Here is a 144,179-nt window from a genome sequence, read left to right as displayed (position 1 = left end):
GAAAATATTAGGATGTGTGGAAAAAGACTGTGGAAAAACCCCCCATAAATTTGAAGCAAATACTTGTGTGCAGTGTTCAGAGAGGAAGGGGTTAGAATGGGATAGCAGAAAAGTGACATGAGTACAAACAAGAGTAGTGGGGTGGCACATAGTTTATTCATGGAAAAAAGATTCCTGATGGAACTAAAAAAAAAACAAAACCTTAAAGTGGACAGGGCAGTGGGGCTGTACAGAATGCAGGCTAGGATATTAAAGGAGTTGGAGAGGCACTGGCAGCTCCACTGCCAGCGTTTCTCAGTTGTTCTCTGTAGACAGGAGTGGTTCCAGAGGACTGGAGTTAGGGAACTGTCGCACTGCAAGCAGGAGCTGACCAGAAGCTAGCATTTGTAGGCCCGATCATGGTGGTAGGAAGATCAAATGGAAGCCCTGCTGAAAGAGAGATGTGGAATATCTCGTGTCCAGTAGATTGCAGGATAACATAACAAGCAGTTTGGATTCAGCACGAGAAGGTCACATCAAACAAATCTCATTGATTGCTACTACCAGGTGACCACCAGGGAAGTAAGGGAGAGTATTTGATAAGGCCTTTGACAGTATCCCTCACAAGAGACTCAAATAAGCTGGATAACCTGGGAGTGGGAAATACCATGCTAAATTGGCTTAGAAACTGACTGATAGGCAACAGAGGATGCTTATTAACTGAATCAACTCTGAGGAAATGAAAATTACTAGACTCCAAAGGGCTGCCACAGAGATCAGTTATGAGACTGCTTCTATTCAATGTTTTCTTTTTTTTTTTTTCCTTTATCATCTCGTTAATATGTTTTACGTTTATAACCAATAAATTACATGACATAGTAAAATAAGGAAAATGTATACAGCATCCAAAATTAAAAGGGAAAAAAGGAAAATGATAATAGACTTGTTTTTTTTTAATTTTTATCATTCTCATAGTTCAAGTCCACAATAAGATAAGGGAGAAGAATCAGGGAATATACTCTAACAGAGAATCATCTATCAGAAAGACTTGACAGTGAGTTTCAACTTCAAATCTTCCAGCTATTTATTTATTTGAAAAATGTTATATTCTGCTCATATCCACAGTGCATGGTGGATCACATAAGAATGTATGTAATCAAAATACACATCCCACAAACAAAAAAATTACAATATAATAAATCTTCCTCACAAAAACTCTTTCATAAAAGTATACCTTTAAATAATCAAAAGAAACTGAGTTCCCAGCTGCATCAGATAGTACAAATACTGCCCACTCATAATCACAGGAGGCCAGCAAAAGATAGAAAAAAGGATACGCTGGGACACTATTATTCATTACTCTGAATCTACACCTCTGCCTGGCTCTATCCAAAAGACTCCTCCCCAACAACTTTTTAATTTTTTTTATTTATGCATTTTCTCATACAATTCCATAATAATGTTAAATACAGATAACCATAACAATTTTATATTCTCATACTGGGTAACAATATATTTATATGTTTCCTAATAATGATATTATAGTAATAACCCAGGATAAAGGTCATCACATATTAAGCAGAAAATTGGAAAAAAGAAGGGACATTAATCCCCCTTTAACAATTGAAATAAAGAGATGCAACTGATTTCATTATTATGCCTCGACATCCAAATTAACAGTCTCTTTAGGGTAAGAGGCTAGAAAATTTTGCAATTGTGACACTTCAAAAAAAATATATTTTTGACTTTGCCATAACAACTCACACTTACATGGAAATTTTGGCGTCATTTTCCCCCCTTTCTTTTCAATTTCATTTCTAAATGCTAAGAACTTCCTTCTCTTGTCTTGCGTAAACCTAGAAAAGTCTGGATAAATCCATACCTTATCTCCATGAAATGGAACAGATCGATTTCTCATATATAAACAAAAAATTGCTTCTTGATCCATAGCAAAAGCAAAGGTAACATGTAAATTAGCCCTGGATGTTATAATTGTATCAGATGATGCTTCAGTTATTTCAGTCAAATTCAGGGATTTATCTTGTACTTTACCCATTGAAGCAATTTTTAATTTAGATGGGATGTAATAAATTTTGGAAAAAACAGGCATAGCATTTTTAGAATCTGTTGATATTCCTTTAGCATATCTTGAGGTGTAATTAGATCATGCTTAGAGAAATTCACAATCCTAAGATTGAGATACTTTAAGGTATTCTCTATTTCTTCAAGTTTTTTACCGTAGATTTCAGCTCTTGTAAACCATTGTTGCCATGTTTTAATATTTGTCATTCTTTTCTCATATGTTCCATTTTTTCATCTGTTTTGACAAGGGAAGACTCAATATTCTGAAATAGTTTGTTTGAGTCCATAGTTACCTTTGTCAGGTCAACTATGGCCTTCTCTAAGGCTTTTACTGCCTGCCAGAGGGAATCAAGAGTTATTTCAGTTGGTTATAATATATGACCATTACTCAAAGATCCAGCCTCTCTTTCCCCCACTATTAACTGGTTCCATTCTCCTTTCTCTTCTGTTTTGTAGAAGTCCTTTGGAATTAATTGAGGTGGAGGAGGAGTAGTCAGGGCTCCGGGACAATGATATTTCTGCCTGGAAGGTAGGAACCCGCTCTGTTCCTAATCCTTCAGCAGCTTGCTCTATCAGACTTTTTTCTGTTGCAGAAGCAAAAAAAGTCAAAATCTGAGATTGGAAAGGTTCAGGCACGGGAGAGGATGTAGCCATTTCCCTAACCTTAGCCTTCCGTTTTGTATGAGGCATTTGTTTTGAGAGTAATAAATAATCTCAGGTTGCTTAATTCGCTTTCAATCTCTAACATTAAAACCTTCCTGGACGGAGGATTCGGAGGAGAGTGATAAAAAGGTAATAGTGTTACTCATGATTCTTCTTAAAGTGGTTTCATTTTCTTTTTCCCATCTACCTTATAAATGGCCTGTGACCGACGGCCCGCAAATGCGCAGTAGAGACCAGCTCTACCGCGCATGTGCGGGCGAGCACGTCGCTCTGAGGCAGCTTCAGAAAGAAAAAAAAATGGCGGCGTCCAGTGGCAGCAGCGGGCGGCGGCGGCGACGGCGGTAGCGAGCGGCGGCGGTAGCGACGGCGGTAGCGGGCGGTAGCGAGGGAGGGAGAAGAGAGAGAGTGGGAGGGAGTGACTGAGTGGGAGGGAGGGACGGAGAGAGAGAGTGGGAGGGAGTGACTGAGTGGGAGGGAGTGACTGAGTGGGAGGGAGTGACTGAGTGGGAGGGAGGGTCTGAGTGGGAGGGAGGGTCTGAGTGGGAGGGAGGGATTGAGTGAGGGGGAGGGACTGAGTGAGAGGGAGGGAGTGGGACTGAGGGAGAGGGGGGACTGAGGGAGGGAGTGGGACTGGGAGAGAGAGGGAGGGAGTGGGACTGAGGGAGAGTGAGTGGGACTGAGTGAGAGGGAGGGAGGAGGGAGTGACTGAGTGGGAGGGAGGGATTGAGTGAGGGGGAGGGACTGAGGGAGGGAGTGGGACTGAGGGAGAGAGAGGGAGGGAGGGAGTGGGACTGAGGGAGAGGAGGGAGGGAGTGGGACTGAGGGAGAGGACGGAGGGAGTGGGGACTGAGTGAGAGTGAGTGGGACTGAGTGAGTGAGAGGGAGGGAGAGAGGGGGGAGGGAGTGAGTGAGACTGAGTGGGAGGGAGGGACTGAGTGATAGGAGAGGGAGGGTGGGGAGGAGTGGGTGAGGGAGGGGGTGGTGAAGAGTGAGGGGAGAGAGAAAGAGGGGGAGGTGAGAGACAGAGGGATGTAGCCCGTTTTAACGGGCTTAACGGCTTGTATCATAATATTTTGCAAAGTTCTCAGTCCAATTCTTAGAGAAAGCCGCGTGCCCCTTAGGCACGCGCGGCTTGGGCGGAGTGCTGGCGTTGACGGTGCGCCGTAAGGCAGTCTGTATTTGTAGTCTTGGAAAGTCACTTATTGATGACGTCACAAGCAGGAAATCGAATCCACAAAGTCGTGCATCAAGCCAGGAGAATTTCCTCACCCTTAGCGTCATCAACAAGGTAATTGCAAGGTAATTGCAAGGTTTTCACCCGACTTCCACTCTCCACCTCCTCGTCAGGGCACCGCAAATCAGTCTGTATTCGTAGTCTTGGAAAGTCGCTTATAGATGATGACACAAGCAGGAAATCAAATCCACAAAGTTGCGCCTCAAGCCGGGAAAATTTCCTCACCCTTAGCATCATCAACGAGGTAATTGTAAGGTAATTGCAAGGTTTTCACCTGACTTCCACTCTCCACCTCCTCCCCCAACAACTTATTTACATTAATTATTTAAAATATTTGTCCACCTATAATAAAGGCTTGCTGAATGTATAAAATACAACATAAAACAAAAACACAGACAGCACATAACATATAATATACATAACATTTTTTATGTTTCCTTTGTTAACTAAGCTGTTTCATTGTATTCGACTAAGGAATTTTTTCCTGCTTTTTCTGTTTCACTGTAAACCGGCATGATTTGCATTTAATGCAAGAATGTCGGTATATAAAAGTTAAAAATAAATAAATAAATAACATAAATAACATAAAAACAACATACTATAGAACTAAAAGGAAATAATGAAATATAAAGCATAAAAGAATCCACATAAGCTTAAACCAAATCAGCAGATACCATAAAAGGTTTTCAACTTTTTTTTGTAATACCTTAACATCTGACAAAATCTGGAGCTCATCTGGTAAGCCATTTCATAGAATAGGCTGAATGCTAGAGAAAACATGACCACATTTCATGGAATTATGCTACCTTCATACTTGGAATTTGCATAAAATGACTACTGTCAGAATGTAGTGAAAAGGAAGGGATATATTCTATAAACAGGATGATAAATAAGATGGAATACCCTCCTGAACTGATCTAAGTAACAGAACAAGAAGTTTACATATTTTCCTTTGTGAAATAGGAAGCCAATGAAGATGATGTAACGAAGGAAGCATATAATCATGAGAAGATATACCTACTATCAATGGAGCTGCTGAATTTTGTAGTAATAACGTTTACTGCAGTAATCCAGGGTGGTCAAAATAAATGCTTGTACAATCATATCAAAATCTGTTTCACCTAAAATATAGTTCAGGTGATTTCATTAGGCTTTTAAAAAAGCCTAATGACAGGACAGACAATATGATGTTTATAATTCACAAATCAAATTGAAAATCGTAAGTTTGTAGCATGTTCAACAAATACAATCACTTCACCACTAATTGAAAGGATGAGAAATCAATAGGTCTTGGCCTCCTAGAGATCCAAAGGACCTCTATTTTAGAAAAATGTAACACCAAATTATTATCAAAAATCCAATTGTTAACCACTAGTAAATACTGTGATATTCAATCAGCTATATTGCCAGAGATCAGGAAAAAAACAGCTGGATATCATCTGAATATAATTTTAAAAAAATACTCAATAATTCTAAGGTGCAAAATGGTCTTAAATAAATATTGAATAGTGTTGAAGATAACACAGAGCCTTGTGGGACTCCCATCTTAGAAAGAAATCAATCAGATCCCAAATCACCAACCTTAGCCTTTTTTTTTTTTTTTTGAGAGGACAAGTAGGAAGTAAACCATATGAGTACTTCACCACCCATTCCCAGCTCTCTCAATCTAACTGTTGCATTGGAGGTGGACCCATGAGCCGAGGTAGGATTGATGCAACCCATAGGTAAGGACCTACGGGTCCACACCGTTGGCAGGTGGAGTGGGCTGAAAGGCAGAGGCCTCTAGAGCTTCACCTACACCAGCTCTTGTTACCCGCGGGTTGAGCCTGGGTGCCAGGGCTGGCAGGACTTAGGTGGGCCTCTGTGCAAAGTTGCAGGAGAAGTGGGTTCAGCCCAGAGTCAGCAGGCGAGGGATGATATTCTACTTTGGACTGGATGATGTCCTGGAAACTTGGGCATCAATGGAACAAAGGCAAACAGAGGGAGCTCGAGCAAAGGTAGGCCAAAGCATGATGAATTCACGTCCAGGAAGTAGACAGAAGAGGCATCCAATAATAGGCTTGAGTCAGGGCTGGTGGCAATCTAGAGATAATGGCAAGCAAGGCTAAGGTCTAATCACGGAGATAGTCAATAGGAAGTCAGACGAAGCAAGGGTTTGGGCTGGAGATAGGTTGTAGCGTAGTCGGGTGAAGCGGAGGTCTGGGTCTGGAGATAAGCTGTAGCGTGGTCAGGCGAAGCAGAGGTCTGGATCTGGAGATAGGCTGGAATGTAGTCAGGCGAAGCAGGGGTCTAGGACTGGAGATAGACGGTAGAGTAGTCAGGCGAAGCAAAGGTACGGGTCTGGAGATAGGCTGGAACGTAGTCAGGCAAAGCAGAGGTCTGGGACTGGAGATAGGCTGGAGCATAGTCAGGCAAAGCAAATTCGACCAGCGAGTACCCGTAGCTACGCTATGAAGTGGAGCCTGAACTTAAATACTATGACATCATCATTTGAGGCCGTGGCTAGGTTCCCACCTCGGTCCCTACATAAGGATCAGCGCGCGCCTAGGGAGGGGCGTGGCGCGAGTGGTGGTGTCTCTCTGCGGGCCACATGGAGAAGCTCGACGAGTAGTGGCATCAGGACTGGGAATGCTGGAGACTGTAGCAGGGCCAGAGGCACCGGGGAAGGCCCGAGGACGGAGCTGGTGGCCCACCACCGTCAGCAAGGAGGAACCAGACACTGGAGTCCTTGTGGAAAGGTGAAAGGGCCTTACCGCGGGTCTGCCACGGATGGCACACCCGCGGTAAGGTGTGCCATCCTATGATTAACAGTGTGATTCACAGTTGACATATCAAGTAATTTCGTAATAACAGCAACACCCCTGCATCTTTCAATAAGTATTCAAACACTAAAATAAGTAATGTCTCAGAGCTACGTCCTAAACTATATCCACACTGGTAGTTAGTCAAAAAATTGCAAAAAATCATTTAATTGAATACAAACTGCTTTCTCTAATTATTTCCCTATAAATTAGAAATTGGACAGAAATTAGAAGGATGCATTGTGTTGCACTGCGATGGAAGGGAGTGCTAGGGGGCGCTCCCCATAGCGGGAAGAGAGATGTGTGCCCTTGCGGTGAGATGAAGCCTTGTCTGGGAATGGAGCTTGGAAGTCAGCTTGGAACTCTGAAGTAAAGACGTGGAGAGCAAGGTCCCTCAGGTGTCCTACACAGCCCGTAGGCTTGTCGCGGACCACAGTGTCCTCCATGCGCCCAACACAGCCGGACCGCTGGTCGCGGACCACGAGAGGAGTGGGGCAAGCTCTGGACCACACAGACCAGGTCAGGAACAAGTTACCCCCTTGGATCCTCCAGAGTTGTAACATGATACAGTCTTAAAACACGGAACTTGGAAACTGGAAACTCGGATCACTTAAAAACAAGGAACCTCCTGAGGCGCACAGGTACTCAGGACCTGGACATCAGGACCTGGACATCAGGACTCACAGGAACGAAGATGCCAGGCAGGAGCAAGATGCAGTGGTCCAATGAGGAGAAACTCCCAGGAGGACTGGCTCCTTGCCAAGGCGAGGAGTGAGTGAGTGAGGAGCCCTTTTGTAGGGCTGGACCAGGAATGCCCAGGGAGGAGTCCAAAGAGGGCCACACCTGCGCTGTCCCTTTAAGAAGGGGAAAGAGGCGCGGTCTCGCCCCTTAGGAGAAGGGAGCAGGACCTTGGAGAGCGGCCATGCTGCTGCACAAGAGCACAGGAGGAAGCTGGGCCACAGGCAGGCCCCGACGTTGGAGTGGCGGTGTCCTGCCGCTGAAGAGGAGCTTCGAAGTCCGCGGCTCCCTGCCACGGTGAAGAAGAGTCAGGCGCGGTCTTGGGCAGCCGCAGGGGCGGTGAAAATGGCAGCCTCCATGCCGCAGGAAAGTCCGGGGGACTGCGGCCTCCGGACAGCGGAACGCCGGTGATGCTGGTGGCTCCAGCCGTGAAGGTTAAGCGCCTGCTCGCGGCCAGGTCCGTGAGCAGGCGCGCAACGCATTGCTGATGAGCTACCTTTCTTTTGACAGGACTTATACAGATCTTTTTAAAACTTCAGGAACAAAAGCTCCAGAAAGGGGCAAATAAGCTATTTCTATAAGAGGATCCACAAAAATGTCCTTCAATGCAGGGTTCTAATGGCCAAACGCGCTCAGCCTCCGCTTTGGAAGCGCAATCAAATGTGTCCCATAGCAACACTGCAGTAAACTATTAGAAATCTGATGTTGAACAGTTCCTAAAAAAATCTGTGCATACTTGAGAAGTAATACTCCCATTGGGCGGCATTAGTCTTGAGTATCCCAAAAGCCTATTGACAACTTGCTAGCAGGTCTAAACTTAGAGGGATATAACTCATCTAAGTAGCGATTTTTAGGGGGATATTCGGCAGTATAGCCATGCTGCCGAATATCCTATCTAAAGGGGTCATTTTTCAAATTGCAATGGGCCGTTATTGTGACTTTAACATTTAAATGAGGGAAAGGGGAGGGGTTAGGGCAGAGTTTGGGCAGGGTAAAAACATTTTTATGCCGATACCACTGCCGGCAATAATGGTTTACACATTATTGCCGGCAGTGGAGCCGGAAATAATAACACCTTTTGCAATGGTACTATGAGGGTGATAGTGTGCGGCATAGCCGCAACCGTGGTGGGCGAAAATGCACCACCACGATGCGGGCGGCTGCACACTATTGTCCCCGCCCCTTTTCTGGCCGTGGCTCATCATTACGCTATAAATATGGTAAATTAGCTAGATATGCCTATTCAGCTAAGTTAGGCCTAGATTTATCATTTTGCTATAAATTTCACATGAATAGCGCCTGTGATTTAAAAAAAAAAAAAAGGTGTGATTATGGTAATTTTTTAGTTACTGCAACATGTGCTTCACATAGGTATTTTACTGTAAATTTATCACACCTGGAGAGAGAGAGAGAGAGAGACTCTTTATAAGGCCCTCATATTAGTCAACTATTTATATCACTGTAGGAGGGTCAACTAGTAACTTGAGGTGAGATTTTGGAGGTGGCCTAAGGTTTGGGGGCCAGTTATACATGCACAGTCAAAGGTACGAACAGCACAGTACATATCAGTGAATATTTGATGTGATTTAGAATGAGGAAAAGAACACAAAGATGAGATTTCTACAATGTACTCTCACCCTAGCTTGATAGCACTCTAGGTGTAGTTATTTCCGGCATTATAACATGCATGATGCTATTGCACGCAACTTTAAGCACTCCTGATTTTCATAAAACCCACCCAATTTCCCCCCCTTTGATTAAATTTTCAAAGTTTGCATACATATCTCGCGTTGCGAAAAATAACACATAGTTATGGCATTATCATGGGCATTAGGGCCCTAACGCCCACAATAAAGCCCTAATGCGATTTGAAAAATGACCCTGTTAGTTAACTGGCTAGCTTTTAAATATTAACTCCCACATGTCTAAATTACTATCCAGCAGTAAAGCCGTAAGAACATCAACCTTGGATTTTATGGAACAGCTGTTGATGAAAGCCAAGGATAGCGTTTGCTCTAAGAAACAAAAAGATTTACATTTAGCATTTAATGATAATCAAATTGAAGAGGAAGTACTAATATCTAATTGCAATGATGAGTTCTATATAAATTAACTTTAGTTAATAAACCATACCGCCCTCTTCCCCAAACAACGGGGATAGCCTAAGCTTACAATCCCATAATCGAGAATAGCAAAACCCCAAGCAAAAGGCCAAGGGACAAGCAATGGGATAAGGCCCTTTGCCAGGGCCCTTCACCGGTGACCCACTGCCGGCATGCCCACCAGTAGGCCACTCCTTTTAGCACCCCATGAGGCTTTTGTAGCCCATGAGGGCGTGACATGGTGAGTGTGGGTGGAGCTAACTGGCTCCATCTAGCAGCAGAAGACGCTTTCAAGAGGTAAGCCAGGCTTCAGGATAAAGTGTACTGTGCAGCAGCAATGGTTAGAAGGGCTTCCACTCCAGGCTCAATTACTCAATCCTGTTAGTGGCTCATGACATGGTGAGCATGAGTGGTGCTACCTGGTTCTGTCTAGCAGCAGCAGAAGCCCTTAGGCAATAAGCCAGGCTTCAGAATAAAGTACACAGTACAACAGCAATACTTAAACAAAAAGGCAAAATTACCTCACAAAATCAGATTCACCATACAATACTGAAGAGGAAAAGAACCTCAGTGTAGAAATTTAAACGCACTGGGTACTGATGTTCCAGAGGATACTACAGTATCAATCATGGGTCAAAAAACCTCCTCACCTGTCCTTCCTCTTAATTTTTTTTTTCTATATTTTTACTTATAACTTTTATTTTGGAATCTCAGTTCCTCATAATTAAAATCCATTCCGATCACTTATAGTAATAGCCATAAAAATACTTAGCTAAGAAAAAATAAAAAATTATGTAAAAATAAAGCAAAAAAAAAGGTAGGATAGCCTCCCACTGCACCTCCCACTGTGCATAGCAGGAAATATGCGCGTATCTGGGTGGCTTTTAAAATCTGTTGGCACTCGCTGGCCCAAAATATTCACGTATCTCCTGTTTGGCATGCATCAAGCTTTTAAAATTCACCTTTATGGGAAGGTAAGTAGTATATCTTGATGGTCAGTGGCATAGCCTCAGGAAGAAAATTCAAAATATCCAAAATGTCCTTTTTCAAACATATCGAGAGGAGTAGTACACAGAGCTCTAGGAAAATTGAGAAGGTTTAGGTTATTCCTTCTGTTGGCATTCTCTAAGTTTTTCACTTTAGCCTGCAGCATAAAATTATTCTTACTTAGGACAGCTTATGTTGCCTGGAAGATAGCAAACTGACTGTCATAACTCCTGGAGCCTTCAGTTACAGTCCTCTAAATGTTTATCTTGCCTTGTAAGTTTAGTGACTGTTTTAGCTGTAAAGGTACATAATTGGTTTGCACACCCAGTTAGGGAAGATTCTATTATTCCTCAATTGTCCATATCTTTTTCAAGAACACAATCTCAGGAGGGTCCATTATAAATTTAATCAAAATAAGGATTGGTAGTGAGAAAGAGCTTGGCAACAAAGTGTTCCCTGAGGCATTCATGAGAGTCTTATGGCCCACAATCACTGAGGGTGAATCAACTCCTCTCACTGCCAGTCATTTGAACCCATCATTTCAGTCTGTAATAGAACTTCAAACTCTGCAGCTCCTGCAGTTAACTTTGTCTCCAGTGTGTTTCCCCCTTCTGTTCTCTCCTGCAGCCTTGCTGGATGACACTGGGCATAGCAAATCACTTCCAGGTTCCCCAGCATTCATCAGCTGGGAGACCTTTCCCCTAAGCTCAACAATGCCTCCAGGCTGGTAAGGGAATTTCTCATCTCCTCTGAGAACCCAATGATTCCAGCGTCTCCAACACTCGTTGTTTGCTGGACAAAGTGTTAGTGGAGCCAAGGTGGCTTCAGTAGGGCAAGATTTGATTTTGGCCTTGTTCTTCCCCATAATGACAATAAATAAGTGAAGGAAATGACAACAAGATTGTAAACTCATCAGAGCACCAAGAGTTGGGTTATTCAGTGGCAGCCATCTTGTATACAATTAGTGGATTTCTTAAAAACTCAATGGTAGCCATCTTGCATAGTAAGTGATATGATACAGGAAGTTAGAAGGCAAGGTATATCTTTTTGCAGTGTACTTTATGATCTACAATAGTGCTATAAAATTAGAAGAAATTTAGAAAAGCTTGAGAGGTGGTCAAAAATATGGCAGTTGAAATATACTGCAGAAAGAAAAAAAAAACCTCTGAGGACAAATAAATGATAGGGATGAGATACTTTTGATTATCAAACATATCTGAGGACTTCAAGGTTGCCAAACAGTATAACAAGGCAGTGGGAAGAGTCAGAGGAAGACCAAGATATAAGGAGAGTTAGAATCAGTAGAAAATTGGCAGTGAAAATACTTTTGTACAAATCATTGATGAGACCTCATTTGGAATACTCCAAAAAGAAAGAAGAAAAACAGATAAAGGTGGTCCAGAAGAGAATTAACAAAATGGTACATGGGTGGCCAACGCAGCTCCTCAAGAGCCACAGACTGGTCTGTATGCAAGTGTATCTCATGCATGCTTATTCTGAATATCCTGAAAACTAGGCCCATTCGCGGCTCTTGATGACTGGAGTTGGCCACCCTGGATTATGATGTGAGGCTTAAGGACCTAAAGGAACCATGTGTACCATGAAGGAACAGAGGGAGAAGGGGTATATGTTAGAAGATATTCCAGTACCCAAAAAGAAATAATTTCTCAGTGGAAAGAAAGATTCCAAAGAAGGGCTCATGATATAGAGCTGGAAGGGGGCAGAGTTAGAAATGATTTCAGGAAGCTTGATGCATACATAGAACTGCCTACTTATCAGGATGGTAGTAATGTACACAAGAAAGCCTGGGACAAACACAGAGGCTCTTAAACGATTTGAGATAAGGTCTGTGATGTGCTATTACAATAGGCAGGGAAAGTGGACAGATTTGATTGGCCTTGGGGCTTTTATCTGTCATCCCAGCCTAAGTATTTGCACTGCCATCAGAGTGCTTGCAAATGAGTAGACAAGATTCAATGTAGATACAGAAAAAAAAATATAAATTGTTATTTTTTTGTAACCCATGGTCAACAAATACATCTTTTTAAATAAATACAGTTTCTCTATTGTAAATTTGAAGTAAAAAGAAAACAATTTGGTCGTCTGAGACAGTAATTGCTTGATATGAAGTTTCTTGCGAGGACGAATCCTTTCAGAAGACATAAGAGGATCCTGGTATGTACGGTTAAATTAAAAATGGCACGTACAGTGTACTTTGCTTTGCTGATGTGCCTGCCTTCAGAAATCCCTCTAACTGTATAGTGTTACTCTGCTTGACCTCGAGGACCTATGTCCTCCGCACCACAGTTATAAATAAGTTATTGCAGGGAGTGCTTCACAACCTGTTCATGACAGGTCTTGTTGCAATGCCTTTCAGTGCTTTTTATTATTATTTGTTTTGTGGTTTTGCTTTTGAGGGGACGGGTGAGCTAAAGTTAACGGGGATTATATTAAGAAGAAGTGGGGATTATATTAAGAAGAAGTTTGTAAAGGTTTAATAGTTAACATCAATATTTTAATTGTATGTTATACATTATTGGATGGTCCACAGTCTGTACAGCCTGTTTTCCGTCAAAACTGTTATATGTAATGTATTTTATTTAATACCTATTAATAATGTCAATGTAAAGCTTGTTGCTAAGTTATTGTTAAATGTAAACCGCGGTGACGTATTTCTTTACGTACTGCGGTATATAAAAACCCTTAAATAAATAAATACGTGGGTGCTGACACATGATATGACCTCATATAAGTTACTGTTATCTCCCTCAGCTCCAGGTTCCCAATTAGCTTGGAAGCTTCCTTGGGAGGGACACATTGTACTTATACATAGTGCCCTGGTTTAGAGTATTCTAGAAATGATGCAATATTTGTCTAATAGGTTCCACCTTGCATTTTGTTTCTCCTTTTGCTAGAGGTTGCCATGCTTACGGGCAGATTTTAAAAGGCCTACACGCGTAAATCCTGGGGTTTATGCGCGAGGCTGGGCCTCGCGCCTGCTGCGCGAATTTTCAAAGGTGCCCGGTCTCGCGCATAAACCCCAGTACGTGCCCAGGTGTCTGGCCATTTCAAAGGGGCAGGCCGGGGGAGTGTTCTGGGCGGGGAGGGACGAAGGCCGGCTGAGACAGCAGCCATTAGCCGCTGTCCCGGGGAAGCACGCTGGCAGCCGGCCGGCACGCATAAATTACTTCTGCTCCTGAGGAGCAGCAAGTAATAAAACAAAAAACTGAGCCAAGGTAGGTTGGTTTTAAGGGGTGGGGAAGAGAGGGGAAAGGTTAGGCAGGGAGTTCGGGAAGTTCCCTCCAAGTTTACTCCTTAATTGGAGTGGACTGGCAGGGAACTGGGGAAGGCCCGATTGCATGGCCGTGCAAAGTTTGCAAAATTACACTTCCCCTTGCACGCGTCGCATGCACATGTATGCAACGGATTATAAAATCTAGCGCATGTGCGTGCTCCAATGCGCACATGTTATAAAATCGGCGCGTCCATGTGTGCCCGCCAGGAAGCGCTTGCACGTGGACGAACGCGTGCACATTATAAAATCTGCCCTTTAATGTGCAGTATTGGAATGCGCTAGACTAGAGCGTGTTCCACTTGAGAGAGACCTTTTTACTCGATCCAGAGATAATTTTATTTAGCAGCATTCAGTTATCGTTTAAACTAGTTGTAACATAGTAATGGTGGCAGAAAAGGACCACATAACCCATCCAGTCTGCCCGGCAAGATTCTTATGACAGTATCTGCTGTTCCTTGCAGGATACCCCCATGTTTCTCTCAAGGATCATAACTGCCAGTTCATTCAGTCGCCCCCAAGCCTTATGATAAGGGTAGTAATATTTATAATCAATCAAATCCAAGCAACTGTCAAACCCATAAATTATTGCTAGCAACATTTTTTACTGGGTGAGGAGCCTTCTTGATAATTCAGACAATGCTGCTTGACGTGCTTTACTTCCAAAATGTTATAAAATTCTCCAAAAAAGTGCTTGATGGATTTTCAACTTTCAAAGACGGGTTTCGTTAAAACCGAGGCCTTACTTATGATTTCACTTCAAAATGTTAAAATTCAACTGAAGCACTGTTGCTCTTCTAACTCACTGATGAATTAAAATGTCTCCCGTGTGGCCACCAGCCCTAAGTGTCTTGGAGTTTACAGTTACACCTCCAGTTCCTTGCCAAGTTGCTCAATTTGCTGCATTGCATTATGGAAGCTCTGCTTGCTTACGCCCGCCAAGCTGATGCTCCACTGAGCGAAAGTGACAGCATGTTGCCTTGGTAACAAGCCAGTTATCTCCTGGAGAAAGTGACTCCTATGGACCGCTGCGAACCACCCTGTAAAAGGGCAGGTGGGGGGCGAGCAGGCTGTTGCAGCGAGATCAATGGTCATGCAATAATGGCCCCCAAGAGGCAGCATGGTGAGAAATGCTGTTAGAGACGTAGGAAATGTTTGCACGCCCGTCTTGAGAAACAACAGCAGGAAGACATGTCAGAAAGGTAAGAGAATGAACTGTGAAATATAGACTCTTAGCCATTGCAGCTAATGTTACAGGATTAAATGACTTGCTGGGGAGTATGAGAGGCAGAATATTGATGGCGGCTGTGCATCAACTTAGAAGTACCTAATCCTCAAGCACCTAGACCCTTTCCTTTGTTTTGCATGTTACAACTGGAGCAAAGTGTTTAAAAAAAAAGTGAAGTTGTTAATTTTAAACTTAGAATGAGAAAAATTGGAAGGGAGAAAAACTAGTATACAATATGAAACAAAATTACAACTAGTTGTGAATAGACTGATACCTAATGGATCCCAAAATATATCACAATAATACTGTATAAAATACAATTTTTATTAAACAAACTTTTTTTTTTTTTTTTTTAATTTTTCATTATTTTATAAAAACTGTCATTATTTTCATTTGTTTTCTGAGCTCAGAAAACAAATGAAAATAATGACAGTTTTTATGAAATAATGAAAAATTTAAAAAAAAAAAAAAAAGTTTGTTTAATAAAAATTGTATTTTATACAGTATTATTGTGATATATTTTGGGATCCATTAGGTATCAGTCTATTCACAACTAGTTGTAATTTTAAACTTAGGACAGAGCAGCAGTGAGAACTCAGGTGTTTCTAGTAACCATTTGCAAGTCTTTGAGTAAGCAGTTCATTTCAAATAAGCTAAGTAGGGTAGTTAAAGTTAAGAAAAGCAGCTTTTCATTTCTAACCATACAATACAGTTAACATAACAGTGAGTTGACTAACTTCAGAAAACTGTCTTTTGAATGTTTGGTTTTAAACAGCACTTGGGTACTTGTAAGATTGAGCATTCTTCTTCACTAAGTAGTTGCAGATGATACTGTTTTATTAAAATAGCCCAATATATTTGTGATTAGGCTTTGAGAAGCTCTGTGCTCTCTTCATCAGGTCAGTGCAGAATGTGCCAAGGCTGCTGTTGCGCAAATATACACGGAAACTGCAGGTTAGATCACAATAGTGGTGCAGAAGGCAGGGTACCAATGGGACAAGCACCCTCTGCATTACCCGATGAGCTCAATTTATAGTTTCCATTAAAAGCAGCGTTATCAGGCTGCTCCTTCTGAATACCTACAGAAACAGGCAGCGCATGGCACACTGGGGCCGATGCAATAAACGTGTGCCAGAAGCGGGTGCTCGGTGTTCAGCGCTTGCTTTCCTAATGCACGCCCGGGCACTTCTCCGGGGGGGTGCCATGCAATATTTAAATTAGGGGGCCATGCTGCCAAGGAGGCACTAGGGTCAATTGCATGCCCCTAGTGCCTCCTTGGTTGCGGCCACCCAGGAGAGGTCGGCTGTCGGCGTTTTGAGAAAGTGGGTGCTGAATTTATCGGCGTCCGTTTTCCTAACCGGTGCACAGCCGCGGGTTCGGAAAATGCATGCTCATTAACTGAGCGTCTGCTTCCCTAACCTGACCACTGGCCATCTTTCTTTTTTTTAAATCTTTTAAACTTTTAGTTCCTCCACGATATTAAGCCAGAGGATGTACAGAAAAGCAGTATTTTCTGCTTTTCTGTACAACTTTCTGAGAGAAAAAATATGCGGGTCTGTTGCACATTTTTTATTTTTGCATCTGGGGAGCACAGCTAATAGCCTCATCAACATGCATTTGCATATAATAAGCTTTATTAGTTTTGCTGCATGTTGGATGCACGTTGTGGACGCACTAATCCACTTATAGCATAAGGGGCTGTGGACGCGCATCCAACCGCGGATAAAGCAGTGTGCCCGACTGAGCGCACTATATTGCATCGGCCTAACTGCTGGAAAGATGTAAAATCAAGGGAAAAGCTGCGAGCCCAGTTGTCGTTCTTTTGGAATACAGCAATTTTCCATTACAAGACTTCTGTCTGAATCATGGACACACAGGGCCAGATTTTCAGAGGACTTACACACGTGGAGGGGGTTACGTGCGCTGGGCCTATTTTATCAAGGCCCAGCGCACGCATGTAAAGCCCCAGGACGCGTCTAAGTCCCGGGGCATTACAAAAGGGGTGGGGAGTGGGGGGTGGTCCGGGGGGGGGGGTGGGGGGCAGAGGCCTCCGGCACAGCGGCCATTTGCCGCTGTGCAGGGGGATTTCATGCCGGCAAGCTGCCGGTGTGCGCAACCTGCACCTGCCCCGAGGCAGACGCAGAAGGTAAATTAAAATTTGTGGGGGGGGGGGGGGGGATTAGGATAGGGCTGGGGTGGATAGGTTAGGGGAGGGGGTGGTAAGGTTAAGTTTAGGGGCAAGGGAACGAGGGAAGCCCTCTGGCATTGGCGCTCGCAGGGTGCACCCCCTCACGTGCGCCGACCCCCGATTTTATAACAATCGCACACCTTTGCGCGCATCTTATCACCTATCCACCCCAGCCCTATCCAATTCAGGAGCGACAGGAAGGGAACGTCCCTACCCCCCTACCTAACCTTCCTCCCTCTTCCCTCTCCTCCCCACCCCCTAACTTAAGCTAACTATGGCCAATTTGTTTTTTTTATTTTACCTCTCACTGCTCCCTCGGCGCACAAATAGTGTCTTCCCGCTGGCCGGCTGCCAGTGCAGAGTTCCCTGGGGGGGGGGGGGGGGCGGCTAATAGCCGCTGTCCTAGCCGGCCTCAGTCCTGCCCTGCCCCACCTCGTCCTGCCCAGACCATGCCCCCGTCCCACCTCTTTTTCAGGGCCTGGCACTTCTGCGCGTGACGGGCCCTTCCGAAAATGCAGGCGCCAGGCCCGGACACGCGTGTAACCCCCGTCATTCATGCGCGCGGCCATTTGAAAATGTGCCCGATTGTTTCCTACGGCAGTGATTGTGACACATTTATAGAAATATAGAATGTGAAAGTAGCTAAGACCCATTTGACATTAAAGGGTTATTTAATCTCAGCTGTGCTATCTCAGTGGGGGAAAACCGTGTGAAGGAGAAATTTAAATGCTAGGGGTGTGCACAGATAGTTTTTCATTTCTTTTTTTTTTTTTTTTTTTTCGTTTCATTTGTTTGTTTCATTTCTTTTGATTTGAAATGAAAAATAAAAAATTGCTAAAAATTGAAAAAATTAAAAACAGGGAAAACAATCAGATCCCCATAAGAAATGGGGGGAAAAAAAACCCCCACCTCTCCTGGGCTCCCTTCTGATCTGCCTCCTTACTATATTTTAGTTTCTTCATGGGGCAGGAGCAATTCCTGGTCACATAAATCCGCTTTGAAAATGTGTGGGTGTGCATGGCATAGACACGCAAAGTTACACCCGTAAGGGACCAGCTATAACTTTGGGTTTGTGGGTTTACATGCACGTATTTGAAAATTGAAAGTATGCACATAAATCCCTGCCCAGAGCATCTAAATCGTGTTTTGCCTGCTTTTACATACATATCTGCTGAGAATCCCCCCATACCTTTAGACGGTAATGTTGAAACTGCTTGCATAGCGATAAGGTCTGGGTTACATTGCGCTTGCAGGCTTTACTATTTCAAAAGGGAGTTCACATGTGCACATTTGCTTTGAAAATCTGTGTGTGATTGGCTGAGTATGCGCGCACACATGACCCACCCACATCAACTTATGACTCTCCCAGGCAGGGCAAAACTTGTGCACAGTGACTCATGGGGCGCACCTTTTAAAATGAAAATCTCTATGCCTAGGTCACAACTTGTCCCCAGTTCCATCCCCCAGAGCCTTTATTTTGGACGCGTCAGCCGGGCTGTGTGCCTACTTCTATGCATGTTCCTCACCAGAACTATTTTCAAAGAAACATGAGCATAAAACTAAGTTTTATATGCCTAAGAGACTTTAAAAATTACAACCTCAAAGCAGAAGATGGTGTCGTTTAAATCTTACCTTTCTGTTTTACGATCTATACCTTGTAATACTGTGGAAACTGCTAGCATGTCCTTTTTAAAAGGGTTTTGTAAAGCTTCTACACTGCCAGTTTTATGTTTTCCAATGTTCTCCTCAGCTCCTCAGGTGTGAACACAAGCAGTTATAGCTTCTCTAGATCATTCTCCTCGCACTGCTCTGATTTAAGTGATGCAAATACTTTGTTACCAGTTTTATCAAGAAACCGAGGCATACTACAGCAGAGCTGGGATTCTGGCATATCGTCTCCAGTAAGTACTTGATCAACAGCCAATGAATGCAAGACAAAATAACAAGAATATTGTGGAATGCTCACTGTTCTAGCATGATGCAAAAACAGCTGTTCAGACTATCACATTTCATACAGACTTATGGGGACTATCTTATAATTTTTTTTTTTCGGTGACTGTATTCAAGATCCGAAACTAAATAGGCATCAGTCCCATTCATATTACAAAGAAATACAGACCAATTGGTAGTTTTTAGCAAAACTGATGACACAAAATATACGGATTTTTTTTTTTTTGTCTGGGTAATGTTCTTCATGATAAAAGCAAAACATCTGCTGAAACGCAGTGCTGGGTTGCTGTTCCTAAATCAACTTGTTTCAACATAGAGTGGTGTAGAAAAATGACTTACCCTTGCTTTATCTTCGGTGAAATTTGTTCCTACAGCTCTCATTTAGGGAAGCATCTATGACTTTTGTATTCATCACTCTGATAATTATTTCATACGAATTTTCAAATAGTTTCAAGAAAATGGGGGAAAAAATTCACATCTGGGACTGATGATTGTTTAGTTTTGGATATTGAACTCTGCATGCTATAAAGACCAAAAACCAGTCCCTTTAAGTCCTTATTAAACTGATCCATACTGCTGTGTTGTTGTTGTTGGTTTTTGTTTTGTTTTTTGTTTTTGCATTATTTATTTTTGTGGCATATTTGTGGCCCTGTGATTGTGATGGTTTCCATTAATTTAACATAAATAACTGAACTTTAAAAACATCATGTTTTCTTTAAAACAAACAGCAAACTATAAACAGTTTTTATTATGATTAAAAACTGGATACTTTGTAGGTTGTCATACATGTAAGGGACTTTTTTTTTTCAGTTTTTATTTTATTTTGCCCGGGGAATTTCAATGTTAGAACAAAAGAAGAATGACTTTATATCAAAGTGACTGTTTCATAGAATTTTCTTTGTCATAATGTTGAAATTACCAGGCAGAATAAAATAAAAACTGAAAACAAGAGTCTCTTCGTATATGTTATTGGGCTAAAGAAAAATATACTGCAGGGCCTGTGTTTCTAAGATTGCCTAGGTCCTTTCTTCAGATCTGTGCGGTTTCAAAAGCTGAGCTCAGGCTCTCCAACGCTTTTTTAAAATTAGTTCAATCAAAGGTATCACGGCCCAGAAAGTGTCCAGATTGCTCCAGAACCAATGCGGCAATGGCCTGACAATTGTATTTTATATTAGCCAGCAATTCCCTCCCCCACCCCCCCTCAATTCCCCCATCCCCTTTTGAGATTACCAGAATGCCTAAAGTATGCTAATCTTCCAATTAGAAAATAAAATCGTAGAAAATATGAGATTTAAACTGCCATCATCTTGTCCTGCAATTTAGTGAATTGTGGCCTATTACTTTTTTATATTAATTTCTAGAAGAAGCAGGGAAAAAAAATTATGAAAGCCCATTTGCAAACCTCTGAGGAAACAGCCTCTGGTGTTTCACAAATGCCCTTTAATTTGCTTCTGCTCACATAAATTCCTATGTTTATCCGGCATTTTCCAAAATGGTTTCCAGTATGCAGCTTATGGAGGAGAGACTTGGGAAAGGAAAATGTCACCAAGTTTTAAATCAAGAAAATGATCCCCTTTATTAACATGAACTGAGGTTATCCGCTGCCATACAGTATGTAGTAGTAGTAGTAGTATTGTTTTATTAGAGTAAAGCTGCCTCACATTTCTGGGGTTAGTGCTAGTTTATGGTGTTGAGCCTCACTGTGGTCCTGGATCTGGAGATCCTGGTTCAGGGGTCTTGGACTCAGGTCTATTGGGTCCATAGTGGAGCGCCATAGCTAAAAACCCCATGGGTTCAGACCTTGCTGCCACAGTGCAATAGACAAATAATAGCCCCAAAATATGAGTTAATTTTTATTCCATTTCTGACTCAGGAGTTAAATTATCAAGCCTAAAAAACATGGTTTAAGCATTGGGTACCTGAGTCTAGTTTCCCAAGCCTTAGGCCCTCTGCCCGAGGACAACCGGAACCCTCAATCAGAGAAACTCTGTCCCAGAGTCCACAAGTCAAGAAATGCAGTTGTATGTGCAATTCTCTATTGTTATGTAAGCTCTTTGGGGAAGGAACTTATAGTAGCACAATTGTTGCTATTGTGCAGTGCTTGCTGCTTGCACAACTGTCTAAACCTGCTGCCTTATACTTCTCCAGATACATAAGCATAAGTCTCACCATCCCTCTATCACATTGCTGCCATGCAACTCCTGTCTGGCCAATATTCTGCGGCCATCTGTTCTCAGGTCTTATACACTGAGATAATTCTGAAGGTGGCACTGTTGCAATGGAGATAATTGTGCAAATAATTGCCTGCTCCAAAGAGAAGCATATTTATGGGTCCTGGGTTAAAAAAAACTGGTGACAAAGGGTGTGGTAAATGGAGTTCAGTCCGAGGAGAGGGGCATTACCAGAGGTATACCTCAGGATACAGTCCTTGAACTGGTTCTTTTCAACATTTTCATATGCAATATTGCAGAAGGATTATTGGGAAAGGTTTGTCATTTTGCCAATGATACCAAAATCTGGTAGACAGCAGCCAGGAAGGAGTGAAAAACGTGAGGAGGAAGTCAGTGAAGCTTGAAGAATGGTCTAGAGTCTGGCAGCTAAGATTTCATGCTAAAAAATGTACAGTTGTGCATTTGGGCTGCAAAACCCCAAGGGGATCAGTACAGTATATATAGGGGTTGGAATTCTATACTTGAAACAAGAGCGGGATCTGGGGATAATTGCATCTAATTAAATTAAGGTGGCCAAACAGGTGGATAAAGCGATGGCAAAAGCCTAAAAAATGCTGGGCTGCATCAATAGAGGAATGGTCAGCAGAAAAAGGCAGGTGATATTGCCTCTGTGTGAAGTTGCTGGTAACATCTCATTTGGAGTACTGTGAACAATTCTGGAAACCATCTTGAAAAGGATATAAATTAGGATGGAATTGGTCCAGAGGATGAGTATAAAATGATCACTGGTCTTCGCTATAAAGCATATGGGGACCGACAAAGACCTAAACATGCACACCCTAGACTAGAGGAAAGGCGGAACAGGGGAGTTATAATAAGAGACCTTTAAATACCCCCAAGGTATCAATGCAGAGGAGGCGAGCCTCTTTCAACGGAAAGTAAACTCTGGAATAAGGGATCGTTGGATGAGGATGAGAGGAGGTAGACCAAGGAAATAGTTCTTTACTGAAAGGGGGGCGGATGCATGGATCAGCCTCCCTGCGGAGGTGGTGAGACAAAGAATGTTCTGGAATTCATAAAAAACGTGGGACAAACACAGGGGAGCTCTGACGGCGTGCTAGGGGATTGAACAGATGAGCAGATTAGATAGACGGTATCTGCTTTTTCTGTTGTCGTGTTTGTATGTTTGTAACTTTACCTCTGTCCAGCAAACCTTTTAGCTGTTTTATAAGCATAAAACATTGTCTATGTTCCTAATTCATGTTTTGTGAAAATAAATCATGGTTTATGTTCCTAATAGAGATGTGATGTCATCTGAAACAAAATAGAAAATGCCGACATTTCCTAATTCTTTTTCTTTTTGAAATTAAACGAATGCAGAATGATCAAAATATCATTTATCTTTTATTTCATTTAGTTTTCTTCTGCACTGCCTCCATAAAAAAAAAAAAGGCTGCCTTTTCTAACTAGCCCCCTCCCCAACCTCTGCTTTCTCTCACCCTCTGTGGGCTCCCCCAGACCCCTCGTTAATATACCTTGGTCGGGTGCCCCACTGTGGGGGCTCCAGGAACTGTTTCTGAATCTGTTACTATAATTGAGCTATTCCATTTAAAACACCATCACTCGTCCACCTTCTGAAGAGGTTGCTGGCCTCACCTTGTTTCATTTGGTTGCAATGCATTCTCTTTCTGATGAAAATCCTCCCTAACTCGATTGCTTGCTTCAATATGTAACTGTCACAGTGTCTCACCTCCCTGATCCTACTCCCTTCTTATTTACACGCGTACGGGGGGTTATGCGCGCCAGGCCCGGCGGCACGCGTAAAGCCCCGGGACGTGTGTAAGTCCCGGGGCTTGAAAAATGGGCGGTCCGTGGGTGGGGTGGGGTGGAGGCATGGCCAGAGGCCCCTCTTCGGCCACTGGGCCTGGGGATCGCGCACCGGCACTCAGCCGGCACTCAGCTGGTGCGCACAAGTTACTCCTGCCTCTTGCAGGCGTAACTTCTGGGATAAAGGTACAGGGGTATTTTTTTTTTTGGGCTGGGGGGCAGGGTAGGGGAAGGGAGGGGAAGGGGGGGCCGAAGGAAAGCTCCCTCCGAGGCCGTTCCAATTTCTGAGCGGCCTCGGAGGGAACGGGGAAAGCCATCGGGGCTCCCCTAGGGCTCGGCGCGTGCAAGGTGCACTAGTGTGCACCCCCTTGCACGCGCCGACCCAGGATTTTATAACATGCGAGCGGCTGCATGCACATGTTATAAAATCGGGCATACGTTTGTGCGCGCCGGGTAGCGAGCAGGTTTTAAAATCTACCCCAGTATGTGTCTAGCAGTTGCTGGGTGGGCCTTTATGGCTCATGATAATTTACCAGCTGCGACGTGTGAGACGTCCAGCCACGACTCCAAGCCTTCAAAAATGTCCAGTCCTGGACGCTCCAGAAACCTCTGCTCCATTTCTGTGATCAGTGTCGGGCAAGGTGCCCCTCCTCTTGTTTGCTGCTGATATTTTCGGCGAGATGCTATTTCTGATTTCAGTTGTGCTTTCACATCTCTATACCTAGGAGATACCTGCTCCCAAGTTCTCGGTATGCCACTGTGCCGGGTGATGGTCTGGGCTATGTCGTTCCAAATGTACACTTTTGCTGACTTGCTGGTCTTGGCTGCTTTGTTTCCAAAGAGGTGTGCATAGTTACGCAGGACACCTGCTATGAGCAGCCCCTTCTCCTGTGCACTGAATCTAATAGCGTACTGCCTGGCTGCCTGACGGGGGTGCCACTTCCGGTCCCGGAGTATCCTCCCTGCCCTCACTCTCCGTCCCGCTCTCGTCTCCCCTCCCTTCATCCCCCCACCTCATCCTGCCCTACCAGCTCCCTTCCCCTCTGTCCTATCTCTCTTACCTGCTGTCCTCCTCCCACCACTCTTTCCAGACTTACCCCTTCCCCCTCCCCCACCCTCCTATCTCCTGCCTGTCTCTGCTGTTAACCCTGGCCCTACTTCTACTCCTCCTACCCTGCCACTCCTGACCTCCTCCTCCTCCCACTCCCTCTGACTCCTCCTCCCTCTACTATCCTCACTCCTCTTCTCACCTCTCCTCCCACTCCTCTCATGCTCCATTCTCTCCCTGTACTCCTCACTTCTGCCACTCCTCACTTCCACCACTCCTCACCCCCTCCACTCCATCATGCCTCACTCCCATCACTCCTCACTTCCACCACTCCTCACCTCTTCCATGCCTCACTTCCACCATTCCTAACCTCCTCCATGCCTCACTCCCACCACTCCTCACTTCCACCTCACCTCCTCCACTCCTAACCTCCTCCACACAGAAATAGACTAACAAGACAAACTTGTACTCCAACAAATAGGACAAAAGACAAAGGGAAAGGGAAACAAAGGACAACAAATAGACAGCACTACTCACTCAGATATCGCTAACAACTCCTCCAAAACCCTCTGCAAACACTAACCTCCTCTCCAAAACCTCCAACGCCAAACACACCCTCAAAGGAGAAGGTGCAGGAAGTGTGCTTTTATACTGGAGACATTATCGCACAACATGATGATGTTTTCGCTAAACGTGATACCAATTCGCAAACCGCGATGTGACTTTGCAAACCGCAAAACAGTTTCGTGGCGTGCAATATCACCGCAAACTGCAATACTTACCTTTGCGAAGCGGACAAACATTCATTTACATAGAAACACTCATTTTTTTACCGCATGCAATATTCATGTGATATTTAGTGCATTTTCATAAATCCAGGCCTTAGTTTGGTGGCTATCTTTTCTCAGAAAAGTCTTGCTAGTGAAACCAAAGTCTAAATGAAAAATATGCAAGGGGTTATCTGGTCACAGCCTGTGATATCATTTGCACTATAGTACTGCTCTGGTTTTTACCTATGATTCTCCAGAAAGCTTTTCTTAAGGCAATCTTAAAGAATACGTTTTTGTACTAGCTTCCCGCCTGCTAGAATACAAAATTATTCTCACTTGCAGAAAGGGTCATTTAGGGTACAAGCTTCAAAACAGCCCAGCCAGGTGCAAAGTCCATGTGAACTGTGCACCCGCGGACTTTGTACAGATTGTCAAAGGGAATGTGCACTTTCCCTGTGAAAATTGTTCGCCAGTACAACTGGCCCCTGGACTTTGCCACCTGTTTTTTGGACGGGCTGAATTTTGCCGGGAAATAGCACGGGAGCATTTGCAAAGTTAAGCAGGCTATTTCTTAATCCGACCCAGAGCACACCCCACCTCAAAAAGCATGCACCTCATGGAGACCTAAGTGCACTCTAAGCCATCAGTATTCAGACAACCCTTTTATCTGGGGAAAATCAGTATTTTAGCTAGCTAAAATGTTTTTGAAAATGGCCCTCCCTGTGAATTATATTTTAAAAATGAATATCATTTTTGTGGTAAGATGACTACGGACAAAAATGAGCAAAGTCATGTCCTGTGGCAGTCTTCTCTTTGATTTATAGTTCTCAGTTAGTAACAGAAGGCTCCCACAATCAGAAACCTTTTGGCTAGAAATAAAACAACCGGCTTTGGGCCAGCCCTGGTGATCTAGAAACAGCTGGCTTCTTTTATAGCAATAGATGCCTCTCCCCAGAACATCTTAGGGGATGCAGTGATTAGCATAAAAGATGATGGGGACTGGAACTTAGAATAAATAACAACCTCTTACTTTTGATAAAACGTTGACAACATTGAGATTTCCATTACATCCCTCTTTGCAGATATCGGTAGACAACAAAACAGTCATTGCATATGTAACTAAAAGAGGAACATAAAACCGCCCAAAATCTCAGACGCAGCATCACCTTGACTCTGTAATTTAGAAAGGTGATTAAGCAAGTACATGAATATCCTGGGTCTGGGGCAGAGGATGCTGCAGAGGTGGTGTTCACAGTCCCTGGGGTGGGTGGGTGGGGAGGGAGCCATGGGCAACCATGGACAAGATTTAGAGCCTATGATACAGGGTCCCTAGAAATAATTGCCGGGTAATTATTGAAGGCCTGAAGGGTCAAAATCCCAGCACTGGTTCTAACTGAGCTGGAAGGACAAATGGTCAGTTTTTCAAATGGAGAAAGGTCAGTAGTGGTATACCACAGGGATTTGTTCTTGGACTTATGCTGTTTAACATACAGTATTTATAAATGAACTGGAAAAGGGAACCATGACTGAGGTGATCAAATTTGCAAATGGCAAGAAATTATTAAAAGTTGCTAAAATAGCAACAGGTTGTACGGAACTGCCGAAGGATCTTGCAAGACTGGGCCTTTGAATGGCAGATGAACTTCAATGTAGAAAAATGCAAAGTGATGCATGCAAGGAAAAAATAATGCCAACTACAGGGGCACAATGCTGGGTTCCAGATTAGGAGTCAGCACCTAGAAATAGGACCATGGAATCCTTGTGGAAAAAAAGGACAATTCTCGACTCGGTGCGGGTCAGTGATCAAACAAGAAAATAGAGTGTTAGGAATGATCTGGAAAGGAATAAATAAATTGGAAAATATATTGCTAAAGTATCTGAATGTAATCTGCATTGAAGTGGCCGAAAGGTGGAAATCGAATAAATACATACATACTTTTGTATTGAACCATTGTGCAACTGCACCTTAACTTTGTGTGCAGTTCTGGTCTCCCATAAGAACATAAGAACATAAGAAAATGCCATACTGGGTCAGACCAAGGGTCCATCAAGCCCAGCATCTGTTTCCAACAGTGGCCAATCCAGGCCATAAGAACCTGGCAAGTATCCAAAAACTAAGTCTATTCCATGTAACCATTGCTAATGGCAGTGGCTATTCTCTAAGTGAACTTAATAGCAGGTAATGGACTTCTCCTCCAAGAACTTATCCAATCCTTTTTTAAACACAGCTATACTAACTGCACTAACCACATCCTCTGGCAACAAATTCCAGAGTTTAATTGTGCGTTGAGTAAAAAAGAACTTTCTCTGATTAGTTTTAAATGTGCCCCATGCTAACTTCATGGAGTGCCCCCTAGTCTTTCTATTATCCGAAAGAGTAAATAACCGATTCACATCTACCTGTTCTAGACCTCTCATAATTTTAAACATCTCTATCATATCCCCCCTCAGCCATCTCTTCTCCAAGCTGAAAAGTCCTAACCTCTTTAGTCTTTCCTCATAGGGGAGCTGTTCCATTCCCCTTATCATTTCGGTAGCCCTTCTCTGTACCTTCTCCATCGCAATTATATCTTTTTTGAGATGCGGCGACCAGAATTGTACACAGTATTCAAGGTGCGGTCTCACCATGGAGCAATACAGAGGCATTATGACATTTTCCGTTTTATTCACCATTCCCTTTCTAATAATTCCCAACATTCTGTTTGCTTTTTTGACTGCCGCAGCACACTGAACCGACAATTTCAATGTGTTATCTACTATGATGCCTAGATCTCTTTCTTGGGTTGTAGCACCTAATATGGAACCCAACATTGTGTAATTATAGCATGGGTTATTTTTCCCTATATGCATCACCTTGCACTTATCCACATTAAATTACATCTGCCATTTGGATGCCCAATTTTCCAGTCTCACAAGGTCTTCCTGCAATTTATCACAATCTGCTTGTGATTTAACTACTCTGAACAATTTTGTGTCATCTGCAAATTTGATTATCTTCCTGGTCGTCCCCCATCTCAACTAGAGATGAGGGTGACCGAACTAGAAAAAGTGCAGAGAAGGGCAACAAAAATGATAAATGAGATGGAACTTCTCTCCTATGATGGGAGGCTAGACAGGTTAGGGTGCTTCAGCTTGATAAAGAGATGGCTGCAAGGGGACACGATAGAAGATTATAAAATCATGAAACAGGTTAATAAAGGATGACTATTTATTCTTTCAAATAATACTAAAAACAAGGGAACACTCCATTGAATTAACAACTAGCAAATTTAAAACAAATTGTAGAAAGTGCTTTTTCATTCAACGCCCAATCAAGCTGCGGAATCTGCTACCAGAGGATAAATGGTAATGGTGAATACCACAGCGGGGTTTAAAAGAGGTTTAGCAAGTTCCTGGAGGAAAAATCCCTAAAACATTGGGCCGGATTTTCAAGGAATTACGCCTGTAGAGTGGTTTATGCGCACCGGGCCTATTTTCAAAAGGTCCAGTGACGCGCGTAAAACCCTGGGACGCGTCTAAGTCCCGGGGCTTTACTAAAGGGGTGGTCTGGGGGTGGGGTGGGGGTGGAGCCAGAGGCCTCCGACACAGCGGCTATTTGCTGCTGTGTCGGAGGATCGCATGCCGGCAGGCTGCCGGTGTGCGCAAACTGTGCCTGCCTCCAGGCAGGCACAAAAGGTGAGATAAGAAATTGGGGAGCGGGGGATTAGAGTAGGGCTGGGGGGAAAGGTTAGGGGAAGGGGTGGGAATGTTAGTTAAGGGGGAGATGGAATTGGGGAAGCCCGCAGGCATCGGCTCATGCAAGGTGCACTATTGTGCATTCCCTTGTGGGCGCCGACCCTTGATTTTATAACTTGCACCGCCTGCATCGGGCGGGTAGCGCGCGCACATATACGCCCGCACGCTGGTTTGAAAATCTACCCCATTATGGCTAGGGAAAGCCATTGTTATCCCTGGGAATGAAAAAATGACTTACTTTTTGGAATTACCGGGTACTTGTGATCTGAAATGGACGCTGTCAGAGACAAAATGCTGGACTTGATGGACCTTGCTCTGATGAAGCATAACATTACTTATGGTCTTAAGAAGGAGAAAGGAAGATCAATTGAGTCAAATGCTGCTTCCCACCTACCCTCCCCTAAGACAAACTATTTCCATGAATATTAAATATAGGGAAAAGATACATTCCAGATACCTAAGGAATGGCTAATTACTGATTATTAATGATACACTATGTAATCAGACAGCAACAAATGAGGGCCCTGACTTTTACGGTTTGGGGAACAAATAAACATGGGGGTAACTTGCTGATGTGGCACTTACAACTCTTAATCACTAATCCTGCTACTTTTGATGCAACTCCAACATTGCTCTCTGCTTGAACAGCAGTGGGAAAAGGGGAATTGGAATGAACAGCATCCGAGGGCCCTGACTTTTACAGTCTGGGAAACTGATAAGCATGGGGGTAACCTGCACAGTGCAGCAGATACTGACATAAGCTTGCTGGGCAGACTGGGTGAATAATTTGGTCCTTTTCTGCCATCATTTCTATGTTTCTATTTCTAATAATTTGCTGACAATTCATGGAAAAATTACAGAATGCTTCAGAAAATCACTGTATGCCCTATTAGGTATACAGGTATCTTAAAATACTGTAAAAAAAAGAAAAACAGTACGCGCTAAGAAGACAATACCGGGAACTGTGTCTTATCAACAGTTTTCTGGTATTGTTAGTGTAAATGAACCAGTGTTTTAGTTAAATGTTAAGAAAGATTGGTTTGTGATAGGTATAAATACCTTTTCTCAGCTGTGGTTTTGGTTATTGAGCTTACCGTGTAAAAGGACAACATAATGACCTTGATGTTTCACAGAATACGTTAAAAATATATTTTAATGTTTTACAAATTGCTACAAGTCTTGAAGTCCTCTTATCAACCTTGGGATTAAGAATTGTTTGATTGTGCTTTGCTACCATTTTTCAGGTGTCTTTCAGTATGATACTTTTCCTGGTTTCCAATGGTTGATTTCATGCCTGACAAGCTTGTGGGGAGCAAGAGAGACATCCACTCAAACACTTCTTTGAGGATGGGGGTCACAAAATGAAAACAAATTCTTTAAAGTCGTAATAATTAGAGACGAAGGATCATCAAACTAATATCCTGGCCCAGATGATAAAATCTCTCTGTGACTCTTTTTTAAAGTTTTGAAGAGAGAAAGAGGTTGAATGAAGGATGGATATGCACTCTCATTGGAATGCATGTGGTCAAGATAAGCTAAAGAGAAGACAATAGAAATTTCAACAAAATGATGATAAAAGTTTGTCCATCATCAAGGAGAGTTAACAACTCTGAAGAGAAACACTGCCAGATAAGAAAGGAAAATGTAATTCACAAACTATGATACTATATATTGACATCATATCTAATGAAAGGGATCATGAAATGATTGGAGGTAGAAGACCCCTAGCAGAAGAATCAGATCTGTTGGTCATGTACTCAGAGACTCTGGTGGTAATGTAGCTAATGTAGTACTAAAGAGCATCATGGAGGTCAGAAGAGAAGAGTAAAACAGAGTGCAGTCTAGGTTGATGTTATTAAAAAAATAGTCAAGATTTGGAAACATGGACAAAAACAAAGGCACACCAGAACTGCCAACCTTCATATTGAAAGTGGTACTTCATGAAGATGATCAACAAAGGAATTCTGTGCCAGTCATTTTTTTTGACTGGCACAGAATCTATATAGAGGGAATTTACATGCCAGAAAGGATAAGTTGTTTATATTTTTTTATATGAAATCTATTACTTGCCATGTTCTTCAGGTACTTTATAATGTAAATGTATTCATTTTGGGGTCATAAATTAGGATTTCGTTATGATTTGTCCTTTGATGTGTACATTATTTCTTTTATGTTTTGTTATTTTTAATTATTTATATTCTTTGCTTATTTTAATATATTGTAATATTGGGATTTGATGTGAGATATTGATTGTACACTGCCTTGAGCAGATCTGTATTTTGGACACATGATATATAAATTTGCAAATTAAATTGCTGGTTTTAAAATTTTTCCAAAGCCGTGTTAGTTTAGTTTAGTTTTTTTAAGTATGCAGAACTGACTCTTTTTCATTCACATCTTCAAAATTTGGGTCTAGAATGAAAGGGAAGTATCAGAAAACCTATAGTATAATGAAATATGATGGCATATTTAACTTCTAAAAGTAGTTGGCTAAATTTTTCTAATCAGAAAAATAGGATATTCCCTGATTTTTTTTGGGTCACTTAGATAAACCGTAAACTTGATCTGGAGATGCTTCCCAGGGTTGTATCTTTAAAGCAAATTTCTTTGCAAAGTTTCCTGCAAAATTGGGGAAATTCCAACTTTATTGGAGAGATTATAGCTAAATTGGAGAAATTCTTGGAAGATCATTCAACAGGTCCTGTTTGTTTCTATTAATTATTCTTCCTTGTTAGCAATGTTAGGTTTAAGTAAGATCATTTAATCTAATTATTCAAGTGCTTAGACTTTGATTTAGCTGACATGTCATGTAAGGTTTATTTTGTTTTCAGTTATGCCTTTTCTTTTAATGCTGATTTCCTTTGCTTTCACGCTATTTTGAAGAAAGAAACTAGAGATCTTATCATTTTGAGTTTGAGAAAAACACAAGAATGAGATCTCATTTGGAATTTTTTGCATGAAACTCAGCAGAACCTCAGAGTCACTGCACCTTTAGAAAAAAAAAATAAATTCAGGATTGTACAAACTGTTGGCCCGATTTTGAAAGGGCCACGAGTATAAATAACGGGGGTTACGTGCGTGGCTGTGCCTTGTGGGCACTGCACACATTTTTGGAAAGGCCTGGCCTTTCCTATAGATATGAATTTTTGGAAAGGCCTGGCCACGCGTGTAACCCCGTTACAGGTCGAAGTGCTGGGTCTCTCCAAAGGGACGGGTTGAGAGTGGGGTCTGGGCAGGGGGCAGGCCAGGACAGTGCTACTCAACGCTGTCCCGGGGAAGCATGCGCCAGCAGCAGGCCGGCGCATGTAGCTTACTTCTGCTCATCAGAGCAGGTAAGTTACAGAAGAAAAGAAAATAGGGTAGGTAGGTAGGGGTTAGGGGTCGGGGTGGAGAGGGGAAAGGGGAGGAAGGTTAGGTAGGGGGTTAGAGAAGTTTCCTCCCGCTCCGCTCCTTAACTGGAGTGGACTAGGAGGGAACTGGGAAAAAAAGGAGGATCGCAGCTCCGCATGTAATTTGAACGTTCCCCCTCCCCCCGCCCCCCCGCACGCACGAGTTGCAGGCCGCCCGCACATGCAGATATTGAAATCCAGCACGCATGTGCGTGCGGACTTCTGATTTTATAAAATGCGTGCGGTGGCGTGCGCATGTTATAAAATCAGCGCGCGGGTTTTGAAATCGACCTCTGCATCTCGCAAGGTTCAAGTTTTTGTTGTGAATTGATGTGTGGTTGGCAGCTGATAACAGATGCCCCTGACATTACATCCTGGCACTCAGTTGAAAACAAGGCTTTTGTCTTAATCTGTTTTTTTTTTTTTTTCAATTAACAGATGTGAATAAAGTCTTCTTTTTTCTGCAGATCTGTAGCTTTATAGGCACTGAATGGACAGCAATTAAGTACAACAATAATTTTGTTTCCTACTGATAAAAAAAACCCAAAATGATCAAATATTAAATACAGCAGTTTACTACTCAGAAGGAATGTTATCTTTGATTTCTTTTGTCTTCTTTCTTTTGAGCTGCCATGTGACACACACAAGTACCTTACCTGGCACAAGCTGAAGGAACATGACGTTCGAGGGTCCCAGATTCGTTGTCCCAGGGTAAGAGCAGGTAAAGCAGCACAGCTCTTCTTCAAACAGTTCTAATGATTTTTGTAACCCGCTCCAAGCTATGGAGAAGTGAACTACAAGAACTTTAAAAAAAAACAAATAAATAAATAAAAATACAATTTTGTCCTAAATTGGACTAGGCCAATACATTTGTGTCGGCGGCATTCAAGGGTATATCCTCTGGACAGTGTGAAATGAAGAAAGGATGTTCCCTGAACATGCAAATACATTTCAGTTTGGATTACCCCCCAACAGTGTTGTTTTGTTTTTTTTTTTGGAAAAGTTCTCAATCGATTTATTGAAAGGGTGAGAGAAGAAGATGAATAAGTACGGGGTGTGTTTGGGTGCTCTTGCAGCCGTCTCTTCTTCATGTTAATCCTTGCTTTAAAGGCAATTTGCAGACTTTGAGGACAAAGTCTGGGAGTGTTTTTTACCCGAAGACTTCCTGTCAATTTTCAAAGCAAAAGTGCCACCCGTGCTTTCTCTTTGAGACCCGTACCTGCAGCACTTTGCACCCGCTTTGTTTTGGTTTTTGCAGGATCTTTATTCATGAAAATAATGCATGTAGAGCTGAAAATGCAATTTGTATGCAGGCATACTTTTCCTCCCAGGACCGAACACACCCCTGGGAATGCCTCCTTTTGATGAGGTTAAAAGTACAACTCAAGAACTTTTAACTACATTAAGGGGTTGATTTTGACACGCGCATGTTATAAAATCCCAGTCGGCGTGTGCATGTGGGGGTCGAAATTCGCGAATTCGCGCGGCATCGCATCGTCGGGCTTCCCCAGTTCCCTCCCAGTCCGCTCCAATTTAGGAGTGGACTGGGAGGGAACTTTTCTACCCCCTACCCTAACCTCCCTTCCCCTTCCCCTCTCCTCCCCACCCTCTAAAAAATATTTTTTAATTGTTTACCTTTTATTTTTCAAGTTATTTCAGGGCCCAACCTGAAGTAACTTGCACACGCAAGGCTCTGAGACAGCGAACAATGGCGCTGTCCTGGCCCCCCCTTCCCCGCCCAAAACACGCCCTCCGGCCCACCCCTTCCAAGGGGCCCAGCACCTGAGCATGTCTCGGCCTTTACACTCGTGGCCGGGCCTCTTGGAGGATTCGCCCAGCACGTGTAAGGCCCGGCCACACGCGTAAAAGCCAGGATTTACGCACGCCGGGCATTTAAAATCTGCCCTTAAGGGAGAACAATTTTGAGACAGCCAATTAACACAGGTGAAATGCTTTTTATCTGCATAATTCCATTGGAAAATTGTCCTCTTCCTATCTAATAATCACAATATTTTTATACACCGGTCTTCTAAAACTTTATCATTGATGAGATTGTTTCTCAAAGGTCTTACATAATTACTAATACACTTGAAGTACCAGGAAGCAATTAACAGTAATTAACAGGAATGTACATTTGTTTAAAATGAATGGGATATTTGAGCCGAAAGCCCATTTGAATCAAATGCACGGTGTCTACGAAAAACCCCAAGCAACCATTATGCTCTCTGTGAAAAAAAATGACCTTCTGACATTGTTCCTAAATCTACCCCTTTGGAGTTTCAAATTGTGACCCCTAGTTCTACAGTTTCCGTTCCATCGAAGTTTGGAGGCTCCCAGCCCTGACAGATTTCCAGGGGAGAAGGGGCACAGGGAGGCCCCTTGCTTGCTCAGCTCAGCTGGGTAGGTCTGCCTGAACCATCTTGATGGGGTCGGGGGGGGGGGGGGGGGGTGTGTCAGAAAATCCCAAGGCAGCCCTGAAAATGCCTTAGGAAGCAGCAGTAGGGGTCTAGGGAGGACCCATTTCATTTTTCTTGAGTGGGGGAATATTTTTTTAAATGTTTATTTCGGTGAGGCAAATGAACTGAACCAATATAAACCTGGAAAACAAAATGAAAAAAAAAAAAAGAATGACCCCCTCCCAAAAAAAATATAGTGAAAACCAAAGCAAAATGAAAATATTTGTTCTACACATCCCTAAGATTTAATAAATCAAATCATAGAAGAACTGTAAAAAAAAACAATCTATAGCATAAACTTGGATATTTTTCCAAACAGGTCCTTCAGAAGACGAACTGTTCATGAGAGGGGAAGCACATATTTTGCAAAGAAAATCAAAACTAACAGAACAAGAAATATGGCAACAAAGACTGCAAGAAAACTGGGAGAACTGTGTGGTAAAGTTTAAAACTGAACATTTGTTTTATGGTTTGTGGGTTGGTTGACTCTTGGCCCATGGTATGAGTTGTTACAACCTGTGGGGAGGAGCCCCACAGGCCCTCACCGATGGGAGGTGCGGTCAGGTTCGGCAGGGAGTTCTGGGTAAGACTGTGGAGGGGTCCCGAGGAGTCAGGAGGGATACCCCAGAAGACAAGTGGGCTGCCGATAATACCTTGACTGAGATCCCCGGAGGGGAAGGCGCCAGGCAGGCCTTAGAGTGGGAGACTTGAGACTGGCGTGAAGGAGGAATAGCGGAGACACCCCCCCCCCCCCCCCCCCCGAGGAGTGGAGCTGCGGAGCGAGGGAGATGCGGGTGTAGTGACACAGGCTAACCCGTGGAGCAGGGAAGCCTGAGTCAGGTCTCCGATGACGTAGGTAGACCCTGAGGAGCGGGGAGCACCGGCAGTCTCTGTAGATAGCGAAGCACAGCCCCAAGGAGCGGGGAAGTGCAGGTAGTCTCATAGCTCATAGGCGCAACCCTGAGGAGCATGGAGGCGCGGACAGTCACAGTAAACACTGTCCCGAGGATCGGGACAGTGCTGAGAGTCTCTTGAAAAGTAGAGAGACACAGCCCCAAGGAGCGGGGAAGCGCTGACAGTCCAGACAGCATGTAGGCACAATCCCGAGGAGCAGGGAAGCACTAGAGTAGCTCCTGAGTGGTAAGGGAGTTCCAAGGGGCTGCCCCGAGGAGCAGAGAACCTTACAGAGTAGGACTTCAGGAAGCACAGGGCCAGTCCGAGGAGTGGGGGAGGCCATGAGACAAGGTCCCCAATGAGAGCGCCACTGGCCCCCGAGGAGCGGGTACCAGACAGAGTTCAATGTTCAACGGACTCCAACAGCATAGTCACCGGAACACAGAACAGGAGCTAGTAGAGACGTACGGAACTTGTTGCCAAGTTGGCTAGCTGAGGGTAAAGGTGGAGCTTAAGTACCTTGATCCAATGACATCATCAAGTAGGGACACCCCCGAGGTTCCCGCCGAAGAGGCTTCAAAGGAGGGCCCGGTGACACGCGCACGCCTAGGAAGGCCTGAGACAACGTAGCTGGTGGGAGCGTCTCAGCCGCCACGAGGATCCATTGGGAACGCGGCGGTAGAGATTGGCCTGTGCTGCGAGCAGATCTGGGGAGGGTTGGAGAATGGTGCAGGATGTAAGTAAGCGCGGTTGCAGCAATTTGTTTTTGGTTATATCCCAAGACATTGCTCTGGATGGAATTCTTCCAAGTGAATATCACATTATTTTGGAGTCTTGGTACTAGCTCAATGTTGTTAGGACTGTGCAGAACTTTATGGGGGCATTTTTCAAAGCTGCTTGGATAGGGGAAAAGTCCCCGGGGCACTATTGTCCTCTGATTTTGCATGTTCTTTCTAGTACTTTTTCTTGTTGAAACATATTTTGTATTTTTGAGCGTAGGGAAGGAGAGTTTAGCTTGGTGCATTTTTCTTATTGGTCTGTCTGAAGTATGGACTGTAAAAATATCAGAGAACCAGTGCATGTCTTGGTTATGTAATGACTTGTGTATAAGGGTAAGCACTTTGAATAATACCCTTGAGGCAATTGGAAGCCAGTGTAGGAATTGTAGCGCTGGTGTGATATGTTCGTGGCGGTGCGTGTTAGTAAGCAAGCGTGCAGCTGCATTTTGTAGCATCTGTAGTGGTTGAAGTGAGTTATTTGGTAAAGCGTTGTGGTAGTCCAATTTCGATAATATTGTAGCTTGTAGTACAGTCTGGAAGTCATGTGGGTGTAGAAGGTGTGTACAGTCCGGAAGTACAGTACAGTACAGAAGTACAGTACAGAAGGGTGTAGAAGGTGTAGTACAGTCCAGAAGTCATGTGGGTGTAGATTTGCGTCTGCTTTTTCTGCAGATAATTTTTTCTGACCAGAACAACATGCATAGTTGCTTCCCCAGACCTAACTCCACCCCAGGGATGCCTCCACAAATATGCAGGTAAAAGCATAGAAACATAGAAATGACAGTAGAAGAAGACCAAATGGTCCATCTAGTCTGCCCAACAAGCTTTCACACTTTTTTTTTTTTCATAGTTTTCTGTTACTCTTGTCCCTTTAATTAACTTTGTTGGTTCTATTTCCCTTCCACCCCCCACCATCATAGATAGCAGTGCTGGGGCTGCATCTGAGTGAAGTATCCAGCTAATTGGTTTGGGGTAGTACCCGCTGTAATAAGCCAGCTTCTCCCACGCTTGTTTATCCAGCCTGTGAATTCAGTCTTTGTTGGTTGTTTGACTATAAATCCTCCTTTCATTCCCCCTGCTGTTGAAGCAGTGGGCTGCGCTTGAAATGTATTCTAAGTGAAGTATCAGGCTTGATTTGGGGTAGTAACCGCCGTAACAAGCAAGCTACACCCATGCTTTTTGTTCTACCCAGACTATGTAATTCAGTCCTTGTTGGTAGATGTCTGAATATAAAACATCTTTTCTTCATTTGGGGCATGTATAGGGAGGGCAAAGAGCCCCTTTTGCCCGGCTAAATAGCCATTTACCCTTGAAAATTGTCATCTCGGGGGATAATTTTCTACCATCATGCATAAATTAGCCAGCAAATATGCGCAATCATTTCAAAGCAAATTATATGTGTAAGTCTGCTTTGAAAATTAGCACACCAAAGCCTTAAATCCACCGATGTGGGTAATAATCACACTCTCAAAATTAAAGAACCCATTTCCTCCCTAGAATCAAACCATTTATCCTGTTTTTCTTATTTTTTTAATTGACCTTAAATTTCTCTAAATTTAAATTTCTCTAAATTTAGAGGAAAGATTCACAAAATTTCTATAACAACAAAAATCCTACTATATCAAAAGGAAAAATGTATTGTGGTGGAAAGTGCTGTTCAATAGTTACTTCTGTTTTAAAGAAGAAATTTTTCATCAAGATCATGGAATTCTGATGGGTTCTTCGTTAGCTCCTTCGGTAGCTAACCTTTATGTGGCAGATTTCGAGGATAAATTCATTTATGGCTCTCAGTGGTGGTCCAAGATCATCAGATGGTACCACTACATTGATGATGTTTTCTTAATATGGAATGCTTCGAAAGAGTCCTTAGATGATTTTATATTTTGGATCAACTCATTGGATAATAATTTGTTTTACCTACCTACCAATATAGTGCTTCCAGTATTGCTTAGCTGGAGGTACTGGGTATCTGTACAAGGAAGTCAATTTAAGACAACTGTGAACAGGAAAGCTACGGATAAAAATAATCTTTTGCAATACCAAAGCCACCCCACTCCTTCGTTCAAGAAAGGGCTACCAGTCTCGCAATTTTTTTAGAATCAAACAAATTTGTTCCTCTAATGATGAGTTTGAGAAACAAGCACTTTTGCTCACAGAGAGATTCAAAAATCGGGATATCCTTTTAAGGTAATTCAACAGGCATATGAAAGAACTAAATACAGCGACCGGGAACAACGTTTACAATACTGTGGTTGGAGAGAACAGGACCGGCTGGTCTACGTGTTACAGCAGAGCACTTCAGCTACAGCCATAATTGCTTCAATCAAAAAGCACTGGCATGTGCTTATGTTTCATGATGTTTTTAAGGATATGCCTATGTTTGCGACCACCCGGGGTTCAAACATCCGGGATAAGGTGGTAAGGGCGAACATCACGAACAGTAAAGTTACTGTACCTTTACGAGGAGGTCACCATAAATGTGTATAGTATGTGATAACACTATTGAAAAAGATGTGTGGGTAGACCCAAATACTTGACGAGAAATGAGGCATACATACTTGACAGATTGTACAACGACTAATGTAGTCTACATTGTGGTATGTGGTTGTCCGAAGGTGTATGTAGGATAGACTAAGAGACCTGTCAAATTGCGAATGATGGAACACAGATCCAGGATCAGCAATAAGACTCTTTCAGCACCATTGGTGGGGCATTGTATTGAACAAGGACATCATTTTGTAGATGTAATGTGGACAGTGATTGATAAAGTGGCTAGTACAGCGCCGTTTGCAGATTTAGCTGCTTTACTCAATTACAGAGAACAGCTCTGGATCCTTAAGTTGAAGACAGAATCTCTGGCAGGACTGAATGACCAGGTGGCTTGGCTATTGTTGCTGTGATATTATTGGCTATGGGTTTTTGAAGGAGGAGGCTGGTTTCTTTGACGTCAATAGAAGGTCACATGATTGGGTCCCTTTAAAAAGAGAACGCCATGAATGGGAACTTAGGTTCACCATTTTGTGAGATGATACATGCAGCATTATATGAACGAGCTGAGAAATGAAAGAGCAAAAATTATTTGGACAAAACAGGCATCTTAAAGCAAGCTGAGATGATTTTTGGGGTAAGCAGTTTCCCCGAAGAAGAATTTGTTTCGAAACCTGGCCCACATCGGGTTACAGCGCTACCATGGATTTCTTCCTCAGTGATTGATCAGCGTGTATTGAGCTAAGAAGTTTGGGATTTTGTTCACAATGCAAAGAGTTCAGCATCGATGCAGAAAGTTATGACATTATTAAAAAAACAATTTTTTTTTTAAATCTATTGTGGGTGATGGGCTATTCCCATTTTTTTGACAAAAATTCACAATTTTGGAGAAAACGATTATTAAAGATTAATAGGTGGACGGTGGTTTGTTCGTGATTATAATAAAGAACAGGGGTAACCTGGTTGGCACCTCTTGATTCAGATTTATGAAACAACCGCTTTCCACCACAATTTTCCTTTTGATGTAGTAGGATTTTTGTCGTTATAGAAATTTTGTGAATTTTTCCTCTATTTAGAGAAATTTAAGGTCAATTAAAAATATAAGAAAAACAGGATAAATGGTTTGAAAATTAGCACAGCAAAACTATGCACATACTATGACACCTGTAGTTGGTGTCTGGCACTTTTCTGGGAGAAAATACGAGCATACTTTATAAAATCAAAACTTATACATGTAAATTCCAACCCTGCCCAGACGCCACCCACTGGAATGCTTTCTCCCATGCACATAAAAGCACAAGCAGACAGTTTTAATGCCTGTAATTTTATGCGCGTATTGGTGACGTGATTTTCTGAAGGGCATTTCTGCGGGTAAAGCACTACTCTACCTGCCTAAGTCCCTTTGGGGCTGTTGTAATAAGCCACTGTAAACCATCCGTGGGGTTTTTGTGCATGTTATTAAGTTGGTTTTCCCATGCTAATCATGCACATGTATGTGATAAAGTGTTTAGCACTGAAAAAGCCTGCTCAAAAACCCATGGCTGGTTTAGCACAGGTCCATGCAAATAGCATGTAAAGGAAGCTATTATGTATTTATGGTGAATGCAGAGAGCCACGCTAGCAAGGAGAACTATTAAAGGTGAACTTTAGAAGCCTGGCACGCAACAAAACCGGGAGTTACGCATTCAAGTTGGGCCACTACGCGCACAAATGAAAAGTTTCCAAAATGGCACTGGGTGTGGGAGTGATCTTGGCAGGGCATGGGCGTTCCTGGATTTTAACTTGAAATTTGCTCGTAAATGCTTTTGCTCACAGGCACACGGTGGAGTCCCCTGCTGCATAACTTTACTTCTGCTATGGATGACGCGTAGTTGTAAAACAAAAAATTCTAGGTAGATTAAAGGGGTTTTAAAGATTGGGGCTAACTATTTAACTAGTGGGATTTGGAAATCCTATCCCTTACCTGGGCGAACTCGGAATGAACTGGGAAAATTGGCAATGGCATCAGTGCACAGGTCTATTAAAATCCCTTCACTTATGCGGTAGAAGTGGCATTTCTGCGCATAGGTGTGTGTCCACTTAAAATTGCGTGCATGTGTGCACGGTCAGGCTATTTTATAACACCTGACTGTTATAGAATGGTTTTGTTCCTGGGCACAGGCTGACAAGTGTGCAGCCACGCGTCTGTTTATAAGTTACCGTCAATGTGTGAGGTTTTTTTATGCGGGATTTTTAGCTTCTGGGTCAGGGAAGGAGTAAAAGTTACAGCGCCTGTCTACCATGCCAACTGTGACTGATTCTGCTGCATATTTGACTGCATACACAGCACCTATATCGGATTTCCCTGTTGGACATTTATTCCCCATCAGAAGCCAGGCATTTACCTATGCGAAACAGCACGCATCACTGTAATACATTAATTGCACTTGTATCAAAACAAGGAATCTTTTAAGTGCACGATTTAATATGAGCCATGGATTTGCAAACACATTTGCCAAGATTGAAAATCCAAGATATACTTTTTTAAATAAAGGAACTGGGCAACATTAGCGCCTATTTTAGTGCCTCTTTTTCCCGCAGCTTTCTGCATTGGGGCTTTAGTGCGGGCAGTTGTGCGGGTATTTGGTCCAGGGTGAGTTTTTCTGCTCGTCCCGTGGGGTTGCCATGCATGCTCTAAAAAATATGCGCCTTAAATAGCGCCAATTTCAGCACCGGTTGTATTACATCAGCACCTTTGAAAATTATTCTCCCTATGTTATTCTACCAGAATGTATCAGCGTTCTCAGCAAGAAGCCTATAAACTAGGAAATCAGATGACATTTTTCATGCCATTTGAAATAGAATTATGCAAATATTAATCCGTCACAGTAGAAAAGCAATATATTAATCTCCAGTGCTTTCTTTCATAGGACAGAGCCATGGCTCGATATAACCACACCAGTCAGTGTGACAAAGCAATTGGAAAAAATAACAGTATACTTGGTTGCATAAAGAGAGGCATCACTTATAGAAAGAGGGAAGTAATATTACCCTTATATAGCTCTCTGGTGAGACCACACCTTGAGTACTTCACGCAGTTCTCTAGAGTGGACATTGATAAGGTAGAGGCAATTCATATAAGATACATGCCCTGTACTATAAGGCATACATACATACAGAGAATGAAGGAGACAAAGACTTGGGTCTACCTTTAATGAAAGGTGGAATATCAAATGCTTAGAAATAAATAAATTATACTCTCTAGCAGATGGAAAACAACGAGGAGATATGATATACACTGAAGCCGGCTACAGTATCCAGCAGGCTTCAGTAAGTTACCAGCAGATACCATTTTTCTCTGCATGAAAAGTTCAGGGACAAAGGGTCATCATATGAAGCCGAGGGAGGGAGACTGTAAAATCTTGAACAGACTTCTGGCAGAGGTGGTAGGAGCCAAAACAGTGGCAGCATTCAAGCACGCACATGAGAGCCTATGGAATGGGACTTGCACTAAAAAGAACATTAACGTGGCATTGGGTAAAGGTTTTATATGCACATTAAAACCACACTCAGAGACCAATGCTCTTCTAAGCTGTGAATTGTTGGCTCAGAAGTGGGCTTTGCATGTCAAATAGCACAAAACAAAAAATGTTGGCATTATGTGCTACTTTTCTTGCAAAGCCTCCTTTTGAGGAAAAAAAAAACAACTTTGCAAACGTGGAATTCACAGTGGTACACTGTAGTGCAAAATCTACTACGTGCAAAGGTTTATTTAAATGCCACATTAATGAGCTACTAGGATGCAAACTCATGCAAAGGATCTCACTAACGTGTCATTTCATGAAAACAGACATGCAAAAAAACTTTCACAAAACAAGATAACCACACCTCATTGAGGTGATCTTTGAAAGCTGGTCAGGTGAAGTGGTAGTTTGCATACACTGGTGTGCAGTGTTAAAAAGGCCACAGGATCTATTTGCAGCCTCCTGTGGTTTCCCAAAGTCCCTAGGAGTCCATGTGGATTCCCCAATTCTCCACCCCAACCCCCAACCAGCTGTAAATGTAAAATAAGAGCCTCTTTTTATTTTGCCTCACCTCTTAAAGCTCTTACCACGATGCCAAAAAATGAGTATAGCACCAGTTTGGGGCTTCCTCCAATCACCCTGCCCCCCCCCCCCCCAAAAGGGGATTTCAAGAAGGGGTCAGAGGTCACAGGCAGGTGTTACATTTTCAGGCTTTACCAAGCCCATGAAAAATAGCAGATATGGAGAGCATACCTTGCAGTTTCCTGTAGACCTGATACAGCCGCATTAATTTATTATGTTCCTTCTTTTACATGCATATAAGCACTAATTTTAGCACCTACTTGATAAATTACTGGGGGACCGATTTAGCATATTCAATAAAGCCTTCTTGCATAGCTTGCAATTTTAGCATGCACAAAAGTCCCTTAATATGCACTCTAAACTGTATTGCACAGGCCTCAAGGAGATTTTAGTGGTGGAAAAAGAAGACCACAGATCGCATGGCAGGCAGATTGGGGAGGACCAAGTAGCCTTTATCTGTCAATATCTTTTATATTTTTGTACTAGAATAGAAAAGGGGTTAAGTAGAATAGAAAAGGGGTTAATCTGTTTTTCACAGAATAATCTGATTCTGATTTTATTTTTTCTTTTAGAATGTGAACCTTTCTTTTCAGTGCTTAGGGGACCAATATCAGCAAAAAAATTTTCATAGGATCTTACGCAGATTAATTCGAGTGGAAAGACTTTGGTTGGTGGACAATTCCTTGACAGATCTGAGTGCCATAAAATTGCCAAGGTAGGCCTAAAACTTCTTTGATTACAGATATCAAACTTTGGCCTAGATTTATCAAAAAGCAGTAAATATTGCATGCAATAGGAAGAGGGGCATGTTTTATGGTAATAGCCTATTTATTGCAATGTGCGTTATCTTAGCACTTTGCAAAGGTATTATTGCAAAGTACATTAACTTTTTGCACTTTGCAGTAATACCTGCAAAGTGCTCATTTCACAGAGAGAGAGAGACTGACTATCTATAAGACTCTTGTAGTAGTAGTAGTTAGCTATTTATGCTACTATAGGAGGCCCACCTAGTAACTCGAGATGAGGTTTAGGTAGTAGTGTAGGGGTTAGGGGTCACTTTGACATGCAGAGTGAGATGTACGAACAGAACAGTACAGTCATGTGAAGATTACCCAGGTAGAGAGTCCATCAAGCTAGCTTGATAGAACATTGTACAAATGTCATTGTTGTCTGAGTTTCCTCACTCTGGACATCAAATCTTCACAAGAGTGCACGGCTCTGTTTGTACGTCTCACTCTGTATGTAAAAGTGGTCCCGCCCCCTAACCCCTACACTACTACCTAAACCTCACCTCGCGTTACTGGGTGGGCCTCCTATAGTAGCATAAATAGCAGCTTGTTATGGTGCCACCCCCAGAGGCACTCTCTCTCTCTATTTCTCTCTCCCTCCCTCCCGCCCATCCTAAAAATGCCCTAAACAGAATTTGTGGGGAAAAAAAAAAAAAATCGCAATTTGCATTATGGGCACATCACACAGCTTAACGCTAATGAAAAAGGTGTCGTTATTTTCGGCGTTAAAACTGTGCGATATCATGTGATATGGCTTTGCGAAGCCAGCCCACTTTTACAAAATTCCTGCCCCCGACTCACATGCGAAAATGCCATAATGCAAGTTGATAAATGACCCTGTGAGAGAGAGAAAGAGAGACAGAACTCAATGAGAGAGAGACAGGGAGACTCTTTATAAGGCTCTCATAGTAGTAAACTCTTTATACTACTATAGTAGGGCCAGCTAGTAACGAGGTGAGATTCTGGTGGTAGTCTAGGTTTTTGGGGCTAGTTTTACAGGCAGAGTAAGACGTATGAACCGCACAGTACACATCAGTGAAGATTTGACATGATTTGGAATGAGGAAAGTCACACAAAGCTGAGATTTCTACAATGTTCTCTCGCCCTAGCTAGAGTGTACTGTATGATCGTACCTCTCACTGTGCATGTAAAACTGGCTCCAAAACTCTAGACCACCACCAAATCCTCACCTTGCATTGACTACTATGTGTGCCACCCCGGAGGCTCTCTCTCTCTTTCTCCCCTTTCTTCTGCCTTCTCCCTGCCTGAAAATGCCCAAAATGGAATACATGATAATTATCGAAAATTCCACTTCGGGCATATCGCACAGCTTAATGCCAGAAAAAAAGGTGTAGTTATTTCCGGCCTAAAAACATGTGATAGTGCCTCTCATTTTCATTGATCCCGCCCAAACCCCCTCCCTAATCCCGCCCCTTTGAATATATTTAAAAAATTTGCATTTGCGCCATGCATTGTGATAAATATTGCATGTTCTAAGGTGTTATCGCGAGCATTAGGGCCCTAATGCCCGCGATAATGCCATAACACATTTTGATAAATGACCCTGTTTATTAGCCAAGTTCTGAAGTGTAAATAAATAAGCTTGGCAGCAGAAAACACTAACCTGGCCCATCAATTTGTTGGATTTGTTTGTTTGTTTTTTAAATTTTTCACTGCATATTTTTCAGCCAATAATAGTAGACTTTTCTTTAGCTTCATGTACGTGTAGAATAACGAGAAACATATTCGTTATCCTTTCTAGATGCAGAGAGTTAAATGTCAGCAAAAATCATTTCACATCCTTTAAACAGCTGCCAAAGATACCCCAGATTCAACATTTGTCATTATCCGAAAACAACATAGAGATGCTGAGTAGTCTTTCAGACTTGAAATGTACTCCACTGGAGTCGCTTGTCCTGAAGACAAACCCATGTGAGTTCCAAGAAAACTACAGACGTCAGTAAGTCCCCTTTTTTTTTTTTTGGCAATAAAACAGTACATTAAGCCTGTTCGTTAGTCAATTCTGTCTTTTAAACATGTTACACCTTTCTTATTTTCCGAGGATGATATCTTGTCTATTAGCGGGCAGTTCAATTAAACATACATTATAAAATATTGACAGTACCAGCCTCAGATATTTTAAAATGTAGACGTTGTGACTGTATTGTGGTTGCTGTGTTGTCTTGAATATGTAAAAATAAAAGCCAACATACAACTTGTAGGCAATATCTTTCTATTGGACTAATTCAAATCAGTGCCTAGCTTTCAAGAGCCATGCTCTTTTCAATGACTTGATGAAGAGGGCATAGCTCTTGAAAGCCAGACATAGATGGGGACAATATTTAGCCATAAGGAGTTTGGCTAGATTAAGAAAACTCATCCCAGGGAGAAGAAAGGGGTGGGCGGGGGATTTGTTTATACTGATTTTAGTTTTCAAAATTGCTACAATATATGCTATTAAATTGTCAGTAGGTTTTACCCACATTACATGTACCTAACACAAGTAAATGGGCTTTTGAAAATTGCTATAATAGTATGTTACATTTGTATTTTCCTTTGAAAATTGCCCTGTAAATTACTTAGGGCTCAAATCTCTTTAAGCAATTGAAATGTAGACATATATTGAGTCTTTACATAGTTTGATTGAAATAAGACAGTGCATAAAGTTGCACACTAAGCTACACTCATTGGGTAATTTTTTGGTTGGTCCAATATAGGCCTGGATTCATCATTCATCGCTGAATGATGAATCCAGCGAAAACGGGGGGGGGGGGGGGGGGGGCGTGCCCGTGAAAGGCGGTGCTATTTGGCACGCTACTGCCGACGATAACATTAGTAACGTTATCGCCAGCAACGAAGACACCGCTGACTCCGCCCCTCCCCACACCGACTCCTCCCCTCCCCCTAATTTGCATTCTATTGCATGCGAAAAGGGCCTTTTCGTGTGCGATAAGCCTTTGATAAATGACCCCAATAGTTTGCTGGCACACCCAATCCTTGTATGCATCTATATGCTGGGTACCTCAGCAGTATGAATCGGACTGAAAATTATTCTGTAGCCTCTAAGCTTATTTAAGGATAGTGATTCACTGAGGTTTGCTGTTGCCTGATCTTACAAATGTTAAAGTGTTGTTATTACATCAGTGATGCTCCATGTTGCTTCTTTTTCCTTATTTTAGAGTATTTTCAAGTTTGCCAAATTTAAAAATGCTGGATGGGATTCCAAAGTTGCCAGAGGATTGGCCACAAGCAAAAAGCAATTTTTTTTCAAACATGTGTACAATATTGTAACAAAACTATTACTGTCTCGCACTGCATCAGTGCTCTGATCCTGTGATAGAGATGTGAAAGTTTATTAATGCAAGTGGAAAAAATAGACTTGCACTGTTATTTGGTGCAATTCTTACTGTACTATATGGCTTTCCAATAAATCTAAAGGATATTTTGCATGGATTCTGTTTACAAAAATATGTATGTTCATTGTTCAACATATACATCAAGAGGGGCTAAAATATGGAAGATCCTTCGGGAAAATACTACAATCTAATGAACATTAAAAAAAATCCATCGGCCTTTACTTGATTTAGTAAGGAATGTGTTTCAGTGATCCAAACTGGAGTAGATAAGGATGTGTGCAGGAAAAAAACGTGTTTTGGTTCATTTATTCATTCATTTTGTATGCCTTCAAAATTTGTTTCATTAGTTTCAAATGAAAAAAAATTGTTTTATTCATTTCCCATTAAAGTCAATGGGGGAAGAAAAGAATCCTATTTTGGGCTCCAAACAGAGGTTTTCTAATGAAACGTGGGTAGGCATCTTTAGAAGTGGGAAGAGCATTGCATCATTAAGAATGTTACAAAGTGGCATGAATAGCCTAAGGCATCATGAAAAGGGGACCAAAGCATCCACAGTGGCAGAAACCCCCCCCCCCCCCCAGGCACCAATAGAGAGTCAAAGCAGCACAAAGAGTGGCACGAAGACCCCAGAGCAGAAACACTCTAACATATTCTGTAGGATGTTGTTCACAGGGATCACCTTACCCAGGGTGGCTCTTGAGGAACTGAGATTCTCTGTGACATCCTCAAAGGGCTTCAGGACTCATACCAGATGTGTTATGTGTCGCCAATTAGGGATGTGCATTCGTTTCATCTGTTTTGTAATATGAAACGAATGCACATCTAATTGACATGTAATGGGAAACGTATGAAACAAATTAAATGAATGAAACGAATGCACATTTCTATTGCCAATCATGATGCCTCGGAGGACAACCCAACCCATACCTATCTTGCCTTCCACATCCAATGCATGAAAAATTGTCTCTTGCTCCACTAACCTCTGCAGCATTAGATAGGTGGAATTCCACCTGCTGCCTACATCCTGAATCAACCGGTGTACAGGCACCACTGCTGCTTCCTGCTTTTCAGGCAACTGCTGCCCACGCTTTACATTACAATGAAAATTCTTCACTATTTTCCTGCACATCTTGATCACTGCTTTCAGGGCTAAGCTGCTGTGTTGCTCCTTGGCCTCCAGGTGCAGTAAGTGTGCAAAGGAACAGATATCCTCATAGTCTCTACCTTTTCCCACCTTTTTCCAATTTGCACCACTCTCGCTCACAAACACTTCCCAAGAACAAGAGTCCTGTCTCTCAGCTGTAGCTGCTAGTCCTCCATCACCTTCCTTATTGCTGCTAAGATGTCTTCATGGTATGATTTTTGTCCATCACCTGGGTATGTAACATAGCCCACCTGTAACTTGCTGCTCCACCCCCACTAAAACTCCTACCTACCCCTGTCTCAGCCATCGACTTTTGGGGTATGCGGCCACTGCAGCTACACAAGGTGCTGGGCTCAAGGGGGTACCACTGTCCCTTCCTTCCCGGACTCATCCATATGATGTCTACAAGCAGAAGTATCAGGGATGCTGTGCAGGGGGATGAAGGATCAGCCTGCAGGGAGGAGTAAGAAGGAAGGCAAAAAAAAGGAGGGGAGACTGCAGGGCAGGAAATTGGAGAGAGGGGGGCATGCTGGGTGCTGTGGGCAGGGTTAAAATGAGGAGGACATAGAGGATAATGGTGCTAGACAAAGGGTAAGGAAAATGTGTGTGTGTGTGTATGGGGGAGAGATAGGTAGGTATACTACGTAGGAACCACTGCCATTGCCAAAGGTGGGAGTGCTATGCCAGAGCTGCTGCCAAGTGCACCAATTTCAGTTTTTGTACAGGGTGCCAGTTTGTCAAGAACTGGTCCTGCTCAGACAGCTGCCACCAATGTGCCATCAGGGAAAGATAGTTATGTTTACTGTTCCAGCTGGTCCAGATGTTGCTAGTGACATGGATGCTCTCCCCTGAAGACCATGATGATGGATTTTCTCTTTTCATGTGATGCAGCATGACATTGTTTGCAAGATACACCAGTACTTTTCCTCTACTGATGCACTGACAACAGTGAAGGCATTCTGCAAAATGCAGGTCTCCCTTTGCTTTGAAGTATTCCCACCCCTTGGATATTTTGTGGGACTTCCTCTCCCTCTCTGCAGGTTTGAGTGCTGCTGATGGGACGGGAAAAGCCAGGAACATCACTCAAGCCCTCCACTACCTCCTCTTCCCGGAGGCTGCTCTTTGCCCTGGCAGTATTGCTTTCTGTCTTCTCTATCTGCTCAATGGAAGACAGCATGCTAGTAACTAGATCCCCCCTCTCCCAGCCTCTGCTCAGTGACTTAACTCTGATTCTGAGAATGCCTGACATGATTCCTCTGAATCAGTACTTTCTTGAGAGACCCCCTGCAGATACTATTCAGGAACCATCATAGAGGAGTGCAATGCGACTTATGGATGTTCTACGCTGCCCTTGCCCCTTCACCGTCTGCGTCAATGCCTCCCTCCAATGACTTTGCTTTGCACCTTAGGCCTAAAGCCAACAGTGGCAGCAGGTAGCACCATCTTCTTCCATTCTCAGCTTCTTCTTGCTTGATGCTTACCTGTGCCTGTGGTTTTCCCCCCAGAGAAAAAAAAATCTATCTTTAGCTTGGGCAGGGAAGTGATGGTAACACTATTACTGCTTCCAGATGTACTGGGATTTTCATTTTAAATGTCATTCCAGAAGGAGGGAAAGCTTTTCCTCTCCCTTTGCCATTGTTTCCCCACTTGTCATGATGGAAATGTGACTCAGTCTGTAGGAGTGCCCAGTGCCCATTTCCTATGGAAAGGGGTTTGTCGTTAGTTGTATAAAATGTGTTCCCCTCTTTTCACTATTTTCACACACACACTGGCTGTACCTGGTAGCAGGTGGCACTGTTTCATTCCACAGATAAAGGCACTGCCACATATACAGAATTTACACACTTTCCCACTACAAGATGAGACTCAGAGAAGGAAAAAGCTTGGCTTCGTTTCTCGGTTTCCCAGTTAATACACACATACACTGCAGTGCACTTCTATAGCTTAAACATCTTTGTGTCAATGCACTGACTTACACCCATTGCAGAAAGCTCACCATGAGTGTTCATTTTGCAGTGTTGTAGTTACTGCAAAACAGGTAAACGATTACACATAGAATAACAAAGTGTGTGCCTGACAAGAAGAAACAAGCAAAGCTAGAGGCCACCTCACCTTTCACTTCTTCTTTTCACAGTCTCTTCTCAGTCTTTTTACAATTTTAGTTCAGCTCTAAGAGCTCAAAATCCAATCACCCTCTCCTCCCACCCAGAGATAAATGAGCTGAAAATGGTACTGTCTGGCTGATCAAACTTTCAATTTCAAATTGGGGGGGAAAAAAAAAGACATCACTGTTAATCCATGCATATTCCAACTAGGAAAGGCTGGTTGAAAAACAATGCTTCACATTGATTGGTCCTGTTTCCTGGCTGGCTCCCTCTCCCTTCCCATCCTACCTCCGGTCAGACTAGGGTCAAATGTGACCTCACTGTTGGCTAAGCAGTGTTCTAGATGCCCTGAGAAGAAAACAAATCTCTGCAATTCTGCTTGTCCCGAAGACATCAATAGGAAAAAATACAAATGCAAACAAATATTTGTATTCATTTTTTTGGAGCACTTCCACTCGCATTCATTTTCCACAAATCAAAATGAATCCACCTGATCTGGTTTGGATTCATTATTCATTTCAAATGAATGCACTTTCCCTAGTAAATAATGCACAATATCACAGCCAGAGTCAAACTACATGATCCATTCATAACATTTTAAGCAACGTCCGTGTGAAACTTTATAAGTATATGCATCAAAAATGTAGAACTACTTGTTTTGATTGCAGTGGTAGTTTACTTCAGTTGAAACGTTGACATTTTACAATTCACACTAAATCACATGAATTGTTTTATACCCGCAGGGCTATTATTATGTTTGTATTTTAGACCTTGTAGGAATTTTTCAAGAACACGCTATGGTCAGGATTAACCTTGTAATGCTGACAATGTCATTCTCAGCAATGTTTTATGTGCTGCATATATATTCTCATTTATCAATAAGGATTAGGTCCCATAAATACTTTATACCAGTAACCCCTCCTTCCCCCCTCTCCCCACCACTGTAACATAGTTGCTTATACTTATGGGAGCATTAGTTATGGAGCAAGAAAGAAAAAAATAGCCATTTGTGCTTGGCAGTAAACATATAGAGCCAGATTTTAAAAACTACGCGCGGGCGTAGATTTGTGCACGCAACCCGGCGCGCACAAATCTACACCCGATTTTATAAAATCCAGAGTCGGCGCGCAAGGGAGTGCACAATTGTGCAACTTGCGTGCGCCGAGCCACACAGCCTTCCTCTGTTCCCGCTCCAAAATCGGAGTGGCCTCAGAGGGAACTTTCCTTCTGCCCCCCCCCCCCCACCTTCCCCTACCTAACCTACCCCCCAGCCCTACCTAAAATCCCCCCTTACCTTTGTCCTATAAGTTGCGCCTGCCTCCGGGCAGGCATAGATTGCGTGCACCGGCCAACGGCCGGCCAGCTGTGCCTAGAGGCTCCAGCCCCACCCCGCCCCCTTCCCGCCCCTTTTTCAAAGCCCCTGGAGATGCGCGTGTCGCTGAGCCTATGCAAAATAGGCTCGGCGCACACAGGAACGGGTTTTCGGGGTTATGCGCGTAACCCTTTGAAAATCCGCCCCGTAATCTCTCATAAGACATAGTCCCAATCGATGTGGTCCACAGCAAAGCAATTATGCCGAATGGAGATCACAACAGAGAAATAAACTTGCCCCTGCCTACTACTATTTATTTAATTATATATCACAATATTCAAAGTTCTATGGAGTTTACAAAAGCAAAACAGTCATTACAAGAAACACAAAGAAAAGTACGATCAAACAAAATCATTTCTCTAGTACTTTTAGATGTACACAGTACTGTACAGATAAATAGCAGAGACACTGACTGCACCTTGGAGTTTACAATCTAGTCATGACAGACAAGAAAAGTGAGAGGTTTTAGAAAATTTGTTGGGTTTTTGTTGATTTTTTTTTTAATTGTATAAATAGTTAAAATGGACAGAGATGTAATCAGAAAGAGCCAGAGATTAAGATTTAAAGGCAACCTGAAACTATAGGTTTTTAGGTGGGACGTGAGAGCCGGGGCCTGATGCGCTACTTCCGAGAGGCTGTCTCAGATACATGGCACAACGTGCTCGAAAGCGTGGAGTTGCAATTTAATGATGAACGAAAAGGACAGATAAGAGCAGCTTCCCCGCTCAATAGAGTTCGACAATATCTAGGCGGTAAGAGTGATAATAAGGGGCTGCAGAGTGAGTAGGAGAAGCTTGATCTATTTGTAGAAGTGGATGAGGAGCCAACCAAGTGACGAGAGAGGAGTTACTTGGTAGTTTGGAACGTAACAGGGAAGAGAGAGCCGGGAAGGCGGGCTCCAGCGAAGGACTTTTGAGGAGTGCTGTGATCCCGGCAAGTTCCAAGAGTGCAGTGGAAAGCAAAAGATTTAAGAATGTGATAGATATGGGAAATGATTTTGGGAGAGATAGGGTGGGAATGGGGGTGAGAAGAATAAATAACAAGCTTGAAGGAAAGTTGGGCAGTATCCTCCTCTGTGATTTAAAAAAAAAAAAAAAAAGGAAGAAGACATAGCAGAGGTTAAGGGAAAGAAAGATTTGAAACTGGGAAAGTGACAGAGGTTTAGGTGGTACCGAGCGGTTAGAGGGTAGCCAGGGAACAGACTTCACGCTGGACTGTGGCAAAATCTTTAATAAATCTCTTTATTTGTAGAAAGTAACAGCCAAAGCAACTTTGCTATTCTATGCAGTTCAACCCCCAAAAATGTGACAACGCAACTTACAAGTCAGTGCAATTCTCTTTCTCCAGGGATCTGCCTAACCCCTCTGGGCCCTGCTCTCTTATCCCTGGCTGAAGAGAACCTCCCTGACCCAGAATCCCTTGCTGGGTGAACCGGGCCAGATAACTGTGCAGAGAGACAGAAACATCTCAAGCACATTGGCAAACATTTCCGTCTTTTATATTATAAAAATTAAGTAATTTCCCAACCTTGCTTGTGTCTGTATAATTTATTTTTTTATTGGGGGAGGAAAAGGGGATCTTAAGTATCGGTACAGGGCTGAGATCTTGGGAATGGACAAAAGAGGGAGGGTGAGTGGACCAGGGATGGGGAGAGGAAAAGAGGACTGAGAATGGGGGGGGTGAGGAGAAGGTGAATGGACGGGGGATAAGAGGAAGGAATAGGAGAAGGAAAGAGAACGAGGGATGGGAGAAGGACTGCGGCTGGGGGGAGGAGAGGTAGAAAGGGATGGGGAGGATGGGAGATGGGGAAGGTAGGGGAAAGGTGGAAATCAGGAATCTGAGATGGGAGAGGGATGGAGAAATAGAGAAAGGCAGTAGGACATGACGGGGGGGGGGGGGGGGGGGGGGACTTCCAGGATCTCAAGGGAAGGGAGATTCCAGGATCTGGGGGATAGAATCTGAGCTCAAGGGAGCGAGGACCTGAATTGCAGTGGGTGAGGGGGGGGAAGGAGCTATCCCTACTGTGCTCTGATTCTGCTCCCCATTCCAACTCCTTTCTATCCTCCAAATCTGGCACACACACACCAGCATCAGTCCATTCTCTCTCTCTCTCTCTCTCTCTCACACACACACTCACAAACAGTGCCCCCTCCCCCCCCCATCTGATCCACTCTCATTCTTCAGCCTCTCTTCTCACCCCCAATGATGCCCATTCAGCCCCTCCTAATCTTACCAAAATGATGCCCCTTTGCTCGCTGTGCGCCAGGCTCACCACACCCCCCCCCTCCCATTTTGTCCTTGCATGCTGTCTGGGAAGGGAGGGGCTAATCTCTGCTGAGTGAGATTGAGCACAGCTGGAAGGCAGTAAATCTTCAGCCAGCTGCTTCCCCCCCCCCCCCCCCCCCGATGTTTACCAGCCTAGGCACAGGCCTAGTGTGCTTATTGACAAATCCAGGCCTGGGAAAGAGGGAGAGTACCAGCCTGACCCTGCCACCACAGCCCACCAAATAAGATATGTGGGAGAAAAGGTTGCCCCGATTTATGTTCTCCGATATGGAGGCTGAGTTCTGAAGGGAGGTCTGTGCTCTCAGGATATAAGAGATGAAGAGGCCATGAAGGTTACGGGAAAGTGAGCGGGCATGCCCACGGAATGTAACGAAAGAACAGAAGGAGGACAAGAAGGATATGGCTGGAGGGGTAAGAGACTGATATGTGCAGATGGAGTAAGAGTTATTATGAAGTCGCAGGATTGGGATTGAAATCTTAAGCTGAAAGGAGGAGGAGGAAAGAAGAAGAGATGTGATGACAGGGATCGAGAGAGTGGTGATACTGGATGTGAGGAAGAAGCTAATCAAGCATGATGGGGAATGTAGAGAAGGGGCAGTGGACTTGATATTTCAAATGGGTTGCAGTGGGGAATAAGACTGGGAAGGGTGAGCCTCAGGAAGAAGCTGCATAGTAGCCATAGGAAGCAAAGAAAAAGAAGAAACAGTGCTGACCTGCAGTACTTAAAATGTCTTCCTGGGGGAGCTGAAATGAGGTGGGCCTCTGGCACACGCTTTCTGACAGAAGAATCATGGGGTGGTAGGCGTGCAGGATGGCATAAACCCGGTGGGTTATAGCGTCCTCAAAGATCCACAGCCAAGGCAGCTGGGAGTTGTATGTAAATGAGCTGACGAGCTACTTAGATGGACAAGCAGTGTCCCAGTATCTGCTGGCGCTGCCTTCTGCTCTCCCCCGCCCCTTCTCTTAGCTCACTAGAAGATAATTTTATTCCTTTTTCTTTAAATGTGTTTTCCATGCAACTAAATAATAAAAGAAGGAGAACATGATGATGCAGAGTTGCGTAGTGTCTCTATGTATGTTATGAGGGTGAAGGTAGGGGTGTGTGAGTTGGGAATATAGCGTTGTAGGCTCAATAATAGGAACACCGCTCTTAGCTTTTAAATCCCCTTTATTATGATAAACCACACATTATAATTTCAATAAATAATATTTAAATTCTGTACCCATGGAGAAATTATCTGAATGATTTTGAAAGTTAATTCATCAGTATTCAGATCTACGTATAGGACACATACTAAAACTGATATACTATTTCATCCAAAATCTATTTAAGTCATGGATTATTTCATAAAATGTTGTCTTAACATCTTTAAGAAGCAACAGTCAGGGAGGATAAGGTTCAAAGCTGTGTGCTTGCCCATATAAGACCATATATGGGCAAGCACAAAGTTTGCTACAGTATCTTATTACGTGCACATATATGATATGCGCAGGTTATAAAATATGAGTACATATGCATGCAAACATGCTCACATATGTAAAAACCATGCACCACACAACTTCAGACTTATCCAGCTAAGTAGTGGCATTTATCCAGCTAAGGGCTGGATTTTCTAAGTTTGCAGAACTTAGAAAATCTTGTGGTCACAGCTCCTGCGCTAGCCATAAAAGGTGTAGTTACTGGACACGAAATAGGCAGCGAAAAGGCTCCTTACCTTTTCGCTGTCCATGCCGTCCTTGCAGAGTCGGCCCCGGTGATGCCCCGACTCCTCCTCTTCCGGGGCTGACTCCGCCCCGATGTAAGTAGCGCAAGCCTGTGATAGCCTTAGAAAATAAGGCCCTAAGTTCTGATTTATCTGGCTAAGTTATGAGCCGCTACTTAGTCAGATATGTCTGAAAAGCACTATTTCTCCATCTAAGTAGCTCTTGTCAGACTTACACAGATAAGTAAAGGCCTTATTTACTAAGCTTTTTTCCCATGGACATAGAATGAGGAAAACGCTTTAGTAAATGAGGCCCTAAGATAGCCGGATAAGTCTTAAAATGCTATTTATCCAGCTAAGTCTCTGGTGCCTCTTTTGTGACAGGAGCAGCGGCTGGCAGCGAGTTTGACAGCCGACGCTCAATTTTGCCGGCGTCGGTTCTCAAACCCACTGACAGCCATGGGGTCAGAAACCGGTCGCCGGCAAAATTGAGCGTCCGGTTTTCAACCCGCAGGCCGATTTTACTTTTTTTTTTTTTTTTTAATTATTTTTAACTTTTGGGACCTCTGACTTAATTTCTGCCGGCACTGGCGATATCATGATTCTTCTTATAGCTTGTACCTGAATAAGGGGTAAAGCTAGCGCGTTGACAACGCGCTTCCAAACGAGGGATAACAGTGCGCTCCGCCGGAGCACACTGTACTGTATCGGCCTGAAAGCTGGATATGTCAAAAAAGCACTAAATTGCTAGCTAAATCAGAGAGCCGTAGATTTATCTGGCTATCTGACTTAGCTGGATAATCATGGCTCTTCAGCCTGATTATCCAGCTAATAATCATTAGCTAATAATCATTAGCTGGATAATCTGGATAATCAGTCATTTTTCCACTTTTGAGATGTTTACTATCACTTACACTAGGTATTGAGCAGGAGTAAATGTACGCAAGCTGCCACATTTACATGAATAAATTGCTTATAAAATAGCTACTTACTCATGTAAATGTTGGCTCCTCCCCAGAACATCCCATGGCCCGCCCCTTTTTTTACATTTGTAGAAATAGTCACAGACTCAGATTTACATGTGTACGCTGAGGTTTTTAAAATAGCATGTACTCACATATAGATTTTATACATGTAAGTGCTACATTTTTATGCACACAACTTTTCAAAATTCATCTTTCAATGTACAAAATATATTAGTCGCATTTAAACTTAAGCCTTACCTTCTTGTTTTATGCGGCTTTGTAATTAGTTTGCGAATTTAACCGATCAGCTAATGATTTGGGCTGAGGCACAAATACTCATGTTTCTTCAAGGGTGGCAAGGGCAATAAAGATACTGAGAAAAGTAAATCTGTGCCCTGTACACAAATGTAATGGCTCTTATTCAGAATGTTTAAACAAGCAACTGGCTGCCCTTGTACAACGCCATACCGGGATTTAACTTTCAGAGGGATGGTGGTGTTAGTCTGTGCTAGCAGAAACGACCAGGAGGCTGGTGGCACCTTAAGGGCTTAATAGATTTATTGAGGCTCAAGCTTTCGAAGACAAGAGTCCACTTCATCACCTCGGTGAGCGTGTTCCGTGGCCACCTTCTTACATAATTGTTATTCATGAAAACATGAATTTGTTTGCTAGAATAACATCTTCTGTAGCTCAATGTTTCCCAACCCAGTCCTGGAGGCATACTAAATTGGTCTGGTTTTCAGGATATCTGTAAACAACAGGCATGTGATATATTTGCATACATCATAGACTCTGTATAGGCACATAGATCTCATGCATTCTCATTGAGGCTGTGACCTACACAGATTTCTGATGAGGTAGTATCATTCTTGTGTGCTGCAAGGTAGAACTGAATATTAATATATTAACATTCAGAATTATTCTATTTTATATCTCCTCCCAATTTACTGTAGTCTGGCTGTAGAGTGATAAAGGGGGTATTTGTTCAGTTCTTGCATTCATTTGATGCTTTCATGCTGAAAAGATTGTTTCTCAGGGTGAACAAAGGGCTGAGGACTGATTGACAGCTTCACGCTCCAAACGCAAGACAGCAAAGCAGCAAAGCCAAAGATTAATAAGAATCTGAACAACAGGTAATAAGCTGATTTCAGCAGAAATGCAGTAAAATTTTAGATGACGGTCTATTAATCACCATAGATATGGCTATATATGGTCAGTTCCATATACTCTGGCTGTTCCTTGTACATTGTGCATGAAGTCTTTTTATGGGGACTTGAACATACAAGATCCGATCAACAAATGCCAAATGCTCTTAACTGTATTCTCAAAGCATCTTAGAAAGCATAAAAAAAAGTCATTTTTAAAGCTGTATCAGTGGAGACAAATGAATGAAGAGAGAAGAAATTTCTGCATATTCAATATTTATCCCCTCACTTACAATCCTGAAGTGCCTGATATGCGGCATCAGAGGATATTTCACTGGAAGTGTCAAAGCAGAAATAAGACAGGAATTTAGAATTGCACTACATTACCCCCCCTTTTAACCTCAATAAATATTTTGAGCGAAACTATAGTATATGGTGTGTAAATCATAATTGTTAAGAAGCTTCTTCAATTCTTGTCATCTACTATCAAGTCTGTTTGACAATACATTACCTGATGTCTAAAATGACGACAGCTTTGCTAAATGTTCTTAATTGCAAATCATTCCCAACCCTGGCTGGGCGAGTAATCAGCAGGTCCCTGCGAATGAGCCATCAGGCTGGCAGATTATTCAAAATTATTTAGAGTATCATCTTCTCTGCTTATAGCTTGTACATATTATTTAACAAACAAATTAATGGTTTCATTATTTATTTATTTTTTTATTTATTATTTTTATATACAGACATTCATCTCAATTGAGATATCACACCAGTTTACATTCATGAATAACGAATTAAAAAGGTAGCCATGGAATGGGTTAAATTCTGAGTATGAATAGGGAATCAGTATAGCAAGGCTTAATCTCTGCTGACTAGATAGGTCGGGCTAGGTAACGTCAGTCCTGGAGTGCCACCATCAAGCCTGGTTTTCAATCTACCCACAATGAATATGCATGAGGTATATTTGCATGCATTGCCTCCATTGTCATGCATATTCATTGTGAATGTCCTGAAAACCAAACCTGTTTGTGGCACACTCCAGGACAGGAGCTGCCTACCCCTGATTATAGGTGATATGGTCTTTTTCTGCTGTCACGTTTCTTAAGAGAGGAACACTTGTGTTTTCAGATTCTAAACTACTGAACCATAATGCCATGAAAGGGATCTATTATTGCACATCCCAAATATACCCAGCGATAGCAGTTATGCATGCAGAACGTTTATGGAACATAGATACAGTAAGATCCTGAAATAGCAAATTGATGCATAAGACTTACTTATCACACCAAAGACATCGCCTGAAATGTGATAGAAAGTGTCACAATATTTATTTCACACTAACACATTGCTAGATATCATATGCTTTCCTGATGGCCATAAAATGCACAGTACATCACTGAAATGCATATTGTATAGGATCGGGGATCCTGCACATGCAGAAGCAACCCGGTGATATGGAATCCATCAAACAGAGAACACTCCAGAGGGGAAAGAGAGAAAAAAGGTAATACTTCTTGGTAATGTAGTCTCAGAGGAAGATGGAGCAGAGAAAAGATAAAAGGTAATGGTCCATCAGCCAGCATCCTGTTTCCAAAAGTGGCCAATCCAGGTCACATGTACCTGGCAGGATCCCAAAGGATAGATAGATTCCATGCCGCTTATTTCAGGGATAAAGAATGGATTTCTGTAACTCCACCTTAATAACAGTTTATAGAATTTTCCTCCAGGAACTTGTTCAAACCTTATTTAAATGCAACTACACTAACAGCTTTCACCACATCCTCTGGCAATGAATTCCAAAGCTTAAGTATGTGTTGAGTAAAATATTATCTCTTATTACTTTTAAATGTACAACTTAGTAAATTCATCGTGTCATTGCACATTTACTTGCTCTACTCCACTCATTTTATAGACCTCTATCATATCTCCCCTTAGTCATCTCTTCTCCAAACTGAAGAATCCTAAATCCTTTGGCCTTTCCTCATAGCGGTATCATTCCATCCCCTCTCTCATTTTGGTTGCCCTTCACTGTACCTTTCCTAATTCTGCCATATCTTTTTTTAAGATGTGGTGACCAGAACTCCATTTCTTTCCTGATAATCCCCAGCATTCTATTTGCATTCCTGGCTGCTGCTTCACACTGAACAGAAGATTTCAACATATTCTCTACAATGATGCCTAGATCCTTTTTCTTCAAATATGGAACCTTGCATTGTGTAGTTATAATTTGGATTATTCTTTGCTAAGGTGCATCATTTTGAACTTCTCCACAATAAATTTAATTTTCTATTTGCATGCCCAGTCTCCCAGATCTGCAAGGTCTTCCTACAACCCTCTTATGATTTAACAAATCTGAACAATCTTGTGTCATTGGCACATTTGATTACCTCATTGTTTCCATGTTCAGGTCATTTATAAATATGTTAAAAAGCAGTGGTCCCAGTACAGATCCCTGGGGCACTCCACTATTTACCAACTTCCATTGAGAAAATTTACCATTTAGATCTACTCTCTGTTTTCTATTTTTTAACCAGTTTGCAATCTTAATTTCCTAAGAAGTTTCTCATGAGGAACTTTGTCATATGTTTTTTGGAAATCCAGATACACTGTATCAAATGGCTCACCTTTATTCACATGTTTTTTTACACCCTCAATAAATTGTAGCAGATTGGTGAGGCAAGACTTGCCTTGGCTAAATCTATGTTGGCTTTGTCGCATTAAACTACCTATCTATATGTTCAGTAATTTTGTTCTGATAGTTTCTACCATTTTGCCTGGCATAGATGCCAGACTCACTGGTCTATAGTTTCCTGGATCACCCCTGGATCCCTTTTTGAAAATTGGCATTACATTGGCAACCCTCCAGTCTTCAGGTACTGTAGACCAGTGGTCCCCAACCCTGTCCTGGGAGCCCACCAGCCAGTCGGGTTTTCAGGATATCCACAATAAATATGCATCAGAGAAAATTTGCATGTTATGGAGGCAGTGCATGCAACTTTTCTTCCATGCATATTCATTGTGGATATCCTGAAAACCTGACTGATTGGTGGGCCCCCAGGACAGAGTTGGGGACCACTGCTGTAGACAATTTTAATGATAGTTTACAAATTACCAAAAGTAATTCTGTATTTTCTTTTTCCAATTCTTTCAGCACTCTGAGATGTATACCATCTGGTTCAGATGATTTTCTACTCTTTAGTTTATCAATTTGCCCCAGTACATCTTCCAAGTTTACTGAGATTTGTTTAGTTCCTCTGAAACATCACCTTTAAATATCACTTCTGGCATTGGTATCTGCCTTACATTTTCCTCAGTAAAGCATAGAATTCATGTAGTCTTTCTGCTATAGCCTTTTCATCCCTAAGTGCTCTTTTTACCCCTTGATCATCTAATGGTCCAACTGACTCCTTCACTGGCTTTTTACTTCAAATGTACCATAATACGTTTTTATTATGAGATTTTTCTTCCAAAGCAAGCTTCTTTTCAAATTCTCTCTTTGCCTCTGACTTATCAGTGTTATACTGTTTCCTGTTTTCCTGACTTGGATCCCTTTTCCATTTTTTGAAAGATGTTAACTATTATAGTATCCTTTTCCTCACCTTTTAACTATGTTGGTAGTCCTTTAGCCTTTTCTAATGCATGGAATACATCTGGCCTTAGCTTCCAAGATGGTATTTTTGAACAAGATCCATGCCTGGTGAAAACTCTTAACCTTTGCAGCTACTCCTTTCAGTTTTTCCCTAACCATTTTTCTCATTGTATCAATCACCCTTTTGAAAGTTAAAAAATATCACAATAGATTTCTGTAGTGTTCTCTCTTCAGTTACTTTGTTGAATTTGATAATGTTGTGATCACTATTGCCAAGAGGCTCCAAAGGTGTTACCTCTCACACTAAATCCTATGTTCCACTAAGGACTAGGACCAAAATAGTTTCCCCTTTTATTGGTTTTTGTACCAGCTGCTCTATGAAGCAGTCATTTATTTCATCCAAAAACTTTACCTCCCTAGCATGTCCTGATGTGACATTCATCCAGTCAATACTGAGGTAATTGAAATCACCCATTATTACTGTGCTGCTGATTTTGTTAGCTTCTCTAATTCCTTTTAGCATTTCATTGTCTATCCTTTCATTCTGGCCAGTAATACACCGCTACTTCTATTTTATTCTCCTTTTCACCTGGAATTTTTTTCCATAAAGATTCAACATTGCATTTTGTTTCCTGCAGAACTTTTTATCCTATTTGATTCAATGCCCTCTTTAATATATAGTGCCACCCCTCCACCAATTTGATCCATCCTATCATTTCAATATAATTTGTACCATGGTATCACAATGTCCCACTGGTTATCCTCCTCCCACCGGGTCTCTGAGATCCCAGATGTATCTACTTCATTCAGTGCTGTATAATCTACCTCTCACATCTTATTTCTTAGACTTCTAGCATTCATATATAGATATGTCAAAGTATGTTTTTTGTTTGTGTTAACAACCTGCTTATCAGTTGATAGGGGTAATTTGGAATCTTTCTGCTCTGTCTGCTCTTTACTTAATGGCACCTGGGCCACTTTAGCATTTATTGCAAACTCTCTACTGGCATGCCCTACCTTTCCTGTTCTATTAGTATGCTTCAAAGATTCATTATTTTGTACCATGCACTCCTGAATGACTATCGGCTTTCCCCCACCATCTAGTTTAAAAGCTGTACTATCTCCTTTTTAAAGGTTAGTGCCAGTAGCCTGGTTCCACTCTGGTTAAGGTGGAGCCAATCCTTTTGGAAAAGGCCCCCTTCCCCAAAATGATGCCCAGTTCCTAAAAAAAAAAAATCTAAAATCCTCTTTCTTGTACCATCATCTCATCCATGCATTGAGTCAAGCTCTGCCTGCCTCAAGGGTCCTGCACAAGGAATGGGGAACATTTCTGAGAATGCTTCCCTGGAGGTTATGGATTTCAACTTTCTACCTAAAATCCTAAATTTGGCTTCCAGAAACTTCCTCATGCACGTTACGATATCATTGATATCCACATGTACCAAGACAGCTGGTTCCTCCTCAGCACTATCTAAAATCTTAGTTATGTGACACATGAGGTCCATCACCTTCTCACCAGACAATTTACCAAGCAATTCTCGGGTCCACTGGCCACCCAGATATCTACATTCCTATTAATTGAATCACCGACTACAAACATCCATCCTAACCCTTCCCTCCTGGGTATAACCCCTCTGGAGGCGTATCCTCAGTGTGAGAGGATACTACATCACATTGAGGGCAGGTCCTAGCTATAGGATTACTTACTGCCTCACCAAGGTGATGCTCTCCCCTAGCAAGTGATCTTTCTCCTCCAAGGCAGCACAGATACTGCCAGATTGGAGGTGGGACTGCTCTACTATGTCCCTGAAGGTTTCCTCTATATACACCTCTCTTTCTCCCTTACCTACATCAGGTATGGCACTCTAGCCTCCAAAGATCGGACTTTTTCTCTGAGAGCTAGCAGCTTTTTACACTAGTTCAGACATACAGCCTCTCACCAACTGGGAGATAATCATACATGTGGCAATCAGTGCAAAAGGTAGTTTGCCTCCCTCTTGCTGCTGGACTATTGTCTGCATCTTAATTTGTAGATTTGTTATCAAATTTACATTTCTAAGGGAGAGGGGATGTAAAGCTAATCTAAAGTACTTTTAGCCTATTGATTTATTTTATTTTTGACTGTCAATGACTTGCAAAACACTAGTTAACCTACTTATAACTGCATAGTTACCCAACTTATTGACTCTGGTTTTAAAATAAATTTCTTCCTTATCAATAAGAACTTGCCATGCTGGGACAGACCAAGGGTCCATCAAGCCTAGCATCCTGTTTCCAACAGAGGCTAAACCAGGCCACAAGAACCTCAACCTGGCAAGTACCCAAACACTAAGAAGATCCCATGCTACTGATGCCAGTAATAGCAGAGGCCATTCCCTAAGTCAAATTGATTAATAGGAGTTAATGGACTTCTCCTCCAATAACTTATCCAAACCTTTTTTAAACCCAGCTATACAAATTGCTTTAACCACATCCTCTGGCAACAAATTCCAGAGCTTAATTGTGCATTGAGTGAAAATGAATTTTCTCCGATTAGTCTTAAATGTGCTACTTGCTAACTTCATGGAGTGCCCCCTAGTCCTTCTATTATCCAAAAGTGTAAATAACCGATTCACATCTACTCGTTCAAGACCTCTCATGATCTTAAAGACCTCTATCATATCCCCACCTCAGCTGTCTCTTCTCCAAGCTGAACAGCCCTAACCTCTTCAGCCTTTCCTCATAGGGGAAGAGAGTTGTTCCATCACCTTTATCATTTTGGTTGCCCAAATCTGTATTAAATTTATAGTAAGGAGTTCTGAGGCATGGTGCAAGGAAGCTGGGGCTGTGGAGGTGAAGTCTGGTTAGCTCACAGTGACCTCTGTATATATCTCCCTGGGGCTGCTGGTAAAGTATGCAGATGAGGCTTATGTTTTTTAATGCATGTGCTGTTGGCAACAACTGCTCAGATGCAGGTTATACGCTTTAAAATAAATACATAAATAAATAAACTATTGCCACACACTAATGCTTTGAGATTAGAGCAATATAAAATTCCTCATCTTTACATTTTTTTTTTTTATATATCGGGAGTGGTAAAGTCGTGAAACATGCTTCCAGAGGAAATGACTACTACACCTATTGATATAGACGAGTTTCTGCTGGTGTGCTGATCCAAGGAGATACCAGTCTGAGAAATTCTGTCACTAGGAGACAAAACCTGTGACAAAGTGTCTCCATTTGCTTTCCCATGATACCTCTAGAAATAGTTCAAAAAGGTTGATTGACGTTTTGCCTTCCACTTAACCTACTTTATTACTTTACTACCGTGGATGACTTTCAGAGTCATAACTAGACATATGTACACTTCGTGTAGCTTTAAAAATCTGTCTCTCGCTCCTTTTTTTTGTTTGTTTGAAAGGCATATGATAAATAATGATATGCTCAATAAATTTCCTGCCCCTCTCCCAAATGGCCATACTTGGCACATCGCTTAAACCACCCTAGTGACTTATAGGAACAGTCTGTGAGTGAAAAATCTCAGTTCTCCGAAACTGTGCATTACAAAAGAAAACTATGACGATGACATTCAGGTTGGTCCTTTCCAGAACTGACATCCTGAAAAACACGATGACCATTCTATTATCTCTAGTGATGCCAGTTCTTGAGCTTAGGATTTCCTTGCAGTGGCTTTTAGCACCAGGTGGTTTCTTCAAATAACATCATTAGGCGCAGCTGATGATCGGAAGATTTTAATGAAACACCCTTCATCTGCTTCATACAATAATGAACCATGCATACAAATGGCTGATAAGGTGAAGGAAAGTACATTTTTAGAAGTGTCTACCACAGGAGAAGATGACAATGTACAAGTAGTCAACTAAAGTCTAGTAGTCTTGTAAAGACAATTTTTGGGGGTTTTTTGCAGGTATTACATTTACTTCAGCATATCCACATTTTTTGCCAGCCTATTCACAAACATGGCTCATAATGAGGTTGATTTAGGATAACCATTCATGCCGATGATCTGTGTAATATTTTTTCTGAGTATGCTCCAGCAAAGTCCAGATCGTGTTACTTTCACGCCATGTCTTCGGAATTTTTCTGGTAATAATTTGTCAGAAACTTCCTCCACCCTAACAATGTAAACATAAACCGAAAAAATAAAATGGAAATGCATGTATATATAGCCAGTATATTTGCTATACACAGTTTTCTGTAGACCTTATTATTGTATGTACATTCTGGAAGCTATCAGATGTTACAGTTAGTAATTATACTGCAATCGATACCTATGGTTTTAATATATTGAAAAGATGTTTATTTTTTCAATTGGATTATGAGTTTTGATTAGCAGGCATACTGTATTTACCAGTAACGTATATATATTTTCTAATTGCTTTCCAGACCATGTTGGTTCTCTTCCCTTTTTCATAGCTCTGGAGAATACTTCAGAAATCAAACTGACATCAACTGTACATGATTCTAGAGACACTGTTCACATTTAAAAAGTTCACGGTTCTGCAGGGAACACGGTAATACTATGTAAATCTACGTTGCTAGGAAAGACAGGTATTCTTTCAAATGAAGGCATAAAGCAACAGGAAAAACTATGCAATAAAATTCTACCTTGCTGTCACCAGTGATTCTCCTTTTTTTTTTTCTTTCAAGAGAAGTGCAATTTTTAAACCTAAATTGCAAAACATACCAAAAACTACTTTGCAAGAGGTGAATGAAATTTGATGAATTATGATAGTTTCAATAAATGTAGAATCCTATAACATAGCTTAAATCAATTTAAGGATGCATTTTGAAGTCCATCCTTCCTGGCAGTTTGTGAACCCATTGACTGAATGGGGTTACCAACTGCCTCATCTAAAGAAACTGAGAAGGTCCTGATTATACCTCAGGGTACCCCTGGACTTTGTAGTTTTCTCTTGTATGTAGAAATGGAGGACTACAAAGCCATAGATACAATGCAAACCCCACCCCCAAAAACAAGGATTGATTCAGTCTATCCAGATGACCCTAATTTTTGCTTAGCTGAAATGTTATTAATCTTTCAAATAATTTGCTACCCCCATTATATTTATTAAAAGACCAATTTGATATTCATATTTTTTTTAATCAATGACTCCTCAAAGAATCGAACATTTATGAGCACGGAATCCCCTGTCTAACGGAAATGAAGTTGAAGAAACAAGACCAATGCAAGTTCCACATCCCAGATGGAGCACTGAATGGACAGTTAATGCCCTATCCAGGAGGTTATTGCTTATAATAATCTAACATTTATTTTAGGGTTCTATGAATTATTTTTAAGAATACTTTTTTTTTTTTTTTTAACAAAAAGCCATTGAAATGAATACCTAATGTATTGAGTAAGAAAGGCATTTCTAGGGGTTTGATACCCTATATTCCCTTCAATCAGACTGTTTAGAATTTAACTGATGATTTTATTTAATTTATAGTATGGGGTACAGTTTATTTCTCATCAGTTAATAAAGTCAAGGGAGATGCAATATCTGGTAAAAGCATCAATTACTGTAGGTCTTTCCTTACCCTATGTACCATTTGCTATCATCGAATCCAAGAGTGCTTCCTGGAATTCCAGATTGCGTTTTAAGGAATCGGGGGACTCGACGCTCTAGCAGAAGTATTGTAGAGGCCACCTACAAAAATTAGATACATTACATATAGAAATCAGAAGCTAGAGAGCTAGGGCCCCTACAGTACGCTTTAGCAAACATGTTAAGATCATTGTGTGCATGCTAGACATGTGAATTTTCAAAGGGTCACGCGCATAAATATCTGGACTTATGTGCATTGCCGGGCTTCGAGCACGCCACATGCATTTTCAAAAGGGCCCAGCCACGTGCATAAGTCACGTTAAGTGCACAACTGCCAGGCCCTGAAAAAGGGGCTGGCCGGGGAGCGTAGTCTGGGTGGGGCAGGGTGGGATGGAGGCCAGCCGGGATAGCAGCCATTAGCCGCTGTTCCGGGAAAGCGCACGCCGGCAGCTGGCCGGTTGTGGAAGTTGCTTCTGTTCCAACGGAGCAGTAAGTAAAAAAAACAAAAAAATGGGGATAGTTAGGATTAGATTAGGGGTCAGGGAGGAGAGGGGAAGAGGTAGGAAGGGTAGGGTTAGGGATAGGAAAGTTCCCTCCCAGTCCGCTCCTTAATTGGAGCGGACTGGGAGGGAACTGGGAGAGGCCCGATTGCATCGCTGTGCGTAATTTATTAAAATTCATCCCCCTGCGCGCGCTGCCCGCACGGATTTTAAAATCCGGTGTGCATGTACATGCGGCCATGAGATTTTATAACATGCGCGCGCCGGCTAACTGCATGTTATTTTAATGCCTGCTAGAGCTCATTATCTTACAAATGTTAGTAGAGGTCGAGTTAATCAGCATGAGTATGCCAAACTAAGCATGACCTTAGATCTCAGCTAACTTGTAGCAGAACACCTGAAAACTGAAGCCCATGATGAGATACTTTTCAACTTTACCCATGGACTCTTAGAGATGAATACATTTGACCACACTTCTCTTAGACAAAACATAGCTAACCCTTACTTTTTAGGATAATCCTTACACACATACACATATTCGTAACACAAATATGTCTTCTCACCTGACAATAAAGAAGACATAAACGATTTCATACTGGTGTGAAAAGAGACAGGCTTCCAGGTATTGGTAGGATTAGTGCAGTCATTGCTGTGAGTAGTCTGGCTACTGTGCACTGCAAGCATTAAGAGGGGTGTGTGTGTGTGAGTGTGTGTGTGAGTGTGTGTAAGTGTGTGTGTGTGTGTGTGTGTGAGTGTGTGTGTGTGTGTGTGTGTGTGTGTGTGTGTGAGTGTATGTGTGAGAGAGTGTGTGTAGGGGGGCTCCAGCCCCAGCTCCTGGCTAGTGAAAAAAGCATTAGGTTTCCCACAGAAGGGTGCTCTCCCCAGTGCCAAACAACTTACCAGGGAGTCCCCAGTCCTTCACCCACCCCACTTTTTATATTAAAAAACGTTTTCACAAGGCGCCAGCAAGACTACGGAGATATAGAGGAGAGGAAGCAATGACAGAAGAGACATACTTTAACTCATAAAAACACCTTTCTTTATACAAGGCAAATAAACTTCCAAATAATACGTTACCAGAGGACAAAGGTTTTTGTTTACATCGACATTGTTGCTGTAGACAAAGAACAGGCATTCACAGACTTAAGGCTGAATAGCAGTCTAAGTCTTGACATTTTTTTCAGCTGACCAATTGTTTTGATTTACGTGCAAAGCTCATTTCTGTGAGCTTGGAGGCAGTGGTGGACTGTGTGGTGCAGCCTTTGTGGTGGAAGGTGGATTGAAGATAGGAGGCTGGTCCGTTCCCTCCTGAGTCACGCTTGCCAGATTACTCCCTGGGTATCCCTTTTGCATGATTCCTTTTGTTCCCAACTACATTCTAACACATCACATTTTGAAGATATTTACTGACATAATGCAGATGGTTCTAAACATGCAGTCATGTCCATTTTCTGCTTTCCTGGAATTCTTTGGTCTTCTTTGATCTCCTCATCTGGAGTGTACTAGCTTTCCTACGTCTTACATTTTCACTGACAAGCAAACTCATTTACCAGGCTTATTCTTATACCTCTTGGAACCCAGCAGAAAGAGTCGTGAGTTAAGGAGAGGCATGCTCAGTTTAGCATGTTCATGCTATTTATAGCATGCCCTTGGTAAGTAACATGCTCATTCTATTTAGAAAATGCATTTTTGGGTTTCTGTGCATGAGAATAGCATGAACACATTATTTCTGTCATTTCTTACCCTGAGCAGGCAAGTTTTCTTTGCATCACACTAAGTGGCTTTTTTTGGTGAGCCCACGCTAAAACTAATTTTGTACAATTTTTATTGTATAGGTCCCTTAATGTGCTCAGTCTTCATAATGCAGACAGATTTGGGAGGCTTCAGTGCTAAATTCACAATGCAGCAGGAATTTGAACTGGATTATTCTGTTGGATGGACAAAATCAGTGAGCCTCCCTTTTGCTGAGAAATAGGCTGACACAACTGAGAAAAAAGAAGGAAAAGCACTGGAAATAAACATTGTTTCTCGCAGATGAAAGGGTTTATAGGTTTTGGTAGTAGGACTGGGGGAAGGGGATGTGGAAGAGGGGAAGATTGCCATCATCTGGATAGGAACAGAAATAGCTGTTAGGGAATTAGAAGGTTGGACTTGATAGACCTCTGGTCATCTTTACATCTAATCAACTATGTATAATATAGCCAATGTCTAAATTTATTTATTGATTTTAAATGTATTATTACCTTCTTTGGAGGGGTCAGTGGTGGTGCCAGGCAGCAGGACAATGCAAGTAATGCTGCTACAGAAATGGGCTATATCGTTGGACCCTACGGGTGGGTGAGGATCAATACCACATCTGCAGTGGAAATCAGAGTTGACTGGCACTTGTGGCAGCAGAGGCAGGAGCTGCTCAAAAGTGAGGCCTTGGCTCACAGGGATGAAGTCTGTCAGGGGATGAACAACAGGACTGGCAGCAGGCAAGCACTACAAGAATGACAGTAGCAGATTTCACCATGGGGTGGCTCTAGCATGTCAACAGGGTGTATTGAACATGATTAAAACAGATGGAGAGTTTATTTTTAACAGGAGGCGGTGTCCTGGATTCAGAGAGTTGCACTACATCTTTGGTCCACCTAAATCACTGCAGCTGCAACCATAGGAACCGACTTTTGAAAATGGTTGGGAGTGCTGAATTCAACACAAGTTATAGCACCCCCAGAAAAAAAAAGGATCAAAGGAGAACACGGTGGGTTGCAAGTGTGACTGATCAGCCTGGATTTAAATATCCAGAGAGGTGCAGGAAATGTGGACATAGAGGAGACTCATGTGGCTAAAATAAAAACTAGGGAAGAGTCAAAGACCCACCAGTCATTCTTCTACCCAACCCCAGCTCATTCCCACCAGTCTCCTCCCAACTGCTCTATCCCCTCCCCTGTCACCACCACTCTTTTACAAACCTACTTTTCTCTCATTCTAATTTTCTCTCCTCATCTTTTCCTATTCCCCCTCCTTAAGATCATGAGAGGTCTTGAACGTGTAGATGTGAATCGGTTATTTACACTTTCGAATAATAGAAGGACTAGGGGGCATTCCATGAAGTTAGCAAGTAGCACATTTAAGACTAATCGGAGAAAATTATTTTTCACTCAACGCACAATAAAGCTCTGGAATTTGTTGCCAGAGGATGTGGTTAGGGCAGTTAGTGTAGCTGGGTTCAAAAAAGGTTTGGATAAGTTCTTGGAGGAGAAGTCCATTAATGGCTATTAATCAATTATACTTAGGGAATAGCCACTGCTATTAATTGCATCAGTAGCATGGGTTCTTCTTAGTGTTTGGGTACTTGCCAGGTTCTTGTGGCCTGGTTTTGGCCTCTGTTGGAAACAGGATGCTGGGCTTGATGGACCCTTGATCTGACCCAGCATGGCAATTTCTTATGTTCTTATGTTCTAGCTCCACTTCTTACATCCCCTTAAACTGCTCTGTTCCCCATTTCCCATTGACCTGTTCTTTACTGTTCCCCTCCCAATCCCTCCACTCCCCAGCAGGTTTCTCCTCCTCACCCTTGCTTAGCCAGCTGTTCTCCTTTGCAGGCTTGGTTCATGTATACCTTCACTAATTCCCATCCCTCCTCAGCCATTAGGCTTCCCTTCAATGACAGGCTCAAATCACCTTTCAATTTGTGATTTCCCCCTCTTCCATAAACTTGGCTCACTTCTCTGCTCTGTACTCCCTGAGCCCAGGTACTTTTTATTCTGGGCCTAACCCTTCCTCCCCATCTCTTGGCCTGCACAAATTCCAGTCTCATGTCTGCAGAGTCCACGTAAGGCCCCCCACCACCTGCACGTCCTAAGCTCTAGCAGCTCAGTAATCAGTATCTCCCCAGCTCCAAGCCCAGAGCTGCATGTGGGACTCCCTGCCCTAGATTTGGAAACCCCGGAAATATGAATTTATTTTTGTGAACAAGGCTCACCTCATTTCCTCCTCAGTTCAAGCCCCGACCACAGCCCCTCTCAATACTGGAGATGACAATTTTCAATAAAGAGATTTAGAGCATATTATATATTGCTTGCCACCACAACGTCTACCCCTTCCCTATCCTTCCAGTAAAATATTGTATTTACCCTGGTGACTGCAGGGCTATAAGAAAAGGGCAGATACCACCTGCCCCACCCCTTGGATCCTGCCCAACTAGCACAGAAATCTTCATCAAACGTCGAATAAACAATTCCCAACCTTTGTGTCTGTAGTTTAATCTATCCTCTGTCTCTGCTGGCTGTTAGTTTCCTCTCTGCCTCCTCATTCCTTTTGTTTTAATTATTTTCTGATCTTCCTTTCATTTCTTTATCATTAATTATTTTTCCTCCATGTGTCCGTCTTTTTATCCACCAGCTGTCTCTCTGCAGCTCATTATCTTCTCTCACTTCCTCCTAGTCTCACGCCATCCTCCACTTTTCAACTCTTCTCATCTCTTCCCTTCACCATGATCCCCTCTTTTCTCTCAATCCTTCTTTTGGTTTACATTCCCTCCCCTATCAGCCTTCCTCCTTTCTTATCCACACAGCTTCTTTCCCAGTGCTCTTTTCTCTTCTTCCTTTCACCTAACCATTTACACCCCTGCTTCTCTTCTTATCAGAGCCCACGTCCTCTCTCCCAGTCTGCATTCCCTTCTCTCTTTTCTCAGCACTTTCCCCTCTTCACAGCCTATGTTCCTTCTTCTCAGCCCTCTCTGCTACTCTACCAGCCCCTCTTGTCTACCCCTCTCCAAGTTGCTCTTCCCCTCACATTTCCTCGCCTTCTCCTCTCCCGGCCAGAATTCCTTCTTTCGGTTCCTCTACCAGACCTCACAGCAGTATTCTCTCTCCCAGCCAGCATCCCCTTTTAAACCATCTCCCAGCAGTTCTCTCTCAAGCTCCTCTGTCCCTCTTCCCTTTATCAGCAGCCTTCCCCCCATCTCTACTGCACCTCAGGAAGCCTGTCTTTCCTACACTGCTGCGCGAATCTCAAACCCTTCCATTAACTGAGTGAAGATTAACGGTGGTTAAAGAGGATTGGTAAGTATAGCTTTCAGAAATTTTTGGGCTTATAAAAGTTGGTGAAAGGTGAAATTAAGGGATATATTCTTTAGAGTTTGTGTGTGTCTGAGGTAATAAGCAAGCCAGAGATAGTTAATTCCAGTATCTGTCTTTCCCACCCACTCAACCCTTGATTTTTAGGCACGAGACAGTTTTTCATCAAAAATCAATCAGGGTCTTATCTAAATCATACTATTGTACCAGCCCTTACTGAAAGTTTAATCATCCCCTTGTAGGAAACTAGCTGATTAATTAGTAAATTCACCTGTAAATTTAAACTACTCTCATTCCAACTCCCTTAGTATCTTAAACTTAACTAGGAACTCAATAAAACTAAGATGAAGGCAGCAGTCCAGCAACAAGAGGGAGGCTTTCCAGTCTTTTGCATTGAGTGTCACATGTATGATTTTTTACCTGCCGGTGAGAGATTGTATGTGTGCACCCGGTGCAAAGAGCTCCTGGCTCTCAGGGAACGAGTCCGATCTCTGGAGGCTAGAGTAGCAGACTTGGAGGAGCTGAGGGAGACAGAGAGGTACATTGATGAGACCTTCAGGGACATAGTAGTCAAGTCCCAAATCCAGTCTGGCAGCCCTAGTGCTGCCTTGGATCAGAAAGGTCTCCCAGTAGGAGAACATCACCCTGGTGTAGCAGGAAGTGATCCTGTAGCAAGGACCTGCTCTCCAGGTGATGTATTGTCCTCTCGCACCAAGGACAAGTCTCCCAGGGCTACTGCCCAGGAGGGAAGGGTTAGGCCTGCCATCATAGTTGGCGATTCAATTATTAGAAATGTAGATAGCAGGGTGGCTGGTGGACGTGAGGACCGCCTGGTAACTTGCCTGCCTGGTGCAAAGGTGGCAGACCTCACGCGCCACCTAGATAGGATTATAGATAGTGCTGGGGAGGAGCCGGCTGTCGTGGTACATGTGGGCAACAACGACATAGGAAAGTGTGGGAGAGAGGTTCTGGAAGCCAAATTTAGGATATTAGGTAGGAAGCTAAAATCCAGAACCTCCAGGGTGGCATTCTCTGAAATGCTTCTTGTTCCACGTGCAGGACCCCAGAGACAGGCAGAGCTCCAGAGTTTCAATGCGTGGATGAGACGATGGTGTAGGGAAGAGGGATTCAGCTTTGTAAGGAACTGGGGAAACTTTTGGGGAAAGGGGAGACTTTTCCGAAAGGATGGGCTCCACCTTAACCAGAGTGGAACCAAGCTGCTGGCACTAACTTTCAAAAAGGAGATAGAGCAGCTTTTAAACTAGAACAAAGGGGAAAGCCGACAGTCACTCAGCAGTGCATGGTTCGGAGAAATGTATCCTTGAAGGATACTAATGAAACAGGAGAGTTAGGGCATCCCAACAGAGAGGTTCCATTAAAAGCAAATATAGTCCATATGCCTATATGTAAAAAATCACCAAAACTAATGATTTCCGAATTATCCCAAACAACTGAAAAGCAGGTTGTTAAAACAAACAAAAAACACACTTTGAAATGTCTATATGCCAATGCCAGAAGTTTAAGAAGTAAGATGGGAGAGTTAGAGTGTATAGCAGCAAATGATGAGATTGACATAATTGGCATCACAGAAACTTGGTGGAAGGAGGATAACCAATGGGACAGTGCTATATCAGGGTACAAATTATATCGCAATGATAGGGAGGATCAACTTGGTGGGGGTGTGGCACTTTATGTCCGGGAGGGTATAGAGTCCAACAGGCTAAAGATCATACAAGAGACTAAATGCTCAGTAGAATCTATAAGGGGAGAAATCCCATGTGTGTTGGGTAAGAGTATAGTGATAGGAGTATACTACCGTCCACCTGGACAAAGTGGTCAGACAGATGATGAAATGCTAAGAGAAATCAGGGAAGCAAACCAATTTGGCAGTGCAATAATAATGGGAGATTTCAATTACCTATCACAGGAAATGTGGAACCCAAAAACAATTTCAAAAATTGGCCTAAGAAGGTGTCAGCAAGCCTTGACGTTATGTGTCACTCTCAAGCAGACACTAACCGGTCTTATCTATCATTCACCTTCATCATAATTTTAATGCAACAAACTTTTTTTCTTTTTTCAATTATTTAAAAATGTCCTCCATTCTTGATAAACAAATGACTCTTTCAAATAGCATTAGTAAGAAAAGCCCTACACGGGCCGGTGTTTCGCTGGGTAAGCTTCCTCAGGGGCATATAGAGACACTTCAGTTGTAGAGCCACATTTCTAAAAAGAGAATAAGTAAAGAAGAATCGCACGTCAGATAAAATAAGAGGTGAAATCAATACTTATCTCATGACACCACGGCTACCATTTCAGACGGGACCAGACGTCTCAACCATCTTAGAGGGAAGGAAATGGAGGAACCCGAACCGAGGCTAGCGTTCCTTTAAATGATGTCAACCATCAATCATGATTTTGAAACATCTGTCAGATGATCGTAATTTGAGTGACGTCAGCCATCAATCATGAATCGGTGTTAAGCAATCTATCAATCATGATTTGGAAAAAAACCTAGAATTCAACCTATAAAAACATGGAAGTCCAGCTCAGTGTTTAATCCTGATGGGTGAACAGTTTGTAAACGATAGATCCACCGCTGTTCAGATTGCAGCAACATATGTTCCCGATTGCCTCCCCGCCAATGTACAGGAATGTGTTCAATGGCACAGAATCGTAAATCATCAAAAGTATGTCCCATCTCTGTACAGTGGGAAACTAAAGGTTCATTGGCTCTGACGGTTCTAATATTGCTACGATGTTCTATCATCCTCGTCTTCAATAGGCGTTTTGTTTTGCCAATATAAATGAGGGAACAAGGACATTGTATTAAGTATATCACCATGATAGATGCACACGTGGTGTGGTGTCGCAAAAATATTTTATAACCAGAGGGTACGGTAAATTGATCTGAGATTGTCATAGAAGACGGGCAAACGGAGCAATTATTGCAAGGCTTGTGTGAACCTGATAACCTATATGATGTATATGACATCATAGAGCTGTCCGATTTCACCAAAAAATTTTTTAAATTCATGGCACGGGAAAAAGTAATTCGTGGGGGAGAATGAAAAATCGCATTAGTTTGTAACACATGCCAATTTTGTAGAATAGATTGACGAATTTTAAAGGCAACAGAAGAATATGGTAGAATACATGTATGGCGTGAGGATTCTTCATTAGATCGCGGGAGAAAGAGCCACTCGCGATGTGAATATTTTGCACGTAAGTAAGCTCTTCGGATACTGGAGCGCGGATATCCTCTAGCTGAGAAGCGTTCGCACAAAAGTTTCGATTGCACCTCAAAGTCGGACATAGTGGTACAAATCCTTCTAAGACGGATAAATTGACTCACAGGTAAGTTCTGTTTAAAATTTCTCGGGTGTGCACTGGAGTAATATAGATAGGTGTTCGAACTGACTGATTTTCGAAAAAGGGATGTCATGAATTTTCCATCAATCATAGTAATCCGTATATCGAGAAACGTTATGGAAGTAGTCTCAATGGTGGCAGTGAATTTTAGATGACGATTTAAGGTGTTAAGCCAGCATAAAAATGATCCAAAAAGGTCTTTGTCGCCTTTCCACAGTACAAAGACGTCGTCAATGTACCGCTTCCACACAAAAAGCTGACTTTTGAAAGGATGATCTTGAAGCCATTTCTCTTCAAAAAAATGCATGTACAGGTTTGCCAAATCAGGAGCCATGGTGGCTCCCATAGCAGTACCACACGTCTGGAGAAAAAACTCTTGATTTAAAGGCGAAAAAATTCTTCTTCAGGGCTATTTGTAACAGTTTCACCAGAAAATCACTAGGGATTCGATGGGGGCGTGGTCGCTGTTCAAAAAATGTTTCTGCAATCTCAATGGCCTCGTCCTGAGGGATAGATGTATAAAGGGCCTCAACATCTAAGGTAGCCATCTGTAGATCGGTGGTATCAACCTGGAGTTGTTCTAAAAAGGTAATCATATCTGCAGAATCTCTAATAAAGGAAGGCATGGACGGAATAAATGGTGCCAAAAAATGATCTACAAAACGGGACAATGGTTCCAAAACTGAGTCGCAGCCGGATACAATCGGGCGCCCTGGAGGATGGTCAATACTCTTATGTATCATCGTACATGAACATCGTACATGAACATCGTAGCAATATTAGAACCGTCAGAGCCAATGAACCTTTAGTTTCCCACTGTACAGAGATGGGACATACTTTTGATGATTTACGATTCTGTGCCATTGAACACATTCCTGTACATTGGCGGGGAGGCAATCGGGAACATATGTTGCTGCAATCTGAACAGCGGTGGATCTATCGTTTACAAACTGTTCACCCATCAGGATTAAACACTGAGCTGGACTTACATGTTTTTTTAGGTTGAATTCTAGGTTTTTTTCCAAATCATGATTGATAGATTGCTTAACACCGATTCATGATTGATGGCTGACGTCACTCAAATTACGATCATCTGACAGATGTTTCAAAATCATGATTGATGGTTGACATCATTTAAAGGAACGCTAGCCTCGGTTCGGGTTCCTCCATTTCCTTCCCTCTAAGATGGTTGAGACGTCTGGTCCCGTCTGAAATGGTAGCCGTGGTGTCATGAGATAAGTATTGATTTCACCTCTTATTTTATCTGACGTGCGATTCTTCTTTACTTATTCTCTTTTTAGAAATGTGGCTCTACAACTGAAGTGTCTCTATATGCCCCTGAGGAAGCTTACCCAGCGAAACACCGGCCCGTGTAGGGCTTTTCTTACTAATGCTATTTGAAAGAGTCATTTGTTTATCAAGAATGGAGGACATTTTTAAATAATTGAAAAAAGAAAAAAAGTTTGTTGCATTAAAATTATGATGAAGGTGAATGATAGATAAGACCGGTTAGTGTCTGCTTGAGAGTGACACATAACGTCAAGGCTTGCTGACACCTTCTTAGGCCAATTTTTAAAATTGTTTTTGGGTTCCACATTTCCTGTGATAGATTATATGTTGTGGTTAACCGCTGACTCCCTTGTGTGAGTAGTGTATCACTCACCTCGAGTCATGGAGACCGAACCGGTTGTTCCTTTAAAGACATTGAGCTTCTCTGAAGCCGAGCTACAGGCGTTGCTACAGCAGCCATCTTCCTTTACTACAGCCGCCAGTTCAGCCTCACCTGATTTGCAATGGTTCACCTTGCAAAAATTACTACGCCGCTCTATTCGGACTACTGCACATGCTGAGACTTTATTAGAATATTGCCGGATCCAACGGATTCCTCGGGGTCTGCGAATGATCAAGGCACCCCACTTATACAAAGAAGACACAGATTTTGTTTCCGATTGGAATGCTGTACTTAATAAGTGCAGCCTCGACTTAATGATTTTAATCATTAAGAAATCACAAGCTTCAGAGATATTGATTCGTGAAGAAATTGAATTGACTAAAACGATGTTGATTTCTTCAGTTGACCAGGAGCAATTCACAGCGCAGATGAAGTCTACTGAAGAACTGATGGATAAGTTTCGTTCCGATCTGCGCAAGTTTAAATATGAAAAATTATGTCGGGACGAACGCGATTACACCAAGGGGTTTGTCTACCCCTGGATGACACAAGAATATATTGCCAAAGTCTCCCGACATGTTACTTTTGATTCAAGTGGCGAAGAATTGTCTTCTGGTGATGATGAGATGCGCTCTCGCCCCCCGCGTTCTGAATCATACACCTCATCAGCATCTTTTTTAGGACCATCCTCCCGCGGCACCCGCCGACCATATCGCAATCGGTACAATCGATATCAACCAAGCGGACGTTCAGAGAGAAAGGTGGCAAGATAGTGACACGATCACAGCGAGAAAAGAATCCTTGATTTTGAATTTATCTTCTAAAACGTTATCATCAATTCAGATTCAGGTCCTAGAACGGGGACTATCCTTTGTACCCACTCATCGTGGAGATAAATTCTCCCTGCAGGTGGCTGTGTTTCATTTTGTTTGGAACCTTAAGATAAAAAATTTTTTTTCCACCCACACACCATCTATAGATGTATCCATATTGTCCAATCCATCTACATGGAGTCCACCTGGACCTGAAGATCCAGCATTAAAAGTTTTTTATGACCTAATTTCACATGATATCTCTGCTTTGGATTTAACTGACTCTACTTTTCAAAATCTATCACGTTTGGAAAAAACTGCATTACAGGAGTTACAATCAGCGCCAGACCTTATTATAAAACCAGCTGACAAAGGTGGCAAGATAGTTGTACAGAACAGAACTGATTATGAATCTGAAATTATGCGTCAACTTGATGATACACATTATTACCAACGTCTTGAGACGAATCCCACTTCTGAGATACAAGAACTCATATCTTTGGTTGTGCAGTCAGGTGTGAAATCTGGCTTTTTGACTTTGAAAGAAGCCAATTTTCTAACTAAGAAATATCCTCGTGTCCCAGTGTTTTACAAACTTCCAAAGATACATAAGAGTATTGACCATCCTCCAGGGCGCCCGATTGTATCCGGCTGCGACTCAGTTTTGGAACCATTGTCCCGTTTTGTAGATCATTTTTTGGCACCATTTATTCCGTCCATGCCTTCCTTTATTAGAGATTCTGCAGATATGATTACCTTTTTAGAACAACTCCAGGTTGATACCACCGATCTACAGATGGCTACCTTAGATGTTGAGGCCCTTTATACATCTATCCCTCAGGACGAGGCCATTGAGATTGCAGAAACATTTTTTGAACAGCGACCACGCCCCCATCGAATCCCTAGTGATTTTCTGGTGAAACTGTTACAAATAGCCCTGAAGAAGAATTTTTTCGCCTTTAATCAAGAGTTTTTTCTCCAGACGTGTGGTACTGCTATGGGAGCCACCATGGCTCCTGATTTGGCAAACCTGTACATGCATTTTTTTGAAGAGAAATGGCTTCAAGATCATCCTTTCAAAAGTCAGCTTTTTGTGTGGAAGCGGTACATTGACGACGTCTTTGTACTGTGGAAAGGCGACAAAGACCTTTTTGGATCATTTTTATGCTGGCTTAACACCTTAAATCGTCATCTAAAATTCACTGCCACCATTGAGACTACTTCCATAACGTTTCTCGATATACGGATTACTATGATTGATGGAAAATTCATGACATCCCTTTTTCGAAAATCAGTCAGTTCGAACACCTATCTACATTACTCCAGTGCACACCCGAGAAATTTTAAACAGAACTTACCTGTGAGTCAATTTATCCGTCTTAGAAGGATTTGTACCACTATGTCCGACTTTGAGGTGCAATCGAAACTTTTGTGCGAACGCTTCTCAGCTAGAGGATATCCACGCTCCAGTATCCGAAGAGCTTACTTACGTGCAAAATATTCACATCGCGAGTGGCTCTTTCTCCCGCGATCTAATGAAGAATCCTCACGCCATACATGTATTCTACCATATTCTTCTGTTGCCTTTAAAATTCGTCAATCTATTCTACAAAATTGGCATGTGTTACAAACTAATGCGATTTTTCATGCTCCCCCACGAATTACTTTTTCCCGTGCCATGAATTTAAAAAAAATTTTGGTGAAATCGGACAGCTCTATGATGTCATATACATCATATAGGTTATCAGGTTCACACAAGCCTTGCAATAATTGCTCCGTTTGCCCGTCTTCTATGACAATCTCAGATCAATTTACCGTACCCTCTGGTTATAAAATATTTTTGCGACACCACACCACTTGTGCATCTATCATGGTGATATACTTAATACAATGTCCTTGTTCCCTCATTTATATTGGCAAAACAAAACGCCTATTGAAGACGAGGATGATAGAACATCGTAGCAATATTAGAACCGTCAGAGCCAATGAACCTTTAGTTTCCCACTGTACAGAGATGGGACATACTTTTGATGATTTACGATTCTGTGCCATTGAACACATTCCTGTACATTGGCGGGGAGGCAATCGGGAACATATGTTGCTGCAATCTGAACAGCGGTGGATCTATCGTTTACAAACTGTTCACCCATCAGGATTAAACACTGAGCTGGACTTACATGTTTTTTTAGGTTGAATTCTAGGTTTTTTTCCAAATCATGATTGATAGATTGCTTAACACCGATTCATGATTGATGGCTGACATCACTCAAATTACGATCATCTGACAGATGTTTCAAAATCATGATTGATGGTTGACATCATTTAAAGGAACGCTAGCCTCGGTTCGGGTTCCTCCATTTCCTTCCCTCTAAGATGGTTGAGAAGTCTGGTCCCGTCTGAAATGGTAGCCGTGGTGTCATGAGATAAGTATTGATTTCACCTCTTATTTTATCTGACGTGCGATTCTTCTTTACTTATTCTCTTTTTAGAAATGTGGCTCTACAACTGAAGTGTCTCTATATGCCCCTGAGGAAGCTTACCCAGCGAAACACCGGCCCGTGTAGGGCTTTTCTTACTAATGCTATTTGAAAGAGTCATTTGTTTATCAAGAATGGAGGACATTTTTAAATAATTGAAAAAAGAAAAAAAGTTTGTTGCATTAAAATTATGATGAAGGTGAATGATAGATAAGACCGGTTAGTGTCTGCTTGAGAGTGACACATAACGTCAAGGCTTGCTGACACCTTCTTAGGCCAATTTTTGAAATTGTTTTTGGGTTCCACATTTCCTGTGATAGATTATATGTTGTGGTTAACCGCTGACTCCCTTGTGTGAGTAGATTTCAATTACCCCAATATTGACTGGGTAAATGTAACATCAGGACTTGCTAGAGATATAAAGTTCCTGGATGTAACAAATGATTGTTTCATGGAGCAATTGGTTCAGGAACCAACAAGAGAGGGAGCTATTTTAGATTTAATTCTTAGTGGAACACAGGATTTGGTGAGAGAGGTAACGGTGGTGGGGCCACTTGGCAACAGTGATCATAACATGATCAAATTTAAACTAATAACTGGTAGGGGGACAATAAGTAAATCTGCAGCTCTAACACTAAACTTTCAAAAGGGAAACTTTCATAAAATGAGGAAAATAGTCAGAAAAAAACTGAAAGGTGCAGCTCCAAAGGTTAAAAGTGTTCAACAGGCTTGGACATTGTTTAAAAATACAATCCTAGAGGCGCAGTCCATATGTATTCCACGCATTAAGAAAGGAGGAAGGAAGGCAAAACGATTACCGTCATGGTTAAAAGGTGAGGTGAAAGAGGCTATTTTAGCCAAAAAATCATCCTTCAAAAATTGGAAGAAAGATCCATCTGAAGAAAATAGGATAAAACATAAGCATTGTCAAGTTAAGTGTAAAACATTGATAAAACAAGCGAAGAGAGAATTTGAAATGAAGTTGGCCATAGAGGCAAAAACTCATAATAAAAACTTTTTTAAATATATCCAAAGCAAGAAACCTGTGAGGGAGTCGGTTGGACCATTAGATGACCGAGGGGTTAAAGGGGCTCTTAGGGAAGATAAGGCCATTGCAGAAAGACTAAATGAATTCTTTGCTTCCGTGTTTACTAGTGAGGATGTTGGGGAGATACCAGTTCCGGAGTTGGTTTTCAGGGGTGATGAGTCAGACGAACTGAACGAAATCACTGTCAACCTGGAAGATGGAACCAGACTGCTGGCGCTAACCCTTAAAAAGGAGATAGAGCAGCTTTTAAACTAGAACAAAGGGGAAAGCCGACAGTCGCTCAGCAGCGCATGGTTCGGAGAGATGTATCTTTAAAGGATACTAATGATGCACTAGAATTAGGGCATCCCGACAGTGAGGTTCCAATAATTAGAAAAGTAGTCCAAATGCCTGTAACTAAAAACTCACCTGAGCTAAAAAATTCTAACTTATCCCTATCAATTAAAAAGCAGAATAAAAATACAATCAAAAAACAAACTTTGAAATGTTTGTATGCTAATGCCAGAAGTCTAAGAAGTAAGATGGGAGAATTAGAATGTATAGCAGTAAATGATGACATAGACTTAATTGGCATCTCAGAGACATGGTGGAAAGAGGATAACCAATGGGACAGTGCTATACCGGGGTACAAATTATATCGCAATGACAGAGAGGAGCAGTCGGGAGGAGGTGTGGCGCTTTATGTCCGGGATGGCATAGAGTCCAACAGGATAAACATCCTCCATGAGACTAAATACAAAATTGAATCTTTATGGGTAGAAATCCCTTGTGTATCAGGGAAGACTACAGTGATAGGGGTATACTACCGTCCACCTGGTCAAGATGGTGAGATGGACAGTGAAATGCTAAGAGAAATTAGGGAAGCCAACCAAATTGGTAGTGCAGTAATAATGGGAGACTTCAATTACCCCAATATAGACTGGGTAAATGTATCATCGGGTCACGCTAGAGAGATAACGTTCCTGGATGGAATAAATGATAGCTTTATGGAGCAAATGGTTCAGGAACCGACGAGAGAGGGAGCAATTTTAGATCTAATTCTCAGTGGAGCACAGGACTTGGTGAGAGAGGTAACGGTGGTGGGGCCGCTTGGCAATAGTGATCATAATATGATCAGATTTGATTTAACGACTGGAAAAGGAACAGTGTGCAAATCCAAAGCTCTCGTGCTAAACTTTCAAAAGGGAAACTTTGATAAAATGAGAAAAATTGTTAGAAAAAAACTGAAAGGAGCAGCTACAAAAGTAAAAAATGTCCAAGAGGCGTGGTCATTGTTAAAAAATACCATTCTAGAAGCACAGTCCAGATGTATTCCACACATTAAGAAAGGTGGAAAGAAGGCAAAACGATTACCGGCATGGTTAAAAGGGGAGGTGAAAGAAGCTATTTTAGCCAAAAGATCTTCATTCAAAAATTGGAAGAAGGATCCAACAGAAGAAAATAGGATAAAGCATAAACATTGGCAAGTTAAATGTAAGACATTGATAAGACAGGCTAAGAGAGAATTTGAAAAGAAGTTGGCTGTAGAGGCAAAAACTCACAGTAAAAACTTTTTTAAATATATCCGAAGCAGAAAGCCTGTGAGGGAGTCAGTTGGACCTTTAGATGATCGAGGGGTTAAAGGGGCACTTAGAGAAGATAAGGCCATCGCGGAAAGATTAAATGATTTCTTTGCTTCGGTGTTTACTGAAGAGGATGTTGGGGAGGTACCCGTAATGGAGAAGGTTTTCATGGGTAATGATTCAGATGGACTGAATCAAATCACGGTGAACCTAGAAGATGTGGTAGGCCTGATTGACAAACTGAAGAGTAGTAAATCACCTGGACCGGATGGTATACACCCCAGAGTTCTGAAGGAACTAAAAAATGAAATTTCAGACCTATTAGTAAAAATTTGTAACTTATCACTAAAATCATCCATTGTACCTGAAGACTGGAGGATAGCAAATGTAACCCCAATATTTAAAAAGGGCTCCAGGGGCGATCCGGGAAACTACAGACCGGTTAGCCTGACTTCAGTGCCAGGAAAAATAGTGGAAAGTGTTCTAAACATCAAAATCACAGAACATATAGAAAGACATGGTTTAATGGAACAAAGTCAGCATGGCTTTACCCAGGGCAAGTCTTGCCTCACAAATCTGCTTCACTTTTTTGAAGGAGTTAATAAACATGTGGATAAAGGTGAACCGGTAGATATAGTATACTTGGATTTTCAGAAGGCGTTTGACAAAGTTCCTCATGAGAGGCTTCTAGGAAAAGTAAAAAGTCATGGGATAGGTGGCGATGTCCTTTCGTGGATTGCAAACTGGCTAAAAGACAGGAAACAGAGAGTAGGATTAAATGGGCAATTTTCTCAGTGGAAGGGAGTGGACAGTGGAGTGCCTCAGGGATCTGTATTGGGACCCTTACTGTTCAATATATTTATAAATGATCTGGAAAGAAATACGACGAGTGAGATAATCAAATTTGCAGATGACACAAAATTGTGCAGAGTAGTTAAATCACAAGCAGATTGTGATAAATTGCAGGAAGACCTTGTGAGACTGGAAAATTGGGCATCCAAATGGCAGATGAAATTTAATGTGGAAAAGTGCAAGGTGATGCATATAGGGAAAAATAACCCATGCTATAATTACACGATGTTGGGTTCCATATTAGGTGCTACAACCCAAGAAAGAGATCTAGGTGTCATAGTGGATAACACATTGAAATCGTCGGTTTCAGTGTGCTGCGGCAGTCAAAAAAGCAAACAGAATGTTGGGAATTATTAGAAAAGGAATGATGAATAAAACGGAAAATGTCATAATGCCTCTGTATCGCTCCATGGTGAGACCGCACCTTGAATACTGTGTACAATTCTGGTCGCCGCATCTCAAAAAAGATATAATTGCGATGGAGAAGGTACAGAGAAGGGCTACCAAAATGATAAGGGGAATGGAACAACTCCCCTATGAGGAAAGACTAAAGAGATTAGGACTTTTCAGCTTGGAGAAGAGACGACTGAGGGGGGATATGATAGAGGTGTTTAAAATCATGAGAGGTCTAGAACGGGTAGATGTGAATCGGTTATTTACTCTTTCAGATAGTAGAAGGACTAGGGGACACTCCATGAAGTTAGCATGGGGCACATTTAAAACTAATCGGAGAAAGTTCTTTTTTACTCAACGCACAATTAAACTCTGGAATTTGTTGCCAGAGAATGTGGTTCGTGCAGGTAGTATAGCTGTGTTTAAAAAAGGATTGGATAAGTTCTTGGAGGAGAAGTCCATTACCTGCTATTAGGTTCACTTAGAGAATAGCCACTGCCATTAGCAATGGTTACATGGAATAGACTTAGTTTTTGGGTACTTGCCAGGTTCTTATGGCCTGGATTGGCCACTGTTGGAAACAGGATGCTGGGCTTGATGGACCCTTGGTCTGACCCAGTATGGCATTTTCTTATGTTCTTATGTTCTTAAGATGTAGTAGGCCAGATTGACAAACTAAAGAGTAGCAAGTATGCATCCCAGGGTACTAAAGGAACTCAAAAATGAAATTTCTGACCTATTAGTTAAAATTTGTAACCTATCATTAAAATCATCCATTGTACCTGAAGACTGGAGGGTGGCCAATGTAACCCCAATATTTAAAAAAGGCTCCAGGGGTGATCCGGGTAACTATAGACCAGTGAGCCTAACTTCAGTGCCGGGAAAAATAGTGGAAACTATCCTCAAGATCAAAATTGTAGAGCATATAGAAAGACATGATTTAATGGGACACAGTCAACATGGATTTACCCAAGGGAAGTCTTGCCTAACAAACCTGCTTCATTTTTTTGAAAGGGTTAATAAACATGTGGATAAAGGTGAACTGGTAGATGTAGTGTATTTGGATTTTCAGAAGGCGTTTGACAAAGTCCCTCATGAGAGGCTTCTACGAAAACTAAAAAGTCATGGGATAGGAGGCGATGTCCTTTCGTGGATTACAAACTGGTTAAAAGACAGGAAACAGAGAGTAGGACTAAATGGTCAATTTTCTCAGTGGAAAAGGGTAAACAGTGGAGTGCCTCAGGGATCTGTACTTGGTCCGGTGCTTTTCAATATATATATCAATGATCTGGAAAGGAATACGATGAGTGATGTTATCAAATTTGCAGATGATACAAAATTATTCAGAGTAGTTAAATCACAAGCAGACTGTGATACATTACAGGAGGACCTTGCAAGACTGGAAGATTGGGCATCCAAATGGCAGATGAAATTTAATGTGGACAAGTGTATAGGGAAAAATAACCCTAGCTGTAGTTACACGATGTTAGGTTCCATATTAGGAGCTACCACCCAAGAAAGAGATCTAGGCGTCATAGTAGATAATACATTGAAATCGTCAGCTCAGTGTGCTGCAGCAGTCAAAAAAGCAAATAAAATGTTAGGAATTATTAGGAAGGGAATGGTTAATAAAACGGAAAATGTCATAATGCCTCTATATCGCTCCATGGTGAGACCACACCTTGAATACTGTGTACAATTCTGGTCGCCGTATCTCAAAAAAGATATAGTTGCAATGGAGAAGGTACAGAGAAGGGCAACCAAAATGATAAAGGGGATGGAACAGCTCCCCTATGAGGAAAGGCTGAAGAGGTTAGGGCTGTTCAGCTTGGAGAAGAGACGGCTGAGGGGGGATATCATAGAGGTCTTTAAGATCATGAGAGGTCTTGAACGAGTAGATGTGACTCGGTTATTTACACTTTCGAATAATAGAAGGACTAGGGGGCATTCCATGAAGTTAGCAAGTAGCACATTTAAGACTAATTGGAGAAAATTCTTTTTCACTCAACGCACAATAAATCTCTGGAATTTGTTGCCAGAGGATGTGGTTAGTGCAGTTAGTGTAGCTGGGTTCAAAAAAGGTTTGGATAAGTTCTTGGAAGAGAAGTCCATTAACTGCTATTAATCAAGTTTACTTAGGGAATAGCCACTGCTATTAATTGCATCAGTAGCATGGGATCTTCTTAGTGTTTGGGTAATTGCCAGGTTCTTGTGGCCTGGTTTGGCCTCTGTTGGAAACAGGATGCTGGGCTTGATGGACCCTTGGTCTGACCCAGCATGGCAATTTCTTATGTTCTTATGTTCTTATGTTCTCTGGTCTCCCATTGGCCAGACATTTCACAGCCAGCCAATAGGCTTGCAGGGGAAGGTGAAGGTAGAAGCTGGGAGACGGAAGTGTATTGTGTGCCATTCCTTGCAGCCCATTGGTCAGACATTTCACAGCTAGCCTATGGGCTGCAGGTGGAGGTGGGAGAAGGAGCGAGGAGACAAGCACTTCCTATTGTCTTTTCACAAATCCCTGCAGCATGGAGTACTCAGCTCTCGATCTACAGGGGCGCAGGAGACAATACTGGGGGTGCTCAATCACCCAAAGAACCGACGCCTATGGCTGTATCCGTAGCCCTAAGGAATAATAAGATCAAGAAACAGTAAAATCATTAGTGGTGACCTGGCCACAATTTAATTGAGAGAGGAAAGTAAGAGGTTGTTGGACAGGTCTGGGTGTGAGTTTTCTAATGATGCCCCCATATGAGACATTTTGGTGAAATTAGAAGGAACCAGAGATCACATTAAAATCAGCTTCAACTGGTTTTTATGAGATGAAACTTTTACCTTGAGTAAGAGCTGAAATCTGACACATTTCAGCCCCTTTTGTGAGATTAGCAGACTGAATGCCTTACATTCTTAAATTGGAGTATAAAATAAGTTTTAAATAAAAAGAACATTATAGCAGGTATCCATTGTTCTCTGTGACAGACCGAAAGAAACCTTTGCTCAATATTTTCTTAGCAAGTAAAGATTTATTATGCACAGAAGAATACATTTTGTGTGACTATGGAAAAAAAAGATTAGTTGAAACACTTTTCTCAATTGCCAGGTACCTAAAAATAGATTTGTGAGAATTATAACTTAAAGGGCTGAAAATTTGGAAACAGGAATTATATTTTGATTTGGTTCAGTACTTACAGGTATAGTGTGAATGTGAGCAAAGGAATTTAAATAAAATGAACAAAAATGGTTAAATATTAATAAGGAGGGAGATGCTGACAGGAGTCTGCAAAATCTGAAATGATTTTATTGGTCAGACTCAGGGACAGCAGATTGTTAAAAAGTGTCATGGACAGGAGAGGTCAAGATGGCGGCATGATCACTTATCAGCGTCCAGCTACTTTCTTGAGCTTCTGTTTTATCTCTGTTTTTTGCCTAAAACATGAGAAACTTTCCTGCTGAGACATCTACTTTTCTTGTTTAGCAGAGGCTGGATCGCTTTCTTGAGTCTACCTTGGGGCACTGAGGTGGGGGATAACTCCATTGCAATGTCTGGTTTGGGAGAGCTGGGCCCATCTGGAAAAGGGATATCACTTTCCCTTCCAGACTCCATTCCGCTGTTTTGCTGACAGCAGTTGCTCAGCCCCGAGGCAACCCTGTCACCTGGTAATGACATAGGGAATGAGGCCAAGAGAGTGGAGGAGCATTCAGCCGGGAGAGCTAAGGCAGCAGCAAAAGAGGGGAGATTTGGAGAACTGACTCGTGTGTCTGGTATTATGCAGGAAGGAGAGAGGTTTGGCGTAGACCCTTCTGTGAAGGAGTGTTCCTAAAAATCCTCTCTAAATAGTTCTGGACCAGGCAGTTGGACACACAGGTAGCTCTGTGGCTGGGTCCCCCGAGACAGGAATAAGGGGGTAGTTTCATTCCACTACTCTTATACAATATCTGCGTCAGCAAATCATCCCTAGGGGCTTACAAATAAATAAGCCCCCACTTTTATTCCAGGAAGATGATTCTTTTATGACAAAATGGATATCTATTTTAAACAAATGTTCTATTGATTTGATGTTACTTATAGTTGAATACACCAAATCTGCAATTTTGGACACCAACAATAAAATAGCTAAACTTACTTCCCAAATAAAGGATATTTATTCATCAGATTATCTGGATAAAATCATCAACAATCATAAGAAGATGATAGATCATTTTTTATCTTCTTTGAAGCAAATTAAGATTAAAAAACTGAAAAGGGATGAGCAAGATTATATCACTAATAATGTATATCGATGGCTCAAAAAAGATGGACAATCACAATCATCGGCACACCGTGTTACATTTGAAGATTCTAATGGAGATAGTTCCAGCGGTTCTGATGATTCAGATACAGGTCGTTCTAAGTCGTATGGTAGAGAAGTTGCCACCCCTTTTTTAGGCAGGGAGAGGAGAGGGAGATGGCAACCTCACTCGTATCGGAGACTGCCCTGCAAAGATCCTATAACATAGGCATACCACAACTGGGAGGGCCCACAAACGCGATAAAAAATGCGTCAGGATCCGCAGTTAATCAATTTATCTCATGTTCCATTAACACAAACTCAACAGCAAGTGTTAAAGCTGGGACTTTCATTCGTTCCAACTAATAGGCATGATCCATTTGATAGTTTATATCCATACATCTCTTTGTTAGAAAATTACAAATTCAACTTTACTCTACATTGAATGAGGTTCCTGATGACAAAACATTGATTATTCACACTAAATCACAATGGATACTGCCAGGTCCGTGTAATCCTCATATAGTCACATTTAGAGACTTAGTATTAAAAGATATTGAAAAAATAGAGACCTCTTCTACCAAAGCATATTTTAATTTAAGATCAGAATTAAAGTTTGCTCTACGAGCTTTAACGACCAATAACAAAATAATCATCAAACCAGACAATAAGAGCGACAGTACTGTCTTTCAAGATCATCCACAATATATACATGAATTAATGACACAGGTATCAGATACTAAATACTATCAGATTCTAGAAAAAGATCCTACTCAGCAATTAAAAACTATCAGGGTCATTCATCAAAATGAATCATCAAAATGAATTCATCAAAATAAATAAATAAATAAATAAATAAATAAATAAATAAATAAAATTCCATAATGCATGTGATAATAACAGTAGCGCATGGCGTGAATGCAAATTTTGGGAAGGGGTGGGATTAGGAAGGAGTTTGGGCGGGATTTATGAAAATGAGGGGCAGGGGGGGACAGCTCCATTAGCCACTGACCCGGGGAATACCAGGAACCTTGGCAGCCAGCCAGTGCACGTGGTTACTTCTGCTCCAGAGGAGCAATAAGTAACAAAACAAAAAAAAAAAGAAGTAGCTAGGAAGGGTTTAGGGGTCGTGGAGGAGAGGAGAGGGGAAAGGGTAGGAAGGTTAGGTAGAGTTATAGGGAAGTTCCCTCCCAGTCTGCTCCTTAATTGGAGCGGACCAAGAGGGAAATGGGGAAGCCCTACTTGCGTTGACTTTTAAAATTCCCTCGCTCAACCAAATTAAGTTCTAGCCACTTCAGGATATTAACCCATTAATTTGGGCCCAGGTGCGCATTTTACAGGCTGGTGTTTGATGATCCTGACCATGGTGAGGTTGTCACATAAAATTACCACCCTCTCATTAGCCAAGCACTCCTTCCAAATGTGAAGGGCAACCATAATTGGGAAAAGTTCAAGCAAGGTAATATTTGAAGTCACATCAGACCAAGTCCATTCTGGCAGCTAAGCTACTGCATACCAGGAACCTTGGCAAAATAAACCAATACAAATTCCACTTGCACATCAGAGGTCCTAGCGGTCAAGTGCGTGAGCCATAATTCTACATCATGTGAACCCCAGGACATGCTAGGTATGTCTATCATCCTCTCCCTAAACCTGTCACCATAACTAAGCCATGCAAATCGTGTGTATGCAGAGCTTATGCTAGCAATTATATCCAAGTAAGACCACATGGCATCCTTTTTCCTACAAGTAAGTATGTCGATGTACTGTCAGCGTCTGATCCAGCATCTCAAAGCTCAGGGAACACCCTGCCACAATTCTTTCATATTGGTTTGTGCGGGAAGACCCACGTTCATGGTGGCAGTATCTTTCAAGCTTTCAGCAACCGAGGATCGCCTTGAACGAGCAGAGCCTGTGGTGGGACTCCAGCTGCTAGAAGACCCAGAACAGGAGGAATGCCGCCTGCACCTGTGCCCATGTTTCTGTTTGGGGCTTTTATGCCTGCCCTTATTGTGCTTGAGGGATATAGCAGTAAACTCATCCTCCATGACAAGCATGGGACACTGACCCCCCCAGTGGGAGGCCCTTATTCTGTATCTTCAGTTGTTATTGCCAGACCTGCTGTGGTCTCTGATGGCTGCGGGGCTGATGATAGAGTCGGGCTGGGTAGAAACATAGAAATGATGGCAGAAAAGGACCAATAGTCCATCCAGTCTGCCCACAAAGCTTCCCATGGTAGTATTTGCTACTCCGTGCAGGTTATCCCTATGTATCCGTCAATGCTACTTGACGTGCTTTGCTTATGGACTAGGCTGTAGGAGCAGTCCTGTGGTTTTTCCTTAATGTCTGTGCATCAGTACCCCAGAGTATAAAAAAAATCATGACTCATGTCGATTGTCTCTGAATCCAAATTCCTCTTTCCTTCCATTCTCCACCCCACTCCTTCGAAGCAGAGAGCAGCAACAAAGGGCACAACCTGCTAGCAACTAAATCTACCTGACTGGTGTGTTTGGTACCAAGACTTTTGAGAGATTGCCCATGGCCTTTGGCATCAGACCCTGGGTAACCCTGAAAAGCCAACCTTGAGATTAGGGGTTTTGCTGGAAAGTGTGGCTAAGAGGGATAATGGGAAGACCCAAGATGGCTAGCTAGAGTAAATAACCTCCAGTAGCCTCCAGAGGAGAGCCTGGATAGAGGCTGAGGGATGCAACATGGGAGCTGGATGGCGTCCCGTCTGAGTGTCCTCAGCTGGATACCACTCATTTCCTGTGGACGACATGTGGATTCCAATGGGAAGTGAGGCTCAGTTACCAAATGATGAAGTCCCTGCTACCATCCGAAAATCTGGTGGCTGGAGCTGATGGTTGCTTTCGCAACCACTGTGGTACGCCTCCCTGCATGGCCCCATTCCAATCTCGCCACCATCGAACTGCCTGCACTTGTGCATTCCTCTCTCCATGACCTGCCTGTAACAGGGGCACAAGCCCCCATCCCTACTTCTACCTTAGGAGACCCTAGCTCTGATCCTCCCACCCATCTTACCAGAAGGTGCGAGGGACAATGCCTACTCAGTGGAAATAAATGTACATAATTGTGTGGGCCTCAGCCTGCCCCTCCCCCAACAGGACGAGCGATGGGGGATGGTTGTCTTGTCTCCTGACCCCTTGTTATGGTGCAGAAGGAGCAGATCCCATAAGAATAGGCTATGATCCTCCCTTCTACCAGCTGGCCAGCCTAGCCTGTGGGGGACTGTACTGTCCATGAAGATTGCCTAAATAAACCTACAACTTTTTGGAAACTGAATCTCTCAAAGACTGGTTATTCCCTCTTTAACTTAAGAACATATTTATTTGGTGTCACATATCCTTCTGTTTCTTTTTTTTTTTTCTTGCCAATCCAAAAAGTTGCTGTGTTTTTCTATTGTTTTTATTGTACAAACTATATACATATTTTCATCAGATTACAATAAAGCTTGTTTTTTTTTTTAATAAGGCAGCCACTAAAAAGGAAGAGAAGAAGCAAAGCGCTCACCTAGCTGCAGCGATGGTGTGCAAAGCAAGCTTCGAAAGGGACAGATCCAGGGCTGCTTGTTTCCCCAGTCGGCAAGGTCGCTTACCACTGCAGGGCCACTTCTGACCTGTCCCTTTCCCCACCCGAATGCATCAGTGAGTCCTGCTGGCCCTCCCTGCCATGAGGGCACAGATTCCAGGTTAGCTGCAGCACCCCATGCCCTTTGCAACTGTGCACATTCCTCCAGCCAGACCCGGAGGTGCTTGGAGCATAAAAATCAGACATGCTGTTGTATCTGATGTGTTTGTTTTGCTCTTATGGGGGAATAGATTTGCAAAGCAATTTAGCTGCCTGTCTATGGCGTCAGGAAACTAGATGGGCCCTTTTGAAAATGTACCGTTCAAATGGGGCATGGATGGGTAACGGGAGCTAGCTAGCTTACCCAGTTAGCACAACTACTCAGTTCTAAGCAACTAAGTTACATGGTCATCCCTGTGCACGAGGGTAGTTGACTATTTTTTTTTTTCAATTTTAGATTTTTATATTCCACTTTTAGCACTTCAAAGTGTACATCAAAGTAGATTACATTCAGGTACTAGAGGTATTTCCCTATCCCCACAGGGCTTACAATCTCATTTTGTACCTGAGACAAGAGGATAAATTGACTTGCCCAAAGTCACAAGGAATGACAGCGGGATCTGAACCCTGGTTTTCCCAGTGCACTAACCACTAGGCTCTTCCTCCACTCCAGCCAGCTCGATTTACAAAAATATTTTTAGTTGCTTAACTTAACTGACTATGGGGCAGATTTTCAAAGGGATACGTGCGTACCCCCCAAAAACCTGCTCCAAGCTCTCCCTGCGCGCGCTGAGCCTGTGTTGCATAGGTTGCCGGTGCGCGCAAAGCCCCGGGATGCGTGTAAGTCCCAGGGCTTTCCGGGGGGGGGGCGTGTCAGGGGCGTGTCACAGCCGGCGCCTGCCTCGGGCAGGCGTAACTTTTGGAATAAAGGTAGGGGTGGGTTAGGTAGGGGAAGGGAGGAGAAGGTGGGGGGAGGCGGAAGGAAAGTTCCCTCCGAGGCCGCTCCGATTTCGGAGCGGCCTCGGAGGGAACAGAGGCAGGCTGCATGGCTCGGCACGCGCTGGCTGCCGATTTTGCGCAGCCTTGCGCGTGCCGACCCCGGATTTTAAAAGATACGGGCGGCTACGCGTGTATCTATTAAAATCCGGCGTACCCTTGTTTGCGCCGGGTGCGCGAACAAAAGTACGCGCGCGCCTACTTTTCTAAAATCTGCCCCTAAATTGCCACACAGTGATTTAACTGAAAGTTGGGCTCTTAACGTATAAGATATTTATATTGTTTACTATTGTAATTATTTTAATTTCATAATAAATTATCCTACCTAGATTTATCTCATTTCCTTAAACATCTTCATCTCAGTCTTTCATCCTGAGCCATTTTATTTAAATAATGTCATCAAATTGTAAATAAATAAATAAATAAATTAATTAATTAATAAATAAAAAAAAGGAAACCCCCCCCCCTTCCTTATTTAGGTAGATCCCTGAGAAGAGCAGAGGGCCATCACATTAAACATCTCTAAAGACCACCAGTTAGCCTCACACCAGAGGTTCCTATACGTTTGGCGATCTACCACATGAAACTGTAATGAAAAAGGAATGTGTGAGAAGGGAGGCAGAAAGAGGAGATGAAGACCAGGGAAAGAGAAAATGGTTTATGTGTTCCTTCCATTTCTTTATCCCTCATTCATGTTTTTCTTCTTCTTCCATCCCATCCTTGTCCATACACAGAACTTTTCATGGGACTACACCTGATATTTCTGTTATCCTGAAAGTTATTTAGTTTTACACACTGCTAACCCCACTTCCACCTCCATAGTCCCTTGTCCTCCCACTCCCTGGTTATTTGTTCAAATTAATTAAGAGAGGAAGTCAACAAAGTAGGAGTCTGGAGGTTATACCGGTATAACAAGTCACAGTGCCCTGTGTATTTATGGGAACGTGCTGTCATTTTTAAACAAGGAAAATCACGACAACGTCTGTCTCATTGTTATGTTGTTCCTCATTCAAAAGGACAGGAAAGAGACAAAATTTAGGACATGCTAGATTGTTTTAGTGTGTGCTAAATTCTTTTTTTTACTTATACTAAATAGTTGTAAATGATTTATCTTGCAGTAAAAGACAGAAACAAGAAAAAAAAATAGTAAAATAAAAGAAAAAACAAAATGAAATATTTTCCTAGGCACCCTCCCCCCCAGTGCATCTTAAAACATACATTGACCTCATAAACAGGTCGATACAGTAAAAATTGCGGGAGATCGGGCAAGTGCCTGCTCTCCCGGCGCACGCACAGGCCGCTTTCCTGTGCGCGCGATTCAGTATTTAAATGAGGGTCCGTGGTAAAAAGAGGCGCTAGGGACAGGAGCGGTGGCTGTCAGAGAGTTTGACAGCAGATGCTCAATTTTGCCGGTGTCGGTTCTCAAACCTGTTGACAGCCACGGGTTCGGAAACCGGACGTCGGCAAAATTGAGCATCCTGTTTTCAACCCGCGAGCCACGGGCCGATTTTAAATTTATTTTTTTTAAAGTTTTGATTATTTTTAACTTTTGGGACCTCCGACTTAATATTGCCATGATATTAAGTTGGAGGGTGTACAGAAAAGCAGTTTTTACTCCTTTTCTGTACACTTTCCCGGTGCCGAGAGAAATTAGCGCCTACCTTTGGGTAGGCGCTAATTTCTGAAAGTTCCCAAGTTCCTTTGCCCTGTTATAATGTAATTCTCTGCTCTGCTGTTAATATGTGAACTGGTGTGATGTCCCCACTAACGCCGGTATATAAAAGTTTTAAATAAATAAATAAATAAATAACATTTTACTTTCTGTATCGCGTGGGAATAACTAATAGGGCCATCTACATGCATTTGCATGTTGCAGGCGCTATTATTTTCAGGGGGTTGGTCGCGTGTTTTCGACACGCTATTACCCCTTACTGAATAAGGAGTAAAGCTAGCTCGTCGAAAACACGCATTGAAACACGGGTTAACAGTGCGTTCCATCGGAGTGCATTGTTCTGTATCGGCCTGAATGGCATCTGCTCCACAAACCTGCTAATACTCTGCTAATCCTAAACCCGTGCTCTTAGTGGATAACAATCTTATAAGCAAATAGTTAAAAGGAAAACAGCTGTGTGTAATTTTATTTCCCACATCACAGAACATATTCAACAACCCTTTCCTGAAAAAAAAAAAAGCACTTAATTTAAAATGCACTGCGTTATTACCTGCATTTTCCACAGCTGCTCCCTTTCTTTTGCTATTCTCCAGTATGTATCATCCATCATTGCAATCAAAATGTTCATCATCAGCAGATAGACAAATACCATGTAGAACGCATACACCATATATATCAGCGGAGGAGAGGGTACATCTGCAGGCACTGGTAGATTAATCAACCCCATCATCAAATCAATTGTCGTATACAAGGTCATAGAAAAATCTTTAAATTGTGGGTAACTTCTCAGATCCAGCGTCTGGAACATGATATAAAATGCTACAAAAAAAAAAAATAAATACCACAGTGATCATCCCTGCTAATTCCTAGATTTTGAACATTTTTCCATGTTTGGTATTCCAAAAATAACTGAAATAAAAGACAAACTTGATAAACTGATTTTATTGTATTTTTTGACTGCTGCTTTCATCTTCCAGCTCAGTTTGGGGGGTCTCTCTTGCACTACTGCACCATTAGCACTCATTTACAGCTAGCTGGGGTTTATCTCGTATCCCCTTCCCACCTCTGCCCAGCCATTGAAGGACTGTAAAGGAATTTAAGCATGAAACTGCAGGATTTCTAGCAATCGCAATATCACTAAAAGCATCCTTGGTGCCTGAGGACTGAAGTGTGTGTGTGCGTATTTTTTAAACTGAAGTTTAAAAAATAATTTTTGCTAAGAACCATCACCAAAGACTGTTAATGAAATCGAGTTCTCATGGCATCTTCTCCTATGGAGCAGTTTTAATGAATTAGTTTATAATGATTACCCTAGTGCAGGGCCTTGGTATGGTCACACTTAGAATTATTTGCCTCAGTCTTCTTGGAAGAGGATGTTGAGAACGTATGAAAGATTCTTTAATGGCAGAGATTCTGAGAAACTAAAACATATATTGTGACAATGGAGGCTGTAAAAGATCAAGTTGACAAACTAATGAGTAACAAATCAGTGGAACTGGCTAGAATCCATCCTAAAGTTCTAAAAGAACTAAAACACGGGTCACAGTTCCACCTGCCGTGCAGCCTCACTGTTCCCTGATCCTGTCCGCTGTGATACCTCCCCACCAGCAGAGGCCTCCAGTGAGCTCTATTCCTAGCTACCTGAGCCATCTCCTCACTGGCCACTTGATTTAGCCTGTGGTGCAGCCTCCTCTTCACCAGAGGTCTTCAGTGAGGCGCATCTCCAGCCTTTCCAAGCTCCTCCTTGCTGCTCACATCATACCCATGCTCCATTTAATCCTGCTTTGCCAGTATCTAGATACTTCTTCATGGTCTCACCCTTGGCTCTCTGACCTGGCCACTCTTACCGTGCTCCATGCCCGGTGGCCTCCGGCACTTCTGTTAACTTGTTCCTTGTATAGTGGACTATCTAGGCCTCATCTTGCCTTGTGGCATCTGGGCCTTTTGTCTCATTGTACCTTGCTCTGTGGCCTACTTAGGCCTTACCTTGTGACCTCCAGGCCTGTTCTTACCTTAAACCTTTCTCTGTGGCTTACTCAGGCTTCTCCTCACCTACTGGCCTCTAGGCTTATGCTTAGCAGCCTATGTGCCTTCTGTATTGCTGCCTTCAGGCCTCAGTGTCCTTTGTACTATGTTGTCTTGTTTAGTCCTTGTCTGGTCCTGTCCTACCCAGTCCAGTTCCCAGTCTGTATTCAGTCCCAATCTCTCCTCAGCATCCTACCCAAACCTATGTCCATATGTCCCTGCTCAGTGTCCTATCCAAGCCTATGTCTGTACCTAGTTCTCATCCCTGCTTAGTATCTTGTCCAGTCTGTTCCAGTATCCAATTCTCAGCTCCCTGCCTGCTCCATACCCAGACCTCTGCTTCCAGTTTGTCTCTGCCCATAAAATCCAGCCTGTGCCAGATCTCAGTTCCAGTTTGTGCCTAACCTGCCTTGTTCAGCCTGTCCCACCTTGTCCAGACTTGTCCAGCTAAGTCCCACTGGTCCCCAGAACCCAGGGGCTCAACCTGCGGGGAAGTGAGCTGGCTAGGCAGAAGACCAGCCCAGCTTCCAACCGTGACCAGCCATGATGTTCTGCTGCTGAAACCAAGCCCCTACTAGTCCTCAGAACCCAAATGCTCAACTTCTGCTGGAGGGAGCTGGCTAGGCAGAAGACCAGCCCTTGTCCAACCATGCAGTCTTTACCACACCTGTAGGGGTGTATCCTAACCCCAGCCAGGAACCCCATGACAACATGGATCACTAACTTGTTACTAGCAATCTGTAACCTAGCAATTAAAACAAGCCTGATTCCTGAAGACTGGAAGGTTGCCAATGTAATACCAATTTTTAAAAAGTGGTGATCCAGGAAACTATAGACTGCTGAGCCTGATGTCAGTGCCCAGCAAAATGGTGGAAGTGATTCTTACAAACAAAATTACTGCTCATATAGACAGACATGGCTTAATGGAGAAGAGCCAATATATTTTTAGGAAAGAAAAGTCTTGTTTTATCAATATTTTAGGTTTTTTTTGAAAGTGCAAATGCCCAAATGCATTTGACAAAGTTCCCCGTGAGAGACTCCTCAGGAAATTGCACAGTCATGGAATAGGAGGCAGTGTTATATTGAGGAATGGTAAATGGACTGCCATCAGTAGATTTTTGGGGGGAGGTGGGTGTAAGCCTAGGGCACTTAATACCCTTGCACCAGCCCTAGGCCTATCTGCTAAGATTATGCTATTCATTCAAGTATGAATGAAAGACAAAGATAGCACTCACCAGATGTAAAACCAATGATGATGATGATCACTAAACAGACCCACTGGAGAAGATCTACAAAGAGGATCTGTATTGAAGAAAATGAAAAGTCACAGAGAAAGCAAAATGTACCTTAATTTCTTTAATCTCTGTGACTACAGTTTAAAAGCCTCTAGTGCTCTGTGTTTAAGTTTATTGATTTAATTAATAGCTTTACTGCAAGTAACCAAAGCGATGTGCAACAAAAAATAAAACCATAAGCCTGAATTTTCGATGGCCCGTGCGAGTAAAATTCATGGATTACGCGTCTGGCCGGGCCCTGTGCGCGCTGCACGCATTTTCAAAAGGGCCCAGTCACACACATAACCCCGTTATGAGCAGAAGCGCCGGGCCAGCTAAAAGGGGCGGGACAGTGCCATTAGACGCTGTCCCGGGAAAGCGCGCACCGGCAGCTGGCCGGTGCATGGAGTTTACTTCTGCTCCCAAGGAGCAGTAAGTATTAAAACAAAAGAATTTGGAATAGCTAGGTAGGGGTTTGGGGATGGGGTGGAGAGGGGTAAAGGGAGGAAGGTTAGATAGGGGGGAATAGGGAAGTTCCCTCCCAGTCTGCTCCTTAATTGGAGTGGACTGGAAGGCAACTCTCACTTGTTATAAAATCGGTGTGACCATGAGCGCATGCCAGGAACTGGACGCACATGGATGCCCGTGCGATTCTATGAAAAATGACCCCATAGATAATAAAACCAGACATATGTAAAACACACAATAAAACAAAAAAATAAACAGCATGTTAAGTGTTCATTAAAAAAATTAAAATAAGGTAAAAAAAAATCTTAAACTTCCATAAAAAGCTCTATGCAATAATATATCTGTCTTATGTAATTTATCATTGCATTAAATAATCTTTCTTAAATGTTGGATATTCAGTGATACAGCCATGCCACTGAATCTATATGATTAAAACCAAGCTATCCAGATAAGTTTATCTAGATAAATTTAGAACTGGTCTGCCGCACAACCAGACTTACTTGGAAAATGCTGATCTTAACTGGAATATCAGCATTATCTGGATGTTATCCCTGCCCAGGAACTCTCTCAGAATACCTCCAATTGAGCTGGGTAAGTTTTATCCAAATAAAATCTTACCCAGATAAATCAGCGACAATCGGTATGGTGGGATTTTTATATTCCATGGTTTATCCAGCTAAGTGCCAAGCTTAGCTGGACAAACTACTTGAATATGGACCTCATTATCATCTTGGGAATTACCTTGTGTAGCATTGTACATAGGGCATGTAGAAGAATATTAACAAGTGCCGCCATGCATTTGTATATATTGAAGTCATTAGTGCCAAAAACCTTCCCATTCAGAACATCTGCGCCACGGGTCAAATCATGATCCTTACCTTCTGTATCATGATTGAAAATTGGCCAAGCATTTTAAATCCTCTGGCAAAATAGATGGAGTTACACCATCCGATAATCAATGCGATAGACAGTGCAACAGCTTCATTATCATTTCCAAGGCACCTCAGCAAGACTACCACAAATATTACAATGGAATACCCCACCCTAGAAAAATATTTCAACATTGTTAAAATGTGCATGTAGTCGTGGTTTGATAGATAAGTAGGAAACAGAAACAAGGTCAGCTTCTATATCTGTAAGGAGTTCTTGGAGACTATCCAGAGCATAATTGTATTACTAATATATTAGAAGCGTACAATAATAAAAGGTAATTCAATTAAAGGAGTCTTTAGATACTCTTCAGATATTACAAAATGTATAGGAAAAGCAGCACATTTCCTCTCTCCCCAAGTGGCTTTTCAACCATCACAATGAATAATAGCAATGGAAGGGGTACTTAATAATGCCTTCTATTGTTTGCATCACTGTTTCATTGTTCAAAATGATGAAAGAACCTTGGCCAATCTCACATCCTGATTAATCCGTGAAGTCTAAATTTATGACTGGACTGAAACATTTCGCCTAGAAGCAGAAGATCTCCATCTGTCCATTTGTACTGGCCTGCTGTGCTGTCACAGTTCTTACTTGATCTGTGGTCTCTGCCTAACCTTTCCCTGGCACTAAGGCTCCTTTAATTCTGCCCCACTGACACTTGAGTTCTGTCATCGTTTTGGCTCCTACCACCGATGCCCGAAGCCTGTTCTGGATATCCACCATCCTGTGAATGGAATTTTCTCACATTCCTTTTGAGGCTGCCTCTCCTCGGCTTCGTAGGATGACCTCTTGCCCTTGAGCAAATTTTATGAAAAATGTTATCTTCAAGTACCTTAATGGAGCCTAAATGTTTGTGTCATACCATCTCTCCTTCCTTTCTTTCACACAGCATAAGCTCCTTAAGCGTCTCTATGTATGGCTGGCTTACAGTGCAAGACATGCGCCATTCCGCTGCCGCTTTTTTGGGGGTGTTTGACGTGGCCATTTGTAAAGAAGCACTCTCTTAAGAGAAGACGTTTTGGAGTACTTGAAGTGGATCAAAAGAAGCTCTTCTAAAGGTTCAGGGTGGTTTACATTTTTATGTGTTATAAAGAAATAAGGTGCAGTAAATTAAAAAAAAGTAGATTTCACATTTTGGAATGGTTACTGATTTATATTGTTTTGATTTTGTGTCATATGTGTTTGGTTTATATGAGTGTGAATGCGTCTGTACGAGAGTGCTTCAAGCATGTGCATGTGTAGAGTTATATTTATGTGGTTTTTAACTTTTGGGTAAAACTGTCACCAGCATATGGATAGTATGTGGTCACGTTGTACAGCATGTGATTTTTATTTGAAATGTGTGTAAATTGTTGGCAATGGATTGTTTACTCTGTATTTTGGTGGACTCTTTTGAATTGCCATTAGTTAATCAATGCCCTTATTTTTTTTTACTTTTTAATAGAAATTACATGTCAACAAAGACTAGTGTGGCAATTTAAATGGGGGGAGGTGCCACTAGATTTCTTATTATTGAAATACAGCATATATTTTTACACAGGTCATCAAAATCATTAGTCTTGAAATAGATTAAAGCTAAAATTACTAATACTGATTGGGTTTTTTTTTTTTTTTGGACTTTAGCTACCTCACACTTTTGCTAAAGTACTGTTTGGCATTAAGTAGATAAACAGGACTGGTTTTTGCAGTTTTAAATATTCAAGAAAATTGTAGGATCCATTTTAGCATTGCTTAAACTTTCAGATTCTGGAAAGTTTTAAAACTCAGCCACAGCATAAACGGGCGGATTTTCAAAGCCCTGCTCGCGTAAATCCGCCCGGATTTACGCGAGCAGGGCCTTGCGCACCGGCGTGCCTATTTTCCATAGGCTGCCGGTGCGCGTAGGTCCCGGGGTTTTCGGAAGGGGGCGTGTCGGGGGCGGGACCCGATGACGCGGTGTTTCGGGGGCGGGACCGGGGGCATGGTGCCGGCCCGGGGGCGTGGTCCAGGCCTTCGGACCAGCCCCCGGGTCGGAGCACGGCGCGCCAGCACTCCTCTGGCGCGCGTAGATTTACGTCTGCTTCTCGCAGGCGTAAATCTACGGACAAAGGTAAGGGGGGGGTTAGATAGGGCCGGGGGGGTGGGTTAGGTAGAGGAAGGGAGGGGAAGGTGAGGGGAGGGCGAAAGAGAGTTCCCTCCGAGGCCGCTCCGATTTCGGAGCGGCCTCGGAGGGAACGGAGACAGGCTGCGCGGCTCAGCGCGCGCCGGCTGCCCAAAATCGGCAGCCTTGCGTGCGCCAATCCAGGATTTTAGAAGATACGCGCGGCTACACGCGTATCTTATAAAATCCAGCGTACTTTTGTTTGCGCCTGGTGCGCAAACAAAAGTACGCGAACGCGCTTTTTTTTAAAATCTACCCCAAAATGTAAACAATAGAGTTTAGATTTCAAGGAAGGCCTGTTTGGGATCACTGTAAAGTTTGATTATAAACAGTGAATTATTGGATAATGATCCATCTTGTAAATATTTGTAGAAAAAAACAGCCACCAAGCTTCTGGTCATATGGATCATTCCAAGGACTTTGGTATATTCCCTTGATTTTCCTAGATTGTTTTAATCCAGTCTTGGATTGTATCCCAAAAAGCTTCATCTGATCTTAATTTACTGATTTGCAAATAGAGGGGTAGATTTTTAAAAAATGCGCGTTCGCATACTTTTGTTGGCACCGGCTGCCGATTTTGGGCAGGCTGCGCGCGCCGAGCCGCGCAGCCTGCCTCCGTTCCCTCCGAGGCCGCTCTGAAATCGGAGCAGCCTCGGAGGGAACTCTCTTTCGCCCTCCCCTCACCTTCCCCTCCCTTCCTCTACCTAACCCACCCCCCCCCCCCCCCCCGGGCCCTATCTAAAACCCCCCCCTACCTTTGTCCGCGGATTTACGCCTCCTGGAGGGAGAAGTAAATCTGCACGCGCCAGCGGCCTGCTGGCGCACCGAGACGCAACCCTGGGGCGGTTCCAGAGGGCGCGGCCACGCCCCCGGGCCCGGCCCCCAAAACGCCACGTCGATCGGCCCTGCCCCCGACACCCCCCGACAAAAAACCCCGGGACTTACGCGAGTCCCGGGGCTCTGCGCGCGCCGGCAGGCCTATGGAAAATAGGCGCGCCGGCGCGCAAGGCCCTGCTCGCGTAAATCCAGGCGGATTTACGCGAGCAGGGCTTTTAAAATCCGCCCCAGAGTGAATGATCGTGATCATTTCTATTTTTTTTTAGTTTAAACTTCAAAGAATATATTTTTTTAAATATTAGAACCACTGCTGGCAAGACAGGAAAACAAGGCAAAAAGGCTAGGCGTGATGGGCAGAAAATTCTACTCTACTATTTAGTACAAAAAGCAAACACTTTTATAAGATAACAATCTTTGAAAGTACGATATGCCAAGAAGACAGATTCCTTGATGTTGCTTCCCATACATTGTTGACTATGACTTCTCTTTATTATGACCTGGATGTGCTATCCGTCCTAGCAAAGTGAGATGTCAGAAAGTGTTTTTCCCCAAGAATAATACATCTTTCCAATACAGTTTTTTGAAAGGCTAGAACATCTCCAATATGTATCATAACTGTAACTGGAAAAGCTTCACAAAACATAATAAGTCAACATGACTAAAATGTCACCAGGCAATTTACCAATCTGCCTTTCACTAGCCTAAAATTTGAGAACCTCTACCTCTTATTATTTAGTGAATGTAATTATGATGGAAAGAGAAGTCTTCATTTTCTGTGCAGAATGATTTTATCTGGCCAGTTCAGATGAATTAGTAAGCAATTCCCAAATTAGATCAAAATACTGAACCATTTTAGCACAGCCATAAATTTCACTTCTCAGAGAGGCTGAATCAAGTCATCAAGCCCCACCTAGCCAGTTGGGTTTCCAGATCATCGCCTAATGAATATACATGAGATATGTTTACTTACATTAGAGGCAGTGAATGCAAATATAGTTTATGCATATTCATTAGGGATATCCTGAAAAAAAACAACCCTATTTTTTGGGAAGGGGGAGAGCAGGGGGCCCTGAAGATCGGTTTGAGCACTACTGACCTAATCCAAAGAAAGAAAATATGTTGGTAACTTTGCTACTTTAAAACAAGAAATGTAAAATAATTATGGAAGGCTTCTGGTGCTAGTCCTAATTGGGATAAAATATATTTCTTCAATATGCATTACATTAGAGCATTCAATACACATTTTACAGATCATTGGAAAAGAGTAAATTGAAAATCGATTACATAAACATGCCAAGATTTATTACCGTACATTAATAAAGGGAAAGGTCCTCCTATAGATGCATTGCCAATGTAATTTTTAAAGCCAATTCTGATGAGATAAGGAACCTAAAAATCAATAAAACATTGCATGATCTTTAACTGTGGTGCACAATAAATGCTGGCTCAATTTAAGGAGTGTTTCATCTTATAGCAAATTTCTGTTTCATCAGTCTTACCTCATTGATGAGTATTACAATGGCTCCAATTACTGTAATTAATTCTCCAGCAAGTCGTAAGAAGTCTTCCCACTGTCTGTATGCATTCTTAAATAGTAAAATAAACTGTTTAGACTCTGAACTAAGCTCAGCCTGTTCAGTAAATGTCTTTGATTTACTCTGTCAGAAGCAATGATCTAGTTTTGATCATTAAAAGGATAATTTTATAACACCATACATAGAGCTAAAGTCTGCATGCAGACTTGAGCTTGAATTTTCGAAGTGGACTTATACGTATAATTCCACTTTGAAAATTAGTGGGTGTGTGCCGAACTCTGGGCAGCAACCGTGCACGTTTGCACCTGCTCTGGAGCAGATGTAAATATATGTATGTGTAGAATAGGCATGTAAATATGTAGATTTACATGCCTATGTTTGAAAATTGAAAGAATGTATTTAAATGGTTTCCCCACCCCAAATCCACTCCCAGTCTGCCCCTTCCTAGTGTGCATACAAGTATGTGCAAAATCACTTCTGTGCATACTTTTATTTGCATACACACACACACCCCTGAGCAGCAATTTTCAAAAGCCCATTTACACACATAAAGCTGGGTCTGATATGGTGATGCATAAACTTTACAGAAAAAAAAAATGTTTGACAACTAATTTAAAGAACCTGAAAGAATTTTCATGGGTTTACCAAATTATTTGCCAACCTTTTTTTGTAATAAATCAGATGCAGATTTCTACAAATCAACAAATCCTCATTGGATTTCTAGAGAATTTGCCATTTCACAGAAACCCACAGCAGGAAAATCAAATGTGGATTTATTTATTTGTATACCGCATTAGCTATGATTCTAAGAGGTTCACAGGAGACAACATCCATAAATATAAAATATAAAGCATATAACATAAAAATGAAATGAAAAAGTCATTAAAAATCATAAAGGACTAGACTAATAAAGTTAACAATATGAAATCAATAAAACATTAAAAAAAAAAAACCCCACCAAACCACAACATAAAAAAATCTAATCCTGAGAGCCATATAACATCCTATAATCAGGCAAATAAAGAACTTACTAAACAAAAGAGTCTTTAGATCTTTCTTAAATGTCTTAAAAAGTGATTGCTTTCAGAGAGGATCGGGCAGACTATTCAATAGGGTAGAGTTTGCCAGTGTAAACAATCTGTCTTGCGACTCAGCAAGCCTGACACGGTGCACCGGGGGGATGTTTAGTAGAGATTGACCAGCAGAGTGCAGGTTCCTTTATGATCTATAGATTTTTAGCGAGAACTGATGCAGCATGGTGTCATGGGAGTGAGCCTTTGTGTGTGGTATGGTTGATGCAGCCTAGTAGATGAACCTACTAGGCCCACACCAACTGCTAGTAGACATCCCTTACTGGGACTGAACAGGAGCTTCACCTGTACCAGCCCCATTCCCTTTAGGTTGAGCCCTTGGGTTCCAGGGTCCAGCAGGTGAGTGTCCCAGAGGAGCAGGAGGGAGAAAGTCCAGACACAGGCAGAGGTCAGGGCAGGCAGTGATCAGGCAGTAATTGGATCCAGGCCAAGGGTCAGGGCAGGCAGCAAGTAGAGAGAGTGGTCGGGGTCCAAAGCAAGAGGCGTAGTCCAGGTCTGTTTGAGACCTGGACTACGGCAGGCAAGTGCGTAGTCCAGGTCACAAACAGAGGTCAGTACCAGGAATCAGGCCAGGACATACAGGACAAGGCAAGACAAGAACGAGACCAGCAAGACGAGCAGGGCAAGGCAAAGCAAGAAGACATAGAGGAAGACAAGGCAGGTCACAGCAAAACCCAGCAGCAAAACAGAGAGGCACACAGAAAGCAACACGCACTACAAACAAGGCAGGGACCTGTTGCTCAGGCTCTGGGAAACAGGTCAGCCAGGCTTATATGGGCAGCCTCCCATGATGTCATCAAGCAGCACCACTGGAGATTTCCCACCATGGGGCCTACTAATGTGGAGATGGAGTGTAGGGAAACGGCAGCCTTCCAGCCACAAAGGAGGAAGCCTCAGCATTGGGTAGGTCCCGGGGTGAGTGCAGCTGGCCAAAATGTTACACACAGTACATCATGATTCAAAGATTTATGAATCAGTGTAAAACGTTCGAAAACAATTCATGCAATTTGATGATTTATTTCTGGAAAAATAAAAACATTTCGTCAAATTGAAAACTAGGCTGAAATTCACCTGATTCAAGTTCATCCTCAGATTATTCATTCATTTCTATTGTTATAGAAATATTTGTAGCTCACAAGGCAGTGGTTGCATGCTAATCATGTCAATGTTGAGAAGATGAAAGCTGAGGCAGAAAAACTAAGGGATAGATTTTTAAAAGCCCTACGTATGCCAAATCATGGAGATACGCACATCTTTCGGGCCGGCGTGCATCATGAATATTTTCAGAAGTGTCCATGGATGCGCATTATCTCTGGGAATGCACACACAAGAAAAAGACCAAAAAAGGAGCGGGGACTGTGCTAGACAGGGCATGGGCGGTCCGGGAATTTAAATGGAAATCAGTGCCTAAGTTTTTACGAGCACAAGCGCGCGCTAGGGTCCCCTACTGCGTAACTTTACTTCCGCTATAGATGGTTAAGTTATTAAACAAAAAAAGCTAGGATAGTGAGTGGGGTTTTAAGGGTAGGGGCAGGTAGGGTAAAAGAGAGGTTAGTTAGCTAGGGGGGTTAGGAAGTCCCATCCTGTAAATGGGAAAAGTGGGAACAAATTGGTTTAAGTGGTAATTGCGTCGGCGTGCGTGTATATTAAAATCCCCCCACTTACGCGGTAGAAGCGGCACATGTGTGCATCCATATAAAATGGCGCACACATTTACGTGCATCCAACCAATTTTATAAGATGTGTGCATATACCACGTATGTTATAAAATGGCCGTGTCCTTCAGCACAAGCCGGCATACACGCGTTCATATACGCCCACGGGAATGTTTTAAAGTTACCGTCTAATTATATTGCCATCCACAATGAGGCAGTTTTCTCTATTCTATCAGTAAAACAGTTGGGATTTAAGTATCTTAAAAACCCTTTCTTATAAAAATTTAGGGTATAATAAAGCAGAGTGCGGTATAAAATGCATCAATGGAATGATCTCTGCCATGCTTGCTCACTTTCAGATACTTCAGCTGATGTTGATAATCTCACAAATTTTAAAACTGAATCACCCATCCCATTGGCTACCATATCAGACAGCCGTCACTTACTTTCAGGGTTTTCTGTTTCATAACAACAATGTTATTAGTTTCTTCTGATGACATTGGTTCCAGTGGCCGATACAGGCTGCAGATGGTAAATATCACAATGTACATCATATAGCTGCACATCCAAATAAGGAAGTTTTTGTGCCCAAAAGATTGCCACTTATGATTTAACAATTCCTTGATGGGCGTGGTATCAAGTAGATTCCGCACCTGTCAAATATTAAGACTCAGATGTAAGTGTTAGGGCTACATCATTATGATTCCTAATGTTGTATGTTCCTCCTGGAAATGAAAGAAAGAAATGTAACTTGTTTTAAGGAAAGTTACATACACAGATCACAGTGAAGAAGCCCCACCCAATAGAGCAAGCATTACTTAAATTGACTGACACTGCAGTTCCTAAATTTGACTGGCCAAGTTGGGTGACTAGTGTTGAAAATCAGCGCTAGCTGCCTACCTTTCTGGCCCTACCTAATCCTGTCCCCAGGCCCATCTAAAATTTGTTTGGCTAAATTTAGCCATCTAGTGAAATTTAGGGGGTAAAATGTATTCAGTTAGGGCTGGCCAGTTTTCAGAGTCTTTGATCTAGCTGGTTAAGTCTAACTAAGCCAGCCAGCTAGTTCTCTACTGTCAAATTCTTTTACTGTATTTTTTTTTGTTTTGTTTTGTTTTTTTTATCTCCACCACTTTGGAAAGTTGTTCCATGCATCTACTTCCCTCATCTTTGACTTGTCTGTAATATGAGTAACATGATATGCTACTGCCAGTTACTATATAGCAAATTATGGAGCCCATCGGCAGAGAAGAGGAAGTGGGTGGATCCCCTGGAAATAAAGGTATAGGAAGCAGGGCAAGTCTGTTTGTGGATGCCTTCAGAATTTGGAGCCCTTGGCGTAAGCCTATGTTGCTTGTGCTGTGCACAGATCAGGAAGATCTGGAGACTCAGAAACCCAGATTTGCATCCCAAATTTATTCCTTACAGAGCCTTGAAAAGCTTGCTAGCAATGTTAGTCTGTATCTGATGATATGGACTCCTGTCCTTGGAAGCTTATGCCTCACTAAATCTGAAAGTCTATAAGGTGCCTCCAGCCTCTGTGCCACTTTCACGTACGATAACGGTCCTTGTACAGATCCCTTACCGAAATCATTCTTTCTCCATCCTAGGCATTATACAGTATGATACCGCTCACATATTCCAGCCATGGTACCACCCTAGAGAGAGCTTCATTTTTCCAAATTTAGAAAGATAAAAACAAACGACAATCAGAGAAATTTACCTGAGGATTTTTACTAGTCGTTATAATATCCAGTACCGATTTCTGATCACTCCAAGAGTCAATGTAAGTCAGGTCATAAATGCAGTAAGAAATGGTCCCCATAGTCCAATAAGCTTTCTTTTGCTTTTGCACCAGGTAGTTAAACATCTGTAATATCATAAGAACTCCAAATTTATCTTAAATGGGAAAAGGGGCTCAGCTTCTTGGGTAGATCTCTTTTACAGCAAAGTAATGTATATTATTTAATCTAAAATGACAGAAATGTTCCTTAATCTGTAATGAGTAAGGCTCTACCCTAGCCAGATATGCCAGCAGTGGGGAAGATCCAGACCCTGTGAGGTGACCCATTTCTTTTTTAAAGTAATTTTAAAATTGCACTTAGGCATTCTAGGGTGCTAGTATTCACCAACAACATACCCTGCTGTGCCTTGCTTAAATATTTATAAACAGTGACATTCACCATAGGAAGAATGGAAACATCTAAACCTTTTCAATGCATCAAACTAATATAGCCGTAAAAAATAAATAAAATGATTCCCCCCCCCCCACCCTCAGAAAACAAAATTAAAATGTTCATTGAACCAAAAGGATAAAGGAAATACCAAATGTTTGTGTATAGATCTGACAAGAAATAAATGAACACGGTCATTTAAGAAAATCTGAACATCAAAATTAGTTTGCAGGTGGCTGAAACAATCATTGATTCCTCACATGTCCCTCAGTCACCAATTTGCTATGAAATCAAACATAAAGCTATCGTACATTCACTTGTGTTCTCTGCCACAGTCATCTACGGGCTGTCATCTAACCATATGCTTTTAAAGAAATGGCCAGGAAAAAAAAAAAAGTATTCAGTCTTCACAACCTATTTCTGTGTTCAACTTTTTTTTGAACGGGAAGTAATTCCCATGTCATGGAGTTCATAACAGGCCTTGTCAGACATTTAACAGGTGACTAAAGGACTGCAAGTCGGATAGGGATAATCAGCACACTCACTTTGGCGTCTCCTTCAGAAACTGCAAGTTTCAATGGGGTCAGGCCATCTTTATTTGTGAGGCTTTCCACTAACTGGAACGTTTTCTGAGGCAGAAGCATTGTCAGCAAGTCATACACATGATAGACCATTTCATTATCCGACTGCAACACCAGCATATGCAGCACAGTGTTTCCTGTAATGAGTCAATACAGAGGGACAATTTCAGGAAAGAAAAATCTGGAAAATCTACAAGCTATTGTTTTTGAGGAAAAGAAGGCTCAATGAAAATACATATCTGCAACAGAGAATGAATGGCAAGTGCAGAAATGCTCAGTTTCAATGCCTCTCTCAAATAAAATATTTATTATTTCAGAGCCAGTTTGTGCTTATCATTGCTTCTATCATGTCCATTTCTTCATCGAATATTTTCAAATTAATTAATTAGTTAATTTACTTTTGCATTCATTCTAGTCAATGTACACACTTTAACACTCTAACAGCCTTGGTTATTTTTCACAGATCTGATCAGTTCAATCTTATTATGCTGCTATTATCTTTCTATTTCTTCACCACCAAGAATTCATCTGAAGAAAACAGGAAAAAGCATAAGCATTGGCAAGTTAAATGTAAAACATTGATAAGGCAGGCTAAGAAAGAATTTGAAAGCAAGTTGGCTATAGAGGCAAAAACTCATAATAAAAACTTTAAAAAATATAACTGAAGCAGAAAGCATTCGAGCGAATTAGTTGGACTTTTAGATGACTGAGGGGTTAAAGGGGCACTTAGGAAGATAAGGCCATCGTGGAAAGACTAAATTAATTCTTTGCTTCAGTGTTTACCAATGAGAATATTGGGGGGATACTCATTCCAGAGATGGTTTTCAAGGGTGATGATTCAGATTAACAATCAAATCATGGTGAACCTGGAAGATGTAGTAGGCAAGATTAACAAAATGAAGATAGCAATTCACCTGGACCAGATGGTCCATCAAAAATGAAATTTTAGGCCTATTACTAGTAATTTATAAACTATCATTAAAATCATCCATTGAACTTGAGGGTGGCCAACCTAACCCCAATATTTATAAAGGGCTCCAGGGGAGATTCAGAAAACTATAGAGCAGTGATCCTGACTTCAATGCCAGGAAAAATCATAGAAACTATTCTAAAGAACAAAATCACAAAACATATAGATAGACATGGTTTAATGGGATACAGCCAGCATGGATTTACCTAAGGAAAGTCTTGCCTCACAAATCTGCTATTTTGAAGGGGTTAATAAACGTGAATAAAGGTGAACCATTAGATGTAATGCATTTGGATTTTCAGAAGGGGTTTGACAAAGTCCTTCATGAGAGGCTTCTAAGAAAACTAAAAAGTCATGGGATAGGAGACAATGTCCTTTTATGGACTGCAAACTAGTTAAAAGACAGGAAATAAAGAAGTAGGATTAAATGCTCAGTTTTCTCAGTGGAAAAAGGTAAACAGTGAAGTGCTTCAGGGATCTGTATTTGGACCGGTGCTTTTTAATAGATTATAAATGATCTGGAAAACTAGTGAGATGACACTATTATTCGGAGTAGTTAAATCACAAGGAGATTGCGATACATTGCAGGACCACCTTGCGAGACTGGAAGATTGGGCATCCAAACGGCAGATGAAATTTAATGTGAACAAGTGCAAGTTGATGCATATAGAGAAAAATAACCCATTTTGTAGTTTCATGATGTTAGGTTCCATATTAGGAGTTACCACCCAGGATAAAGATCTAGGTGTCATAGTGGATAATACATTAAAATAATTGGCTCTGTATGCCACCTTGGTCAAAAAAGCAAACAGAATGTTATGAATTAATAGGAAGGGAATAGGGAATAAAATGGAGAATGTCATAAAGCCTCTGTATCACTCCATGGTGAGATTGCACATTGAATAGTGTGTGCAATTCTGGTTGCCGCATTTAAAAAATATATAGTTGCACTGAGAAGGTACAGAAAAGGGCTACCAAAATGATAAAAGGGAATAGAAAAGCTCCCCTATGAGGAAAAGTTAGAGGTTAGAGCTGTTCACTCAACGCACAATTAAGCTCTGGAATTTGTTGCCAGAGGATGTGGTTAGAGCAGTTAGTGTAGCTGTGTTCAAAAAAGGTTTGGATAGGTTATTGGAGGAGAAGTCCATTAACGGCTATTAATCAAGTTGACTTAGGGAATAGCCACTGCTATTAATTGCATCAGTAGCATGGGATCTTCTTAGTGTTTGGGTAATTGCCAGGTTCTTGTGGCTTGGTTTGGCCTCTGTTGGAAACAGGATGCTGGGCTTGATGGACCCTTGGTCTGACCCAGCAAGGCAATTTCTTATGTTCTTTTGTTCTTATGGAAGAAAAATTTAAAATTTAGCATTTTTAATATTTAATTTAATTCCTTTTAAAACACTGGTCAGTTTTCCCAATGGAGAAATATAAATAGTGGAGTGTCCCAGGTTCTGTACTCAGACCAGTGCTGTTTTATATATTCATAAATGAAAAGGGAGTAGCATTGAGTGAGGTGATCAAACTTGCAGATGACACATAATTATTCAAAGTTGTTAAAACAGAAGCAGGTTGTGAAGAACTGCAGAAGGACTTTGCAAGACCGGTATCTGGGCTTCCCTGTACAAAGCATGTTTGTTCTTCCTGGCTATGCCCAATAATTCCCTCTCGGGTCCCTTGTCCCTTGTTATTGTGATTTCTCAATCTGTATCTTATTTGATATTCTTATTTTATGTATGTACTTTTCGCACTCTGCTGCGAACTATGGTGTTATGTGAGAGAAAAAAAAATCTTTTTTAAATAATTAAATCTAAATGGCAGAAGAAATTTAATGTTGACAAGTGCAAAGTAATGCAAACAGAAAAAAAAAATAAATCTAACTATAGTTACTCATTGCCAGGTTCTATATTAGGAGTCACCGAAAAAGGCGTCATTGTGGACAATACTTCAAAATCCTCAGCAACGGCCAAAAAGAAAAGAAAATGATTCAAAAAAGAATAGAAAATGAAATGAAAAAAAATATCATAATGCCTCTGTATTAAACCATAGCACAACTGCACCTTGAGTACTGTCTGAGGTTCTGGTCATCCCAACTCAAAAAAGATAGAGCATAACTAGAAAAGGTACAGAGCAGGGGGAACAAAAATGATAGAGGATGGAACGGCTTCCTTATGAAGAAAGGTTAAACAAGTTTAGGGCTCTTCAGCTTGGAGAAGAGGCGGCAGAGAAGGATCATGATAGAGGTTTATAAAATCATGAGTGGTGTGGAAAAGCTAAATAAGGAATGGCTGTTTACTCATACAAATAGTACGAAAACTAGGGGCCCTCCATGAACTAACAGACAGCAGATTTAAAACTAATCGGAGAAAGTATTTTTCACTCAAAGCATAATCAAGTCATGGAATTTGCTGCCAGAGGACGTGGTCAAGGCATCTGGCATAACTGGATTTAAAAGAGGTCAGAATAAATTCCTGACCATTTAGACAGATTTGGGAAAGACAACCTGGGAGTGAACAAGAAACTGATCTTTTCTTTGGGATCTGCTAGGTTCTTGTGATCCAGCTTGGCCACTATTGGAGACAAGATGCTGGGCTTGACGTATTTTTGATCTGATTCAGCAGCACATATCTTATGTTTCTATTTATAGACCATCCTTCATGGCTAAATAACCAGCACAATAGCAGTGTACAGCAGCAAGCAGGCCACTTAAGCCAGGGCTGGTCAACTCCAGTCCTCAAGAGCCACAAAACAGCCTGGTGTTCAAAATAGCCACAATGAATACACATGAGAAATTTGCACGTAATGGAGGTAAGTGCATACAAATCTATCTCATGCATATTTGTTATGGATATGCTGAAAACCAGACCTATTTGCGGATCACCCCTGGTTTAAGTGGTATATAATAAAATTATAATAAAAGTACAAAACAAACATCTAAAACCATACCATTCAATTAGGCCAAATGAAATGAATACTTAAAAACAACTCAAGAAATTAATAGAAATCAACTATATCTTTAAAAATAAACTTATTGGACATGAATCCAATATTCTCCCACCTACACAATATGGATTCCGAAAACACCTCAGTACTGAATCCCTACTTCTCTCCCTTACTGATACCCTCATCAAAGGAATGGATGCCGGCAACTCCTATCTCATTGCCATGCTGGACATCTCCGCTGCCTTTGATACCGTAAATCATAACATCCTCATCAACACCCTCATTAGTATAGGAATCTCAGGTACTGCTCTTTCTTGGATTAAGTCCTTCCTCCAAAACCGTACCTACACAGTCCTCACTGACAACTTTACATCCCCCCCTGTCAATCTCGACTGTGGCGTCCCTCAAGGTTCCTCCCTAACCTCCACCTTATTTAACATTTACATGCTCCCCCTTACAAACCTCCTCTCCAACCTTGGTATTACTCACTTCATCTACGCGGATGATGTGCAAATCCTCATCCCCTTCACAAACTCTGTACTCACCGCAATCCAAAAATGGAACACCATCCTCACCTCCATAAACCAGCTCCTCACTGACATGCACCTAGCCCTCAATCCACAAAAAACCGAACTCCTCCTCATCTCCTCTAAATATGCATCCATACCCATTCCTTCCACTCTCCATTCCCCCAACTTTCTTTCTAACACAAGAAACCTTGGTATCATACTTGATAACCAACTTACCTTCAAACCATACATCAAATCCATCCTTAGCAGTTGCTATTTCAAACTTCAAACCCTCAAAAAACTCAAACCCCTTCTCTACTTCTCTGACTTCCGTACGGTACTCCAATCCTTAATTTTCTCTAAAATTGACTACTGTAACTCTCTCCTACTTGGACTCCCTTCCACCCACATCAAACCTCTCCAACTCCTTCAGAACGCTACCGCTCGTATCCTCACTAATGTAAAAAAAAAAAGACCACATTACCCCCACCCTCATTGATCTCCACTGGCTTCCCATTCACTCACGAATTATTTACAAGACGCTTACCCTCATCCACAAAAGCATCACCAACGAACATTACAACTGGCTAAACCCACCTTTCCTTCCTCGTACCTCCACTAGACCTACCCGCTCATCACTCCAAGGAACCCTTATTCCTCCTTCCATAAAATCCACAAGACTCATTTCCACCACCAATAGAGCCCTTTCCCTCGCAGGCCCCTCCCTTTGGAATTCAATGCCTCTTGACCTACGCACAGAAACCTCCACTCCCACTTTCAAAAAGAATCTCAAAACCTGGCTCTTCCTCCAAGCATACCCCCAATCATTTTCACCACCTACTAACACTCTCACCCAACCTTCATCTCTCACCAATACCCCCCAAAAATCCTTTAATCCCCTCCAGGAACCACACCCAACACTTAACCCCCTTTCCCTCTAAGAACTTCAAACACTTCATTCAACCCCTTACTTTAAAATAATGTGTCTGTTTTATCCGCACTTATACAATTCCATACATAACCAGTGTACATACCATCTGCTCCTCAAATCCATGTACATATCTTATCCTTATGTATCTGTTCTCACCCTCCCCCACACCCCCTTTTTGTCTCTATCCCCCCTATCCCTCCCTCCCCAAGTTATTTAGTTATCTGCTTTGTTACTGTGTTACATATTGTTCTTTGTAAAGGCCTCGCCTATATATTCTTTGTTTATAAGTTACTTGTAAACCGGCACGATGTGCAAACGGTTGCCGGTATATAAAATCAAATAAATAAAATAAAATAAATGAATCCGTTACTTAACATGGAATAAATATGAACTGAGCAATAATGATACTTGTTTTTTAGTGCTGGACATATGCAGTATTATACAATATCTTCCCTAAAGAGCTTACAGTCTATAGTGAATAAAGCAACTGGCCCATGGTCACAAGAAGTAGGAGAAGCAGGATTTGAACTCTGGCTTCCCTGGGTCTATCCACTAGCCCACTCCTCCACCCAAGCTCAAAGCATGCTGATCTTCTGTGATTATGCATTTTAAACATATATCAATGTATTCTGTCCACACAAAAGCCTGTTATGCACTGTGAGAAAAAAATATCAGTATAATACTGCATATGTCCAGTACTAAAAAATAAGTATCTTATTGCTCAGTTAATATTTATTCCATGTTAAGTAACGGATTCATGTTCAATAAGTTTATTTTTAAATATATAGTTGATTTCTATTAATTTCTTGAATTGTTTTTAAGCATTTCATTTGGCCTAATTGAATGGTATGGTTTTAGATGTTTATTTTGTACTGGTATATTTGAAAATATTGTTAACACAATGCTAACCATGATGTAGTCAAACTATCAGCCTGAAATTGAAGATAAAATATTGAAACAACTGCAGACTCACAAGAGATATCATGGAACATAACATGCAAATTGCAATCAGGAAACACAAAGCTTAATCAAAAGTATTTTCAGGAACTAATTTGTAAGGATGTGCTTTCATCTGAAATGACAGACAATGTCAATGACATAGTTTCATATCATCTTTTAAAAGAAACAGTAAAAAAAACCAAAAAACAAAAACCCTACAAAATTCTGGTTTTTATTTTCTTTCATTTTTAGTGCACTCTATTTCTGATTTGCAAATAGCATGCACTATTCTAGAACAGCTGAACAAATAAAATAAAACCCCTGAACAAAATGGAATTTGGATAAAATTGCTCCCAATGAAACAAAAATGAAAAGAATTTACATTTCTTGGCCTGCACACCCCTATTACTATTCCATCATTTTTAGATCTTCTTTTATTTCAAACTCCTTTTCTATTAATTTTTTATCCACGAGAGCATCTGCTGACATAGAAACAAAAAGAGATATGAATGAAAGCTCATATCTATGAACGATATGTTAAACACAGCACAATTAGTGTAGGACCTACCTAAGGAATCTTGTGCTTCTAGAGGCGCTTTGTAACTGATCAGAAGTCTGATGATTTCTTCATTCCCAGTACATGCTGCAAAAGACAGCGGGTACTCCCCTGCCAGTGGAAGAAGAATCACAAATGAGAGCAGAGGACATTTATGCGAAAATTGTGGACAAGCCCAACTCTTTGAGGTCCAATATACTAAAGGAAGAAAAATAAATTGCAAATGCCACCTGTGGGCAAACATTAACGTATTCATTCATTGAGACGGCAACTAATACTGGCACGCACAGGCGCACGTGCTTGACGGCTCGTGTCCAGAGACACGGCCATTTTACAACATACACGCGTATATGCCAGCATGTTATAAAAATAATCTGGATGTGTGTACATGTGCGCACAATTTTAAATGGACGTGCGCATCTACCGCGTAAGTGTGGAAATTTTATAAGGGACGCGCGCCAACGCCATAGCTAATTTTCCAAGTTTGTTTCCAGTTCACCCAGTTTAGGGATAGGCCCCCCCCCCCTCCTAATTTATTAGCCTCTCTTTCTTCCTATTAGCCCCAGCCCTTAACACCCTGCTTATCAGCCTAGATTTCTTTGTTTTTTTTTTACACACCAACCATAGAAGTAGTGAGGTTATGCGGCAGGGGACCCCAGTGCACCTGTGTGCCTTATGCGCACATCTCTCGGCCTTCCCACAAAACGCCCACAACCCTCCCCTTTTTCTAAACATTTGACTTGTGCATGTAGCGGGAGATACGTGTGAACCTGGGCGGCTTATAAAAACTGCTCGGCGTGCGCCGGCCCGTCTAGTGCGCGTATCTCCTGGGTTAGGCACATGTAGGGCTTTTAAAAGTCATCTTTTTAGTGAATGCCTGGGGTGAGGTTCTAGGTGACATATAAAATAATAAAATTTATGATCAAATAATAAAGCAAAAAGAAATGACTTAAAAGCTAATTTTAGGACAGCATTTTAATAATGGCTCTATGAGGAAGCCAAGCAGAACAGATGCAAGTTCAACGAGCCCTTGAAGGTTTTTGTAGTTATCATCAACCGAAGGCTCTCTGACAAAGAGTTCCAAAGAACAGGAGCTGTAACGGAAAACATTCTCTCTAGGTGTACCATATAGATAGAGGGGGATGTCCAGAAGCCCTCTCTGAAACGAGTGAAGAACAGGAGGTGGAGTCAACTCCACTGTTGAAAGGATGACCAGACCTCTCTGGGTACAATTTGCTTCCCCATACACAGAATCCCCTACAGGATCTGTGTATGCAGACCTCTCTCATACATATTCATTGCGGATATTCTGAAAACCAGGCCACTTTGTGGCTTTTGATGACTGGAATTGGCCATCCCTGAACCACTGGCCAGATACGGCATGTTCTCATAGATCTCTGGTTCCTCCAACATAACGAAAAAGATTCTCTTTACATAAGATCCATAGAAGCACAGTAGATGAGGACAGATAAAGAGCAATTAGCCCATTCAATCTGTCCAGCTATTCCTGTCCACACTACTGAGGATACATCCAGGCTGACAACTATAGAAGCTTGACCATGTGTAGGAAATCACTCCGTATCCAAGTCAAACTGGGTCACACCAGTGATCGATTTAGCCCAGCATCCTGTCTCTGACATTGGCAAACCGCATGAGAAGCAGTGCACGTGAAGAGAGATTCATCTCGTCATACATTTCTAATTCAGTTATGCTATTTGCTTCTACACTGCCTTTTTTTTTTTTTTTACTTTTATTGCATGGTCATTATTTATTTCAGATTACCAAAAAAAAAAAAAAGAAAAGTTACAGTAATAACTAGTAAGAGTCCTTACCAAAATAGCCCAAAGATTCTTTCCCGGGCAAGAAACAAGTGCCAAATGCTCGAGCATGGATAACGTCAGCTCCACGTTTCAGTAAGTGTTGTACAGCATCCACATCTTGTTTGAGGATTGCTATATGGAGAGGAGTTTCACCTGGAAAATACCGAAAGGTTTCAGTGCCTGCAGCAACTATGTTTACTGAGAGAAATGGAAGAACAGAGGGGCAGTTCTGTAGTGCAGACCTGAGGTTCAGACGTTGGCATTCTTCTTTCTACAGTAGAGACTGTATGCAGAATGCAGTAGCATTTGTGAGCAGGTACTACCCAATAAAGACTCAGTATGGAGTGAATTTTCAAAAGGTGCTGCATGAAAAAATGAGCATATATATGCATATGTGAAGCATCCGTGCATATTCCACATTTTATAAACAGGTCACATATGTGTGTATGTGTGCTTTTCTCAAGTAGAAGTACAAATGAAAAAAAAAAGGTGTGTCAGAGGCATGGTGGGGCATGGTTGCACATATGTGCACAATGAGCTATTTTAAAAGCAACTTACACATGAACGTCATCAACACTGCACTAGTAGATTTACTACAGTTCAATTATGTACCAAGTTCAAACAGTGTTTTTCAACTTGGTATTTGGCAGACTGACTTCTCTGGGTGAGTGGACATGGAAGCAGGTTAGGGGGTGAGAATTAGCGTATGTGGGACAGACTGGACCATACTGGGGGATAAATGAGACAGACTGGGCCATACTGGGCGTTGGGAGTCAGTGGTGGAGAATCTAACTTCAAAATGACTAATAGGCTTATGAATATTCACTGCACAATGGTTGAATAGGGAGAGAAAACAGCAGAGGATGTATCCCTTACAGAGACTATACAGGAATAAGGGCACAATTTTTGGATCTGTCAGAGAAGCAAGTCCTGCACAGGTTCAGATTCAATAAGGAAACCATACTGTACCTATGCCAATAGTTAGAGTAGGATCTGCAGGGGCCATGCTTTGCCAGTACACATAAAGGTCACCTCCACCCTGACATTTTTGGCCACTGGCACCTTGCAGACACCTCTAGGGATCACAGCTAGAATAAGCAAGTTTGCCACCTCCATATGTTTAGAGCAGTTCCTGGCTGCATTTTTCAGAAAAACACACACCATTTCTTTCTCTCAGAGCAGACAGCAACAACAACAAATGATGACTGATTGCTCCAACATTGCATGCTTCCCCTCTGTCTTTGGGACTATTGATTGGACTCACATCTCTCTAAGGGCACCAGAGGATGATGAGACCACCTAAGGCAATCACAAGGGCTTCCATGCCTTCAATATGCAAGTGTCTGCGATGCCAAGAGGATCATTATGAACACTGTGGTCAGATTTCTGGGATCGAGTCATGATGCCTATATTCTCTCACGCAGGAGAGAATATAGGCCACTTCCAGGAAGGGTACATCACCAGAGGTTGGCTTATAGGAAGGAATGCACTTATCACTACCACCACACAGCAACTTACCTATTCATTTTTCTCTCCCTCACATCTAGGTGGTCTTAAGCATTGGCCCAGGAGGATTGCTCTAATCTCTACCAGGGAACGGCCTCACTGCCCAACATTAAGGGATATGAAACCCTGCTGCTCTCTGCCTTCTCCCCTACAGGTGAGGTGATATCCAATCAAAACCTGGCTCATAATCCCACTAGCTAACCCACAGACAACTGCAGATGTTCACTACAACAGGGTTTACTGGCAAACTAGGGCAATCATCGAGAGCGCCTTTGGCCTACTCAAAACAATTTTGAACAGATCTGAAGGGTGCCTTCTCTACAACCCCACTGCCTATGAGATTTTTCCAGCATGCTGCTTTCTTCAAAACCTAGCCAAAACCAGCGGCCTGCCTCCTCCAAAGGGATTAGAAGATCATCTAGAATAAGAGGATGAAAAGGAGGCACATGACCGAGTAAGAAAAGGGAAGTGATTATTCCCTTGTACAGGTCCTTGGTGAGGCCTCACCTGGAGTACTGTGTTCAGTTCTGGAGACCGTATCTACAAAAAGACAAAGACAAGATGGAAGCGGTACAGAGAAGGGTGACCAGGAAGGTGGAGGATCTTCATCGGATGACGTACGAGGAGAGATTGAAGAATCTAAATATGTACACCCTGGAGGAAAGGAGGAGCAGAGGCGATATGATACAGACTTTCAGATACTTGAAAGGTTTTAATGATCCAAAGACAACGACAAACCTTTTCCGTAGGAAAAAAATCAGCAGAACCAGGGGTCACGATTTGAAGCTCCAGGGAGGAAGATTCAGAACCAATGTTAGGAAGTATTTCTTCACGGAGAGGGTGGTGGATGCCTGGAATGCCCTTCCGGAGGATGTGGTGAAGACCAGAACTGTGAAGGACTTCAAAGGGGCGTGGGATAAACACTGTCGATCCATAAAGTCAAGAGGCCGCCAATGAAGAGTGGGTGACTCGCCAGAATGAAGGCTACTGTCTGGAGACAATACCCTTATTCAATAAACGTACACATGCTTACTGTGACTCCAACATCGTTCTAGCTTCAACAGCAAGAGGAAATGTGGAATAAAGGATCTGCACTCACAAAGGGGGCAGTAGCTGGCTTGTTACGGCGGTTACTACTACCCCAAATCAAATAAGCCTGTTACTTCAATTTCTAAGCATATACAGCATAGTTCTCTGCTTCAATGGCAGGGGAGAAGAAAAAAACTGATACTACACACATCCAGCAGAGCTCTCTGCTTCAACGGCAGGGGAGAAGAAAAAAGGGTCGCACTCACAAAGCGGGGAGTAGCTGGCTTGTTATGGTGGTTACTACCCCAAACCAAATGTGCCTGATACTTCACTTTCGATGCATATCCAGCATGGCTCTCTGCTTCAACAGCATGGGAGAAGAATAAACTGATACTTCAAGCATATCCAGCATAGCTCCCTGCTTCAACGGCAGGGGAGAAGAAAAACAACCAATAAGGGCTGTATAACAGTCTGAGTAAAACAAATAAGCATGGGTGTAGCTTGCTTATTGTGGCGGTTACTACCCCTACTACCCCTAACTAATCAAGCTAGATATTTCACTTGGATGCAGCTCCATCACTGCTTTCTACATTAATGGTGGGGGTGGAAGGGAAATAGAACCAAGAGCTAAGAGAAACAGATAAGTATGAGAGAAAAAAGTGTGTGAAGCTTGCTGGGCAGACTGGATGGGCCGTTTGGTCTTCTTCTGCCATCATTTCTATGTTTCTATGACGTCAGTCAGGAGGAATTACAGGAAATAGAATGTCAGACTCAATAACAGGCTGTACAGGAAAAGAATACTGATAAAAAGACATTTCAGATGGTGAAGGTACATTTATTTATATGAGCGCTCGATGTGTTGAAAAATATATACAATCTATGCTTCCTTGGCTGCCCTCTTATTCTGGGGGAAAGCACCACTGCCTTTGCATGTGCCAGTCTTATGATCTTCTGCAGCAATGTCTGATCACAGCTGGTGCTGCCCCCTAGAAGACCTGGAAACTGAGGGCAGTGGCACAGACTGACAGCTGCTGCAGAGGCCTGGAGGGCTGTGTTGCTCCATTAAGGGAATATGTCTGCATAGTAGATGGCCTGGGAGCAGTGGCTAGCCTCTCCTTTTCAGCGACCATACTAGACAAGGCCATCCCTGAGACAGTAAAGGGTGAGGATCCCACTTGTGTTCTCAGAGAAGAGGGAACCTCTCTCTGTGGTGGTGGTGGTGCTATTGCTGGAGGTGTCAGAAAATGTGTTAGGAAAGTGTTTCTTTTAAGCCATGCAAGTACAGTGTAGTCAGTCATATCAAGTTAATATTGAAGCATAGGAATTGCTTTTTTTCTTTTTTTTTTTCATACTCCCTGAACTTTGGGCCTCAACTGGGATGCCTTCCAACTTCAGACACCTGTGTCCTTGGAGGCTCAAAAGTATAAGCTTTCTTCCAGACTAGCCCATCCTGTTATCTTTGTCCTTAGGGGCTTCAAAATGATACAAAAGTTAACTTTTCTTAGCCCCCACACCTGGCTATTCTGTCTATTTAAACCCCTGATAAGGACAGTACAGGGAGAGGGAGCAAGAAAATCCAGACTGACGACAAGAGAGACGTTAAAGGGTTAATCGCTTCATGATATTGGTAAGCATCTAATAATAGTTATTTCTGCATACGAGAACCTTAGCTAGTATAATTAAACCCTAGGTAGTATTAGCAAGACATGTACTAGAATTTATTTTACAAGAAACTGTCTTTAATAGATATTTATCTGATTTCTATCATTTCAGTAACTATTGTTACCACACTTATAGCTATTTACTGTTTGATTAAGGTAAGATCTGAGAAGTATAATGCTTCATAAGCTAATCACATGCCTTAAAAGATTATAACTGTTATCTGAATAAAGAGACTGTTATTTTCATACATTTAGACTGGTTTATTTCTCTAAACAACTCTATTGGGGAACCCTCATCTCTAAAAAAATAAACTTCCCTAAGGGCTGGAGGATCTTATGAAAAGATAGTATAGGAGCAGAGCATATCCTGACTTTCACTGACAGAGGCAGCCAGCAACGGTGCGGGTGGTAATGGCACTTGAGGAGGCAGAACCATCAAGGGCAGTGGTGGAGCAAGAGGGGGAGTTGGCAATAAGACAGGTGGAACTCCACCCGGAGAATTTTCAGAGCCAGTCCCGTTTTTATCTCTATAGCTTTCAGTGTGTGTAAGACCTGCATCAGCTATGCCTGTCCATGATGACATGGAGAGGCTCCTAAGAAAACTAAGAAGTCATGGGATAGGAGGCGATGTCCTTTCATGGATTACAAACTGGTTAAAAGACAGGAAACAGAGAGTAGGATTAAATGGTCAATTTTCTCAGTGGAAAAGGGTAAACAGTGGAGTACCTCAGGGATCTGTATTGGGACCGGTGCTTTTCAATATATATATAAATGATCTGGAAAGGAATACGACGCGTGAGGTTATCAAATCTGCAGATGATACAAAATTATTCAGAGTAGTTAAATCACAAGCGGATTGTGATACATTGCAGGAGGACCTAGCAAGACTGGAAGATTGGGCATCCAAATAGCAGATGAAATTTAATGTGGACAAGTGCAAGGTGTTGCATTATAGGGAAAAATAACCTTTGCTGTAGTTACACAATGTTAGGTTCCATATTAGTAGCTACCACCCAGGAAAAAGATCTAGGCATCATAGTGGATAATATTTTAAAATCTTCGGCTCAGTGCCCTGCAGCAGTCAAAAAAGCAAATAGAATGTTAGGAATTATTAGAAAGGGAATGGTTAATAAAACGGAAAATGTCATAATGCCTCTATATCGCTTCATGGAGAGGCCGCACCTTGAATACTGTGTACAATTCTGGTCGCCGCATCTCAAAAAAGATATAGTTGCAATGGAGAAGGTACAGAGAAGGACAACCAAAACGATAAAGGGGATGGAACAGCTCCCCTATGAGGAAAGGCTAAAGAGGTTAGGGCTATTCAGCTTGGAGAAGAGACGGCTGAGGGAGGGATATGATAGAGGTGTTTAAGATCATGAGAGGACTAGAACGAGTAGATGTGAATCGGTTATTTACATTTTCGGATAATAGGACTAGGTTATTCTGGCAGACCCTCCAGATTGGAAACAGAATGTGTCATGGTAAAATTAGGCTGCCATGATGGGGGTGGGGAGGCATCTTGGAATAAGCCCACTCAGAAAGAACCAGAACGTGGTGTGTGTGCAAACATATGCACATATGTTTGCTATTCACATAACTATATGTGCATAGGAAGCCACTTATGCATGAACATTTGTGCAAATAGCTCATGTACACACATGAGAAGGTTATAAAATATGAGCATACTTATGCGCGACCCCCATATATACACATATATCGGGCCGCACACAGCTCTGTGAATGTTATCCTTTATATGCACACATGACTACTACTTATCACTTCTATAGTGCTACTTGACATACACAGTGCTATACAAAGGCACATGAGAGTCAGTGCCTTCTAAGTAGAGCTTACAATCGAGTCAAGTCAAACATACAGGGAAAAAGAGTCTTTAATGAATTTAATATACTGCTTTTCCATTGATAAATCAGTGGTTCACATAAAAATTGTAAAATATAAGAATTATTACATCCAAGACAAGACATATTGCACTACAGATAAATAACAAACAGATATAAATATATAATAATGTTCTAAACATTCTCAAGAAAATTGCTCCTTTGGAAATTTCATTTATTAAGAAAATTGTTAAAACCAATAAAGTTGTGGGTGGGATAATTAGAAGTCAAGATTTAAAAGCAGCCTCAAAAAGGCGAGTTCTTAAATTGGATTTGAGTAAGGCAAGAGAGGGAGCATGACAGGGCCGGTGCAAGCGTTGGGCACCCTAGGCGAACCATACAGCTTGGCGTCCCTCCCCCCCACCCCCCCCACACACACACAAAAGTTTGCAATTATAATAACAGATTTTACATAAAAACAACAAAGTATAGTTTTTTTGAGGTAAAATTATTACTTAAAACATTTGTATTATACTTACACACACTGCTGTGGTGCCAATCAGAAAACCCTGTAATGAAGAAATTGGAACCCATATGGTATTAGGCCTATGCAAAATAGGCTCGGCACACGCGGGGGGGGGGGGGGGTTATAAAAGGGTTACGCGCGTACCCCTTTTAAAATATGGCCCAATGATTGTCACACAAACATGCTCTTTCCATACATGCTTTGAATCACAAACATCTGCTCAGTCACACTCATACATGCTCTCAATCCAAATCACACACATACACACATTCATGCTTTCAATCTCATACACATGCTATTTCACTCACTCTCCCCTCTTCCCCTACAAGTACATGTGTAGCAGCAGCAGCCTCTTCCTCCTTCAGTCTTCATCTGTTGCTTTCTGGTGCCAGGTCTCTCGTCTCCACATCATCATCTGCTGCGTGTGGGATGGGCTCTACCCCCGACTCTCTCTCCTCTTGTCTTTTGGCTGAGGGCAAGATGGGCTCTACCCATAGCCCTCTCTCCTATCTGTGACGGCAGGCGGGATGGGTTCCACCCGCAGCACTCTCTCATCCTCTCTTCTGCCAGCATAGGGAGTCACACTGGCAGTTTTGGCACCCCCTAAGGGTTGGCGCTCTAGGCGACCACCTAGTTCACCTACTGGAAGCACCAGCCCTGATGACACATCAACTCAGGAAGTCTACTCAAAGCATACAGCGCAGTCAAGTGGAAAGCATGGAGTTGGCAATGGAGGAGACGCATGTACAGTAGGTAACTGACTTGCCTGATGATCAGAGGTCATGAGGAGGTGTGTGGGGAAAGATATGAAAGGAGCGGTAGTGAGGAGCTACAGCGCAAAGGCTTTTGTAGATGAGTAAGAAGAACTAGGAAATGGATGGCGAGGCGATGTAGTGATTTGAAAAGAGAGGTTATATGGGTAATTTGACTTTGGCGAAAGATAATTTTGCACAGCTGAATTTTGGATAGATTGTAGCGAGATGGTTCACTTGTGAGGAGCAGGTTGCAGTCGATCAATTAATTAACAGTTATGCAACCAATTGCTAAACAGCTGAAGTTTTTGCTGTCTCCGTTCTTTTCTGCTCAAAGGGCACAAATCTAAAGAGCAACAATTATTTACAATGTCTTGGAAAATGGCGTTCAACTCTGTATCAATTGTCATCTGTAAACTAGAAGGAAGTAGAAACTACAAAAATGAGATATTGCTGTATGGAACTTTTGCCTTAAGCATTCAAAGTCATTTTGCTTATACGACAGTAAGAAATTCCCCCCCCAGCCCCCACCCCATAAACTAACTGATGATGGTTATACCCCAAAGGCAGCTATACCACGATTCTTTTAAAACAAACAGGATCGTGCAAGTCTAAGATAAAACATGCTTTATCATTTTTTTTTTCACAAAGACAATTTTTGTGAGCTATCCTAAGGTTTTAGAAAGGAACAGCAAACTCTTGATGGCCATCGCTATACTGTCCATAGTGACTACCACTAACTAGCTGGATATAAACTTCTAGCAAGTGAGAATTCAAATCAATAATGCCAAGTGGATTGGGAAATTTGTAGGATTTATGAATGGGAAAAAAAAACCCTTTCATTTTGGTTGCCTTTTTTTGATCTTCCTCCCCCGTGTCATTTCTGCATTGTAGCTCACACTAAATCAATTTAGCATATGCTGTATCACAAAAAAATGGAAAGAAAAGTTGATTTTTTCTTTCTGTCACTCCGAACTAGAAGCAACACAAAATGATACAAGTTCTATTGGTGTTTTCCCGATCATTTTACATTAATTCACATCCCTAGAAATGAGAGGTAGTTGTGAAACTGCAATGTCCAATAGAAAAAGGAGCAGACTAGTTTACTGGAACAGGAAAATTATTTTCTCAACCTAAAGAAGCCACTCTCAATAAAAAGGTGTAAGAAACGCTTGCTTAATGTTAAGTGCACAGTACCTTTATACTTGTCTATAGTCACTGGCTCATTAATTAAAGCTGGAACCTTGTCCAAAATCAGTTCTGCAACTTCTCTGCTGCCATTAAGCAAAGCCGTGTGTAAAATGGTCTCTTGGAAATTCCCTAGATGTGAAAAAAACAAAACCCAAAACAGATGGGTTTTCAGACCAGGGACTGTAAAAGATACTATCAAGTGGAAAGTATCTCCAAAACATTGCATTACTCTTCTAAATAAATCAATGTCACTGCAAATATCACATAAGGTCTGAGAAAAATTAGAAATATTGCAAACATGTAAATATTTTTTAAACAATATTGAGAGAAATGGACAACTTGTATTACCTCTAACCAAAGGATCAACATCTTTGCTCTCCAGCAAAGCCTTCATTGTGAAGTAATCATTTGCTTTTGCAGCTCTGAACAGGGGACTGCTGGTCCTAGAAATTACATCAGAATGAACAAATTGGATTTTTGCATTATGACAAACGAAAGGTAGAATGGAGTTGGTATTGTAAAATAAAACTGAATTGTTCAAGCAGAAAATGTGTATACATAGATGCATGTGATACAAAAACCCAAGTTATCAACCAACTCATCAGACCGTAGCAACGCACATGTTCTAGCTATTATATTAAAGTTGACTATAAATACCAAGGTGCATTATAGGCATGCAATTACTATTTATTTATCACAATGTTTCTCCTGAGAACTTAACTTATCATTAAAGCAGCAGGAGTACGTCCCCAACCCAGGACTTTCCAAGCCTATCCCACAGCCAGTCGGGTTTTTCATGCTACCTTCGATGAATATGTATGAGATAAATTTGCATATGCTAGATTTCTAATGAATGCAAATTTATCTCATGTACCTTCATTGTGAGTATTCTGTGGAGCTGCCAGAACTGGTTTAGGAAGCCCTGCCCTAGCCAGTCTGGCTTTCAGGAAAACCACAATGAATATGCACAAGTCAGATCTGCATGCACTGCTTCCATTGTACGCAAACGCATCTCAGCTCTAATACTTGTGAATAACAATTGATAAAAAAAAATTTAAGGCTGATTTAAAAACCTGGCTTTTTAAATGTGTATATTCCGAAAATAATCAAACATCGCAAGGCTAGTTACAGGTATTAAGACAAACGCTCCAAAATTCCAATTTTAAAGGCAGAACTAACTTTTATGTTTTATGAGTGTAATATTTAATGTATGTTTTATTACTTTGTCTTAATTTGTCTTAATTTTACCCTTGAAAACCACACTGAGGAATAGCAATCTATAATTTTTATCTTTACTTGTACAGCTATAATATTGCTATGTGCTTTTAATTAATTTTAGCTGTCATCTTTTATTGAATTGTTTTACTGTATTATCTCTAATTTGTATATTGTAAACCGCTGTGAAGGCTAACGCCAATACGGCGGTATAAAAAATCTAATAAACTATAGTTTATTATAATATCCTGAAAATTAGATTGGTCAGGGGTACTCCAGAACCGGGGTGAAAACCCCAGGACGAAATCATTAGAAGTCCCCTTTGAAAACTATTCCTCCTTAGGCTCTCTCTCACCACTATAAATCTAAGTAAATCTGGAAGCTGCTGTGCTGATTCTCAGTAAAAACCTTATGCAGTACATTAAACTGATACATGCAAAACATGAATATAGCACAAGAAATTGAAGAGTAAAACTCAGAAAGCAATTTTTTTTTTTAACAACTTCAACACAAAAGCAGCACAGCATATCATTTCCAAAACAAAAAGATGTAAAAAATAAGAAAAAAAATTGCAGAAGCAGCAGGAGGAAAGGCAATTTCAGAATAAGATCAAAAGAGATTACAATGCACTCAAGAAAATTTAGTAATACTTTAATCAATCACTTATTTTCTGTATATGGAAACTCATTCGTTTTCAGTTAAGATCAAAACATACAGGTGAAACACATCCAATGGGGAAATTGGGTTTTTCAGGTCTAATTGAAAAAGTCCCAGATTAGGCTTTTGCTGTGATGCTTCAAGCAAGTCAAGAAGAGCAGTGGCCGGATGACATCACTGGGTAGGACTGGCAAGGATCCCAAACCCTGCCGGTCCAACAATAATAAAGAGGTGCCCCAGGGCTAGTAGGAGGAGCCAACTGCTGACAGTCGACATGTGTGACGAGGTGGAGGAGGAGGGAGTGCAAGAGAGAGGAGGAGCTCTCAGCCATTCAACCACACATTATGATGATTACGTATATTAACCCGCCCCGAACTTTGGAGGGCACAGGATATAAATCGCCAGGGGAGGGTCCGCACGCCTAGCCCTCCCCTCCCCTGGCGACTACCATACCTGGGAACCTTTGAGTTCTGCTCATCCTGACATTTGTGTAGGTCAGCGTGGGGTGCGGGAGTGGAGGGCACATAGCACTGAAGTACTCTCCCAGGGGGTACTCTAAGATCAGCTTGACATGCACTGATAAAGGAGGTGCCGTTTACTCGCTTCTCATTCAGAGCCTGACCGCTTCTATTAGCCTTAAAATTCCTAATGCTAAGAAAAATCCTCAAGCGCCCAGTTTCAAATCACATTGTCAAAGATAAAATCTCAGAGGTCCATATTCAAAAGCATTTAGCCTCAGAAGTTAGCAGGCTAAACATATAGTTGGGCACTTATCTGGCTAAGTTCTAGCCAGTTAATAAGATAACCAGCTAAGTTAGGGGTTTTCCAGGGGCATAACTGGGAGGAGCTGAGTTAGCCGGTTAACTCCAATATTCAGAGATAGCCGGATGACAGCCAGCTACGATTGGTGGGGCCAAAGAGTTGACCTAAAGCTAGGGAGTTATAGTTAGCAGACTAAATTAAATGCTGTAGTTTTACTACTGAATATACCTCCAAAGTTAGCCAAATAAGTTTTTCCAACTAACTTTGCTAGCCGGACTGTGTCCAAATATGGACATCTCAGCTTTCAAAACTCTGGAGCAAACAGAGTAACAAAAGGTAGAATAATATTCCAAACTCAAATGCTGTCACGTAACTTATCAGAGCAAAGGTCTAGTAGCCATACTGGTCTGTTGAAATGTTTGCCTGTTTTGATCCCTTTCATTGGACTGACATAGAATTATCCAAAGACGTTGAAACATATGAGATTTCAAGTCTACATAGACTGCACCTGCAGATGGGGCTCCTATGATATTGAAAGCTTGTTATAGCAGCATCTTTGGGCTATTCGTACGTTGGCTCAATAAAAGTTAACCTGGGAAAGTAAAGAATCTAGGACAGATTATCAACGCATATCAAGGAGGACAGACACCAGGGATATAGTCAAGAACCTGCCCATGATCTCTTCCTGAATGTAATCTGTTAGACTGCAATCTGCCTGCACCAAAACTGACAGCAAATCCAATGAAACAAGGAATAATTTCAGTCGTGACCAAATGTCTCACTTTAGTCCAAAAAGCCTATTAAACCAGAAACTGCAGTTACATATACAAGTCTTGGTTATTAAAGGCGCTGGTTTCTTATTAGCTAATGAAATTGGCTGATTCAAGCCTTCAGCAGTGAGATATTTCTGAACGAGGCCCTGAGGATTTCTACTATAGGTACAAAATAGGTGCAATCCTTCTGTAATTCTGGGTCTATATAGTCTGAAGGTGATTTAGTGTGAAGAAAGGATGAAGCTGAAAGTGCATCCATTGCAGCTCAATCTCGGACACTGAAATGGAGAAGAGCTATAATTGTCTTAGAATTTCTCTCAGTCTTATTCTCTGCTTATCAGCAAGCTTGCTTGCTTGATATATTTTTCTATTTCCTATACATACTATGGAAAAAAATACTAATATAAAAATGTTTTACTTCTGATTATTGCAAAATCTTTTTAACAGCTGAATGCTAGCGTTGTTACAATAAAAGTAGCAAATTCCATTCTATTGATGTACACAAACACATATATATATAATATATATACACTTTTTTTCCTGATTGAATGTTAGCTTTCTACTGTGGATAATTATGGTTATCACCTTCAGCATTTGCCACTTAAAACAAGTACATTTTATACCAAAGATAATTTTTAAACAGTTTTTAGTTATTTGCAGTTTATTTATTTATTTAAAAACTTTTCTATACCGTTGCTAAGTTAAATACCATCTCAACGGTTTACATGTAGGCACATATTTAATGTAGGTAAAAGTGTACTAACTATAGTACATTCTAACAGGTGCTGTCAAAGGTTCGGTTACAATATATCATTAAACATAGACATTAGTGAAGTAGTTCCTGACCAATTGTACCAAGGTACTTACACCGGTAGTTTGTCACATCTAGTATTATCGTTATGCTTTATTGTGGTGTGGAGTTCGTAGACTAATCTACTGTATAGTCCTCGGACTGTGTGTCGGTGCCTTTCTGTCTTTTCCTGAATAATTTCTCTCTATTTTCCTGTCTTATAAAATGCTTGTTTAAAAAGCCATGTTTTTAAACTTTTCTTAAATGCCTTGAGATCACTTTGTAGTCTGATCTCTGGAGGCATTGAGTTCCAGATTATGGGTCCTGCTAGTGATAGGGCTCTTTCTCTCACTTGTGTCAGCCTTGCTGTTTTAACTGATGGAATGGTTAGGAGTGCTTTATTTGCTGATTGGAGGTTTCTGTGTGGAGTGTATACCCATAATGCTGTGTTTAGCCAATCTGCTTTCTCATCATAAATTAGTTTGTTAGTTCTGTGAGGAAGAATATGGTTTACTTTTTCAGATAGTATATTAGCCACTGTCATGAGGGATTTGGAAAGTTTTGATATTGGAATTTTTGAAAGAAATCTTATTCAGATTATTCAAAAAACATCCATCATAAATGACCTTGCTACACATATGGTCAAGCTTATTCTTATTATTTTTAGTAGAACAGACAGTAATGATACCTTAATGATTCATTCATAATAACAGCCAGCAATCTGTATCTTGCCTGGTGCATTCAGCAGCTGTAAAAACAAACAAAAAAAACCAGAAACCCTCATCACTCTGTACCTTATGTTTCAGCTTTCAGATGACAACAGTTTGACTAAATTTCATATCTAGAAAATAAGTGGCAGACTGACTTTATGATGACCTTCTCAACTGACTCCTTCCCACCTCATCCCCGAAAAGTAGAGAACTCTATTAAAAAGTGACCAATGGAACTTATTTAGAAAAGAATGCCTCCTCTGCATTTTTCATTTTCTGCTGCTTGTCTGGTATGGTAAATACCTCACCTGCGGTCTCCACTGCCTCATAGGATCCACAATGTCCAACTTTCTTCAACGATCCAATCCACTTGACTCTTCTCGTCAGGCACGGCCAAGTCTCAAACCATAAACTACAGGCGATTCACCTTTACATCAGCAAACATATATAAAACACAGTAAAACTGGGAGAGGAGCACCAGACAATGACCGACAGCTTCTTTCATAAAATGACAAAAAGGTGAACTTTTTAGAATTTGAACTCTTCTCTCTTGTTCCACCTACATTCCAGTATGTTTCACTCAATGTTTTACGGGACATTAGGACTGTCTAAGCCAGTGGCACAACTAGAATTGATTTTTTGGAGAGGGCACAAGATTAACATGGGTGGGCTGTAGGCATGCAGGTCTGAGACCTACTAGTTGTATTCTTTTTTTTTTTTTTTTTTTAATTCTTTATTTATAATTATATAACATCTTATAAGAAAATATCATTTGCTACTTTACAAACCAAAACATTCTTCTACATCTTATTATTCCCAGGAAATTATAATAAAATAAAGTAACAAAGAACAATAAGCATTAAACTCTCATATACCATAATCGTATTATCCTAATTTAACAGGCATTTAATGGGAAGTCAAGATCTAATGAGAACAATCCATTAACAAAGAAATAAAAGGTAAAAGGCAAATCAAGGAGGTCATTGTAACATTACTTATTAACCTGAGCTTGCTGGGGGTCATTAACCTCTGATCTATAATTATCTAGAAAATAACGTAATTGAGAATCCTCAAAAAATACATAACGATTATTATTAATATTTAGAACACATTTGCATGGAAATCTGATGGAAATTCTAGCTCCTAACTGTCTTGCCTCTTGACATAAATTCAAGCATTTTCTTTCTACGAATTTGCGTAGCTTTTGTAAGGTCCGGATAGACCCAAAGTTTTTGCCCCATATACAATTTTTGCCTATTACGAAGAAACAACTTCAAGATATAATCTCTATCTGTAGAGAACACAAAGGAAACCAATAAAGTTCCACGATAGTCTATTTGCTCCTCTAGTGAGGTTTCAAAAAATGCTGTAAGCTTTAATTCGTTCCTCTGAGGTAAATTAACCGCTGGTACATGCTCCTGCATATTCTGAGATAGGTAGTATATATATTAGAAATTGGCGGAACAGCTTCTTGAGGAATTTTTAAATTGATCTTTCAGAGAAATCATTTTTACATGGGGAAAATTCAGTACCCTTAGATTTAAATATCTTTGGGCATTTTCCATATTTTCAAATTGTTTTTGGAAGTAATAAGATCACTCTGAATCAATTTTGTCTGTACTTCTTGTACTGATGTAATCTTTGAATCCAATTCTTGTATTTTCGCTCCATGCTGTGTTACCACTGGTTCTAATTGTTGTATGCTTTTTTTGGAGTCCATAATTACCGATGTAAGAGACGCTATCGATTTATCTAATATCATCAGAGCATTCCACACAGCTTCAAGAGCAATTTCTTGAGGTTTAATCAATTTAGTTCCCATGTTAATGCTTACCCCACTCTCACGACAAACCTCAATGATCTTTTCAGATTTGTTTGTCGAGTCCATCCCCCTCTTTTGGGTAGTATTCATGGCACACGCTCCCAGAGAAGCCAAATCCTCCATTTTGGCAATCTCCTCCATTGTAACGTTCTCTGGGTCCTCCGCGTTTCTGCCAGACACCTCCGCATTCAAACCTCCAACAGCTGCCGCTGCCATTAGACCTCCTACAGCCCTTTCCTGGCTTGGAGGCCACCCTTGTCTCGGATAGTTAGTGGGGGTTGGTGGGGGAGGAGTCTCAGGAGTTCCGGGGCTCAATGATGTCTGCGCATCCAGAGTTGTCGAGGTATGTTCTCTGCTCGGCTGCTCAGCGGACTTCCCCTCCGGTGTCGATACACGAGTCGGTGAAAAGAAGCCCTCGATTGTTGTCTGGATAGGCACAGGTAAGGCTGGTGCAGCGGATTCCAGACGAATCCATGCCTTCCTTTTAGTATGCGGCATGGAAAAATCAAGGTAATAAGAGTATATCAGAGAGCCGTCTTGCATCTTGACTCCGGCCACTAGTTGTATTCTTATTGATAAATAATGCCATATACTGCACCCTAGAATGGCTAAGTAGTTTGCAACAGCCATTATGCATCATGCATGTACCACAATTATTTCAAGCACTTACCAGCATTAACATTTCCTTATTAATCAGAATTTATTTTATATTTATTGCAGTTTTATAAATGCACAAGTATATCATGTAAAAGCAAAAAAAATAAACAGATCCAATACATGCAATAAAACAAAAATCAATGTATTCTTTCATGCATCCTCTTTGTAGGAAGCCAGAAATCTTTAAAACTAAAATAAAATATCATTAATCATTAGAACATGTGCAGAGCAGAGCTAGGACAATTCACAGTACAACCAATATGAAAAAAAAAATAATTCAAATTCTGGTGTCACCTCAGCAAAAAATATCCCTCCACTGCTAAACATTTTGTGAAGTAACACAAACCGCAGCAAAAACATCTGGAACCTTACCATACCATACAGTTACAACACTGACTCTCAGGACTCAAACAACAGCAACCCTAAGACAAAGCAGCAATGCAAATACTACACTAGGCCCTAGAACATTAATACACCACATACTGGGGTCACAGAACAAACTGGACTGCTACAAATTCCTACAGAGAAATTACATGCTAGCAGAAATACTGCACCTCAGTCACGCACAGGCAAAATAGAGACTGATCCTTACCTAACATAGAAATAAGGACTACAAATTAGAAACAGAAACATGCAGACAAAACTGAAACAGAAAGCCTGAGAAACTAGACTCTGAATAATGGAATACAGAAGAAAAAGCAAAATAAAAAAATATAAGAAATGCACTTTCCCAAACATGGCATATTCCAATAGCTAATCCACAAGCAACTGAGCATCAGCCAGCATTCAGCATACTATAGAACCACAACAAATGCTGGATTAAAGTGATACAGTCCCAGATTTCAAATGAGTTTATATGTCCAAAAGTTCGTTATTCAAATTGTGGTTCTATATTCCAATAGCTAAAATGTCAAAATAATTATATATTTATTTATTTTTACTTTTTTTTTGTCTGATCTTTGTATTTTTTCTAATCAGTTGATTCTGGTCTCTTTTTTGCAACTTTTTTCGTCGGTCATTTCCTAACTTCTTTCAGGGTTCTCTTCTCGTTCTGTATCTTCTCCCTCCCCCCCGCCCCCAAGCTCTCACTCTCACATCTCTACCACAGTAATTCTCAACCCAGTCAGATTTTCAGGATATCCGCAATTAAGATGCATGAGAAAGATTTGCAGAGTGCTCCACCATACACACACACAGGCTCTCACTATCATATGCTCCCATTCTCACCCCCACATATTCAGGCTCCTATTCTCAACCACACACACAGGGCCTTTTTATTAGGCACGGCCAAACCCCTACTTCTTACGCTGTGGGGATAGGATCCCATGATGGCATTGCTGCTCCGGTCCTCTTGTTCACCATTATGGGGATGGGATCTTGTGGACAGCCTTACTTCTGAGGTCTACTTCTTTGCCACCTTGGGGATGGGATCCTCAATGTTATTGCAGCTCTGGCCCTCTTCTTCGCTGTTGCAGGAATGGGATCCCACGACAGCATTGTAGCTCTGGCCCTCTTCTTCACCTTCGCAACGAAGGGATCCTGTGATGGCCTTCTTTCTACAGACCTCTTCTTCACCATCATGGGGATGGTATTCCACAATAGCATTGCAGATTCAGCCCTTCGTCTTCACAGGGATGGGATCCCGTGATGGCCTGGCTTCTATGGCCCTCTTCTTCACTGTTATGGGGATGGAATCCCACAACAGCATTGCAAATCCAGCATAGTCCGCAAGGATGGGATCCCATGATGGGTTTGCATATCTAGTCCTCCTCTTCTTCATCGCAGGATGGGATCCCACAACAGCCTTGCTTCTATGTTCTTCGCCGCTATGGGGATGGCAGCCCATGAAGGCACTGTAGCTCCGGCCCTCCTTTGTCGTCACGGGGATGGAATCTCATGACGGCATTACTCCAACAAGCCTCTTCCGGTGTCAGTCAGCCCTGGTGGGTGGGCCTTGGACAAAGTGGGTGGGCCGTGCCTGCCCAGGCCTACCAGAGCTATGCCATTGATCCAAGCAATAAACATTACATGCATAACAATGAGTCATTCACAATAAATCACATTATCCACTTTTTATCTGCTGACACAGTGGAAACTGCTTTGGTCATGTTCGAGTATTGCCCTCGCTATGCTCAGATTGTGCCAGCTTCCTCTCTGCTCAGATTTCTTTGCTTCACTCATTTACAGATCTTGACCATTTTTTGTCATCACTCCAGATTGATGTCTGTTTTCCTCCATCTTTTTTGCATTGCGGTACCAAATCAGCGACTTCTAAGAACATGACTATTAGCAAATCTGATTTTTCTTTTGATTAGATCTTCTCTCAAAGATCTTCCACCTCCCATCATTAGCTCAGAAGTATTTACAGTGGATCTTACATTAGGAAAAGTAGGCAGTTCTCTAGAGCGCCATTTTATTTATTTTTTTTATTTTTTTTGGGGGGGGGGGGGTGTTAAAACAAATTTTTAAGACATCTGGTGCCACGCACCCACTTTTAAGAAAAGTCTGGTATTTTTGGGTCTGCCCCACCACAGTGGAGCACAAGCTAAACCACTCCCGCTGTCTCTCTCCTGCCAAATCTCTTCCTCTTTTGATTGGACTGGAGCTGTCAAGAAGTGCTCCCACCTACTGCCAACTAAGTCTCACTATTCAGTGTGGCCACTGCTGCTGTTTTTCCCCAACCTTCTCTCCTCTTGTCTTAGCTAGTAGGTAAGTCATTGGGGGGGGGGGGGGGGTGTGTGAAGGTGAGCATGGCTGAAAGTTCACCTGGGGTTTTCTGTACCAGTGTATTTACCACAGTGAACATGATCCCTTTTTCCTATTTCCAAGTTTGCACAACTATATGAATCACACAGCTTCCTTTTTCATCACGTAGGTAAAAAGAAAATTGAAAAGAATGCAATGCAATGCATTCTACAAAACGTCCATCAGGTTGCAGTGTTATGGACTGAATATCATAAGTGATGGGATGAAAATATTAAACTTTTCTAAACTACAAGCTCATATTAACGTATGTAAATGTAAGTTTATTTAAAGCATTCCAATAAGATGAAACTATACCTTCTGGGAGGGCACAAAATCAACACTTGCCGAGACAATTCTTGGTAGGATTCATCACTGATGGAGGGTGATGTATTACATTTCACATTTATAATACAACAAGGTAGATGCCAAAACCCTTCTACAGAGGACTTAGGAACAAAACCAACCTGTGGACTCTTTGTCTCCCTTTATTGGTTCAGATTTAGGAGATTAGCAAGTGTACACTAGTTGCCTGTGAACTCCCTGGCTTATCTTCTGTATGCATACAGTTTTTTTTTTCTGTCTATTCTCATTAATAAAATCTATAATAGAACAAATGGCACAAATGCATGCCCACTTCATCCTTGGACTATCATAGCATCCAAGGACCTTCCACTTTAATGTTTGGCTCTGTAAGGTATAAGGACCTGGTAAGATTGTAACTTATTCCTGAGCAAAAGCTGATTAACTGGAATATTCTGAAATTCACAAGGAAAAGAGGCCTGCACCTGTTAATACTTATTTCTGCCAAGAAAGAGTCTACCTTCTCTACATACCGACATTTTATTAGTACTTGTCTAGAACTTTTTACCAAAGTATATGATGGCACAATGCAATGGCAAAGCAAATCTGAATAATCTCACATCAAACTTTATAGGTAAACAATGTCTTGTTCTGCTCAACATGAGGGATCTAAAATGCTTTTGAGAAACTAAAGCAGCTGTGAAAATTCTTAAAACATGCCTCAAAATATCCAGAGAAAGTTCAGTCCAAAAAGGCCATACTCAGAAGTATGATAAATATATGCCTCAACATAAGCCTACAGTGCCACACCATCTTTTTAAAAGAGATGTTATTATTTTTCTAACATTTAATATGCTGTGGCAGAAAATATCTTACAAGACTGATAACCACATTTTAAATAATCCTAGGATCTTTAGAGTCAAATCAGCTCTAATGCAATCAAAGGGTTGAAGAGGTCATGTCTATAGGTGTTTAAACATAGAGGGCTTACAAAATGATATAAACTAGAAGCAATAGACTTGAATGAGCCAGCATGCTGCCTTGCAAGTTACTGATCTCTCACACACACAGTCATTATTGACATCAACACACATTGTGTTTTTAGGCATCAGTTCTCTCCTGCTTCCATAGGCTCTTCTTGGCACCTGGGCTATAGATTCTCCAAGAAGTCTACAGTGCAGTACAACAGAACTGAATGGAGAGTACACATTTATTGTATGAAGACAAACAACTGCTCCAATTAAAGGTTTTGTTTTTGGTGGTCGTGGTGGGGCAGATACCGTAAACACTACAGAGTTTGTTTGCTACATAACACGAGCATTGATTCAGTAAAGGTGCATGCTCCAAGTGCAAGCAAAAATCAAAGGATTTAGTACCCGGACCATCAGAAGGAAAATGAAACAAAGGTAAGCATGCACCACAAAGAAACTTAATCCTACAGTTCCTGAATGTAATCCACCCTGGAATGTCACAAAAGGTGGAATATAATAAAAATGATGATGATCCAAATTACGTATCCCTCTAATTTCTTTTCCTACTTGCTTTTGAATAAAATTAGAAAATCAATATATTTTAATTACTAGTAAACTAACCACATGAACAACAATGTTCATTCTTACCTGCCTTGTTAACCTTCCTTCTGTGTAATTCTCTTCTGCTACAGTACTATCTATCTCTGGGCCCTGATCATGGGAAGGTTATCTCCACCCTGCTGTTGTCACAACATTGAAACCCATTTCATTTATCATCATCATCATACTTTCGGCCTATGTGTGGCGTGAAAGATGGCTCTTACATGTAGGAACTGCTCAAACATAAAAAAAAAAAGTTAATACTGACAATAAGAAATTATATTCTTAATTACTTGCGATTATTTTGCACTTGCACAGACAGCAAAGATCAGCTAAAACATAAGAAATGTAACAGATATAATTCTGGGCAGGATAAGAAACAGGCTGGTTTTTAATCTGAATCCTGAATAAAGCAAATCAGTGTGCCAAACTTCCAATCCAGCGAGTGTTGTGATACCACAGGCACAGTCCTCAGATTCCTGCAACAACTCAGGGGTAGCTTCTATGGCAGTTATAAGGTACATCTGCATATTAAATTGCTAATTTTTCATAAAGAAAAAGTATTCCTTGGATTTATTAAACTGTTTTATGACATTTCTTGTGTGTCTGGTTAATTTATTTTGTTAGAAAAGGGATCTTAGGGATCATTGCCGAGAACTTGAAGGAATGAGGATAGCACCATTTTTTTTTTATTATAGCACCAGCAGAACAGGAGCATTAGGGCATCACTTTTACTACTGAAGAGTCTTGGGCTTCCATGCTGGTAACAGTTGCCAGGGGCACAAAATTATTCAAAGTTGGGGAGAGGTGGGATGGATACAGGGGCAGGGCATCTAACTCCTGTCTGTGTATGTGTGGGCATGATGTGCAGGGGAGGGGTGCATTATGACAGGACAGGCTTAGGGGCCACTATTTTTTTTTTTTTTTTTTTAATGGTTTGGATACAGGTTGGGGTGGCACACTCGCATGATCTCAGAATATCCTGCCCCTTTAAAGATCACAGGCTGGGGCCATGATAATGCATTACCAGGACCTGGAATACGGGAATTTCCCAGCCACCAACAACATGGATTGATGGAGCCCCGCAATGCAGTGACACCCGCAGAAATTAATTCATGGTAAAAGGCATAGGTACAGAATATTTTATTGCAGCTTAATAAATAGGCCCCCAAGTGTGTTGCATATACACTACTAATGAAAAGGTGTGAGCTAAATTTAAATAATTTCTCTCTATCTATATATATATATATATATAATATATATGTGTCAGTCAGTCGGTCACACTGTTGTGTCTGTCTATGGTTACCAAGTGTTGCCCGGAACAGTGGAAAAAGTGCACTGTGCAAAGACAATATGCTCTGTTTGTAAAGCCCTGTCTCTTCACACAAAAATGCAAAGGCATATACCCACACCAGACCAGACTACCCAAGCAATGCTAGGCACTTTTCACTACTACTACTACTAATAATAATAATATAGAAAGTATTCCATCAATCCTTTCACTTGCACATCAAGAATAACATAAAGCTTCAATAATGTCTGCAAGTAAGAACATAACTTGTATTTTAATTTTGATTGTATCTTATTCCCCAAGGAAATCATATTTAGTTTTTGAAAACCCATCCACCTAAGATCCCAAATATCTATGTTAAAGCAATACGATAATGTCAGCTTGAAGGGTGGCTACATTGACTTTTATTAAAGCTTTGTTCTGTAATCTGGGAATCAGCATGTAAAATACTGAACAGTTAACAGATAAGCATAATCTTACTATTTAGTGTTGAGCCTTACTGTTTTAACATATTAGCTCTCCAAAGCAGCAGGAACCAGAGCATGGAGCCACCAGGAGTATGATGGAGGCTGGCGCTGCCTGCTGCAGGAAGGGGCAGGGACGAGGTGTGCTTGGGACTGACTTTGGCACTGGGCGCAGGATTATCATAGCACTAATGCAGCTCTGCCATAGCAGGCAAGATTCAAGTTGGCCACTCCCCCCACCCTGACCCCACCAGCCTCCTTAGGACTGAGCTTGGGCTCCCACTCTACTCGCATTATGCTGCAGTCTTGTGTTCTTTGCTGGTTAGGTTAACCATTATAATTTCAAAAGCATAAACCAGGGGATATGGTTTATGCGGGCCAAAACTGGCTGATGGGACTGTATTTGGAAAGTTTTGTTTTTGTTTTTTTTTAATGATTTTTCACCTATTTAGTGGTTTGTAGGGATGTGCACAAGGAAAAAATTTGTTTCGATTTGGTTTTCGTTTCGCCAGGACCCAAATTCATTGCATTAGTTTCATAGGGGGAAAACAAATTTGTTGATTAGTTTTATTCGTTTTCCGTTTTCCCATTTAAGTCAATGGGGGAAGTATTTGCAGCCTATTTTTGGCTGTAGAATTGGGGTTTTATCATCAATTCTGATGAAACTTCTGGGGAACAATCATCAGAACGAGAAAAGAGCTCCAAGGTACTTAGACTGTGACAAAGTGGCACCAAAGTGCCATGAATAGCCTAAGGCACTGAAAAGGGGCAAAGGGGTACCAGGAGTGGCAAGAGTGCTTTAACAGAGGTGCAAAGCAGCAGCGAGAGTGTCAAAAACACACCACAGCTTCAAGAGAGCACTGATAACAGATGCATGAATCCTCGAAGGCAGCACGACAGGCAAAGTGGCAAGACGTGGCATCAACATCCTACAGCACAATGAAGGGGGAACATAGCAAGCAGAAAGAATGTCAGAAAAAAACACGGTGCCGATAAAGGGACAAAGCAGCAGAAAGACTAGCACCAACACACTGAGGAACCATGATAGTGGCAAGAACACCACAAGGAGTAGAGTGAGTCATCTGGTGTATGGCAGCAAGGCAGAGTGGCAGAAAGTTGATAGGGGCAAGACAGGCTGGCAGAGCGGAGGTAGTCTGGTCCCTGTGGTTTTGATAGGGGCAAGACAAGCTGGCCCCGGGGAGAGTTCCCTTTCCTTTGCACAGGAAAGGGCTCTCTGGAATGGGATGGCCCCTAGAGTGGAGCACGAGCCTTCAAGCATGGCGAGTTGATGTGGAGGAGGTTTCCATGTGAATAGCGGTTCAACATCGGTCAGAGGGTGCTAAGAGATAAGCTGGCTACACCTGGGGAGAGTTCCCTTTCCTTTGCGCAGGAAAGGGCTCCCTAGAATGGGTTGACCCCTAGAGTGGGGTGTTTCCATTGGCATCTAGTAAGCTCTCGCTGGTCTTTTAAAATCTGGTGGATGTAGCAGATATACAAATGAGAATATTCAAGGTAGAGGCGGTTTCCATGTGAACAGCGGTTCAACATGGGTCAGAGGGTGCTAAGAGATAGGCTGGCTGCACCCGGGGAGAGTTCCCTTTCCTTTGCGCAGGAAAGGGCTCCCTGGAATGGGTTGGCCCCTAGAGTGTGGTGGTTCCGTTGGCATCTAGTGAATATCCAGAAGTTATTAACTGTAATTATGCACTTCAGCTGATGACAAAGGAACTTGTAGAGCTCTCAGAAATAAGAAAACTTCTACTCAAGTCCAAATCTACAATATCAACCTATGTTGACTTTGTAGACTATGGGAACACAGAGGATGAACTAGAGAACAAGTACCACCAGTTTTCTATAGTACTAGAAATATTAATGTTGGCACCTACGAAAGATTTAGGGAAAATGGCCCATATTATGAAGGTCATGAAAACTATTGAGCATATGAAATATCCAAGCTCCAAGCTAGACGGACAGGCACTGCATTAGAGGTCAAGCCTTTTAGGGACATAAGGCCTTGACAGATAGGCACAACATTAGAGGTTTAGCCCTCCTAGGGACGTAAGGCCTGGATGGACTGGCACAGCATTAGAGGTCAAGCCCTTGTAGGGATGTAAGGCCTGGATGGACAGGCAAAGCATTAGAGCTCAAGCCCTTGTAGGGATGTAAGGCCTGGACGGACAGGCACAGCATTAGAGGTCAAGCCCTTGTAGGGACATAAGGCCTGGACAGACAGGCACAGCATTAGAGGATAGAGGTCAAGCCCTGGACGGACAGGAACAGCATTAGAGGTCAAGCCCTTGTAGGGACATAAAGCCTGGTCGGACAGGCACAGCGTTTGAAGTCAGACCCTTGTAAATACCCAGAAGCTATTAACTGTACTTAATACTTATGCACTTCAGCTGATGGCAAAGGAACTTGAAGAACTCTCAGAAATAAGAAAACTGCTACTCAAGTCCAAATCTACAATATCAACCTATGTTGACTTTGTAGCTTACACAGTGCTTCTGTAAACTATGGGAACACGAGGATGAACTAGAGTGCAATACCACCAGTTTTCTATAGCACTAGAAACATTAATGTTGGCACCTAAGAAACATCTAGGGAAAATGGCCCATATTATGAAGGGCATGAAAACGATTGAGCATATAAAATATCCAAGCTCCAAACATCTGAAGTCAGCTTTTTATGTTCTTACATTCCAAATGTTGCAAAACAGGAAAAAGAATATTCTGGAAAGAAGTGATGCACAAATACATGAAACTGAAATTAGAAATACTAGAAATAAACTCAGACAGGCAAAGCATTAGAGGTCAAGCTCTTGTAGGGATGTAAGGCCTGGACGGACAGGCACAGCATTAGAGGTCAAGCCCTTGTAGGGACGTAAGGCCTGGACAGACAGGCACAGCATTAGAGGTCAAGTCCTTGTAGGGATGTAAGGCCTGGATGGACAGGCACAGCATTAGAGGATAGAAGTCAAGCCCTTGTAGGGACGTAAGACCTGGACGGAAAGGCACAGCATTAGAGGTCAAACCATTGTAGGGATGTAAAGCCTGGACGGACAGGCACAGCATTAGAGGTCAAGCTCTTGTAGGGACATAGGGCCTGGACAGTGGACAGACTGGCACAGCATTTCAGATCAGCTTCATGTGCTGATATTATCTGGAGCATAGGAGGCAGTTGGATCTGCTGCAAGGCTTTCAATTGCCTTTATTCATCTTGCCAGTCACAGGGAAAATTTGGAAACCCAAGCAAAGGCATGTTTATTTTCAAAAACACTAGCATTTCCATCAACTCTAGTGCCAGCTTTGAGCGGTGAGGGCTTATGATATCCTCTGTCATTGAAAATACATTTTCACTGGGCACACTGGTTGGTGGACATGAC

At 41.9% G+C, this 144,179-nt stretch overlaps 1 protein-coding gene across 1 annotated transcript; it reads right to left on the bottom strand.

Annotated features, from left to right (window-relative positions):
• Positions 1 to 65,087: 65,087 nt before the first annotated feature.
• On the bottom strand, positions 65,088 to 132,380 carry LOC115082222 (transient receptor potential cation channel subfamily V member 6-like). Its single transcript, XM_029586476.1, has 16 exons — positions 132,259 to 132,380; positions 131,929 to 131,988; positions 127,392 to 127,486; positions 127,050 to 127,172; positions 118,550 to 118,690; positions 116,730 to 116,828; positions 109,837 to 110,009; positions 108,841 to 108,987; positions 107,567 to 107,773; positions 104,339 to 104,425; positions 104,152 to 104,228; positions 99,808 to 99,973; positions 98,423 to 98,489; positions 95,713 to 95,981; positions 66,880 to 66,989; positions 65,088 to 65,453 (listed from the first exon to the last, which is right to left on the bottom strand). Exons 2-16 carry the CDS (start codon positions 131,979 to 131,981, stop codon positions 65,303 to 65,305), a joined length of 1,965 nt encoding a protein of 654 aa, XP_029442336.1. The 5' UTR covers positions 131,982 to 131,988; positions 132,259 to 132,380; the 3' UTR covers positions 65,088 to 65,302.
• Positions 132,381 to 144,179: the final 11,799 nt, after the last annotated feature.

The sequence above is a fragment of the Rhinatrema bivittatum genome, unplaced genomic scaffold (assembly GCF_901001135.1).
Source record: "Rhinatrema bivittatum unplaced genomic scaffold, aRhiBiv1.1, whole genome shotgun sequence".
Taxonomy (NCBI): domain Eukaryota; kingdom Metazoa; phylum Chordata; class Amphibia; order Gymnophiona; family Rhinatrematidae; genus Rhinatrema; species Rhinatrema bivittatum.
This window is presented reverse-complemented; position numbering and strand designations above follow the sequence as displayed.

Bases quoted from the DNA above. Each gene is read 5' to 3' on its own strand.
- LOC115082222 (XM_029586476.1), bottom strand. From the start codon at position 131,981: ATGCACCAGGCAAGATACAGATTGCTGGCTGTTATTATGAATGAATCA. The intron at 95,982-98,422 runs GTGAGTGCTATC...TTTTTTTTGTAG, and splicing joins CATCATTGGTTTTACATCTG to CATTTTATATCATGTTCCAG. The intron at 66,990-95,712 runs GTAATAACGCAG...TAATTTTTGTAG, and splicing joins AGCAGCTGTGGAAAATGCAG to GTGGCCTCTACAATACTTCT.